The sequence below is a fragment of the Haliotis asinina genome, chromosome 2 (assembly GCF_037392515.1).
Source record: "Haliotis asinina isolate JCU_RB_2024 chromosome 2, JCU_Hal_asi_v2, whole genome shotgun sequence".
NCBI lineage: Eukaryota > Metazoa > Mollusca > Gastropoda > Lepetellida > Haliotidae > Haliotis > Haliotis asinina.
In genome coordinates, this window is record NC_090281.1 from 88,007,217 (window position 1) to 88,151,395 (window position 144,179).

Below are 144,179 nucleotides of genomic sequence, written 5' to 3' on the forward strand. Positions count from 1 at the left end.
CAGACTGTGTGTTGACTTGACGGCCCTGAATGCGATTGTTAAAAGAGAACTTCATCTCATGCCTTCAATTGATCATATACTTGGACAACTAGCAGGTGCAAAGGTGTTTAGTCGGTTGGATACAAACTCGGGGTGTTACCAGATAAAACTGGCTGAAGAATCTTCAAAGTTGACAGCCTTCATAACACCCTTTGGAAGATTCTGTTTTAAGAGACTACCTTTTGCAATCACAAGTGCACCAGAAAGTATTTCAGCGAAAGATGAGTGAAATCCTTGAAGGCATCCAAGGAGTAATCTGTCTGATGGATGATGTTCTCATCTATGGTTCCTCCGAAGAAGAACATGACAAGACTTTAAATGCTGTCCTCTCACGTTTGTCTAACTGTAACATTACCCTCAACTTAGAGAAATGTGAATTCTCGAAACGGGAACTGAAAGGGATTCAGGCAGACCCCCCAAAGGTGAATGCTGTTCTTGATATGGAGCAGCCAACCAATGTGACAGAATTGAGAAGATTTTTGGGTTTTTTAAACCAAATGTCAAAGTTTTCAAGTTCTTTGTCGGAGAAATCAAAGCCACTGAGAGACCTGCTGAGCAAGAAGAATGCTTTTTTTTGTGGTCTGAAAATCAACAAGCTGCTTTTGAAGAACTGAAGCATGAAATTAACAGCACTCCAGTGTTAGCCCTGTATGATCCAAACAGGAAGACCGTACTGTCTGCTGATGCATCCTCCTACGGACTAGGCTCTGTGCTGAAACAACTGGACGACAATGGTAGTTGGCGGCCAGTTATGTTTGCTTCAAGGTCAATGACGGAAACTGAGTGCCGTTACGCTCAAATACAAAAAGAAGCTTTGGGAATCACATGGACAGCAGAGAGATTCCATGATTTCCTGTTTGGAAAGGAGTTTATGATAGAAACGGACCACAAACCCTTAGTGTCCATCCTTGGAAAAAGGGGTTAGAACAACTGTCAGCAAGACTGCAGAGATTTCGCATGAGACTGATGAGGTACAACTACACATTCTTTCACACAGCAGGCAAGGACTTGGTAACGGCAGACATGCTATCCCGTGTTCCAGTTAATAGAACACAAAGCTCTGAGGAGGAAGAGTTCCAGGTTGAGGTGGACATGTTTGTGAACACTGCAGTACAGAGTCTTCCAGCTTCAAACTCCAAGCTTTCTGAGATCAGGACATCTCAATAACAAGCTTATGGTAAGCTTGAAAGTTACATTCAGGATGGCTGGCCAGCTTATCATCTGTTGAAGGGGGAAGAGAAGTTGATCTACAAAGAAAGGCATGAACTCAGCATAGCTGATGGGCTAGTGATGAGAAACAACCGTCTTCTCATCCCACTAAACTTGAGGAAGGACATTTTGTCAAAAATTCACGCAGGCCACCAAGGAATTGTGAAGTGTCGTGAACGAGCGAAGTGTTCGGTGTGGTGGCCAGGTCTTAGCACGGAAATTCAGAAAGTTGTGGGGCAGTGCAAAATTTGTGCCAAGTTCAGACAACAACGAAGAGAACCACTCATTCCTACACCAGTGCCAGAGAGACCCTGGCAAAAAGTAGGTACAGACCTCTTTGAATTGAGGAAACACAAATACCTATTTGTTGTAGACTATTTCTCCAAATATGTTGAAGTCGCCAAGCTATCATCTACCACATCAAGGTCAGTTATCAGCCACTTGCGCTCTGTGTTTGCTCGACATGGGATCCAAGAGATTGTCTTCTCTGATAATGGGCCCCAATATTCCTCTGAGTCATTCAGTGAGTTTGCAAAGTGCTATGGCTTCAAACATGTGACGAGCAGTCCTTGAATGCCCAGAGCAAAGGAGAACGGAGAGGGCTGTTCAAACAGTCAAGAATTTGCTCCGAAAAGCTGAAGACCAGTACCTGGCTTTACTGGAGTATCGAGCAACGCCAGTTTCTATGGGAATGAGTCCCGGTGAATTGCTTATGGGACGGATCTCAACTTCCGGTTCACCCAGAACAGCTCTTTCCAAAGGTAATAAACATTCCCAAGTTTCGGAGGTATGAGAGCCAGCTCAAAGAACAGAGGAAGCAGCTCTTCGATGAACGGCATAGAGTGAAGTCGTGCCCAGATCTCGAACCTGGAGATGAAGTCTGGGTAGGGGAGGAGAAGGGAGTAGTAGTTGGTAAAGCTCCCACACCAAGATCCTACATGGTGGACACCGGGAGCAGTAACTTGCGGCGTAATCGTAGTGCTTTACGGATCATCCCAAAACAGACTCCAGATCCAGCAAAAGAGACAGCTCGAACCACAAGCAGGGTCAGACAGCCCTCAGGTTCAGATAGTTCGAAGACCCAGAAGGAGCCAACAGTGCTCTTTACATGCAGTGCACGCAGAGTCAAACCTCGAGACAGACTTAACCTTTGATTTAATTATGTAATGTTCTATTTCAGCTAAGAACACAAAAGACTTTGCGTGTATTTTTAAAATGCATCAAGGACTGTTTGCATAAATCAAATCTATTTTGATTTGTAAGTTTTCATAATGCATGCATATTAAGTTTATTTGTAGCTCTCATCTAAAGGGGGAGATGTGGGGTTACCCATTAGCGTTACCCATTAGCGGTACGCAAGTATGTAATTTGTGTTGGGTTATTTCCTTTGACGTTATGACAAAGAGATGGCAACCGGAAAGCACATGCTGTGTGTTTTGTGTATGAGGACAATGTAAATTGTCCTATTGGGTTCCTACTAGAACTGAACAGTATCCATCATTCCCTCCCATCCACAAAAGGTTTCAGCATCTCCCGTCTACTGTAACCATCCGTGTCCCTCATCTCCACCACTCACTCACCTTCTTCTTTCATCCACTGTAACCATCAGTCTCTCCTTTCCCCATCACTGACTCAACCTCTTCTCAGCTCTACTGTAACCATCAGCCTCTACCATCTCGAAAAGTTATTCACCCTCTCCCTCCTCCCCATCCGAACTAAAGCAATCAGTCTCTCCCATCCCCACCACTCAATCACCGTCTCCTCCCCTCCAGTATAAGCACCAGTCTCTCCCATCCACACCACTTACTCACCCTCTCCTCCCTTCTTCTGTAACCATCACTCTCTTCCATCCCCCCACTCACTCACCTCTTCTTCCATCCATTATAACCATCAGTTTCTCCCATCCTCACCTTTGACGCAACCTCTCCTCCCCTCTACTGTAACCACCACTCTCTCCCATCTCCACTAGTTATTTACCCTCTTCTGCCATCCACAATGACAATCAGTCTCTCCCATCCCCACCACTCACTCGCCTTCTCCTCCCCTCCACTATAACCATCAGTATCTCTCATTACCACCAATCACACACCCTCTTCTCCCTTCTACTGTAACCATTTCTCTCTCTGTCCATCCCCAGGACACACTCGCCCTCTGTTCCCATTCACTATAACCATCACTCTCTCCCATCCCCACCATTGACTCAGCCCCGTCTCCCCTCTACTGTAAAAATCACTCTTTCCATCTCTACCATCTCCTCCCAGCCCCAGCAACTGTAACCATCAGTCTCTCCCATCTCGACCACTTATTTACCCTCTTCTACCCTACCTGTAACCATCAGTCTCTCCAATCCCCACCACTCACTCTTTGTTCTCACCTCAGTGTTACCATCAGTACCTCCCATCACCACCACTCACTCGCCCTTTCCTCCTCTCCACTGTAATCATCAGTCTCTCCCATTCCCATCACCCAATAAACCTCTTCTCCCGTCCACTGTAACAATCAGTCTCTCCCATCCCCACCACTCACTCTTTGTTCTACCCTCCACTGTAACCATCAGTCTCTCGCAGCCCCACAGTTATTCATCCTCTTGTCTTCTCCCCTGTAACCATCAGTCTCTCCCATTCCCATCACCCAATAAACCTCTTCTCCCGTCCACTGTAACAATCAATCTCTCCCATCCCCACCACTCACCTCCTTTTCTATCCACTATAGCCATCGGTCTCTCCCATCAGCACCACTCATTAAACCTCTTCTCAGCTCTACTGTATCCATCATTCTCTCACATCTCTACAAGTTATTTACCCTCTCCTCCCCTCCACTCTAACCATCAGCCTCTCCCATCCCCACCACCCACTCACCCTCTTCTCCTCTCCACTCTATCCATCAGTCCGTCCCATACCAGTCCCTCACTCACCCTCTCCTCTCTTCTGTTGTAACCATCAGTCTCTAGCATCCCCACGACTCACCCTCGAGCTCTTCTCCCCTCCACTATAACCATCAGTCTCTCCCATCACCACCACTCACTCAACTTCTTCTTCCATCCACTATAACAACCAGTCTCTCCCATCCCCCACCTGTTATTCATCCTCTTCTCCCTTCGACTGTAACCATCACTCTCTCCCATCTCCACTAGTTATTCACCCTCTTCTCCCCACCACTGTAAGTATCAGATTCTGCCATCCCCACCACTTACTCACCCTCTTTTGCCATCCACTATAACCATCAGTCTCTCCCATCAACAAGACTCAATCAAACTCTGCTCCCTCCACTATAACCTATCCCCTACACTCCTTTACCTGCTTCTTGCTTTCTCTATCGTTTCTATCCGCAACTCCCTATTGATATCTCCACCCATCTCCCATCTGATAGATCTATACCCAACCTCCTTACCCAGCCACCTGGCCTATCTTACCAGCTTGTCTAATGAAACATCAGCCTGGTCCACAAGGCTTCTCTGTTGGCATTCAGGGTCAGGATTCGTACCCAACAGCTTATAACAATTACGTGTGGAAAATAAATGGATTTAGGTGTACAGGTTCAGTGGTATTATGTGTTGAGTGTCATATTAACTCGGCAGTTTGACAAATGATGTCAAGGATTTGCATTCATGTCATTAGTCTGTCATGATATTGTTGGTGTTAAACAGGCTTTCCTTTTTTTTCTTGCCCATCTCTTTCTGAATCATCCTACTCATCCTTCACTCCCAAACTGTTGATTCAAGCCCCTTGTTCACAGCTCACTCCCAGGTATGTAGCATTGGTGATTGTATTTCTTTGATTTATCCTTACCTTCTTAAATTGTAGAAAATAGTTCCGAAACTTGTAAGAACTATACCATAACAAGTTAAAATGTTTACTGTCACCTGTTTGCAGTGAAAACGTACCCATGAATTTCACTTTAAGCAAAACAAATAAACCAATTATAGTGAAAATAAGAATATAAAACCTCATAATTTCCCCATGCTATTTGAAAAATGAAGTCTTGGAATTCATTATTGAAAAGATGTTAAACAAACGATCATAGATTCAAACCGTTATTGTTAGTTTTTATTACAAGGGAATAAACGGAAACAAATCCACGTGCAGGACGTGTTAAGAGTAAACTAAGACCAATCCTATTTGTTCATTTGATGTGCATACCTGCTTTTAATATATGTAAATATGGCGAATTGAAACTGTGATCGTTTGATAAAAAACTTTTATCCCAAGTTCAATAAAGTTCTGAGATTTAAATGTTCACTTGGCAAGGTTAAATAATGAGCATTCGTAATCTTACTTTCACTTTACTTTTTTTTTTAAAGTGAAATTCATCGTTACTGTATGTTTTCACTGCAAACAGACTGTACTTAGTGCTATTGGATTCCCGAGTGAAATCATCATCATCACCACTCTTTCAAAATAGTTATTAGGTTTATATTAATGTATTCTGGAAATAGCTGCAACACTGGAGAAGTGGTGGGGTAGCCTGGCGGTTAAAGCATTAGATCGTCACGCCGAAGACCCGGGTTCGATTCTTGATATGGGTACTATGTGTGTAACCTATTTCATGTGTCCCCTGTCGTGATATTGATTGACCATTGCCAAAAGCGTGGAAAACCCAACTCATTGTAACACTGATGATAGTGTGAAAGCTTAAGGTGTCAATCTTCAAGTTGGGAATCTGTAAGCAAGTCTTGTCGTGATCCGGAGTGAGTTGTACTGTTGTCGTAACTGGCGATTTGGGTGTGAGTAACCCTATTACCAGTTACCTGATTCGATGGCCGTTCTGACTTGTCGTGGGTGATGTAAGCTCTGGTTGCATACTCGCTTGGTCCGTCCGGGCTGCTACATCTAGGAATGAGTGGTCTGACGACCGGGACTCCTAACTAACACATAGCATTCATGTAATGGTTCTATACTCACATAGGTTTACTCGATCCTTTTCTTCATTACACAATATCGTGGCCTGGACAGGATGGAGCAAGTTATGCCCCAACTATGGAAATGTACAATCCTAGCGTTCGAACGTTCTGCCAAATCTGTAATATGCGCCCGCACTGGTTTTGTGGCTGACGGGATCTTTTTAAGGTGGTCGAACCTGCTCCAACCTTGTCACATGACCCTATTCAATCCCTCTGATTTGTGAAAAGTTACATCCTTCCATGGTCTCACGTATGCCTCGTGATCGGGAAAATTCCATTAACTCCCATTAGTGAATCATCCTTGATAAATTGTCAAGATCTGATGTGATGTGAGTGGGTGATTGTGATGGTTTGTTTCTGGTGTGAAACTGAGTCGCCCGAACGTAACTAAACTGTATGGAGTATTGATGGGGTTGATGGTGCACGTGCTGCACGGGGTCAATGGAGCGCAACTGTCTGGGTGACTGTGAGGGTGGACGCTCGTACACGGCAGTGAAAGCTGAGATACCACTGGGTGGTATCGGATGGCTTTTGTGTAGAAATGCGTGAGTATGGTTATTTTGTATTTGAAGTTGAAGATGAAGAATGTTTTCATGTACTTAATTTCACTTGGTTATTAAATGCTAGGTATGTAAACATAAGTAGTGACTGTATTGTGTTTGAGGCGGGTATATAAATGGTGTTTAATGTATGCATTGAATGTTTACTGCAGTTGTTGAAAATAATAGCACTTCAAGATGCATTGTGTATCAAAGTGTAAAAATGTATGAAACTAGTGTATTGTTTATCAGTAAACATGTTGTGGGTGACTGAACGGGGTGTCACAAAAGTTACATTTCCAGCTGTAAGAATACTGTTGTATTTTAGCGCCCAGGCATGGTGCACTGTGTGAGAACACGTTGGTCTGTGGTCAATCGAGGGGTTGATGTGATCTCTGTGAGTGGGGAGTCGAGGACTGTAAGGGACGTCACTTGGAGACGCAAATATTGACAACAGGCAGTGGCCAGTGTGAACTACGAGGGGAGTTGGACACTGAGAGCGACTGTCAACAGTGGACTGAAACACCAGTGAACTGGGCAAACAAAGTTCATGTGTGGAAATGAACTGGACAGTTTGACGGAGGTCATTCTGGGATGTGTAATGTGACATGTGGTCAACAGAGTTGTAAATTTAACCCCGCAACCGTTCAATTTCCAATGTTTACTGATAATTACCTACTTATCTAATTACACTTGCATAATGTTGAGCCTGTAGAGTGTGTGACATGTACCGTGGGTTGTATGTAGTTTGTGAGTGAGTGCAATGACTGGGATCTGAACACGCGTGCAAGGTGTGGTAAACATACAGTGGGGTGAACGTAAATAAATTTTGGAAACTGAAATTTGTCTGTTCTAGTTTGTGACATTAATCTATTTTATTCAACTACTGACATATTCTCCTTTCCCGACGATTGGGTATTAATCTTATCTCTAGAAATAGCAACTCCAATGTCAATGATCTATACTACACTATTCATCATGGATGCAATTTTGACCTTATAACATCCTCCGCCTGTGGGCAAGAGCTGACCACAGCTCGGAATAAGCAAACATGAGAACATCAAGGCGATGTCGAGATATACAACAAAAGAGACACCAGAAGCAATACAGGAGCAAGCAGAGTGAACGGGGTGTGTGAACCATTTCGGAAATGTTTGGATAAAATGTAAAACTGGCTAATGTGCCAAAGTACGATTCCTACGGTCGAAAAGGGGGAAGAGAAGGGCTCCTATATTACTTCGTAGGACCACAAAGCATGTACGCAATACACAAAATCCTCTTCCGTTAAAGTTTATTAAAACAACAACGACGATGAACTGTCACTTCATATGACCAGATATGGTTGATCATGCACAAAGTTCGCAAAGGCCACTGGCCATCGGTTCCCCATAGAAAGGAATGTCCTGGAATGGATTCACATCAGGAACTGTTCCGTGTAGGCGTTGAACTCCACCAGGAAATATCAGGTATCAAAGTCACTGGAATAGGACACAACAAAAGTTAGTGACAAAACACATACACCGCCTGGCGAGACCCACGGATGATCTTGTGCTGGAACTTTGTAGGAAGGTGAAGAATGTTCGCACACGAGTAAACTGACATTGTCAAATATGTTAGTTGGCTGCACAGCACTAGCCCGTGATAAACGATGTTGTCCGAAGGAAGATAACCAGCGCTGTACTACAAAGCGATGACAGGACCCATACTCATGATAATACGTCAGGTGGTGACGTTAGACGTGTGGGTTGGCCGTGCCGAGAGTGTAGCGGTCGTCACCAATCGGATTGTGGAGTCAGATGATGAATGTGAGAGGGGATCCGACGACTTTTTCACGAGTGGTCTACTGTCGTACCACCAGAACGTGGCCAGCGAGGGAGCTGAAACACTTGAGAAAAAGTGTCAAGCCACAGCCAGACACTTATGACGAGAATGTAATGAAAAATAGACAAGTGATGGTAATCTGGAGTACAATGACCTCATCGGGATACCTTACTCGACAGTGGGAGGCATCAAGATACTAAGCTAATGAAGACAAAGGTCTATACTAACGGATAATATCGAATTATGTGGTGAGTTATTAGCCAGTTCGTACATGTCAAATGCTAACGTGGCAAGGACATAAAGCGATACGTGTACTTAAGTAATAGAAGACGTGGACGTGATATGCACTGGTCAATAAGGGATGAAATACGTCAGATACAACATTCAAAAATGCTTTGTGGTTGACAACACATATACGAACAACACTTCTCAATGTACGAGGGATTGAAGAAATATCTCAAAATTTGAGGAAGAGCGATTTTACGCAGTGAAAGCAAAGTGGAGGAGAATGTAATATGAATAATTACAATCTATCCAGAACATATGAGACAGATACTTTGAATACAATAAATATCTGTTGGAATATGCAGTGTGAACCATTACCATATTGTATAAAGATAAATACCAATAATATGATGAAGGAATACCGTACTGACTGACATGATAATATGTGATATAAATGTACTAACAATAGAATTAGATCAACCAAAACCCTTGTGGTTAAATGTATCGAATATAGGTTCACAATATATATAACAGATAGCATAAAGGATTAGGAGAGATAATACATGATGACACTAGACGAATTCGCATAGAGAAATAATACGAGTTCGTGAATGAAGAAAAACGTAAAGCACGCTTTATACGAAAGGCTTTTAACCAATTTTCCCAGAAATATATATAGATTGTGTCACTGTCTGGACACATTGGGAGAGTCACACAATAAGCAGTAAGAAAGGAAATCTTGTTTAATACGGAGATTAGTGAGAGGATGTCTAGCGGTTACTGTCAAGTCTCGAGGGCAAAGTTGAAACTGCGAAGGCATAATTTCACGACAAGAAAAAGAATTAGTTAAATGGAGAACCAGAGATGTAACGGGACGATTCAGCGTTTTTGTTTTACGAAAAAGCAAGAAAAATACCCAAAATACCGTAGATACAATCACGAAAACATCCATCGAAATGGTTGATTTAATTAAAGACATAAAGGATGGAGTTAAATAATTTGGAGGTGGTGAAGGTTTTGGGGGTGCCCAAACAGTCAACCCATTAGCTGGAGAGCCTGTAGAAAGTAACAATACAAGGAAAATAATCTTCGAACTTTGAACCATAAATAAAGAACTACAATCAAAACGAATAAAGATAGGCCTGCGGCAATGCCAGCCGTTAAGTGATATAGGTTGGTATAGTTTCCATCCACTTGAAAATCCTTGTCTTTCTTGCGGATTGTATCAAACACTGTCTCGTCAACAAATAAATGTGGTAAATTGAAAGCCGAATCGTTAAGAAGACGTTGTAAAGTTGCAAATTGTGTCCACATAGATTCATTGAAAAATTCAGATAATAATAAGAAATTAGGTGGGTATAATTTTGAAGTGGTTGGGGTTTTTTTGTCACAATTATGAAGTCTCATATCTATATCGAAGTCATCCAGTTTTAACGCACAGCGACATGGAATTTTAAATAGACAAATTTGACAAGCTGGACGTTTCTCAATGCGACCATTACAAGTTAATATAATGGTCTTTATAGCACTAATGAGGACAAGGCCTGGTTCGATTTCAAGAGCCATAGACCGAAGTCAGTATAATTTGAATTTAATATCACACAATGATTTAATTTTGTGTGTGTTTTGAGTAAACAAAGCAAGTGCACATGTCCAGGACGTTTGTGGTTTTGGACTTTGAAAAATCGGACAGTGTTTTTCATGTTCGCCATAGCACGTTTGAAAATCCGTTGAGGAAAATTCAATATACTGATCTTTCGTTTCGGAAACAGCCAAATAATAAGGTAAATTCATAACCTGAGTAACGTGTGTACTCGATTGATTGATAGGTAGGCCAAATGAATTTATTCGATATACGTCCAAAAGAGTGGAGTGAGTTTGGATAAGAACGACAAGCGAAATTAAAATAGAATCTCCTGTGCGCGAACAGTGAACAGTGCGTTCCCGTTAATAATAACCTGAATCCTTATGTGCCATGTAGAACAACGGGTATTCTGCATTGAGGCGTTTCTGAATCATATTTAAGGTTTTCTTCACTTCCGTAACAGATAATAATGATGGACTCAAACGATGATTAACTAGCTGTTGAATTCCCACATACATTTCATCAATTTCTTGTCGCATAGTTGTTAGATATGTAAGGCTATCTAAACAAATTTTCATCGATACAAAAATAGTTATTTCCACATCTTGTACGTGTTCAGCCACTGCCTTTATATCGTTGTGATTCGTTTCAATGCCTGTAAGAGCAGATGAGATACGGTCATTCGTTTTAGACATAAAAGAGGACATCTGAAGAATTTGCACTTGAAAAGCACGAGAAGTATTGGTTACATGTAGGGATAATTGTTTAACATACTGTGCCAGTCGTTCTACATCTTCGACTGTAGCTGCGCCGAACAGCGAACGACGAATTGATCCAATAAATGGCAACATTTCACGTTTGGAACGAGAATCGTTTTGGAAAACATTAATATGCGGAATTAATTGTTTAATGTTATTGTGGACAATTGTCCAGTACGCGAGTGATTCTTGTTCTGCCTGCTTTATGTATCCATCAATCGCACACATGGAATAACAATGTAATGTATATGCGCCACATAAATTTTGGTAAGTGGGTCTATTGCCCAAACCCGTCAAAACTGGTACTTTGTATTTAAATACATGAACCCATTTATTTTGGGCTATGTCGATACGCGACGTATGAACGAAGACAACTCCCCATGGAAGTCGTAATTCGGTATGGACAGAATCAAATTGAGGCTGGATGCTGACGAGCACCATCAGCGTGAACAAGACCCAAACTAGTCGACGAAAAGTTCTTATTGCTAAAAATCAAAGAAAGTCAAGCATGAACATAAACAGAAATTTGAAAGAAAATCGTATATGTTATCAATAATATTATTTAGAAATTGCATGGATTGGGAAAATTGATCATAGTGAAACTGTGTTCACATGGTATTTTCTGCGAAAAATGGTAAATTTAAGGCATTAAATGTTAACCATTGTCTCACAGAAGTAACGATATTGTCCCACAATTATGCATGCTTATTAACAACATTCAACAACATTTTGTTTCATGCAAATGTTTTTCATCACAGAATATATGCATATTGGTACCATATAACCATTGAACACAGAATTGTCTTGACTTCTCTCGAGTCGTGTCACTGTAATTCAGTGTTCATCACCGTATTTCATTGAGCGACATAGTATTTCATCGTATTTCAGTGAATATCAACGTATTTCACTGTATTTCATTGAATATCAACGCATTACACCGTAGTTCATATTGAATATCATTGCGCTTGTCAATATACTGAATCGTCGCGCGACGCGCTATCGTCAGAGCTCTGTATGCCGCGTTTTCGTTTCTCTGTCTCATATAAAAGCGCAGAGTGAAATGCAATGTAATTGTCCGCGAATATGTACAATGTCTCTTCTGGACAACGCGACTCGTAACATTTCCTGGACAGTAAGTAGGAATATATGTAAGCTGACCTACACATCTGTGGTCAGTAGCCCGGGAATGTATTCATCAAGTAGTAGCATGCATCACGACCCAAACCTTAACAGTGTTTGTTCAATAATCATTATCCGTGTATATGAATGCCTTCTTCATTATAAACCAACATGTGATTGTATCGTGTGCAAGTACTGTAAATGTGCACAAGACATTTGACAATACAATATATACATCAATATATCTAAACAAGTCTGTTGCCTTGTTACCTTGGGACAATTACGCATGTAACATCATAATGAATGATCTATAACATGTGCTCCATGCATATAGCATCAACTCGGCATTTTCCTGAAAAAAAAAACACATGCAAAAATGAATATTAGAGGGGCCCTCTCCAACTTGAAATGGCTGTGCCTAAACTGAAAAAGAAACAAAATATACCAGTAAATTAAATAAACTGTAGGCGCTGCGAAACTGTATTGCATACGCTAATGCTTGCGCTCCTTCGTTTTTCGCAATGATTTATGAATCATGTAGTCGGGAATTAAGCTTTGTGGGATACTGGATTCAGGTTCCCATGTTGCTTCATGTACTGAGATATTTTCCCAGTAAATTTTGAAATATTCTCTCCGTTGACCAGTTTGTGAGCCAGGGTTCTTTTAACAATGAAGATATACTCATCTCGTAAATCAAAAGTAGAATCTTATGTCTGCGTTGTGGACTGTTGCTGTGATGCTTGGGTTGTCACGTCTTTGCCCGACTCAGTTGCGTAAACTTGAGACTGATTAAGTGACGTGTCAGATAGCGTACGAGGGATTGCATTAGTGAATCTGAGGCTTTGGTGGCTGGGGCAGTCCAGTGGGATACTTAACTGTTGGTCTGGCCGACTGGGAGCGTCGATTCTGCTGGTACTGAAAAGTATTGACCCGTGGCGACGGGGTCAGTTTCGCCGAGAGAGCAGCAATCTGTTCTCTGAGAATATCCTCACTCCAAGGTCCTGTCTCACCTGAGGTAGTATCGATCGAGCAAGCCGTGCAAATGAAACAGCATCACTTAAGGTTTTGGGCTGTTTCATTAGTACGCGTTGCCGTGTACTGTCATCCAGTCCCCTAACAAACGCGTCCATAGTATCTGTTTCAGTCTTACCCAACCGACTAGCTGCCTCTGTTAAGTCTGCCAAATAAACATCTACTGTTTCGGTTGGCGATAATTTACGTGATCCAAACTTTTCGAGGAGAGACCATCTGTCGGTTGGGTGGACGTATTTTCCTTAAACAACTTTTGTACTTCGTCAAACAGAATGAATTCATTGCCTGATGTCTGTAACACGGCTTTATACCACATGTATGCGAATCCTTTAAAAGAGAAAACCAGTATTTTCTGAGCGTGATTCCACAGTTTGAAATTAGCAAAATGGAGAAAAGGGTCACGCCCTCAGCAAAAGTACTCTCTTTACCAGTAAAATGTTCTGGCATTAAAGTGGAATCACTCATCGTGAATTCAGAACTGGAACTTTCAAGAATGCCTAGATTTGCCAAATGTGTAGAGGATGATGAGGATGATGAAGATTCTAAACCCTCCTGAGAAAGGGATGAAAGGGAGTCCTGGGAAATAGATTGGGGGACGTTTTGAAGAACGGTTGGAGCTGAGCCCGGGGGTCAGATGGAGGCAGATTCTGGGGATCATGTGGTGTGGAAGATCGTAACGGTGGCTCTATTAAACCAAGGCGGGAAGGATTAGTAAAAATGTTAGAAGTGATGGGGTGAAAGACCGGACTGTCATAGGACGTCGATAAATCAGAATCATTTGTTTGAGACATTACAAGCCCAGAGGATTGGAGGGAAAACTATAAATAACATATTCTATCCCCAAAAAGAAATCTACAGTCGTCAAACGTCAGTGCAAGCGAAGGAAAAGGTATGAACGACCATCCGGAAACAAATGAAGGGGAACGTCTTAAACATTTTGTTCAAGACAAAACCCACAATCTCGACCATGTCGTAACTGGCGATTTAGGTGTGAGTAACCCTATTACCAGTTACCTGATTCGATGGCCGTTCTGACTTGTCGTGGGAGATGTAAGCTCTGGTTGCATACTCGCTTGGTCCGTCCGGGCTGCTACATCTAGGAATGAGTGGTCTGACGACCGGGACTCCTAACTAACACATAGCATTCATGTAATGGTCCTCTGGCATACCAGGAAGGACTCAACACAAGGTTCTATACTCACATAGGTTTACTCGATCCTGTTCTTCATTACACAATATCGTGACCTGGACAGGATGGAGCAAGTTATGTCCCAACTATGGAAATGTACAATCCTAGCGTTCGAACGTTCTGCCAAATCTGTAATATGCGCCCGCACTGGCTTTGGTGCTGACGGGATCTTTTTAAGGTGGTCGAACCTGCTCCAACCTTGTCACATGACCCTATTCAATCCCTCTGATTTGTGAAAAGTTACATCCTTCCATGGTCTCACGTATGCCTCGTGATCGGGAAAATTCCATTAACTCCCATTAGTGAATCATCCTTGATAAATCTATTTTATTCAACGACTGACATATTCTCCTTTTCCGACGATTGGGTATTAATCTTATCTCTAGAAATAGCAACTCCGATGTCATTGATCTGTACTACTTTATTCATCATGGATGCAATTTTGACCTTATAACACTGTGTTGTGAGTCCACAAACAAGTAGTTGCGTTTTGAATCCTTCACTGACCATGGTTATCTGTCTGCGCCTGTAAGTACCGTACACATATTTCTGAAGCAAAAAGGTCGTAACTCCCAAATGAAGATGACAGTGAGTGAGTTTAGTTTTACGCCACTCAAGCTGACAGACATTCATGTGGATCGAAAACAGTTTGATGTGAATTCATGTATGGCCCTGTGCGTTTTGTTTTAAGGTCAGATCAGAAGTATTTCGTAATTTGAGTTGAAGGCCTCTTCTGTTGACTGGGTGACCAATTTACAAATTAGAAAACCTCTTTATCACATGATTTCTTTTTATAGTGATTTATAAACACAGGTTTATGATACAGTTTAAAAAGTACATTTTGTGGTGATGTGAAAAGGGTGGAACGGGTTTTGTCGCTTTTTATACTCCATGACCCGGATGAGGAGGTAACACATTGTGACCAAAACCCAAACAGTCATTTGTACCGCATTCCAGTCTATCAAACAAAATTTTGAAGCTGAATGATCGATATATCTGCAGATATTTAAATAAATAAATGCCTGACATGAAAGCATAACAGATGCATATTTTATCTTTCCGTGATGATTATACATAATCACTGTCAATTTTTTTCATTCATTATTTTCGTGATGATTATACATAATCTCTGTCCAAAAAATCCATTCAACGAAGAAGGAAGGCATCCTGTAAATCTTCGATTGTCCCTGTCTTTGGTCTCTTGTGACGCTATCGTTTGATCCACCTGTCATGCCGTGTCTCTTTTCGAATGCACTGACCTACCTCACATTATCTGTTTAACAGTTACTCACGTGCACAACATATACTGTCAGCAAGTAATCTCCTGAATCTCTTGTTCATGACACAAAATACACTAAAGTCTGATGCAGTGCTTATGGCTTCACAAATCTTTCCGACCTGACTACATATGATGAACAGATAGTGCTCTCTCATCCCTCTTCGAAACTCTGGAACAAGATTTCTCAACACATCGACCGTTGTCGCGGGGAGAACAAAGATTACATAAATGCACGTCATTGTGATGAGAACTACTGTCATCTGACGTTCCTCTTTTCTTCGATGACTCTCAAAAGCAAGGTGACCAAGACTTCGTGTGCTTGCAGATTCTTTCTTCAGTCGGAACACCGTTAGGCAGTTGAGGACTACCATCGATATCAACATTGTATACACAAGCAGAACCTTCCGTACCAGTGCTACATGTTTGAGGGCTGTGAAGTTTATTGACGATATTGAACTGTTGGATGGCGAACCTCCTTGCAAAGTCACATTTGTGCCATTGCCTGTTACTTGGTTGGTGCAGTTGCCAATTCCGATGTTGCTGACATCATTGACAGGGAGCAGCAAGTAAAGTCTTATCATTCCGAAGATTCCAAAACCGGTTACTATGATTATACTGACAGCCACTACGGTCTTCTGATATCTTGCTATGAGATTCCTCTCTGGAGTCAATGGATTTCTGATGGTAAGAAACCTTTCTAGAGACATTAAAGCCATGAGAACGTTTGCCAGTGAATGCAAAGTATTTGGCAGGAGAGTCACCAAGAAAGTTACTGTCAGAAAGTAGATTGTGTTGTGCGACCTACCAAAATCCTGTTCGGGAACCATTTCAGATGATAAATTAGCAGCATTTGACACAGTGTCAGCAACACTCATTGCAATTAAAACAACTGCGTTTGCCAAGAACTTTTTGCCTTTAATGTATGCCATCATATTTAGCGTGTTGATAAGAATGGCCACAGATAAAACTAAGCCTGTAATAATCTTTAACGGCAACGAGATGAGATCATACACTGCAGGATTTATGACGCCAGTCAGTATCTTCCGTGAAGACCTTTTGGATGATTTTTTGTCGGTATTAGCGCTATTTGCAACAAGAGCGTCTTCCGGGAGGGGTAGCTCAACCTGTTCTGCTGGTTGACAAATGTTTGGTCCACATCCACTTAGTGTTGAATTGCTCCTTTGTGATTGGATCTTGGTCGAACATTCCGTGATCGTGTCTTCTGTGCCAATGTTTCTTCCAAATGCACTTTCGTTTTGATGGCGACTTTCGTTTCCCTTTATTGTAAACTTCGGAAATGCCCCAGGCTGCCTGCTATCGTTTTCTAATGTTGTTGCCTTTTGATGTCTTTTTCTCAATGTACTTTGTGGGTCAGTCCCGTTGACCAGAGGTTCCCGTTGTCCAAGAAGAAGAAGCACTAACAAGACGAATCGAGGTTTGATCACTTCCATGTCTGTTGACTGGGATGCCGGTAAACACTCGTCTGCACTGTTTACAGGTATGGACCGTCAAGACGCTTTTAGATAAATGCTGATATTCGATGTTGTATTTGCAACACCACCCTGAGAAACCGTGATTCTTGTGGCCCTGTATGTGGCTTCATTGTCATCCAATACAAACACATGATCTGATGAGACCGAATTTGAATAATGGATATTCAGCTCAGTATTATATATACTAGGTGAGGAAAACAATATGATTAATTTGAAGAATCCTTAATTACAGATGACAGGAAAGACTAGCCAAAGTTGTGTACACAGTTTATCAATCGATATGGCACCTTTCTTACTGCTAATGGATTATCATGTTAGAGACTTGGGCTGTAATAATAAACCGAGAATAAACTAGAAAAATAATTGTGAGAGAACCAATCCTCATATGTAGCCAAAGTTTGTAAAATGCTGTACCATTATGCGTCTGTACGTATTCTATCAGCCACTCCTTTGCCTGACCCAGTGTGTATTAGATTTATTCAGCTAGGATGTAGCCGGGATACTGTTGACCGAGGGTAAAGCAATAGACTATTCACACATGTATGTTATTGTTTGTACCAAGGGAACCTCCATTGAAATTCGGCTGAAAGGTGAGGTTTTGGATAATTGCCTTGCCTTGTTCGTAAAGGTGATATACTGATTAACAGCAAATGAAATGTCAACCTATTCATGTGATGGAAAGAAGTTGACATGATCTTGATAAGGAAAACAAACTGTCGTGTTTGTTATATATACACAAATAACTTAGTTAATCACTCCAACATATCTCACGATTGAATAAACCTCGATCTGGTCGTTGTGTGCAGTAAAGTGATCGTCTTGCACAGAACCTGATCCAACTGGAAGCTGATTTGTACGAGGAATGGCGTAGACTGACCCTTCCAGAGGATCAGGAGGTTGACAGGGTGTATTGGGGTGAGAGTACTGGCTTTTCATACTGTCACGTGGTGGTTACTTTCAGTATTGACCTTGAATCATGTAAGACAAGCAAGTTCACATATTCACAATACAAAATTAATCATTTCAGAACTACACTTGGACAGACGTGGTTTGGATGAAACACAGTGGGTTTTTCTTAAACATGAGCATAACATCAAAAAATCAAACTAGATTCGAATCATTTTGTCGTTTTGTGACAGGAACACATATATGTTTCCATCGTGGTCACCACGAGAAATTTTCTGATCATGCTAAAATGCAGGGGGTGGTTAGTTACGTTCATGTATCGTTAGCCATTAAAATACTGGTTCGAATTTTGTAATAAAAAAATCATGATTATGATACTGCTCTCACCTCCACTGTAACCAACAGTTTGTCCCGTGCACACCACTCACCCATCCTATTCTCGCCTCCACTATAACCATCAGGCTCTCAAAACTCCCTCGCCCACTCCCCATCTTCTCCAATCCTCCATAACCATTAGTCTCTTCCATCCTCAATCACTCACCCTCTCCCCAACTCCACTATAACCATCAGTCTCTCCCATCACCACCAGTTATTCATGCTCTTCTCCACACCACTGTAACCATCAGTCTCTCCCATCCCCACCATTCAATCAACCTCTTCACCCGTCCATTGTAACCATCAGTCTCTCCCATCCCCACAACGCATTCACCCTCTTATGCCATCCCCACCACTTACTGAATCTCTTCTCCCCTCTACTGTAACCATCAGTCTCCCCACCAGTTATTCCTCTTCTTCCCTCCAGTGTAACCATCAGTCTCTCCCATCCCCACTACTCAATCAACTTTTTCTCCCCTTTACTCTAAACATCACTCTCTCCCATACCCACCCCCCACTCACCCTCTCCTCACCTCCACTATAGCCGTCAGTGTCTCCCATTCCTAATGCTCACTCAACCTCTTCTCCCAACCACTACAACCATCAGTCCCTCTCTTCCCTACAACTCACTGACCCTCTTCTTTCCTCCACTATAACCATCAGTCTCCAACATCCACATAGCTCACTCATCCTCCCCACTCCCCCCCACCCCCAACCACTGTAACCACTACTAGTTAACCATTAGTCTTTTCCATCCCCACTACTCAGTCGCACAATCCTCCCCTCTACTGTAACCATCACTCTGATCTCTAGCATCCCCACGACCCACTCAACCTCTTCTCCCCTCTGCTGTAACCATTACTCTCTCATATCCCCACCACGTACTAAGCCTCTTCTTCCGTCCACTATAACGTTTAGTCTCTACCATCCCCCAAACTGACTCAACCTCTTCTCCCCTTTACTGTAACCATCACTCTCTCCGATCTCCACTAGTTATTCACCCTCTTCTCCCCTCAGCTGTAACTATCAGATTCTGCCATCCCCACCACTCACTCACTCTCTCCTCCCTCCACTATAACTATCAGTCTCTCCCATCAACACCATTCACTCAATCTTTTTTCCTTTCTACTGTAACCATCAGTCCTTCCCATCCCCATTGGTAATTCTTCCTCTTCTCTCCTTCGTTGTAACCATCAATCTCTCCAATCCCCACCGCTCACTCACCCTATCCCTCCCTTCACTATAACCATCGGGTTCTTTCATTTCCACCGCTTAGTTACCCTCTTCTCCCCTCCTCTCTAATCATCAGTCTCTCCCATTCCAGTCAGTAATTCATCCTCTTCCCCTCCAGTGTAACCATCCGTCTCTCACTTCCCCACCACAGTCTTCTCCCCACAACTGCAACTATCAGCCTCTCCTATTTCCACAACTCACTTAACCTCTTCTCACCTCTACTGTAACCAACAGTCTCCCTTATACCAACCAATCACTCACCCTCCACACCACTATAATTATCAGTCTCTCCCATCCCCACCACTCACTCAAACACTTCTCCAATCTCCTGTTACCATCAATCTCTCCAGTCCTCACCGCTCACTCGCCCTCTTCTCCCCTCCAATGTAACCTTAAGACTCTCCCATTCCGATCTTCTCAAATCTACTCCAACTACCAGTCTCTCCAATCCTCACCAGTCACTCAACCTCTTCTCCCATCTACTGTAACTATCAATCTTCCCCATCCCCACCGATCACTCACCCTCTTCTCCCCTCCAATATAGCCATCAGTCTCTAACATCCACATGGCTCACTTAAACTCCCCCCTTCCCCCCCCCACCACTGTAACCATCACTCACTCCCATCTACTAGTTATTCAACCACTTCTCCTCTCCACAATAACCGTCAGTCTCTCCCATCCAGACCTATCACTCAACCTCTCCTCACCTCCACTATAACCACCAGTCTCTCCCATTCCTACCACTCACCCTCTTCTCCCCCCAATATAACCATCAGTCTCTCCCATCCCCACTCACTCACTCGCCCTCTCCTCCGCTCCATTATAACCATCAGTCTCTCCCATCCCTACCACTCACTCACCCTCTTCTCCCCCCAATATAACCATCAGTCTCTCCCATCCCCACCACTCACTCACCCTCTCCTCCACTCTACTATAACCACCAGTCTCTCCCACCCCTACCACTCACTCACCCTCTTCTCCCCCCATTAAAACTATCAGTCTCTCCCATCCCTACCACTCACTCCAATCACCCTCGAGCTCTCCTCCCTTCCACTATAACCATCAATCTCTATAGTCCTCACCGCTCACGTGCCCTCTTCTCCCCTCCAATGTAACCAATGTAACCATAAGTCTCTCCCATTCCGATCACTCTCTCACATCTTTTCCAGTTATTCACCCTCTTCTCAAATCTACGCCAACTACCAGTCTCTCCCATCCCTACCAGTCACTCAACCTCTTCTCTCATCTACTGTAACTATCAATCTCCCCCATCCCCACCGATCACTCACCCTGTTCTCCCCTCCACTATAGCCATCAGTCTCTAACATCCACATAGCTCACTTTACCTCCTCCCCCCCCCCACCACCACCACTGTAACCATCACTCACTCCCATCTCTACTAGTTATTGAAACATTTCTCTCCACAATAACTGTCAGACTCTCCCATCCAGACCTATCACTCAACCTCTCCTCACCTTCACTATAACCATCAGTCTCTCCCATCCCCACCAATCACTCACCCTTTCCTCCCCTCCACTACAACCATCAGTCTCTCCCCTCCCTACCACTCACTCCCCCTCTCCTCCCCCTCCATTACAACCATCAGTCTCTGCCATCCCTATCACTCACTCACCCTCTTCTCCCCCACTATAACTATCAGTCTCTCCCCTCCCTACCACTCACTCGCTCACCCTCTCCTCCACTCTACTACAACCATCAATTTCTCCCATCTCCAACACTCACTAGCCCTGTTCTGCCCTCCACTATAACCACCAGTCTCTTATCCCCTACACTCCCTTCACCTGCTTCTTGCTCTCTCCATCGTTTCTATCCTCAACTCAATACTGATATCTCCACCCATCTCCAATCTGATAGATCTATACCCAACCTCCCTACCCAGCCACCTGGCCTATCTTTACTTTTACATCCGTCTCTCTTACCGACTTGTCTAATGAACCATCAACCTGGCCCACAAGGCTTATCTGTTGGCATTCAGGGTCAGGATTCGTACCCAGCAGTTTATAACAATTATGTATAGAAGCTAAATGGATTGAGATGTACAGGTTCAGTGGTATTATGTGTTGAGCGTCATATTACCTCGACTGTGTCACACATGATGTCAAGCATTTGCCTTCATATTATTAGTCTGTCATGATATTGTTGGTGTTAAACAGGGCTTTCCTCTTTTCTTGCCCATCTCTTTCTGAATCATCCTACTCATCATTCACTCTCAAACTGTTGATTCAAGCCCCTTGTTCACAGCTCACTCCCAGGTATGTAGCATTGGTGATTTTATTTATTTGAGCTTCTTAGATTGTAGAAAATAATTCCGAAACTTGTAAGAACTATACCATAACAAGTTAAAATGTTTACTGTCATCTGTTTGCAGTGAAAACGTACCGATGAATTTCACTTTAAGCAAAAAAGAAACCAAATATAGTGAAATTAAGAATGCGAATCCTCATAATTTCCCCATGCTATTTGAAAATTGGAATCTTGGAATTTTATTCAAAAGATGTTAAAGAAACGATCATAGATTTAAATCGTTATTGTTGGATTTTATTACAAGGGGGTAAGCGGAAACAAATGGACATGCGGGGCGTGTTGAGAGGATACTTAGACCAATCCTATTTGTTCATTTGATGTTCATACCTTCTCCTTAGATTGAAGATAATAATCCCGAAAGGTGTAAGACACATACCATAACAAAATAAAATGTTTACTAGTTAGTGACATTTGATTCACATTGTAAGTCAACTTCTTCACCGCCCTTTCAAAACAGTTATAGGCTCTATATGAATGTATTCCGGGCGTAAACATAGCTGTAGCACTGGAGAGCCGGTGGGGTAGCCTCGTGGGTAAAGCTTTAGATCTTCACGCCGAAGACCCGGGTTCGATTCCCGATTGGGTACAATGTTTGAAGCCCATTTCATGTGTCCCCTGTCGTGATATTGCTTGAATATTGCTAAAACTCACTGTAACTCGAGTGATTCTGTGAAAGCTTAATGACTCATTCTTCCGTTCTAGGAAAGCCACTCTTTTCGTGAGCCGAAATGAGTCCAGTAATAGTTACGTTGCAACATAATCCTTCTAGGTTGTGACTCTTATATCACAGTGTAGTTTCATTGTCATTCTATTTAACAATGAAATCACAGTGTGATGCAAGATGTAATGGCCTCAGAATTTCACGCTGACATTCTGATCAGTATGGTACAGGCAGGGGTAGAGGAAGGAAGGCATGGTTATGATGAAGATCTAAACGGGGTGGATCTAAAAATGTCTGAGAGAGCGTCCCACATGAAAGGCACCATGAAAGACAACACACGCTGTCAATGTGACGCTTCCGACACCGATTTAATCCTTGATAAGTGAGGACACTTCTTCTTAGGATTTTGGCTGGTGTACTTAGTGCAGTTCCTACTGTTGCAGACCCGTGTAGGTCTACCCGGGATAGAATAGGCGTTCAGCAACCCATGATTGCCATAAAAGGCGACATCATGTTATTCCAGCTATATGGTGGCGGTCTGTAAATAATCGAGCCTTCACCAGAAACTCCAGTGATCAACAGCATGACCATCGATGTGCGCAATTGGGAACCGATGACATGTGTCAATCAAGTCAGCGAGCCTGACCACCCGATCCCGTTACTTGCCTCTTACGACAAGCATAGTTGCATTTTATGGCAATCATGGTTTGCAGAAGGCCTGTTCTACCCCGGGACCTTCACGGGTTGATTGCCCAACAGAACTTAGGATGCCGAACACAATCTCAATATGAATGTTGATTTTGATGATGGTTCTGTACTGCTCGCCCGAAATGAGCCACAGTCAAGCGAAGTGCCATAATAAACGCTCAGTTCTTAACCAATGGGCGGCTCAATGACAAACCTGGTTAAAACAGGTCTTCAGCAACCGATGTCATAAAATGCGACTAACGTGATCAGGTGGGCAGACTTGCTGCCTTGGTTGACACATATCATCGTTTCCTAGTTGTGCAAATCGTTGCTCATGATATTGATCACTGGGTTATCTGGACCAGACCCGATTAAGAACAAACAATAGTGATATGGCTGGAATGTGTGTATGTTGAGAAGTAGTCCAAAGGTACTGATTGCTTCCCTTTAATTAATCACTGGATTATCTCGTCCGGAGTCAGCTAGAGTCATGTTCTGTGTCATAACACAAAGAATGGACAATACACCGGTAAGACCACTGATTGTTCTTATGAAGCAAATCGCATGGACACCGTGGTATATATTTTGTATTGAATGTTTATTATTAACTCAGCTATTCTTGCAAAAGTTATAAACAGGTGCCTTCCAGATGAAATAATGATAAATATCAAAGATTATTGAATTATTAAATAATAGTCAGTGAGTGATTAATTCGATACAGCAAATCGTTCAGCGATTTTAGGGAGGGGAACCCACATATGAGCTTCACGAATCGTATTTTATGAGTGAGAACAAACCCTGAGGTCGAACCCAGGCAGTCCGTTTGACAAACGCCTGAGCCACAAGTCTACCCCACTGTCCCTGTCAAATAAGAAAATAATAAAGCGCTGTATATGAGACTGTATATAGTCTTCAAATAGCTACTGTAAAAAACGCAAATATTGGTTTATATTACGGAGCTGCGATCAGTGTTCACGGTAACATCCGCATTTTGAATTGATCTTATGCAACCTACGCTTATCGCAAGAAGTGACAAACGGTCTGGCTCGTTGTCGAGCTTGATTCACGTAATCGTATTCCAATTGTAGATCGATGATCATGTTCAGACATTATTATTTACAGACATTGAAATGGACATTGAAAGATGGGCAGCATTACCAATAAGCTGAGAAGCAATCGAACGATATCGGTGTGTTAGTTCACATGACGTTGTGGTGGCACATGTCTCACGTCTCTCCGATGCCGGGGCTTCATCCACACATCCCACCACCAAGACTTGCTGATCTCTGAAAAGCGGGAAATGTGGCTACAGTAACACTTGGATTGGGGATAATTTAACGAGAAAGTAACGTATTAGGTGTAAGGAATAGGAATCGTATCGGAAAGGGCGGGGAAAAGTTACGATGTTTCTAAGTTGGTTAAAACTCACGAATATTCGTTACATTGCAATTTTTTTATATTCCACACACTTGGTCCACTTCCTAGTTACCGGTCAATGATAAACAACCGCTAAGTATCAAGCATCGGCGATCTCGGCAGAAAATGTGTTTACCGTGAGAGTAGGAAACCCGCGAGAATGGGAGACGGCCCTATATATGTATTACTGACCAAACACACAGCACACTACTCTTGCAGTCATTTACTGACTGAAATCAAAAAAATGTTTCTTGACCAACTTGTGTATTATTCCGGGACATACCGAATATTGTCTTCTTGAAGGTTACTGAAAGGGACGAGTAGTGACGAATGAAAATAAATGCCGCAAAGAGAGTTTTGGTGGTCATAGCACAGGAAGACTGATTGTGGCGAATCATCATCTCAGGACTATTAGCCCCCTTCCCATTCCCAAGACAGCGAGTGGGACGTCTCCCAGTTAACGCGCGTTGTCGAAACTACTTGGGGGCGCGGTGGACGAGCTGGCTGAGGTGTCATGCTAGTGATCCAGCGAGGTTGAGGTATCGAGATCGAGGCCATATGTGACCGGGTGTAAAAACCTTGGAGTCAACATTGTGTGCAGACTATTTCCGTGTTGTCACAACCGCTAGTGTGCAGTTCACAGCCCTGTGCACTTAAAAGAACCCACGAATCCGTTGGTATATGGCCAGATGGTGGCCACATGAATACGTGCAAACACATAGTTGCGGGTACAGCAACGTGCAGTGAACTTGGACAAAGTACCGTCACTATGTATCCAAGTGCACCCACCTGTGAATGGGTACCTCGTTAGGATGAGAGAGCCTCAATAAACTCGGTGCGCCAAGTGACAGCAAGAGTTGTATACTCCCCGGGGAGTTGAGATTGAAATACGATGTGCTGTTGAGACTGGCATCCAGTGATCGAGGGAAAAATACCAGCGCCTTCAGTATGCACTAGTGCGTGGATATGTGCGCTATATATATATCCTGTTTCATATCATATCATGCCAGTAACATTCCGGAGAATTCGTAGATGGCTTACCCAGAGTGTCTGAGAGTGCGCGTGTTTGGTAGCATCGGGCAAGTTCATACTTGGAATTGAAGAGTGATAAGGGAGCCTGCCAGTCATGTTTTGTCCAGAGTCTTGTCAGATAAGTGTTCAAACGGACAAAGAATTCAATAATATAATACTTTTGATTCAGTTGGACTTACCAAAAAGTAGACGGTCCCACACACTGGCTTTAATACGTCTGAGGTTAAATAATGTGCCATTCCAAAGACTCTCACACTTATGCTATTAACAAGATTATTATAATAACGCTGTATAGATGTTGTACGGGTGGGTTCGCTAATTAACGCATAAAACGACACTCACTTTTTGTGCAGTCAACTTTGTTTTCATCCATGGTGTAGCCATCTGGACATGCGCAGACGTTAGTTCCGTTCGTGCCAGGGAAGCATATGTATGAACATCCGCCATTGTTATCACTACATCCATTTGTTACTATAAACACAGAAGCCGTTACGCTTTCTTAACAGGTTACCAGCAAAACATGTAAAATACTTTTACACTTATACACTTACGATTTAAAATGGGATACATCGCCATATTGAAGCAATGCATGTAGTCGTTTTGCTCTTGTGATATAAAATAGAAAATTTATTATTTTTTTAAATGTTGTGTTCTGTCTGGTTTTTGAAAACGCAGATAACATCTGAGGGTATTGTTGATATCTGACGACAGTTTCAATCACGAGTAGAATGCATAACCGAAAGTACCTGTTTTGTAATCGCTCTGTCTGTAGGCGCGGAGGTCCGACAGGTAGCGGAAAGACGGTAACTTTGTCATGACGAGTCCTGCACCGTCCACGTTTACTCTTGACAAGACGCTGCTTCGAAAAGAAAAACAATGTCCGTTTTGAAAATGTGACGGGACAGTGAGAATTTATGAAACTATACTCGTGGAAACAAATAAGGGAACATATGAAAGTACAAGTGTTCTTTATTCTTTTCCAGAATTTCAGCCACAATGCAATACAAATCTTGAAGACTAAAGGAACATTTGTACTTCCAGGTTTTCCCCATTCGTGTCCATGAAGTTGCTTGCGGTGGTAGAGTTGGAGAGATACCCTTTCGCGGTGTTTTAAGGAATAATGGTAGGGTTTCCTGGGTTTTATTGAAGTCGGTAGGAGAGTTAATCCTTAATACCGGACGAGTGATAGTTTCTCCCTTCCATCCATTTGCATTCGTAAAACATCGGCAAGTTTCGTGCATCATTCGTGATTCAATGATATTCGAGATGAAGAAGTACTACGACGAAGTACCGAATGAGTTGCCATTGGCAGCGGGGTATATTGAAATGTACTTCACCTGTAAGTGGGGTACATTGAAAATAACAGAAGAGAGCTTAGCCAATCAGAAAGCGACATTTTTGTGTAAGGTAAGATAATTAGATCTCTATCCTGGGTAGAGGGCTTACGATTAGATGATTAGATATCAAACTTGTAGCATTTGTCACATGGAGAATAACGGGAAAGTATGTGCTATTGAGGGTATTGAATGTTTGTATAGTATCTAGTCTTGTTGTTTATGGTGGAAGATTACGTATAGTTACAGTATCTTCATGTATCTACCTGGAATTATGTGTCATGGCAGAGTAGAAGAGGAAGTCGTTGAAGACAGCGATGGCGGAGGGGTAGTTGTCTGTCATTAAGAGCGTAGTTCTGTTTCCATGTTCCAAGTCAATCATCTCCAAAGTCTTTGACCCAGAGTCACTCCAGTACATCTTCCTGGCTGTAGATACACATGTATGTAGGAATAATGCCATAATTGGTGATTATGGCTATGCTGTTATCAGGACATACATACGACTGTGTGTGGTCACTAACAGTGGTACGTACGAACAGAATCAACGAGAGACACAGTGAGTGAGTGGGTTACGTTGTACACCGCTTTTAGCAATATTCCAGCAATATCACGACGTGGCTTCACACACTGTACCCATGTACGGAATTGAACCCGGGTCTTCACACGGCTACCACACCGCCCATGAAACGCGATGAAAAATGTTTTCTGCTACAAAATTGCCAACATTTAAGGTTTTCCTACAGTGGAACACACTTGCAAACATTACTGAATGCGGGATATTCGAGCTCCCTGATTTTTGTGGAAGGTGGTAAACCATGGAAACTTTAGACTTACTACATTAAACGTAATATTGGCGATATATCAACTATTAAAGTTAGTCTCGCTCCTCACCAACACTGTCCAGTGCTAGTCCCTCCGGCCAAATAGCGCTGACTAACACCTCGCGGTCAGAACCATCGTAGTTGGCTCTCTCAATCCTGTTGTCCTCGCCCCAATCTATCCAATACATCACTCTGAAACACCGTACAGAGTTGGAATGAGGCGATGTATAGAGTTAATTCCTCAGGCTGTTTTTTTCTTAAATTTTGTCGTTTTTGAAAAATCATATAATAGTAGGAAATGAGAACAACTGAATGGCTGATTCTATTTTCTTAAATCAGCCTACATTTTTCAAAATCAGCCTTATATGTGGTGATGACCATTTTGGGAGGCGAGAGTCGGGGATACATAATAAACTACTCATAAAAAAGAAACGCATAGGTAGTATTTATCCATGTAACCTTTCGAATTTGAATCATTGGTGTCTGTGTAATCAGTATATCTATGGTGAACGCTGTCTGCAAACATTTCCGAGTTTGAATCCATCGAGGACAACTCGCCAAAACGTACCAAAATCTGTTTTCGTCAATAAATGCAATAAATTATGAACGGGAAGAAAGTCATGCGTTTCATTTTGCATACACATTCCATGCATCATTTCCAATATAATTAATGTCGTGTGTGTGTGTGTGTGTGTGTGTGTGTGTGTGTGTGTGTGTGTGTTAAAGTAATGCCTAGACTTACTGAGGCTCGGCGCGGCGCAACAACGCGAGTGGTCATGTGGAGGCTGGGGAGTCTCAGTTTGCGATTGCAAGGCATCTGAATGTGTCACAGAGTACCATAGCAAAACTTTGGCATCGCTACCAGCAGCAAGGGTCAACATGTGATCGCCCCAGGTCAGGTTGGCCCCGTGTGACCACACCCACTCAGGACAGACTTATTCGGTTTCGACATTTACATGCTGCGACGTCCTGACGGAAGAGCACGTGTTTATCAACGTCGTAACGAACGCTACGCTGCAAATTGTGTACAGGAAGGGACAGATTTGGAAGTGTCAGTGTCATGGTTTGGGTTGTCATCTCACACAGTGGCAGGGCAGATCTCATTCAGGTCAAGGGCAATTTGACACTTCGACGTTACCGTGTCCTTCCTTTCATGGACCGCCAGAACGTCATTTTTCAGCATGATAACGCTCGTCCGCATATAGCAAGAATAACCAGGGATTTCCTTACCCACAGCAATCTTAACCCTATTGAACATTTGTTTGTGTAATTGTTCTACGCCGCACTGAACAATCTTTCAGCTATATGACGGCGGTCTGTATACAATTTTATAAGCTTGGAACATACAACCAGTAGTAATGGTAACGATCAATTAGTGTGATCTAGTGGCTTCTCCCCGATCTAAAATGACTGCATACTTGATGCAGTAAACGCAGAAATACAACATACTATCGTATTTAAGAGTTCATGAAATTGTCAGTGCTGCACGTCAATCACATACTACTGGCAGCATGGTAACTTTTGCAATAACCGCAAGTCGACAGACGCTAACTGTTTGCTCTCTAGACATCACCTGTGTCTTTTGACAACCACAGCATCGTAGATAGTTACTGCAATATCCAACCTACCCGTGTAACGGGTCCACTTCGATTTGTCTCGGCATGTAGGTTGCAGCTCTTATTACTATCTTGTGATATTTTGTAACCATGGTAACCACGCCAATGACGTCATTGCCTTTGTCAGTATAGAATATGAGTCTTGATACAGGGTCAATTGTTATACCATCTATAGAGGCAGCTGCAAAAGTGAAGACAATAATTTGACTGACGTGAACATTGTGTCTAAAGCCATCGTATCAACATTGTACCATGCCAATTTATATTATTTGAAATGGGCTCAGAGGGTATTTTTGAGGGGAGATTCATCTCGTTTAGGAAAGTTCGTTTCACCAAATTCCGTTTTATAGAGTTGCGCCCTTTAGTCTTGGCACGATCTCCATGGACTCAGGAGAGTGAGCGAGTGAATATATATTTATGACTCATTTAGCAATACTCCAGGCATATCACGGGAGAGGGCATTAGGAGAGGACTTCATACATTGCACCAATGTGGGTAATCGAACCCGTGTCAAACAAACAGCGACCGCTTTAACCACTAGGCTACCCTACCGCCCGTCATTGCCACAAGTGTAGTGCACTATGCACTCACCCCAGTTGAGCTTTATATACGTCTTGCTGTGAGTGGGCCCAACACTGTGTATTGCAGGTCTGTATTTGTCAGCATAGAAGATGTGGTTCGTCACAGGGTCATATCCGGATGACCCCAATCTCACGTTGTCCGGCAGGGCCACAGGCTTAAGTGTGAAGTCGGACATGTTGACTGACCAGATGTGACCAGTGATGGGGTCAGTAAGAAGCATGAAGGCATCAGCAGGGGGAGCTGCAATAGTAAGATGTGACACGATGTGAGTGATGGGTCCAGTGATGGGACTAGTGGCGAGCATGAGAAAACTTCACTAACTCGGTGCACCTCGTGGTTGCAAGAGCTGTATGATCCCCCGGGGAGCTGATATTGATGTGATCTGCCGTCGAGGTTGACATTCAATAACCGAGGGAAAGATACCAGCGTGTACTAGCTTCCTATACATATTTACCACATATATATGCTATGATAAATAATACTATTACCAACTTATGAACCAGTGATTATCACAAACATTTATCAGTGAGAGGTGATGCCGCGTAAAACAAGGCTGTAATCTTCTCTCTTCCTAGCTATTAACCTCATACCTATACATTCAGATGCCAAGCTTGACCCCAAGTATTTGGTGTTACGGGCAGCCGGACAAGGGTCACATGTCAGCTTCCCTGCTTCCTCCTGGTACCAGCCTCGCTCGCACGCAACACACGTGTCGTTGTCGGACACAGACCCCGGGGCACAGGAAGCTGAAACATAACCGTCACTTCAACTACACCAACATCCAGAACTGGGAGTTTTGTCAAACGTCGCACACATGACCCATTAGCTAAGTGAGTCGTGTAGTTTATACGACCTAAAATCACGACCTATCGTCGTTATGGTGTGGACTTTAAGTGTTGCCTTTTGTAGACATGACTAAGCACATGTCAGTCGTTTGTCCCCATCGGCTGGAATACAGCTGGAATTTTAGACTTTTCTAAAAGTGGTTTGACGCCATCATAAGCCCGCGTGTCTCGAAGGTTAATATTTTCAACAATTTTGACGGTAGTGTTTTGGAAAACACATGATCAGCAGACACTAAAATGAAAGTCTTAACATAACACATTTTACATACTAAGGGCAAGTAAACCATTACAATACAAACTACCCTTCTAACAATGGAGGGGGAAATGTCACCAATCAATCGGTCGGTTATTTCAAGTTCATTTCAATTGATAAAAATGGATTAATAATAATTATTGTACTTGTTCAAAATGATAGCATGGAGAATAATTATTCATTCCTGACAGTGTTGAAGATTGCTATAATGAAGAAACTCATGGATGCTCATGAATATCACTAGTATAAACTCACTGCAGTAACCCTGGTCCGGTACTGACCCCACTGGGCATGCAAGTTCACTGTCTGCAATGGACATCCCTGGCTGGACTGGACCATCTGCCAGTGTCACCTGGAAGCATGCCGTATACATCTCCTCCAGGTCGTTGTAGGTGTCGTTCAAGGACGAGTAAGCCTCTGCGAGATTCTTCCTTGTTTCAGCAGCTGAAAATAGTTTTTCACCTGCACAGTGTCTATAGATACCAAATTAGTTATAAGTGTCCCCGACAAGACTTGATATACGATAAGATGATCATTAAATACATCCAACATCCAATTTCTACTTCAACTAACACTATTACTACTACTCAAAAAAGATGGCGATGGGATAGCTCAGTGGTTAAAGCGTTGGCGCATCACGTCGAACATAGATACCATGTGCAAAACCCATTTCTGGTGTACCTTGTCGTAATATTACTTGAGTTTTGCTAAAAGAGGCGTAAGACTAAAATCAGTCGTAACAAGAAAACAACAACCAATAGCAAGCCTCATTATGAAACGTATACAATTTCCCAAGGACAGGAATGCACAAGGCACATAAACGGATTCGCATGATGTGCATTCCGACGTATTAGAGGAGTGTCCTTCCATAACTTCTACATGCCATAACTTCTACAGACTAAAACAACAAAATACATGGTCCAGTGCACAGCTAATCCCCTGACCCTTACCTCAAGTGCACTGAATGGACTAGTCCGACTGGTTGACCAAGTTGAATAACACATGATGAAGTCCACGATGAACCGTTTATTGACATAAAAATATTATATGATAAACATGTATTATATCAATATTAAAAAATACATGGTATTGATTTCATAACATATTGTTCTGATGTCATTAAGCAAGTTTTAGAAGGTGGCCGACAGCATCTAGAAATTCCAGTGGTGTTTTCTCGCTGGTGAGTAGCTTGTCCTTCAGTCTCAAAACTCGATTCTCTGTCTCCCTGTAGACACGTTTTCTTGTGGGTGGGGCTGCTCCATATCCAAGTTGAGCAATCTTTACCTTGTCTGCTGCCTCAGTCTTCTTAATCACTTCAGTGAATATGAAGATATTCGGATGGCGATGGGGCATGGTTTGGTTGAGTCTGGTGTGGAATCCCTCCAAGTTACCGTTGGTGCGGGGTCCGACTGTGGGGTGATGATTCCAAAGTTGGATGGGAAATCTGGAAATCGGACCTTGTCTGTGGAAGTACTGGGATGTTCTTTCTTCTATGTCCGTACAGGGCACTGCTCATGGAGGGGAAAGATGGCAGGAATCGAACGTCTTCTTGTCTGGCAACCTCGTCATTGTATGGGGATGACATCGGGATAGTCTCTTCTCTGGCTCTCTTTCTTAAGTTGCCGACAAAGCGTATCTTCGTGCTGTCTTCCGGAGCATGGTTGTGGTCCGTGACATTCTTAACAAAATCACCCGACGTTGATAATCTTCCTTTGCATGTGTACTTCACACACTTCCAGCGTATACAAGTTTGTCGGGCAAGACTAGTCGGGTACCTTTCTGTGAGGTAACAAACTCTTATCTCATTTCCTTATGCCAGCCATTTTGCATATTCCTACTAAAGGTTGACATAGGTTATACACTACAGTTTTAATGTCTTATAAAGTGAGAAGACTCAACTACATCTTTGACTGAAGTTTTCATCAGCTAATTAATTTATGTCTCCACTGAATTGGTGAGCTTGGATCATGTACTTACTGTATACATATACAAGTTTTTCATCTTATTTAGTAAGTGATAAGTTGTTACTGAACCTCTACTCCCAATTACTCCCGCTATAATCCTACCCCTGGACTGTTCCATTGTGCCTATAGGTACGTGCATACTACTGCCCTGACTTTCTGTTGACGTTTTGGCATGTAGAGGTTTTGGGAGATAACCATTAGATGAGTATTTAACACAGTGCACACAGGGATAATTTGCATTCACAAAATCAAATCATTTTAAACATATTAGATGTGTTTATTCACTGACAACATAAGAATAATCAAATTACCAAATTGGGATAATTTCCATATCTGTAAAATATACTGTCCTAAAAATAAATTCGAATAATCTGCATTGACCTAACATATTGTCAATAACCACTCTATTGTGACTGACTAAAGCTTATCTCTCCGCTAATGTACATATCTGGGAATGCCTACCACTCCAATTACTGACAACCAAGTTAGCCCTGAACTTCAATTTCGCCTTGTATCCTTCAGGAAACTGTGAACATCCTCCACCCTCTCGTAGACACGTTTCCACGGCAACAACGATGCTGCAAGCCTCGTTCTGAATACAAGAAGTGTTTAACGCACATATACTTGCTTTCCGTTCGATAACGGCAGCGTCGTCAGTCATGTTGGGACCCACTCTTGTCTTGTAGGGGATGGTGTATTCAAACGCTACGTTGTCCGGGATCTGGAAACCTGAAACAATCACGTGCGAGTTCATCAGCTAAAGTTTACGACAATTACAGTGTTCGCGTTAACGCAAAACATGCGGTAAAAAAATAAAATCACGCAAAACAATATTTTGTGCGCGTTTTGGACGCATAGATTCTGATCTACATAATTTCAAAAAGTACCTTAAAACAGCAACTTATAGACATAAATTTCAACATGATTCAAGATTGTACTAAAATTACACACAAAGATTTGGATTACATATTTATAATTATATTTCTGCACGCACTCGTACAAAACCTACCGCGATCACTGTGACTACAATTTCCATCAGTAATCGGAACATCCCAAATCAACCGGGCATTTTGACCACCTGATCTCTGTAAAGCTGGATACTGGGATAAACTCCCAATTACTCCCTCATATTGTGGGCGCTATATTTGTTGAGGATGAATCAGATCACAAAAGTTACATTTTGTACCGCTATGTCCACTTTCGCCATTTTTGTGCAGTATAAGTACAGTGGAAAACTTGTGTTTCATGAAAATAGAAAATAAGAAAATAAATAAATGGATTAAATTTCCTTTATCGATCATATTGTATAGTATTACATTATTTTTGTACTTACGGACGCAAGATACTGTCTTTGCCTGAGGAGTCCATAATTCTTCATGGCACTGATACAAGGGGGGGTCCTCTTGGAACACCAGACCCTCATCACATGACACAGAACAGTTCATGGCGGCTCTCGACTCGTTGGTGCACGTGACACTTACGCCCTTGCTCACGGTCAGCTGAGACTCCTTGCATTCTGAAAACGTAAGAGAATGTATTTTCTTTGTGATGTGAAATATTAGCAATAATTCTATTATATTATGTGGCAGCATTTGGTTGACAGAACCGGGCTCCGATGGCTCATTATGTACAGCACAGGACATAACTTGCGTTATAAACGAGGTTAATTTCGTGCCGGTAATAGCGGGTTATCATTACAACTGCCTTGAAATATTGCTAATTAGGTTTAGTGAACATGTGTTGACTAAGAATGAAATGCGCGTGTTGCGGTCTTCAGAAACATTATCCCAATAATGGAAGTAAACACAACGAGTGCATCGAATGGTTTCCTTGAAACTGTTAGTTATCACTGAACATTCTTCGCCGCCATGTACCCGTGCAGATCCAGGTTGGAACTGATCTTCCGCAACCCATGCTTGTAAGAAGCGACAAATTGGATCAGGTAGTCATGCTCGCTGATTTGGGTGACACATGTCATCGTATCCTATTTGCGTAGATTGATACGTATAATGTTGATCACTGGATTATCTCGTCCAGACTCGTCTTTTTACAAACCGCCGCCATCTTGCTGGAATGATGCTGAGTGTGGCGTTAAACGAGAGTCAGTCAATCGTCACCATTCACAACCATCTCAATACAGATAACGCAAGTGTAGAACACCATCATTACCTGGGCAACTGTTTTCATTACAGACATCTGTGTCTTTAGCAGGTCCTTCACATGGTTTCCCGAGATCCGGCTCAGGCGCTGGATTGTCACAGCGTCTTGACCTTGACCTTACACCCCCGCCACAGGTCACAGAGCACGATGACCATGGAGTCCATGTACTCCAGTTTCCATGAACTAGAAGAATTACAACAAATACGGTGGACAAAAACATAACCCCGCATTTGGTTTTCTCTCTCTCGCTTTCCCTCTCCTCTCGTTTCGTTTCCTGCTGACTGGGTTTCGTCCCATTATGCAACTTTGTGCAATAACCACTCCAATCCTTCAGACTCATTCGTTTAACTTTACACATAAATAGTAGTCATTATGATTTGATACATCTAAGTACTTGTACATTGCTACACTATGCTCCCTATAATCCTTGCAAACGCGTTGTACAGCGTGCTCTGTCTTACAGCGTGCTCTGTCGTACAGGGTGCTCTGTCGTACAGGGTGCTCTGTCGTACAGCGAACTCTGACAAACGGAAACCTTTAAATCGTGAAAGTCTCGAAACGAGGCTTTGCCTCTAGAAATGTTTGGCTGTCTGGTATGGAATTGATATTGTATCAGTCTAATTGTGCGTTACAGAACTACATTAAATAAGCGCCAGAGAATACATAACAGGTGTAACCAGTGAACCATGTGCATTGCGAATCATTTTACGACCTCATCAAACAGGGACAGTATGTGACGTCTTGGTTAAGGTCATGCTGCCTACATCTCGCCATAAAACACAGAAATACGGTGTTATTGAAGTTTTAAACTACAATTCATTTAAATATACCGTTTTTGTATAAAACAAGGAATTGGAATTCAGTGTAACCAGAGTTGTCTGTGAATTGTATTTTCACTTGCGTCTCCAAGTGTCACCCCATGAAGTAAGTCCTACTCAATGGCTTCTCCCAGTGAATGCCTAGTACTAACTGGCGTCTCACATGGCAGTCTTACCTATTGATATTTCACAGTATTGGCCCTTGTAGTCGTCATTGCAGGTGCAGTTGATCCCTCCCTTAATGTTCTCACACAGGGCGTCATGCTGACACTTATTGTCCACGACACAGTAGTCCGGGGGTATTTCGCACGTGGGACCAGAGAAACCCCCTTTACACGTGCACTGGAAGCCATACTTGAATGATCGACAGTAGTGGTCGGGACAGGGGTGGGGTGTACATCGGTCGAGTTCTGTGGGCAAACAAGTCTTACGAAAACATTTTTCGGGAGGGAATCTATAAAAACAAAACACTTAGCTTTGATGGGTGAACTTTATATATGTATAAAGTTATCTACTGTGATACCAATAGAAAGTGATTAAGTTGTATTTTCAATATTCAATCATTTCACTTCAGAAAGTACTGACATCATGGCTCAGCTAAACATATGTAACTCGACTGAACATGGCAAAACTCACCTGGTCGTCTTCCAATGCACGTGAACACGTCAAAGCTCACCTGAACATGGTTTACCTCAGTTCACAAAACACCTGAACATTGATCAGGCTCGCCTGATCATACCTCACCTGAACAGACACTGGGTACCACTACGCTGATCTGTGACGGATCAGACGCCTTAATATTCTTGATGAGAGAATCGAACCCTACATTTCCAGGAGTGCAGGATTTGGAAATCTGACTTATCGTCCCCGAGACGTTGCTTAGCGGCATAACGTAGATCTCCCTCATACTCAGTTCTGAAAACAATTCACACAACAAATGTGTTCATTGGTGGCTTAAAGTCAAACGTTTTGGCTGAAAAGACGATAAATGACAATATCTTTGAGCTACGGTAAATTATGCGGTAAATTATAACGATAATATTGTTCAAGACCTTTGTGATCAAATATGCTTACATTTACTCAAACAAAACACAAAGTTCGGTTTCATGGGCTGCTATATTCTCTCATGCAGACCCTGAGGCAAATATAACCAAGAAAGCCACGCAAATACAGAAAATGTGGCAAGTCTAGATTTCCATAGCTTCAGAAGAAAGTCTCAGGGATCCTTTTCATTTCATTTTAGCTTCTTTCACTATGACCTGTTTTCAGTACAACATGCTCATTTCAGAGACTAGATGTTAGTCTTGGGCTGCTACGATATTGTGTTGGAACTCATACATAAACATGTCACTCCTTGCCCGTGTGAGATATATTAATTTCTTTCCGACATTTTTGCTCGAAGTTACTTCTCCAATAATTATCGATAATCGATCGATATTTACTTAAAGATTTTCTATCATCTATATCGATAACCAGCTCTATCAATGATACATTGCTGTTGTAGTCATGCTCCAACAAGACAGGTCCATTTTAACATCAATGATAACATTTATCCGAACGTGTGTTGCCACAAACACACACGAGGGGGAATCATACTAGCATTTTGTCATTGCACCGCCAACTGCATCCTCAACCCAACTCTTTCTGTTAGTGAGTGAGTTTAATTATACGTCACTTTTAGCAATAGTCCAGCAATATCTTTCCGGGGAACACCAGAAATGGGCTTCACTGGTGACATTATACCCATAAAGGGAATCGAAACCGTGGTTTTAACCAAGGTTTTAACCACCCTCCGTATGTGTGACATGTTAGCTCTAAGTCTAAAGCACCGGCTTTGAATGAAATACGTCATCTCATGACTGACGTTAACAACTGGTAACAGATTAGACTATTAACTGATTAGACTATAAATCACCAGTTCCTTCTCCGATGTGGATGGTGAGATTGGTATCCTTCGGCACAAAGCACAGAGGGGTGTGGTCCCCGTAATGCGTCACCCTCCTGCCAGCTCTATAGATGTCCAAGAAACTGGGATAGCCTCTCCACACCACAGCCATATGTGTCCACAGGTCACTGGGGACGCTGGTAGTGGACACTTTGAGCTCCTGTCTGAAAACGAATGACGGAAAACGAAGGAGAGTTAGGGAGTATGGTTTTGTGTAGCAGATAGCAACAAAACAAGTTGTCATCAGAAACGGCATACACCAGGTTTCACATGCTGCATCTGTCCGGCGAATCAAGGTTGTACCGTCTGATGAACGCCCGACGGAAGAGCCCTACAGTAGATGAGAATGTATACAGATTCTCTAGTAGTAGCCCAATATAGTAATACCCCGATATAAAGATAGTATATTGCCACTGTATAAAGGTTGTCCTAAGTTGTAAGACATCAACGTAAACGCGCCCTACCCGTTGTCCGGTGTAGTAATAGCCTGATACACACCGTATCTAATGTAGTAGTACCCTGATGTGTAGATGGTCCGATGTAGTGATAGCCGGACGTATACAGTAATACCCCAGTGTATAGATAGTCGTATGTAGTAATACCCTGATGTCATGACAACTCGATGTAGTGATACCCCAATGTAAGGATAAGCGGATGTAGTAATACCCCGATTCAAAGCTCGTCCGATGTCCTGATAACCCGACGGAAAGATAACCCAATGTACTAATAACCCTAGGTAAAACAGCTCGGTGTACTGATAAACTAGGTAAAGACAGCTCGGTGTACTAATAACCCTAGGTAAAGACAGTTCGGTGTACTGATAACCCTAGGTAAAGACAGCTCGGAGTACTGATAACCCTCGGTAAAGACAGCTCGGTGTACTGATAACCCTAGGTAAAGACAGCTCGGTGTACTGATAACCTGACGTATTTATACACTGATAACAATACCCGGAATCTATATTGGTACCTACCCTCTCATCCTTATCTTTGTATTAGTGGTCAGTTCAAAGGTCATCTGATGACCTCTGGTGGGATGACTCAATTCAAGCGAAATATTTGTGTTGCTGTTGCGCTGGGGCAGCGATCGGAACCAGAAGGCTAGGGACAAGTGTTCCGTCCATTCGTCCAGGACAGGGCCAAGATTCAACCGAACTGGACCTTTGACCAGTATATCGAATGCTGAAAATTCGATGCGAAAAGGCTAATAGATAACGTGATTCGAAAGTGTATGCCTGAAATTTCCTCAGAAGAATTGAAACATCCTATGATCATTCCATGGTATCACCATGTTAAAGACTAGAGCTCCTCACTGAATTGTCACAGATCTGAATTAACTGAAACATACTAAGCTTTAGTTCATTCAATTCATGTCGCTTTGTAGAATATATCAAGTCAGATTAATCTCAAGAAAATCCGCAAAAGGAGAATATGTTTTATACCATTAACAAATCATAATAAGTTTGGTGAATGTGGGATTTGAACACACTAAGGGACGCAACTCCACCGACGTCTCTACCTATTGCTGTACTCACGAACGCATTGGCTCACGCTGAAACTCCCCATCCCAACAGTGGAAGAGTCCGAAGAGCAAGGAATGCAACTGTTCCCTAACAGATGCGGTTGATATGTTGCCAAAGGACAGGGGTCACAGGGGGTCAGACCAGTCGTGGAAAAACTTCCAGGCTTGCACATTGCTTTCAAAAAAAGGGTTTGTGAATATTTTTATGAAAAATGGTATTGTTATGACAGAAATTAACACTTCTATAAATCGAAGTTGCGTGTGTTCAGAATGATCTATCGATATACGCAGTGCTGTTTTGGCATCAATGTTTGAGTTTGAGTAAAACAGGTTTGACTGCAGTAATTGCATAGTGCAGCGGAAAATAGAATAGAGTAGATAACATCTATTGATAGCAATTATTATTAAACACTGGGAGAAAAATAAGTGTACCTCTTAGTTGCTTTTTTTTCTTGTAAAATAACGGAAAATGTCATCTGTGCGAATTTATCGCAGAAACAGGCACATAATACCCAATACTATCCACCTCAGAAAGTTCACTTTCCACTTACCGATACAGTCCCGGGCAGTTTTACTTCCATTGTACTTGGTACCCTGCGTCTGACCACATGGTGTGCACGTTGTCTGACCACTGGTGTCAGAGTAGGTATGGACAGGACACACTTCACAGATGTCCACTTCCTGGTTGTGGAACGTCCCACGTGGACAGGTTACTGTAACAATTATGGACACTTGATCACCTTATTACATTAGACATTTTTATAGCACCGAGTCAGTTCAACTGCGCAAGGGCGCTTTGTTTTTCCCCCGTCATTGGATAACAACGGCACATCGTACTTTCAATCTCACCTTCCTGGGGACCATACAGCTCCTGCAGCCTACAAGGCGCACCGAGTTAATGTGGTTTTCCCTTCCTTACGAGGGACCCATTTACAGCTGGGTGGACTGGGACACATAGTCACAATACGTTGTCCATGTTTACTGCACGTTGCTGTACCAGCAACTAGGTGTTTGCACTTATTCGTGTGGCCACCATCTACCAACGGACTCATGGGTTCTTTTAAGAGTACGAATGAACATATACTGACCAGCATAAGAAACACAATTTAAGAAATCCAAACAAATTATTTCCTTGATCAAATATAAACTCGTGCTGACAAAAATACAATATTCATTAAGTCTGAGTTGCGTTTTTATTGATGGTCAGTATAGTACTATTTATCGTTCACAAGTTGAATATTGGTTCTCCTGTTAAACATCCTCACCACATAGTGACCTTGACACGTTCGCCGTCACCTTCCCTGGTCCACACGTCATAGCCAGTTTTCCAATATTTCCAATTCTGAAGTTTCCCTCTCTCGTGCCGTTGAGAGACAGACGGGTCGAGTTGAGGACGATACCGACGTATTCGGTCACATATTTAGTCGTCAATGGACTGGACCATACAAAACGATAGACATGCTATCAGCACAGGGAGAATAAACGCATAACATTACTTCCGCTCAGCCACTAAACCTGATTCAGGGTGCTTAATAAATCCATTGATTTAAGCTATTCTAACTAGACGAAGTAATCTTGTTGTCATTCAACTTAAACTCGACCACGCACTCTTAGGTCACTGGTACTGAACACATGAGACTTTCATCATTTACAGTTTAATGGAAAAAGACGTTTTAGCAAAACCAGATGGGATGTCAAACTAGATTCGACATTTTCACACTGGATCATGTGCATAATATGAGTTAGGATGACCGTTTCTTCGAAAGATTGTCCACTGTATTACGACACGTGAACTAAAGACACTAAACGTGTCACTTTAATGAAATAAACGAACGTCAAAATGGCGATGACAACCAAGACTTTTAAACCGAAATGATCAAGTCATTAAATTTTGGTTTAATGGTGCCATCGACAACTTGGCTAACCGCGCATCTTACTGTGATATTACCATGAACGTATGCAAATTCAGCATCTTAGAAGTTTTAAGATTACACTTTGGATTTACCGGGTTCTGTTGGTGAAAGCAAAGGTGAAATTGACATCGATACGGAATAACGGTATCCTTTTCCGTATCCTTACAGCGCCAGTACCGCTACCATCATCAGTATCGTTGAGTCGCTCGTCGCTGTCAGGAGCCAACGTTAAGTTCACGGTTGGTGCCAGAGAAGACATGTTACCAACACCCCTTCGCTTTCTCAGCAACACATCAGATGCTCTCGTTTGTTCAGGCTTCTCCGATAATACTTCTACACTTTCATTCGTATATTCTCCGTTCAATTCAAGTTCGACGATTCCATTGTCATTGCCATATTCATTATCTAGGTCAAGGTCATTACCTTCTTCATAGTAGTAGTCGTCGTCATTTTCTTCATAGATTGCATCGTCTGCAGCTACCACGGCACCACATTTCACGTCAACGTTTTCAACAGTGCATTTACCATCGTCGCATTTGTGAGTTGAGGAATCAATCAGATTCTTTAAAAATTTATCTCTGATCTGAGAATCGGCCTCGCTTTCAGAGCAGTTCCCGCCATAATAGAACAGATGAGAGGGAAGGTTATATGAGTCAGGGAATACCAAATCTGAAAAATAATGTATTTTCGTGCGATTACTAAAGGACAACAGGAACTCAGTGAGGCTGACCATTCAACCCCCTTCGTTGCTAGTTTAGGCAATCATGAACTGCTGACGACTGCTTTTCATCCTGATCACCACAGGGTGATAACGAAACGAGTTGGTTGAACTTGTGGAATGGCTGAGCAGAGGGGCCGTTCATAATTTATGATTTGGGGTTAGGGTGGAGGTGGTAGTGGAAGGGGCCGTGGGGTGGGGTGGGAGTGATCATTTTTGAACATGAACCTCCATATAACTCATCCTCACCTCCCAACCTGCCCAGCTCCCGGCCATAAATTATCAAAGGTCCCTAAAACACAAAACAATGTTTTGTCATTGTATGTGCAAACATGCAGTAAATTGTCGAATAATCAAACGAAGGATTGAGTCGTTGATACATCTTCACGACACATACTCGTACATTTCCCCGCCCCCATTTCCAAACGTATGTAGTCTATGACTTGTTAAAGCTATAAACCTCCTGCTTCTTGTAGTAGACAATATGCCGTTAAATCTAAAGTTTTGTGAATTATTAACATAATGACAGACATAAATAAATGTCCTCCGCCGTAATATTGCTAGAATAGTGCTAAACGCGGCTTGAAACCATACTCACTCATTCGCTCACATTCACGTATGTCATGTAGGTAGTATATACAATGGGGGTTTTAAAACACTTTCAAGAAAAGTCTCTACAAAGCCTTATTTACTAAATAAGGCTTTGGTTGGGTCCTTAGCTCTTGCTACTATTACCCCTACTACTTAACGTGTGTTGGAGGTAACACTGTGCCGTACGGTACGATCAATAATTCTTCTCTTACAAACCCCCTACCCGGCCCATCCCTCAAGTAGTATAAGTTAGGTTCGTCGGCTTTCATATCCACTTTATCTATGTTGTAAGTTTTGACTGACCATATAGGATCGGTGGCCCGCTTACGGCTATCACCCTCGTGTTCCCCCGGCTGGTATAGATACCTCACTAGGGCCCTATCTGGTATCTGTTTCTCCTTCCCACGCAATGGAGCGGCCGACTCTGCAACTATTGATTTTAGTTTGATAGCGTCTGCCGGTTTCTTACCGGTGAGACGGGTGACTTCATGGTTGATTGCCGACACCACCTTGGGTAACCTCGTGACCCATTCAGTCGATCGTTTTCCAGGGGTGGCCATCTCCCTAGCATACTGATGGCCGAACAAGCGCTCAGCCAAAGTCCTATTAAATCTCTCAACTATGGCTTGGCTGCGATGGGCTCTGGCCGTGCCACGCCTGACCTTTGTATCGTGTTTGGCTAGCAGTTGTGACACGGCACCCATGAACTCCCGTCCGGGGTCAACTTGCAGCTCTGTTGGCCACGTCAGCGGACTGCGTTTGTATATGCGTTCGAATCCTCTGGCTACCTGGGCCGAATCTTTCGTGGTCAAGGGTTCGGCTTCCTTGTAACGACTGGCTACGTCCACTACGGTTAAGGCATACTTGTACCTCTTGTCGTGGGGTAGGAACAGTAGGTCTGCCTGGTGAACGCTATTAGGTATGTTAATACCAAACCTCCTTCTAGGCACGTAGCGTGGTGCCGGCAAATAGATCTGCCACAGGGCTTGTTTTTCAAGCCACGCTTTGGCTTCCTCCGGGGGTACTCGTGCTATTTTAGCTAGCTTATCTACTGCGCTAGCTCCTTTCCAGTACCCACGTGGGCTGTAGTAAATAGCCTCAAATTGTTTCATGTCCATACGCGTATGTGTTTATCCCATCAATAGCTATCCAACGTTTAGTGTCCATAGGCGACAGGGACGTCTTGTTTATAGTCAGTCCGTATATCTTATGTCCATCACTTCTAAGTGTGTTCATTTTATGCCTAAAGGTACGGGTCTTGAACAGGGCTTCCTTGAATCTGGCGTGTTTGATGTGTTGTTTCACCACATACTTCTTAACCCCCTTAGCCTTCCGGATCTCACTATTGTCGGCTTTCAGTATGGAGTACATCTTAGGTCTCAAACCTATGTACTCGGCTATGGGCGTGCCAGCACACTCGTCCTTCATCTTACCTAGGACCTTTTTATTTACCGTACTGTGTATGGCATGGGTCTTAGGGTAGTCGCTGGTGTCGTATAAATCAAGGTGTTTTTTCATGTCCTCGTACACGTCCTCGGTTCGAATCTCCATCAGCAGGGAATCCGTGTCAGTGTACAGCACTTCACACCTGTCACCGTACTGTTTCTTGAGCTCGTTGTAGTAAAAGTCGTACATCAGGTGTTTGGATAAATCGAGGATGCTCATCCCCACGTAAACAGGCCGGTTGAATTTTATGTGGCTTTTCTTCATGTGTAGGGCAACCAGGTTGTCTGTGAATATCTTACTACGGTTGAATGCCGGACTGGCTATCAATCTCCTGAGCTTGTCTTCCTCACTCGACTGAACCAGCTTCATGGTCACGCGTTTCCTCAGGTTCTCCATAGTCTTACCAAACACCGAGTTGTTCATGAGCTTGTAGAGATTTTTCTCAAAATCACTGGTGGCTTTTTTTTCGTAGGTCTGTGTTCATTCTGATGTAGGGCTCCATCAATGGGCTCTGGTCGAACATGAGCACCCTGTGTATTTTGGTCAGCCTCATACCCAACGACAGGTACAGCTGTAGGTTGCGATAGTGAACCATGTACTTGGTCTTATTCATTAAGTTAGGCACGAGTTTTTCAACGTCTGTCACACGCCCACCTAACAAGTTATGTTGGTACTCAGACATCCAGTCTGGGTTAACCCTCATACGTTCGGGGGCCAGGGGGTAGCTGTTGTGCGATGTGTGTAATTCCTTGGTATACTCTAAGTCAACCTCGAGGATATAACCTTTGTTCGAATCTGGTGCAACCCCCATAACATCAACGTGGGGTACCCATTCGAATCCCCCTGTAGGTAGATACTGGCTCATGGCCCAGCCGTACAGGTTGTTTGCGTCGAGGTAGAGAATGTGATTGGTTGGCTTCTTAGGATCGTAACCTTTCACGTATTGATTATTTGCTTTCGCGTATCGTTTGGATGCCATGGAAATCCCACCTCGCAAGCCTTTCTCAATGAATAGGTGCATGTCGTAATCTGTGAGCAATTCCAAATTAACTCCGGTCTTTTTAAGCAAGGCGTCCCACGACAGACCTGGGCTGGTGTAATACCATGCGGGGTCGAGTTTATACTGCTTGAAACACGTCCGCCTAAACGTCTCAAACACGTCGGCTAACAGCAGTACATCTGTCCTCAAGTACAGGTCGTGATAATCACCCAGGTTCTTACAACCCAGTTTATTCCATACGTTAGTCGCGTGCGAGTAATCGTCTTGAGATATTGCTGAGCCGGTCAGATTGCTGTAAAATTCTCTGATGGGGGGTAGTCTGGTCTCGGTGAACTTGACCCAACTGTCCATGTACTCATAGGGGTACACACCCTTCCTCATAAGCAGGGGTCTAGTCTCAGCGTCTGTGTATCGATCGGTGATAGGGAAGGTATTGTTGGCCTTGACCAGACTGTCGAGTGACGACAGGAGGAACTGAAACGAGTCAATGAACCTAAGTCCGTTTAAGCTGAAGGAGATGTATCTCTCCATGTTGTTGGGGATGCACGTTATATTACCATCGATTTTCGCGATGGCCTGCATGATCAAGTGTGAGTCGTACCCTCTCAAGTTGTGAAAGACAACGGGGATGTTTATTGTCTTAGGGTTGATTTTAAGCTTGAGGTTGCACGCGCTGTGAGCGGCGCCTCTATACTTACCAGTTATGTGGCAGTGATCTCTCACCGAATCACCGTTAAGTGGTGAGTCACACACGTGACAGTTAGTGCTACTAGCGTGAGCTAGCCTGTCGACTCGGGTAATACGCATGGGAGCGATTCTATACAATGTATTCCTAATAATTTTTTCTTTCCTCCTGCAAACACTTTAGAAACCTTTCAGCCGCGTCAGGGCCCCTATACACTACCGGAGCTTTCGTTTCCCCGTCACAACGGACGACAATGTATCCAAACCCACAGGCTTTATGCTCTTGTATGGGGGAATCCCCCACCACCAAGGCTTCGAAGTCGGCGTATATGATATAAGGCACAGACATTTGGTTCTTGTGGTTACCGAATTTTAGGATATTATCACCTTCCTTAGGCATGTCGACTCGGATGGCCGTCTGCCCCACACCTTGGCAATCATCCCGGTGGGATTCTAATAAATCAGCTCGTGTCAAGCCATGTAGGCATCGTTCACAGAAGTGGGTCTTTTCTCTGTGTGCCTATTGGTCATACAACAGCCTGCTAAAGTGTTTTATCCATGTGTAGTGATACTTGTCACCTCGCTGGATCATGAATATATTGATAACTTGGCGATCCTTCACCGGGCTGACCCTGTGTACTATTGTTGTGTTACCTTCGTGCCCAAAGACATTTATAGCCAGATTATTCTGTTTTTCTACTTTAGTGATCTGGGATATGGGGGTGGGTTCATCTATACCATCCCAGTTGAGCCCATCATCCTGAGGATAATTAGAAGGCCTGTTCGGATTAGTGTCAGCTGGAAATAAGGCTGACCTGATAGCTAACCTCAGGCAATCGTTTCCTCTATTCTTAACGTTTACTATGGCATGTTTGTTCCTATAGTAGGGGGGCAAGGCTAGGTATGACCCGCCTCTGAATGGCACGTAGTTAGCTATGTCTAGATAGACATTATCGATTTTATCTACAGCCCACCCGGACCCCAAGTGTGTGTAGCGTTCTAGGTATTCTCGTATCTGCTGAAAACTGGTATCGATTGATGCGTCAATGGTCTCTGTATGTGTGACGACCTCTTGTTTACCTCGGAAGTAAGGCTGAACATACTCATCCTGCTTATCGAGCGACATTTTCACTGTGATCTGAAACTTGATACTTCCTAGGTTATTTAGTTCCTGGTTGACCTTATCAGCTATCAGAGGCTTGATATCTGTAATGTCTATGTTTCTATCAACGTGCATGCGCCAACCTCTCAAATAGTTGCCTACAGCGCGCTCAGTGTGCACGAACTGTAGGTCAATAGCTCTATTCTGTCGTAATAATTCTACAAGCTGTGGTTTTCTCATACGGGAATACCCGCCTAAACCCAAATCGTGTGCCTCGGCTTTCAGTTGTTTTACAGTGGGAACGGGGGTATGTGATAACAATTCGACTAACCCGGCTCTCCCCAGGTTTGAATAACCCGTGTATCCAAGCTGTTTTGCTTGAGCTTTTAATTGTTTTACCGTAGGAGGGGCTTCTAAACCTAGTAATCTCAACAATGCTGACTTCCGCATTCGAGAATACCCGATCACACCTCTCTGTTTTGCGACCCGCTTAAGCTCGCGTACAGTAGTCATAGTGTTTACACCTAACATAACCAATGTCTAATTGGGTCACAGTAAAGGGAGGTAACCCTTGATAAAAATATGTGGCTGAGTAAAACATTTATTTGGAGTCTATCTTGAGCAGTCGCCTACGTTCTTTTATGTAGTCCTTTTTATTCTCGTAGATGAGTTGATGTCTGACTACGTTCGCTCCGTGAGCTTTACATAGACAGTAGTGTCCTTTAACCCCGATACCACACACAGAACACATGTAGTTAGGACTTCCCATATGGAAACAACAGAACCCCTGATTCCTGCATTTCCTACCACAGGCCTCGGTCTTCCCCATAAGTATGTATTCGCATCAGTATGGAGCGGGTCTCATGTTTACTTATATAGGTATTTAATTTAATTGCTTCGCAACCAACGCAGTAGCTGCTATACCCAACACTATGAAGCCCAGTTCACGATTCATTTGTCCCTTGGATGGTGTGTAGTACTGAGCGAGTGTGGGTTTATTGAGCGGTTCCAATCGTTTACCAGTTAGTAGGTAGTATTCTTTCATTGCTTCATCGACATCGCTGAATGTTTGAACGGCATGGTTTTCACGCTGGAGTTGTTCGTTAATAAAATCGATCCACTGGAGGCGTTTTTTAGCGTACTCGGCCTGTGCTTTTTGTAAGTTCTCAGTAGCGAGATCGTGCCGCTTCCTTTCTTCCTGTATTTCAGCCGCGTGATCATCTCGTAGTTTCGAGAAGAGGAAATTACTCCCGGAAAATGCCAGGGCATTCACTAACGCCCCACCGACCATCATAGCTATCGTGGCCATCCTATATTTATTTCATTATATTATCAGGTATTATCCCTTGTTTTACTAGGATGTCTTTTGTGGCCATCGCCATACCAAGGTTCATTATGAGCATACCCATATCCTGCAGGTTGAAATCTAGCTTGATAGTTGGTTGTTTAAGCACCATTTTAGTCAACCGAGCGTACCCTACTGCTAGACTGGCGACCACTGTGGCGTGGTATGCGTCGTTGACGAACGTTTTCCCCTCAGACATTATGTATGTATAAAAATATTTTAAATTATAACATGATATGCTGGTCGACAGTGGGGGTTACCACCTCACTGTTGGGGGGTACCACCTCACGGTGAGGGTTTCCCTCACGTGTATATAACCACGAGATAGCCAAGGCAGCAGTTACGCCTACAACCAACAACAGTCGGGTTGGGTTGGTCACTGTAATAATTTTATGTTGGTTACACCACCGTTTTTTACCGGCAGCTACTCTCTTAGGATTCTTCTGCCTGGTTACTGTTGGGGGTTCCTGTGAAGGGGTCACTTCCCCCACTGGTTCCCTGGTCTCCACCGTCACCTCGGGAGGGGTTTCCCTCATCCCCACCGTCACCTCGGGAGCAGCATCCATCTATACCATTATTGTTTTTTCTCTCAAATTGACAATGCTTTGCCGTGATAATCAACGCCGTCACTGGAGCCAACAACATACCATATTTGTGGTACAGCCCGCAGCTGATAGAACTCACTGCGTGTTTGATAAAAGGGTCTTTCTCGAGGTCCTCCCACAGGTAAAGTCGGCGCTCTGGTGGAATGGGAAGGAAGTATGATACAATACCGGTGTATATCTGGGTCATAGCCGATCCTATTGTCTTTGTCATTTCTGCTCCGAGCCGGGACTCGTATCTAGCGTACAGCTTATCGATTTCTTCGGCTGACATTTTGTGAATTTTATCCGGAGTGTAGTCTCCAAAGTAATGTTTGGCTTTGCCGCCAACAGCCAACGCCACCAGTTTCTCTCGCTTATCATCAGTGGGGGAACCCTCCACCAACAATTGTTCGAGCAATTCCTCACACTCCATCTTATAATATAACAAGTAAGATTTAGTTTTAACTATATAATACCCGATGCAGACAAAACACAGAGAAATGAAGGTTAAGTTGCACACGACAAACACTTCAAATATCATAGCTATACTTAGCATTTGCTTAGCTTTGCTTAGCTTTAGCACACCCTATATGCTACTGGTTGGTTGGTCTTGAGCACGAGCTTAGCGTGTTTAGTTTCAGCGAGCTGTTTCTTCACCCGTTCCCGTTCTAATTTACTCATCACATCGTTCTCTCTCAAACACTCCTCGAACGAATCCCTGTCCTTGCAGTGAAATAAGGCCACCCATCGCGTCTGCTCGCTGAGGTCTTTCAACACCGAGTTGAACTTCTGCGTTAGCACCCAGACGCTGTGATTTGCATGCCGGCCGGAGAAGGCCAGGTACGATAGCATGTCTCTCTTTTTTGTTATCTCGCGATTAGCGCTGCAGTCGTCCAGTATGAACAGCGTCGGTTCCCCTTTAAATTTCTCGTGAAGAGCTTTCAACCAGTCCTGCAGGCGTGTTCCAGTGTCGATTTTGTGTACGTCCGGGTCCGTCATCACCCAAGGTCGCGCGTACGTTTTATTCATGCTCAGAGTAGGGCACATGATAACGATGTTATCGAACACATCCTTGTAGTAACCCTCCAACATATCCAAGACGAAAACGGTCTTCCCACAGCCAGTCTGCCCGCACACTATGGCGCAGTGTGGGTCAGTGGGTAGTTGGGGGTGTGTGGGTGTCCCCCACTTAGTAGATGGCTTGCACGAATCTCCCATTGTCTATATTAAGTTGCGCGTCCATAATAACGTACAGATATAATTTCAACTTACCAGCGGGTTGAGCCTTCTTAGTAATCTGGATGGTTATCCCTTCGCTGCCGTTATCTATACGGCGCCCGCTACCGTGCAGTTTATCATCATCCGTGGATCGCATGTCCAACCACAGGGCGTACTTGGTGGTCAGGTATTCACCGATCTGCACGGAGCCGAGGTCCAGGTCCTTTGTTATGTAATTCCCCACTGGTAGCTTTTTTATCTCATCCCACTGCTGGTGTGGTCTCATACCATGACTGAACAGCTGGTTGGGCACGGCCTCGATGGTCACTTCCACCTTTTCAATCTCGGGGTTGAAAAACTTCTCGCTGTCCCTCCGGAAAGGCTCGTAATCCTCCACGGGGACGACCAGGATACCTTTCATCGATCGCGCCGGCACGTTCAGGTTGATATTCCACACAGTGTCGCTCTTATCTCGCACGACTGATCTATGCCTCGGTACGCGATCGTACAGGATGGCCATCTTCCCAGAGTACTGGCTTCGAAACTGCCTGGCCAGCTCCGGGCTAGTGACCATGTCGAACTCCAGAGAGATGTTGTCTATGGCATAACTAGCCTCATCACCGTTCGGCGTACGCACTACTTTGCTATAGTCATTAAACGTGAGCTCGTATTCGAGCCTATCACCCAGCGCGGCCTGGTAAAACGGCGCGTGTCCCGTGAGCAACTCGAAGTCGAGCGGCACGCAGAATCGATTCCCGTATGCTAGAGCGATGGCCTTTTCACCGTCCGATAGCTTGTCTAGCTGGTCTGGCGTGAAGGCATACCCTATGCGCGACCGGGTTGATTTGCTGATGCCCTGGTACACATCATTGACTCGTTCTCACTCGCTTTTCCAGAGATCCCCGTAGCAGTGAAACACGTCGCTGTCGTCGATGCTCAGCACCTCGTTACCGCTGATCTTGATGGTCGTTTTCTTGATGATAGCTCGACCCACGTTCCGCACTAGCTCGCGTTTGTCGTTGTCGGAGGTCAACGTGATATTGAACGCCAGTCGAACAGTGCCTGGTACAATGAGGTCATTCTCGCCAAGGTTTGGAAATCTAACCAGCAGAGTTTGATTCTGGTCTATCTTGCTGGGATTGTTGGTGATTGTCACCGACTGGCGCACGGCTCTGGCGCCTAATGGCTCTCTCAATCTTCTGAAAGGATCTAATTTTCTGCCGTACATTGTTATATAAAGGAAATATATTTTTAATACTAATGGATGAAGACATACCTATGGATGATATGTGGGACGATAGTGCCCAGGCATTCAATGATGACCAGGAGACCTCATTCTCGCAAGGTGACAAACTCATGAAGGGCGCCGTCGACGGTTATTACAACGCAGTTGAAAATAAATCCAAACTCGAGTCGTCGGGAAGGTACTATTCCAAGTTTACCATCGATAGCAATGGCACGCTGCGTTTGAAGGCTCACCCGGAGATCTATCTCATGCATAAACACACGAGAAAACCGCTTGCCTTATCAACATTGGTCGGTAAACATGGAATTAAGTTTGTCCAAGAGGAACTAGGTTTCGAAGAGTACGGTGGCGCGCGACCTAAGCTTCCTCCGAAGTTAGTTCAAAGTCTGGAAGGCATCAGGGACGCCCCATCGGATCAAAACATGACTTATGATATTAAAAAGGTGTTGACCGACTACGAGAACAAGCCCTTCCCGGGTCTAGAAATTACCTTTCGGGAACTGAAGGGGTTGGACCTGTTGATGCAAACCATTCGTGGTCAGCTCTGGAAAAGCACGGCCAAAATGAGTGAGATAGATGACCACATCGCCTATGAAAAGAAAAAACTCGGTGAAACTGAGGACGAGTCTATGAAAGCCACCATCGAGGAACGAATACGTAATTTGGAAGATGAAAGGCAGACCTGGTTGGAGACAGCATCCGGCTACAAAGAAAAGCTTAGATCCCAGACCAACCGTGTGCGGGAAACCATCAATCAAGTCCTCCACCGAGACACCACGTTAGCAGACAGGATTCGGATATTGTTCCGGGAGCAAGGGATCACCATCGCCAGCATTCTGACTGCATTGGGTTTCATCATATCAACCCCTGTGGGGCCTGCCGGCGGCGGAACCCCAAGTGGCGGTGGTGTTAAAGACTGGATAAAAAAACTCGGGGAACGCCTAGCTAAACTGGCTGGTAAAGCCGCCGAAGCCCTTCCCGGCATCCTGGGTAGCATCGTCTCGTGGTTGTTGAGCGCTCTGGCTAAAACTGCCACGTGGCTCAGTCAAAACCTGTGGGCAGCCATCGTCGCCGTGGTGGGTCTGGTGTACGTAGCGGCTAAGAAATTTTTAACCAAATAAGTCCCAAAGCTACCCCACCAACCACCAGGGCCTTTTTATTATCAATATGATTGGAGGCCTGAATATGGGGGTGTGTGGGGGGTACCCCCACATGAACTTTAGACTCCGGGGGCGGCGCCACTATACCCGTTTCACGTGGTGGGATGTGTGGGATATAGGGGGTGTTAATATCGGGGTTGATACCCAACTTTTGATCCGCCGTGGCTATGACTATTTTGTTGTTATAACCCACCACTTTTTTTACTCTCAGTTGCATATCACTCGGAGCCATGTACAGCCCCACGCCGAACACGTAATTGACTTTCGATCTGGCGTATTCTAACACGTTTTGGTAACGGTCGATGGCCCGCGGGAGATCAACTGGAGCATTGATAGCATCATCAACGTTGACAACGAACTGTTTCTGAGCGTCGTAAGCAGTTCCCTTACCGAGGATGTTGGAACGCGTCATCGACTGCGTCACCCAACAGCGCCCACACGTACGTTCGAATCGAGTCGTTCAAGCGTATTGTACCAGCACGAGTGAATTCTTTCGATGTTTTTGAGATCATTTTAGTCCAGGCTGTGGCTGCATCAGGATTGGTTTGCTTTATGTAGCTGACATGGATCTTTTCATTCGTTGTGGGACCTGTAAATGTATGACGGCTTGGTTTGTATGTACCATCTGCAGAACCGGCCCTATATGTTCCGGACCTGTAGAAGTACACGTAAACTATACCGAGACCATGGTTAACACCAGGAAGGCGAAAGTCTTTATTCGTTGGAATCTCAAACTCCCCACAAACACGTTCATAAGCGCGTTTATCATAGGGGTTATTCGTCATACTCCACGCTTTATCTTGGGGAAGAGGAGCACTTATTTCCTTCAATATTCGTCTCGTTTGATAATAAATATGAAACAAAATGACTGCCTTACTCAGTTCGTCTATACCGTAGTCTAGTGTCACACCCGATCCTGTCGTCGCACACCACACAGCAAAGTTGAGTTGGTTCTGCCAAAACTGCATTGGGTTTTAATTCCAGTTTACCACCGCCTGCGCGTTATTAACGGTCACGATATAGTTTTCAAAGATATTAATAAAGGTTGTTTTAAACCCCGTACCATCTGCATTCACCACGATTTTCAAGTGTGCCAAGTCCATATTATAATATATAAATTATATATTATAATATGTACATAACACTTCCAGGAATAACGAGCGGTGAGGCCGTTCAGCTGACGCACGCGATCGATAACACGTCAGGCCAACTCGAAGTCGCACTCTGCGATATCACCTACCTACCGCAATGGACTAACATCAACGCCAGCAACAATAAGCTGTTCGTCAGTGGAACTCGCAGCCAGATAACTGACGGCTACTACAGCGTGTGCTCTCTAAACGACGAGGTCTTCAAACCCCTGGGAGCCGAACTTAAGATGAACGACTCAAACGGCACAGTGGTGTTAATCAACAACGGAAGAACCTCCTTGAGGCTCGGCCGACCATTAGCGAGGATACTCGGTATGTCTCCTGACGAGATAAAACCAACAACAACCGTCACAGGCACGAAGTTACCCGACCTAGTACCGTACCGAGAGCTGTACATTCATCTCGGTCAGGTGAGCACAACGTACAACATTCAAGGAGGTCACCCTTCCACTATACTGAGAGCAGTGCCGGTGAAAACTGAGAAATACAACGACGGTAGAACCGAGTCGTTTTCACCACGGCAGTATAAGAGATTAACCCAGGGCAACATACCTGAGCTGATAATATCGGTGTTAGATATAAATCATAATCCTGTAAATATAGGATACCTCAGCTTAACGCTTCATGTAAAATGACCAGCGCACAAGGGCCCGGAGTGAAAAAATGCGTTAATATCGGGATCTCCGACCTCGGAGACACGCGCGGTTTCGACGCTCCCGGAGTAGATGGTAAATCGTACGCCTTGCAACTGAAAAACAACATTTACAAACGCGTTGAAGTCCCCTCCGGTGGAACCCTAAGTGATATAGTAGATACCACAAGAGCAAAAATCAACACTAAGTACGCCCTTGTCAACACCGGTAGTAACCGGATAATATACCCATCGTTCGGGGGTAAACTGTTCGACTTAGACGATGTTGAGAGCACTACCGTCGCCCGAAACAAGCCATATATGCTCGTCTTCACCGAAGATGACAAGTGGGTGTTGTTACCCGATAACGACTGGTTTCTCAATATTAGGCTCGGCTCCCCCTACGTGTTCACGGATAACAAAGACAACCACCTAAACAAAGTCGTGAACAATGGAACCCTGCTCTTGGCTTACGTCCCAACTCAGAGACGTAGCGTAGTCGTCAGCCCACTCAACACTATGGCAGCCCACATGCTATCGAGTAAACCGGCCATACAAAACGTGACATTACAGTTGGTGTCTGAATTCGAAGGCGTGGTCAGTATACTAGAGAGTCTACCGGCAAACTCAACACTGATCATCAAAGTCTACCTAGGGGAACCATCGGGGAATGATGTCGAGATCGTGAAGGGAATCAAACTCGGGTGGGTGAAACGACACCAGTATCAAGTTTGCAACGTTTACGTGCGGGTGAGTGTCGGCTCCAACACCAGTCTGCAGGGGGTCAACGTGATCGTGGAAAACAAGATATCACTAACCAAGATCTTCCTGCCTGACAACATACACTTCATGGGTATGAAGTTCACCCCTGAATTATTATCAGAAAACCAGTTGGAAATTATATCGTAATAGTATAATAATGACCAGTCATCGTACCAACACTACACTTAACGACCTAGGAGATACGGAGGGATTCGATCAGCTTGGTGAGGAAGATGAATTATACATCCTGCACTTCAAAGACAACGTGTACAGACTGGTGTCGTTATCAGATTTAAAAGAGCCCAAATGGCTGATCAACTTAACACTCGCCTCACCTTATATCACAATAGACGCAGATACGGGGTATATCACTAAGATTAGGAACAACGGTATCTGGGCCGGGGATTTCATTCCGGATAGGGTATTCATAGCAACTACTAATACTGAAAAAAATAGGTTAAAGACTGTAGTAAAAAATAAATTAGCATTTATCAATTATTCTTGTAACATATATCTTGATATATTCTCCCCTTTCACACTCATCATAGAAGTCTTACCCGGGGTGTCAATACACTGGTTTGACGAACACGCAAAAAAATATTGCCGTATTGTTATACAACAGGATACCCACGGGGGTCCTATAAACCGCTTAATAAGCCTCAGTGGGTTTTTTATTACAACAGAAAAGTCTATTAGCCTCTCACCTATTACCCTGAGTGGTAGTCTAGAACTTGTAGACTTCAAATTCATTGATAGACTTTTAACTGAAACCCAATTAAAATATCTTTCAAAATATATATTATAGGATGGGTCTGTACCCAGTCGTAGAGGAAGTAGCGAAGACGCTGGAAACCGTAGATGGGTTCCGCTTGAGGCAGTTATGTGATGTGAAACGCCAACTAGAACAAGACCGTGACACGCGGAAAGCACTATGTAAGAAGTACAATAGAGCTTTCAATATCGTGGACGGGGCTGACACTACCCTTATGGCAACCAGCATGGGACTAGGGGCGGCAGGTGTTGGATTGTTAGCTACCATCGTGGCTACACCTATAGTGCTAGGTATTGAAATAACAGCTGGGATAGCAGGGGTGTTAGGGTTGGCGCTTAAGTTAGTATCACGCAGACTGCATCGTAAGGCATTGAAACACGATGAGATCAGGGTTCTGGCCGAAGCAAAGCTCAACACAGTGAGTGAGCGTATTTCCACGGCACTCTCTGACAGTAAGATCTCAGAAGAGGAGTTTCGTTCAATCCTCTCTGAACTCACAAAATATAACGGAATGAAACAAGATATTCGATCCAAGTCTCGTAAGTCTGCTATCAGCGAGGACGAGAAAAAAAAGTACATAGAACAAGGGATACAAAAAGCCCAGCAAGCCTTTATTACGAACACCAAAGAGATCATAGGCGGTTCACGTTAAACAGTTTCATCGATATAAACGTGACATAGGCACAGTGTTACCTCCAACACACGTTAAGTAGTAGGGGTAATAGTAGCAAGAGCTAAGGGCCCCACCAAAGCCTTATTTAGTAAATAAGGCTTTGTAGAGACTTTTCTTGAAAGTGTTTTAAAACCCCCATTGTATATACTACTACTTACTGGAACAGTCAGGTACGTCAGCTGATGGGATCCACCCTGTCTTGGCTCCACAGACGTAAGTCTTGGGGTAGTTCCGGTCGCCTGGTACGTCATAGTCAGCATGGCATTGCGCTTGGCAGACTTCTCCTCCGAACAATTTGTCACACGCAAGAGCTCCATTACTCGGCGGCTTCAAATCGGGACAAGTTTTCTCTGGAACAAAATTCATTATGCATCTCGATATTTAATCATGATGTGTGCATCCAGGAGCTGCACAAAACGGTCACCTTCGGAAAAGTATTCTGCTTGCGTTTAGAGCTGAACATTCTTAACCTTTAACGATCCTTGCTTGCATGCATGCATGATAATGTTAAATACAGTTTCGTCTGTAATGGCCAATGTCTTGTGTTTCAGCAGGCAATTGATGGGTTAAGTGCCCATCTTCATACAACGCATCCCCTACCGACCCACCTCCCACACGAGCAGTCGCAGGTGTACGTACTGTGGCACTTTGGGAAGGAGTTATTGCTGCCCACCCACATGGAGACAGGGATGAGGCCCTCGCGCCTCTCACATGTGATGTACGGGTTCCCAAGCACAAAACTGTTAGGACAGTCAGCTCGGCATGACGAACCCATGGTGTAGTTGCTGGAGTGGCAGGTGAAGATTGGGTCATAGTCGCCGCCACCGGTCACTGGCTTGGAACACGGCGGAACTGGAAAGATACGGAGGTGTGAAGTGAAATGGAGGCATTGAACTACAGTTTTAAGCTTCAGGTTGTTCCGACTGGAAATTGGTGCAGTGTTTAATCTACTTTGCCAGCTTAATGAATGGGTCTATTAATGCAGATTGCTTTTAAGAATCAGTTATATATTTCAACCGTAGCGAACAATCAAATGCATACACTAAGCATCTGGACCCCAAAAGGAGAGCAGCTTATCACAGATTATGTTATTGATGTCTCCTGTGTTACTATATTGTCACATCATCTCAGTGCTACAATGTTATTTGTGTCTTGTGTGTTAATACATTGCCACAAATCTCAATGTTACAATGCTACCGGTGTCTTGTTTGTCATTAAACTGTCACATCATCTCAATTTTACAATGTTATTTGTGTCTTGTTTGTTATTAAACTGTCACATCATCTCAATTTTACAATGCCATTTGTGCCTTGTTTGTCATTGAACTGCCACATCATCTCAATTTTAGAGCGTTATTTGTGTCTTGTTTGTTATTACATTGCCACATCATTTCATTTTTGCAATGTTATTAGTATCTTGTGCTGTTGGATTGCATCATTTAGTGTGAAAATGTTATAAGCGTCTTGTGTGTTGTTGCGTTGCTACATCCCAATGTTAGAATGTTATTAGTACGTGTCTGGTGCTATTCCATTGCAAATCATCGCAATCTTATAATGCTACAATTGTCTAGTGTTATTACATTGCAGCCATGTCGATGTTGCTATGTTACAAATGTCCTGTGCGTTGTAACTAGTAAATCTTGTATGATGTGAAGTCTGGTGTGATGTGTGATTTATTTTGTAACGTTTGGCAACTGTTCGTCAAATGTTGTTCGACAGGGAATATTTGAAGTATATACCTTCATAATTAACGGTAAATGTACAAGCCTGGGCCTGGTTCCCGGAACTGTCAACAGCCCGATATTCGATTAAGTGTACTCCTCCTGTCAACACTGACCCTGGCCTTGGACCTTTGACCTGGATCAAGGCGACGCTCCCGGAGTTATCCGTTGCCCTCACGGTAGACCAAATGTAGGTATTGCTTGTCGTCTTCAGTTCCCCATCAGGGCAGTTTAAGATCCTTGGTTTCTCTGTATCTAAAATAAATTCGTTGTCCCTAGTATGGCGTATTTACAACAAACGCGTTTTTGTAAAATGCCTGGAACTCACATGATTCACATTGATATCCAACGATATACAATGCCGTTATTTTATTTGAAAGCAATCAATACAGTCAAAGCATTTGGTTGTTACTGACGCCCTCTCAACAATATGCCATCTATATGGGGACAGTCTGTAAAGAATTGATTAACAACATGAACATCGATCGATACAATTGTAATACGATGACAATACGATGTGTCAACTATGCTAACGAGCCTTACTACCCGATCCGTAAACCCGTGGTTTGCTGACAGTCAATAATGACCTTCATCTTCACGGACAGACAATCAAAGCTGATGGTATGTCATGTGCATAATACATGTAAATACTTTATCAGTTATCGCTTGCTCACATTTAAGATGATCAAAGCGTCATCTGGACATTCTCACCGTCACAACTCCAGTTGTTGTAATTCCAGTATCCGGTTCCGTAACACGTACCATAGCTGTTATAGGCCGGCGAGTATCCTCTTTTCCAGTCACAGTTGAGGGTGCATGTACTTTTATAGTAGTAACCGTTGGGGCAAGATACACCCAGTGCTCTAGAGGGTAAGGATGGCGAGCCGCAACTTTTCCCTTAGATTTAACCAATTCTTTCGTTACTACTAGTTGTAAAATTCAGTGTAAATCTATATTCAATAAATTAGCTGCGCACACAACCCATAACACGTTTCTAAATACTTCTGTGTTTGTGTGTTGTTCTACGCTGCACTATTCCATCATAATGGCGGCGGAGTGTATAAATATATACTCGAGTTTGGACAAGACAATCCGGTGATAAAAAGCATGGGCGGCTTTGATTCCAAGAACCACTCTGATATTATTTCTCAATTTGTCAAGAACTTGATATTTACACTGTTTTGTTGGCAAATATTTCCTATACTACAGGTGTGTACGTTTGTACATTTATACGTGTATACATTTATTCCAAGAAAACAGTGAAACTTTACGAACTTCATAGACATCTACGCTATCGAATTCTATGAACCAGCAATCAATACATTCGTATAACACATCTTTATCACGAACAGGAATTCTCCAACTTCTTTGAGCGAGTGAGTGAGTTTAGGTTAGTTATTGCTCTCAGCAAAATTTTAGCTATATGACGTCGGTCCATTAAGAACTCATGTACAGGGTCAACAGGACAAGCATCGATCAGCACCATTGGTATACGATGACATGTGTCAACGAAGCCAGGAGAATGACCACTTGATCCCGTCAGTCGCCTTTTACGACAAGCATTGGTTACTGATGTTCAGTTCTAACCCGCATCTTCACAGGTCTCACTCACTTCTACACGTAGGGGTGCTTGAAGACCAACTTCCGCTCTCCCTGCAATGTCTTCTGGAAGTACCGTCCAACCAGAAGCCATAATCACAGGAGTATTTGCACAAGGTTCCATATCTTCTGTCCGAATTGTCGCAGTATCGATTGCCATTGCTCGGTGTATATGGGTAGCTGCATCTAATCACTGTAAAATACAGGAACGAACAGGATTAGCAATAACACTCAAGTAACAAAACAGGCTGTCTGGAAACAGGTGTAGTAAGTAATACAATTGATCGGAAACAGTCAATTGTGTTTCATTGACATGATATGATAATCGGGTCTTAATGAGGTGTCATATTGGTGATACGATGTAGTGAGGTGTTATCTTCGTGATAAGGTGTAGTGTTGGTGATATGATGAGGTGTTATGTTGGTGATAAGGTGACCTAGACCTTATCACCAACATAATACCTTATCACATCATATCATAAACATAACACCTTACTAGGTGTTATGTTGATGATGTGATGAAGTGAGGTGTTATGTTTGTGATCTGATGTAGTGAGCTGTTATGGCGGTTTTATGATGTAGTGAGGTGTTATGTTGATGATGTGATGTAGTTTGGTATTATGTTGATGATATGATGTAGTGAGGTGTCATGTTGATGATGTCATGTAGTGAGGTGGTATGTCGGTGATATGATGTAGTGGGATGGTATGTCGGTGACATGATGTGGTGAGGTGTTATGTTGATGATGTGATGTAGTGAGGTGTTATGTCTGTGATATGATGTAGTGAGGTGTCATGTTTGTGATATGGTGTAGTAAGCTGTTATGTTGATGTGATGTAGTGAGGTGCCATGCTGATGATGTGATGAAGTGAAATGTTATGTCGGTGACATGATGTAGTGAGGTGTCATGTTTGTGATATGATGTAGTGAGGTGTTATGTTGATGATGTGATGTAGTGAGATGTTATGTCGGTGATATGATGTTGTGAGGTGTTATGTCGGTGATATGATGTAGTGAGGTGTTGTGTTTGTGATATGATGTAGTGAGGTGTTATGTTGATGATGTAATGTAGTGAGGTGTTATGTCGGTGATATGATGTGGTGAGGTGTTATGTTGATGATATGATGTAGTGAGGTGTTATGTCGGTGATATGATGTGGTGAGATGTTATGTCGGTGATATGATGTAGTGAGGTGGTATGTTAATGATGTGATGTAGTGAGGTGTTATGTTGGTGATATGGTGTAGTGAGGTGTTATGTTGATGATGTGATGTAATGAGGTGTTAGGTCGGTGATATGATGTGGTGAGGTGTTATGTTGAAGATGTGCTGTAGTGAGGTGTTATGTCGGTGATATGATGTAGTGTGGTGTTATGTTGATGATGTGATGTAGTGAGATGTTATGTCGGTGATATGATGTAGTGAGGTGTTATGTTGATGATGTGATGTAGTGAGATGTTATGTTTGTGATATGATGTAGTGAGATGTTGTGTCGGTGATATGATGTATGAGGTGTTATTGTTTCACCTTGCTCAGACCACATACCACCAGATCGTGTTAAATAAATACCGCGTAAAAGGTTTGAGGAAACTGACCTTTAACTGTGATGTAGAAAGAGCAAGAGTCCGTTTGTCCATATTCGTCAGTAACCTTGTATTTTACCTCAGTGGTGCCTTCATAGAACCTTGAGTGTGCTCCAGGGCCTTTAATTCTCTCAATCCTGCAGATCGTAAGTATGTTCGTTAACGGTGGTCTGTATTTGTGATGAATTGCACTATTTAAATGGATAATTTCGATTAATGTGGTAGGGATCGGGGTTTGGGAAGGACTTTGACTGTAGGTTAATGGTTCAAGCGTCCGCTCATCAGGCTTTAAGCCAGGGTTCGAATCCCAGCATGGGTTCACTGTGGAAGCCCACTCCTGGTGTCCACCGCCGTGACATGCTGGAATATTGCTAACGGGCGTAATACTTTAATCACTCTTTCACTCACACAATCGATATGGAACAATATGTGACACTTACATGGGGAGATCCATACTGTATCCATATTACCTGAATGAAGGTTATCAACACTAGGCATGCCTATGTAAATTCACTGCATCTGTGAACTTGGAATAAAATGTTTGTGAAGAAAATGCGTGGAAAGACACTTCGATTATATACTTTTCAGAAAATGAACCTTTCAGATGACACACAACCATATAAAGAGGAAACGATGAGTGATTTACTACCACTGTCGGGCAACGATTCGGGTAATCGTTCAGTATAAGTGTTTTAATTCTAAAGGTTTAGGGGACAGTTGGGTAGTCCAATGGTAAAAAGCGTGCTTTCGTCACAATGACGACCAGGGTTCGATTCCCCACATGGGTACAATGTGTGAAGCCAGGCCATTTCTGTGGTCCAGTGTCATATTGCTGGAGTACTGCTAAAAGAGGAGAAAAACTGAACTCACTCACCCCAAAACCTCCCTTCACCGTCAAAGAAACCACACGCCACGGAGAGGTGTCATTTACTGTTTATCTTCATCAAATGACCACACTTTCAGTAGTTTTTAGTAAAATAGAAAACAACCGAACATTGTTCGGTGCCTGACTCGAAGAGTCAACACTTTAATCTTCAAAAACACTTTAATCTGTTTAATTAAACATATAATGTGTTTCATTTAACCACTTTGTAAATGACTTTGAAGTACTCACCGCCATCTCCTTTTTGAATCCCATCCGGCAGGTTCTGGCCAGTGGACTACTGTATACAGTTTGTCATATTGGGCTGTGAAGGTTTCACCAGAAGGGCATGACACTGAAGGTCGTTTTCTCACTGTAAAATATACAGAAATCACTGATACAAACTCAATTATATCCCTAATTTCGGTTCGCATTTTTTCATTCTTAGATGTTTTATTTATTGGAGGTAGCCAGTTACACGTGATATTCGTTGTTCACGAGAATAATCGTTCTGAAAGACTAAACTGGACTAGCACACTTACGGACTCTAGTGTCACGGATGTCATAGTCCTGTCAAATGACCCTTCCCCACACCATTAAATTCAAGTGCCACTTATTTCACGAACCGTTCTCGTCGTATGAGAAGGAAAACACAGCCTAAAGATACGAACATTTGACGATGAAAACTGTTCAGTAAAGTGTGCATCACATTCGGATACGTATATCACATATGCCACTGAAAAAACATCATCGTGTCAATGACAATAAATCACCACATTGCAGGTTAGTAATCAGTCGAGGTTTTGATATTGCGGTGGTTAGTTATGTATAGTGTTTCTGCTACACACAAATTGCAAGCCAGCAATAAAAGTATATGATTACTACGATTTACCCTGATAATGCCAAGTCAACCCATTCACATTTCCGATGAAACACTAAACTACAACAGATAATCATCCCTTACCTGAAATTAATTTCACAATTCTAAACTTGTTTAGATTTCTGTTTAGGTTTGGGACATATTTTGTACAGTGCAACACCCGCTGTACAATATTTCAACATGTTATCAACTGTTGATATTGTGTTTGTAATTGTAATAGCAAATGAATGTAGACTTTCCTCATGCACCTGGTTTATCATGTGGAATTATGTTAAAAGTCCATGTGTTCAGGAATGACATTTTCTACTGTAGAAAGATCTATAATGTGCATATAACATACAGGCGAAGCATGTTTTAAAGTTAATGCTCTACACATGAATATGACCTTCATAACAGTAGTCTTTACATTATCTCATTACCTAAAAAGGTGACAATGCAATTTTAAATTCTCACACTACCACAACATTCGATCCCTAATGCTTTGCTTTGTTCGTACCGCATCTGACAATAACCCTGTACCACTGCACAACTCACCTGATCTGTATCTACTGCTTCTGATGTACCTGGTGCTGGTGCTGCTCCCGCTTCTGTTACAGCCTTCCACGACAGTGAACAGGGATGTGAACCCCAGATTCACCAGAAGGACAAGCCACAACCGCATCCTTCAACATGGGAACTAACATAAGCACGTTAAAGATACAAATTATAAAGAAATGAACGACGTATTGTATTCAGAACATACTACAGTTGTTCTACCTAAAACCCCTAACATTTTATTGTTTGCCACAACGTACAGATAACGTGGAAGTAGGTGAATAGCACTGTGCTTTGACCGACTGGCTTATTTTGAAACATTGGCCATGGTAGTCACGACAACCACAAATAATGCAGTTTCTTCATACGACAATAAATAATGACAATACATAATATTTAAGCTGATGCTAATTGTAAAGTGTAAAACAAAACCTGATGACATATAATACAAAAAACATGTTTAGCAAGAGGTGCAACCTCGGTGATAATAGAACTGCAAATACGTTTCGTTTCTCGAACTTTGCCACAGATCATTTTTGGTTGCCATGTTTGGAGATACTTTATTGAGATGTTAATTTGGAGTTTTCATTCTCATATATATGTGGGCACCGAAGATATCAAACACTATGAGACCCCAAATGAGAGAGTGCTCAAGGTTTGACATGACTAAAGAAGACTATTTCTGACATCATGCTTGTAGAGGCAATTTTGCATATAGGTAAACAGGAACATATAATTATCAGACACATCAGCATCAGCAAACAACAACAATCTTTACTTTAATCATGCTTTGTTCAGAAACCCATAAAGAGAACACTATGGTAAGATAATTTCTGTTTACTATATAACAGAAAAAAATCGGCATGTGTGCTCTGTTACTTTCCATCAAGTGATAGCATTTCCTCATGGATATATTGCTACCTCAACAGCATATCTGGCCCCAGGAAACTGCTATTTAAATTAATTCACAAAAGAGCTAATATTTAAAAAATAACGTGAAACAACTTTCCATATGTTTTATGTATACAGTTGTATATTTTATCGTTAGTTTCGACATCACAGAAAGACAGTGATTGCAAACTGGTTATTTACACTTTGCTAATGCATTGATATATTCTTACAGTCTCCACACAAGACCATCTTAAACAGACCAACAAGTGTTGGTCCTTTTTATCACCACAAGATACTAAGAATCTTGCATATGTATTGGGCATCAACCTATGGACCTATGATTAGTCTTTCCGAGAAGTCATTTGCGTCAGATTTGTCTTTCCATATTTTCTGTTAATAGCAGATAACCCCTGTCTGTGGCATTACATAATAACATACTTTACCATTACATACTTCCGTTATTAACATGTTCGTTTTTCGCCCACATATTCAGCAGATTAAGATACAAGAAACACTCGTTGAACGAGAATTTCGACCACTTTCGCCGAGGTACATATGAAAGAGATGGGACGAGTGACGCCATGTTTGGTTTTAGTAGGTGAACTGCACTGTAACGATGGTTTTATGTGGGCTAGTGGCGACGCTTAAAAACAAAGCAAAACTACGACTAGCTTATGTACATAAAACACGTGTTGTTTTCATGCAATTGTCGTGACATTACACGTTGGAATAAGTGTAATAGTGTCATTTGAACAATTGAAACGATGTGATCGAACGACACTAAGAAGACACAGTCATCAATATCCCAGCATTCCATCCAATTTCAGTAGTACTCATGGAAACGCCAAAAATATTTTATTCAGAATTCCGAAACTATCAAAAGGCACCAGTACACCACTAGACCAATCTTGGTGAAGTAATATTGAACGGTTCTAGAGTTCTGCTCTGGATAAGATAAATGTGCACAGACGGACGGCGTCCGCGGGGGATAAAAATCGAAAGTAAGGTTTATTTACGACGAACGCTTTCAAACATTTGTTTCAAAATGTTTTAAATACGTTGTCAAGCTGATATTTGCGGCTGAAAATATGCGAACTGTAACTGGTGAATCTGGGGTTCACATCCCTGTTCACTGTCGTCGACGACTGTAACAGAAGCGGGAGCAGCAGAAGCAGCAGGTACAGATCGGGTGAGTGATACAGTGGAACAAGGTTACTGTCAGATGCCGTACGAACAAGATACAAAGCAACAGGGATCGAATGCTGTGGTTGTGTGAGAATCTACTGCATTGTAATAATGAAATCGGTTTACGCTAATGTGACGATTTATTCGGGTCCCTAAACTTATTCCACTGTCAACCAAGAATTCAGGTAAATTTAAGAAAAGCTACAATTTGTATGTTGTCTTGCCTTAACCTCTGCATGTTCGAAAATATCAGCATATTATGAGATAATATATGTTCATTTCGTTAAGTAGCAGTCATGCGCAAATATATTGTCTGCAGTAGCAATGACGCCCTAACTGTTTTACATATTACACCGTCTTTACAACGCTCTATGCTGAATTTAGCAGGCTAAATGTTTCTTAAGGTGCATGCGTATATGATTTGGACTGCCATTTCAATAATGGTCGCCGTTTTTCACCACTTTTTCTAATTTTCATTCGCACATGATGCAATGTCGCTGTTGTTTTTGTTTTGTTTTGTTTCTTAAATAACGTAATTATTGTGTCAATGTTGAAATTACTTTAAGAAATTACCATTCATAATATTTCAGGGTCATTTGGAAGTTAAAACATGACATGATACAAAAAACCCATGGACATCACTGATGTAACTCTCAACGTTCGTATATTGCATGTACATATATAAGCTCCTTGCCTTATACCATTCAGTTTCCTGATCGAGGAGTAATGATATACTATGGAGTGTACTCTTCATCACAAAAAAGTTGACATCCACAATAACGTATAACCTTATGTGTATGTCTCCTAAATGACATTAAAAGACCTTACAACAGAAGGATGATTTCCAACCTAAGTGATCTTTCTGGTTTGTATAAAATATTCTGCGATCACATCCATAGGACATCTTCAGATAAGCAAAGATAGACGTGACACAAGCTCTTTTCGCTGATCCTCATATAACTGACAGACCAAGATTATTCGGAGTGAATCTGGTAAGAAACATTTCAGCATAGGGAAAACTGTCTTGGATGCCTCTAAACTGTAAACTTCTAACTTAGTTTCGCGATCAATTTAGCTCGAGTTCATGATGTAGTGGAACGAACGTCTGTCTGTGGAGACGTCTGGAGACGTAAGACCTTGCACACCAGGGTTGCAGTATGCATTCCCCGTCACTGAAGACGATCCTGTTAATTTCATTCAGTCTGTATCTACTTCAGTCTGGTTCGCCTGAAGACACTAAGCAAGGTGACACTATGGTGTCGTACCGAGAGGTCTAAAATGTATATTTCAGTTTTCCCAGGAGAGCTAATCAGAGGAGTACCGCCAAAGTTAAAGATAAGGGAAGCATAATCCATGTCGGGAGTAGAGAGAATTCATTTCAAAACATTGTTATAATCGTCGCTTCTGTAGAACTTTATACCTCAACATATTCGTCTTTATTCTTTTCAGCCACCATCGGTGGTACATGAGCAAAGAATATACAATATTAACAAATGTACAAAGTCATAAATATAAACGTGCGTCATGACGATGGGTTATTTACGTATCAATGTGCACAAGCGACAGATAAACATTATAAAATTGACAGGCGACATCACCTTGTTCAGTGTTGATTAATTGGTGGTGGTGGTGGGTGGGTGGGGGGTGGGGGGTGGGGGGTTTTCTGTAGGAATTAAGTGATATACATTTAAAAAGATAATGGAATTCGTCAAAACCTAAATTACAGTTGCATAATCTTCACCGCGAAGGCTACACTCATTGAACCGAGCTGCGTCATGCATGATTTTAGTCTTCCGGACAAGAGTCGACACTGGGCCATGATACTTTATGTGTACATTATTGTATAGCTCCAATGTCCTCACAATGCTCTTCAACAAGATGTTTACCTCAGGTGTATACCCTGTATCTTGGACTAGAGGTGTAATTTTTTCTATTCAAAAGAAGGGTAACGCAAGTGATGTTAGAAACTACAGAGGTGTTACATTAAATGGTTGTTTTTCGAAGCTCTTCAAGTCTCTGTTGACAAATCATTTAAATGTTTGGGTTCAGAACAATAATATTATATCGGATGTCCAGTTTGGTTGTAAGAGGGGTCACGTTACAACTGATGCAATTTTTATACAGGGCAGAAAAGACTGTACTATTGTATACAGAAATGTTGTGTAAGCTATTTCAGTAAGGCGTGAAGGGTAGAATGTGACTGAAACTCAAGTCTATGTTTTCCGATGTTACGTCGCGTGTCATGGTAAACTCTGTACTATCTGAGTTTCTGAGCTATGGAGAGGGCATCAGATGGAGCGAAGTTATGTCACCACATCTGTTTTCTTTCTTATTGAAACATCTTAAGGATAAACTTAAAGGTAACATACAACGTAAAACACAACTTTGCAGATTCTGATACCTTTCGGTATGCACTTACCGAAACAAACCATCAAAAATGTCAATTCAACATGTAAAGTTGCGATGTCCGCGATGAAAAAAACGCCAGCGAAGTTGGAGTTCAAACGATTCATTCCCCCCAGCACCGGGGCAAAATGTGGTTTCAACAGCTGTGTTGCGCTGCGCCCATACGCATGCTTGAAACAGTATGTATGCCCGGAACATGAGGTCGTGAGCAGTAGTTGAATCTTGGTTGTGTACACAAACAAATGAATACTGTACTCGTTACCTAAAACAAATATGTTGATTGTGAAAAGCAGCCTCTGTCACAGAGAGAACGCAATGTCTGGTTTATTCACACCTATGTGTTTGCCTGCCTGACTGTCTGCTAATGACATTATGCACAACTGCAATCACTGAGGTACGATAGGTCCAAGTCTTTCAAACAAATTACCATTTGTCGTATCTAATCTGCATGTCGAGATTGCAATCACAGATCTGTTGAACGGATGATATACCCTGGTTTGTAAGCCATCTTTTTGTGACGTCACACGCGGCGATCCTGGTCTTAGGCAATCGACCTTAGGTGTCCGTTTGCTGCACTCGGGTCCTCAGATTGCTTTGTCTGACGACAAAGGTCAGATCTCGTGCAACTTACTGCTCAGAATTACGCCAACCCGTGGCATGCCCACTTTGATGGTTTTGGAGTCGCGGTAGAGTCGATGTTTGACAAATCGCGCAATTTTATATGTTTTCGCAGTGTCTCTCTGAGTGAATCTCTATGGACGTACGGAAGCCAAGGTTATGTTTGTGTTTCCTTCTGTTTTACGTATTATAACCAAAATGTCGGTCGCCAAGACCATGTTCAAACTAAAGTGTCATCGCCATATGTAAAATATAAATGTCACTGAGCGATCCAACGCACGCTGATACTCTGTGAAAAGAAGTGTATGTTCCATGCTTCAAGGCTTTATTCCAGAGCACATGGCAATGGTTACATGGAGGCCGCCATCTTGTGTTCTACGAAAACATGAACTTTTTTCGAAAATAGGGAATGGTAAGCGGAATGCAATAACCTAAGCGGAATAAATCAAATCCTTCACAACACAGCCGCCCCCAAATTTTGGGACAAAATTTGCTTTAGACAAACTGAAAATGTCATCATTGTCACTGAAAGAGTCACTTGACATCACTGTCAGCACATTCTGGCAAACGTATGAGTCTGGCCACCGGTCTGGTGACTTCCTGGTCTCCCACAAGGACAGTTGCAGAACGAACCCTCCCATCATCACCTGGATAAGTCCTGCATACTCTTCCTACCTGCCATAAGGATCGAACGGTCTGAGGGTCTGCTATCATGACAACATCATTACACTCCAAGTTGTTGTGGTTGGGTTTATCTCCTCGCCACTTCTGTCGCACCTGTAGGGTTGGTAGGTAATATTTCACAAAGTGTTTCCAGAATTGATCTGCTAACACTTGGCTGTGGCGCCACCTCTTCCGGCCAAGAAGCTCATGAGCAGGGTACACTACTTGGGGAAGGGATGCATCTCTACGTCCCATCAAGAGAATGTTAGGAGTTATAGGGTCAACATCCTTGGCATCAGTAGACACGTAGCCTAGTGGCTTTGAATTGAGTATTCCTTCAACCTCGACTAGCACCGTCTGAAGCACAGATTCCGTTACTGACTGATCACCCAAGGCCACCTTCAGTCCATCCTTGACAGACCTTATTTCCCTCTCCCACACTCCACCGAAGTGAGGAGCATATGGAGGATTAAACTGAAACTTTACATTGCACCCAGCTAGTTGGTTAGTCAGACTTGGTTCCATGGTTCCAAGTTTCTCGCAGCTCTCGTTCTGCACCTTTGAAATTGCTGCCACAATCTGAGAGGAGTTCATGGGGCTTGCCACGACGTGCCACAAAGCGCCGGAATGCCATCAGGAAGGCATCTGTACTCATACTGTCTAGTAAATCGAAATGTACTGCACGTGTTGTCATGCACTTGAAGATCACTCCCCATCTTTTCTCTGTACGTCGTCCTATCTTGATTGTCATTGGACCAAAACAATCCACTCCTGTGGAGTAAAAGGCAGGTTTGTACAAACGTAACCGCGAAGGAGGTAGGTCACTCATTTTGGGAAGTTGAGGTTGAGCTCGGCTCTTTCTGCAGGTGGCACATTTACGCTGATGTTGACGAATGGCTTCTCTGCCACGTAGAATCCAGAATTTTCGCCGGATTTCGGCCAAAATTCGCTCAGCACCATAGTGCAACAGTCTTTCATCAAAGTCTTTGATTATAAGTTGAGTGATCTGATGATGAGGATCCAATACAACAGGATGTTGAGCATCACAACTCAGAGATTCTGCTCTCCGCAGTCTTCCCCCAACACGAATAACATTGTTTTCATTATCATAAACAGGATCCAACTGAGCCAGTCGACTGTCGGTTGGTAACTTCTTATGAGACTGAAGTGCACTGAATTCTTCTGGAAAGGAGTCACACTGGACCTTACGAAATAAGAACATCTCTGTTTTGATCCAGTCAAACGATACTTGTGTGTCTTTGGCCGCCCCGTTAAGGATCTGCATGGTATCTGCCACCAATTTCCTCCAGTTACTGTACTTGCTCACTTCTGGAATTGTTGGGCTTTCAGCCATGGTAACTGCGCAAAACGTACTCTTCACTTCACCGCTTGTGTCCTTGATGGAGCTACTCATTACTATGTCAGGCGGCCACTCATCTGGTGATTGTTGAAGGAAGGGTGGACCATTCTGCCAAGCGGAAGAATTTGCAAGCTCCTCCAGTGTCTTGCCTCTAGTAAGATCATCAGCAGGGTTATCTTTCGTGTTCACATACCGCCAATCTGCAACGTTGGTCAGAGTTTGAATCTCTGCAACCCTGGTTCCAACAAATACCTTATATCTGCACGAATCAGATTTCAGCCAAGACAGCACTGTTGTTGAATCACTCCACAAGGTGACTCTTTCAATAGGTAAGGTAAGTTCTCTGTTCAGCATGTCTGCAAGTTGTGCTCCCACCAGTGCTGCTGAGAGTTCAAGTCGAGGTATGGAAAGCTGACGTTTTGGAGCAACTCTGGATCTGGCTTGTACAAAGCTGACATAAACCTTTCCTTGATACACTGTCCGAAGGAAGGCAACTGCTCCATACACACGCTCCGAGGCATCCGAGAAGATATGTAATTGTTGAACTGAATTCGTGGTATCAACATGATGAGGCGTGTAACATCGAGGTAGATTCACGTTCTCAATGCTTGGTAGCTCATTTTCCCATGAACACCACTTCTCATATTCACTTCCCTCCACAATAGGTGCATCCCAGTCTCTCTTCAATTTCCACAGATCTTGGACAATGACCTTTGCTCTTGCTGTGAAAGGAGTTAAATATCCCAAGGGGTCATACTGGCTTGCCAAGATTCGATATATAACTTTCATGGTGAGGCAATCATGGCTAATTTCTTTGACCCTATATCCAAGCACATCACTGTCACATTGCCACTGTAGTCCCAAGGTTCCTTCTGTAAGTCCTGCTTCGCCAAGACTGAGCCAACGTTCACAATTGGCTGCCTGGTCCTCTGTGGGTAGATCAGCCACAACTGAGGGTACGTTGCTAATCCACTGCCTGAGGTGGAATCCGCCCTTATCCAGCAAAGCACTCATGTCATGTACTAACTCTTTGGCTTCCGCTGCTGTGGGAACGCTGTCTAGGCAGTTGTCTACATAGAAAACTGTGGCAACTGATCTGTACACATCAGGGTTTTCCTCTTTGTGACCATGTGCATGTGTCTGTAGTGCATATATGGCACAGCAAGGGCTACAGGTGGTTCCGAAAGGTAGCACCTGCCATTCATAAATGTTTGGTGGAACTGTCTGATCCATGTCACGCCAGATGAATCGTAGTAAGGGTCGATCCTTTGGCAGTAGTCGCACTTGGTGGAACATGGCCTTTATGTCACCTGAAACTGCTACGCTATGCTGTCTGAAACGCAGTAAGACTCCAATCAGGGACGATCCAAGTAGTGGTCCAGGAAGTAAATTCTCATTCAGGGTTCTGCCTTCATAGCTGTACGAGCAATTGAACACCAAACGATTCTTTCCATTGTGTTGCACAATATGATGTGGAATGTACCAAGATTCAGCACTTTTCCCTGCCTCTTCCGGGCTGATAATCTTCACGTAACCTGCATCTACCAACTTCTGAATCTCTTCCTTGTGCACATGAGCTAGTTCAGGATTTGACTTAAGTCTCCTTTCTGTACGGATGAGATTATGCTTAACAGATTCTTCTGTGGCATTAAGGGAAACTCCATTTCTAATCCTAAGCAAAGGGGTAGCATAGCGCACTACTTCATACATCTCAACTCTTTCTGTGAATGTCTCTAAAGTTTCCAAGGCTTGCTTGTCCTGCTTTGACCTGGTCACATCCTTTGTTCCATTGGGAACTGCATCTACCTGCCACAGTTTCTCAACATTTCTCCAAAGCTCGGGATCACGGTGAACACTGGAAGTGAGTAGACACTGCTCAACTGTCTGTGACATCCGTGGTAAGTGCATGTCTGCTTGACCTTGTAAAGACCAGCCTAGTCGCGTATGTACAGCGACTGGTGCTCCCTTGGGTCCAAAGTGCACAGGCTCCTGTGGGAGAATTAGGTCTGCATAATCCGAGCCAATCAGGATCACAGGCTGTGCATTGTAGATGGAGGGTAGAGGATAATCTCTCAAATGTGGCCATCTGATCTGCAAATCCTTCACTGGATAAGTGTACTCTGACAGGCAAAGTGAAGGTGAGGTGAACGCATTTGATATTGGATACTGAATCTGTGGCGAGTCACCGGGCGATATGGAAAGGTTGACACTCTTCCCTGTACAACGGTAAGATTCATGCCTGATTGTTGACAGGAGGATTTCATCCGTTCTACCACAGAGTTTAAGCCTTTCTGCAGTTGATGTCAAAATTATAGTTCGCTGTGATCCATCATCCAGGACAGCATATGTTTCCATCTGACCACCTGGGCCATAGAGGACAACTTTCACAACTTTCAACATAACAGAGCATGGTTTGGAGGGCTGATCAACATAAACTGCTGGTTTCTCTGTCATGACTGAATATACCTTGTTAGTTTGGGCTTTAACAGCATCATGGAGTACAGTCAAGTGCAGTTCTTAGCAGGTGTGGCACACTTTCCTGAGTGTACAGTCTACTGGTTTGTGAGTACGTGCACACTTTGAGCATCGGTTCCCTTCTTTCATCCATCTGATAATTTCATCCAGTGATAGTTTCTCAAACTCCTTACAAGAGTTCAAATAGTGTTCTGAGGAAGAGCAGTAAGGGCAGTAGGCTCTGAACTTGGTCATCATCTTTGTCTCATCCCTACTTACTGTACTGGATGTAGGAGCACGGGTACTTTGGTTTCGTGAGTCAGATCGCGTATGGAAACTGGTCATCATTGTTGGTTCATTTCTCCTTGGTGGTACTCGTCTGAATCGACCTGTGTTCAAGGGTTTGTTGCCACTGCCTGATCGGTTGTCATCATTATGATATGATGAGGTGACTTGACCAGATAGACGTCTGGCTTGAGATTTAATCTGAAGCCAAAAACTAAACTGAGAGAGAGTGTAGGTTTGACTTGAGTGCTCTCCTATCACACCTGTCTTGATGCAATGTTCAATGAAACTATCTCTTAAGCTCACTGGTAGCTTACTCAACAGTCTGTCCACATGAGAACCACACTGTAACTCTGCACAACTCTCACCATCCAGAGATTTCAGCATCCCAACCAGGGAATGTACAGCAAGGGCAAAGTTCTCAAATGCCTCATTATCTCCAAACTTTACAAAGGGCATACTCAAAATTGCTCCAAGCTCTCCTTGAACTAACTGACGAGGCTGACCGTACTTATTCTTGAGGGCTTCAAAGGCTTCGGAGTAAGGTTGTGGTGCATACATGTATGCCTCTGCTAAACGTTTAGCTCTGCCACCCAGCCTATCAAGCAACAACTGGTATTTGTACTGTTCAGTTAAATGAGTATGGACATTGACCAGATTATCCAGGGCCATTTTGAGAATGGCAAAGTCCTTTTCCTTCTCGCTGTTGAACAAACGCAAAGTAGGTCGTGGAATCCCATATGACGAGGAAATCAATAGTTCAGTCATGTTTGGTATCATAGGTGGAGTTTGTCCATGAGGGAAACTTGGTGGACCATAAGTTTGGGGTCCAAAGGATGTGTCCCCAGAAGAAGGGTGAACTGGAGCACTTTGGAATGGTTCAGCAGCTATGTTTGGGAAATTCGGTGGCAAGGATGGCTCATCCTGTTTCACACAAGTTTCCTTCTCATATGGTACAGGCATGGCATTATGAACAGAATGCAGAGTGGAAGGATTCACCTCTTGGTTAGTCTTCTCAGTTTTGAAAACAACTTGTTCAACCTGGTTTTCAACATTTGCCATTACAGCTTGCTGACCATGTGTTGATGAGGTAATAGTGGTGGACGTGGTTACTGCAGCTGGTGGATTCAAACCTATTCCTATCATGGATGCCAAAAGATCTGCCTCCTTCAAGGAATTCTCTGCTTTGCGGATCCTGCGTTCTCGTCCCAGTTCAGTATTCCGTTTTTCACGCTGCCTTATCACTAGACGTTCAATGTCTTCTGCTCGCTTTCGAGCCCTAAGCATTTGCTCCTCTGCTTCCATGCGAGCTAAATATGCTTTATCATTTAATACCCTCATTTCCTCATCAACCTTGGCATCTTCTATAGCCTGTCTCTTTAGTTCAGCTAACTCTAGTTGCCTTCTTTGTCTGGTTAATTCTGCTGATTGGAGATCACTGAGTTTAGAGGTAAGTGACACATCTGACATATCTGAACGTCTGGATACATTTGAAGTCTTGGTTATCATGGAGTGTTTAGTTTTGCAGTGATCAGACTTCTCTACAGAGCGAACTGACTTGTTTATATTCCTGCCATCTGGGAGATTTAACACATAATCTGTCAAATGGTTTGGTAAATGTCTCTCTCGTGAGGATTGACGTAAAGGCATAGTACTCTGAATCAAACCTTGGGCACTGGTAGTGGAGGTTGTCACCGTTGGTGTCCAGCGTGGGGTTGTCTTCGTGATGACATTGGTAACTGCATGGGAGACTGGGTCGGTTAGTCTTTCCATGTTGGAAAATATAGATTCATCACTAAAGACACGGTTCAGTGGCTGTACATCCATTTGGCAACGTATCCGCCTCGCGGGACCAAGTGTATGTTTCATGCTTCAAGGCTTTATTCCAGAGCACATGGCAATGGTTACATGGAGGCCGCCATCTTGTGTTCTACGAAAACATGAACTTTTTTCGAAAATAGGGAATGGTAAGCGGAATGCAATAACCTAAGCGGAATAAATCAAATCCTTCACAACACTCTGGTCCAGCAGTGATACTATATCGGACCACGTTTTCCCTGTCAGTCTGTAGTACTGTACTTCATTTGCAGACATGGTTAGGCATGACAAATACCTATGATGTGAAATGTCATATACTAGAGATGCGTGTACCTGTCTCTGGCAGAAGCAAATGGCTAATTGACGGCGGTATGGCGGTTTTCGTAATGCCCTTGAAAACAGCTTTACCTCACCCCTCCTACCCCTCCCAAATCACCTCACATTTGCTCAGGATACTCAAACGTTGCTTTTATATATTTTTCATTTCTTTCTTTTTTTTTGTTCACATATGCTTTTGTCACACTTAACATTTACGTAGCGAATTTTCTTGCTATGTGTATGCCGAAGTTTGACTGTTTGTTTAAGTTTAAAATTACAATTCATTTGTAAATACCATTTTCTTATGGAACCAGATATTCGAATTTGTGTAACCATAGTTATTTATAGTATCTCTTTTCGGTTTCATAAGAAAAAAATCATGAAAAGTCGGTCATTTTCTAATGTTTCGATTTGCAGTCCGGAAGTATGATGCCATTTGTCTGTCTTTATAACTGGATGTTTTGATGAAACTTGATGGACAGCATCTATTAAATGTAGAGCACTAAAGACGCCAGAAAGCGCCTGGACAATACCAGAATGCACGTGTAAAAACAGTCAATGTGGGTAGAACAGTAAAGGTAGGTGAAAACGGTTCATGACTGGGAAGGCTAAAATCGTGGCGATTCTCGGTTCAATGAGCGTAACTTTCGCGGTACTTCCAGTGCAATGGTATGGCTGGATGAACACAGCGCGCACCACGCAGAGGCTCCGCTATTTTGACACATATGATAATGGCAAGTAAGGAGATTATATGTGCTTATTGATGTATATAAAATATAAATAAAGGTATTTACACGTTGTTTTATCCGTGGTATCACATTCACTGTCATTGGGTTGAAGACAGTTTAAGAAGTTTGGACACGTGGTATGTGTAGGCGATGTCCCCGATGATGTTTACAATATTGTCAATCACGGTTTGGAGTCGGGAATCAATGTTCATATAACACCTTTTCCTGTGGAGGCTCGCGCCAGTTGCTTTGGAACTGCTATAACTTCCTCCTCGACTTTCTTCCTAGAATTGACTCAGTGAAGTGAATTCTAACTTGTGCATCAGCTATCACGAATATGTGGATGACAGCTCGGCTTCGGTTTGCAACTTACATATAATAGCATGGATTAATTTTACTCCAATGTTTTCCTTTTTTATTTCTAATTAAATACGTTTACTATTTATGACAATGTTTTGAAAATTGATCTCTTTACTCATGAAGCTTCCTCCAATTTTTTTCAAAACAAGCGAAGAAGCCACTTATATCAAGTTCAAAACAAGCGAAGAAGATTATAATAATGTTTTGAAAAAAGATCTCTCAACTCTCGACATGGTTTATACTTCCCGGTGCCGTATCTGTAGCTTTGGCGGTACGCCCCTAATTAGCTCTCCCGGGAAAAAATTTACATTTTAGCCTTCCCGGGACTTCTGAAAAATAGATTTTAGCCTTCCCGTTACGACACCGTGAAAACTAACAGACAAAAAAGAACTTTAGTTATCAACGACAACTTGCGACATCGTGAAAACTAACAGAGAAAAAGAACATTAGTTATCAACGACAACTTGCTACACCGTGAAAACTAACAGACAAAAAGAACATTAGTTACCACCGACAACTTGCTACACCGTGAAAACTAACAGACAAAAAAAACATTAGTTATCAACGACAACTTGCTACACCGTGAAAACTAACAGAGAAAAAGAACATTAGTTATCAACGACAACTTGCTACACCGTGAAAACTTACAGACAAAAAGAACATTAGTTGTCAACGACAACTTGCTACAGCGTGAAAACTTACAGACAAAAAGAACATTACTTACCAACGACAACTTGCTACACCGTGAAAACTAGCAGACAAAAAGAACATTAGTTACCAACGACAACTTGCTACAGCGTGAAAACTTACAGACAAAAAGAACATTACTTACCAACGACAACTTGCGACACCGTGAAAACTTACAGACAAAAAGAACATTAGTTACCAACGACAACTTGCTACACCGTGAAAACTAACAGACAAAAAGAACATTAGTTATCAACGACAACTTGCTACACCGTGAAAACTAACAGACAAAAAGAACATTAGTTATCAACGACAACTTGCTACACCGTGAAAACTTACAGACAAAAAGAACATTAGTTACCACCGACAACTTGCTACAGCGTGAAAACTAACAGACAAAAAGAACATTAGTTACCAACGACAACTTGCTACACCGTGAAAACTAACAGACAAAAAGAACATTAGTTACCAACGACAACTTGCTACACCGTGAAAACTTACAGACAAAAAGAACATTAGTTATCAACGACAACTTGCGTATTCCATGCCTATTGTCATCAATAAAAGTGCACGCATAAACATCCTTACATAAACATATCAGAGAAATTTCAAGTATAAAGCGCGCTCAATTATTCAAGAAAGTTCATGTATAAACATAAACAGTTAACAAAGAAAGCTCATAAACCTTTGTATGATATAATGATGTTCCGTCGTTAATCAATGTAGGAAAAATCATTTTACAAGATAATGTGAAAACGACATAATGAGATACGTCAGTGAATCTAACCTTAGTGTGAGATACTGTACCCGAACGGCTGCAGCACTGGGCGTCCTAGTGATCTGCTTCTTGATGAAGGACAGTTCGCTTCCTCCTACACATCCCGTTTATATATCGTTATACTCGTCCGGGTTCGTCGTTTTGGCAGATACTGTATTGGTGATGCTATGATCATTTAATACAGTACAATGACACCTGACAAATATCACTTTGATTACACGATGCAATATCACATATGCAATAGTAAGGGCGATCTAGGCTTGCAGTCAGACGCTGGGTTCATATCTATGAAATGTTTTTTGTTTTAATAAAGCTGACAACACAAATAATTTGGTGTTATGCTCAAGAAAGAAATTGTTATATGGATATGCTTGATGTTCTGAAAATATATAGTATTGGGAAGATGAAATTGTCGTGAACGAAAGATCTGACATTTCCCTTTCCTAAAATCTTCTAGCACCGCGTCAAATGTGTTTCCCCAGTACCAAACCGACAACCGACAATCCCAGAGGATACACTGCCCTACATCTACATCATCAAGACGATACTTAGAGAACGCCAGTGTTTCGATGGCTGGACTGCATGCCATTACATTTTTTGCAGCACTTTTCATAACAATGTACGCGAGGTTGTCACGAAGAGCGCTCTTCAACAAAGGTATATTTGTACAGCAGACAAACGGAAAATTTCCAGGTTAAACGTGTAAGTACATATGTTGAGATTACACTGTGACCAATACAAAATGGACCCTATACACATGGTATGCGGGATAGTAGCGTACAACATATTGCCCGAAAGTTTAAATCATGAGTATTGATAAGAAAAAGAAACGATATCTTCAGATTTGATCATGCAAGTTGCCTGGTAGATTATTTGTTATGGGCCACTGATGAAAAATTGAAAATGCGAGGTCATCACTGTTCCTTCATTTTGCCTCACATGCAGCAACAACCAATGACGTATTTTATCTTAACTTGGCCACCCTAGCACGCAAAACATACCCATGAAGATCCGGGTTAGAATTTAAATCCAGGAAATCATTCTTGTAAGAGGCGACTAATAGGATCGAGTGGTCATACTCGCTGATTTGGCTGACCGTGTTATTGTACCTCGATGCTCATGCTGTTGATCAATAGATTGTCTGATCTATTGCAGACCGCCGCCACATAGCCGCTGTGATGAAACAACAAACAAAACACGCGAAACCGCATGCTTGACTGTTATACTGAATCATGTCACTTTCACCTTTTCCCTCTTTAATTCTCTTTCTTTCTGTATGTCCATTGTTCTTTCATTCCCTTTCCGTCTATTATCCTTGACCAACGCCTAGTGGTTAAAGCGTTTGCAGGTTACGCCGTAGACCCGGGTTCGATTCCTCTCATGGGTGCAATGTGTGACCCCCATTTCAGGCCTAAAACCATAGTATTACTCACTCACTGCTGATCAATGAGTCACTGGAAATGAAAGGGACAGAGCTCGTAGATGAACAATGTCATTTCACAGTTATCATTGTTGACGCGTGTATTTGCAAGATTTGAGCGATACCTTGTCATGATAACGCTAGACTGTTGCAAACGGCGGCGTAAAAAAAATCACTCAATCTCACTCCATGCCTCACAAACCCGTGAAGATCCGGGATAGAATAGGTCTTCGGCAACGTATGTTTGCCCCAAAATACAACTATGCTTGTCGTAAGAGGCGACTAACGGGATCGCGTGGTCAGGCTCGCTGCCTTGGTTGACACATGCCATCGGTTCCCAGTTGTGCAGATCGATGGTCATGCTCTTGATCACTGGATTGTCTGATCCAGACTCGATTATTTACAGACCGTCGCCATGTGGATGGAATATTGCCAAGTATTGTTTGCGTAAAAACTAAACTCACTCATTCACCCCATTCCCGACACGCATTCTCTCAGCACGACGGACTCGCCTCCGTCCAAACATCACTTTCAGCCATGCATTCCACTCGCGGTTTTCAGCCAGGCGACAACAGTAGAAACGGAAATGCTGCATGATCGCTCCTGCCCATCATCACACCAACTTCCAGCTTAACAGTCCCTTCTTCCTATTCTGGTCTCTTCAAGTGGCTTGTCTGCGCCACCATAAGGAAGTGTTCCGAAATGATGATACACCCAAATATTACATGAGCCTGCAGATTTGTATGTCGGCAGAGATAGATTGAAGGACGATATCTCAAAATGATGGGGTACTTCCAGTCAGCATACTGTTCTACTCAACACATGTCACATCAGAGTGACCATATCCTCTGTCCTATATATCTAATCTCTAACATAATATAAGGCAGCTCTAATTTTCCCGATTCAAGTTATTCCATTCCAGTACACCGGATCTTCTTATACCGGACACTGGTTATACCAGAGAGGTATTCTGTATGTGTGTATATTTATGCCGCAGTCAGCGAAAATTGTATTTACATGAAGTCTGTAAATAATCCAGTTTCTATATTCATGGGGTTATTTCCGCTTCATTTTTAGCAACGTGCAATTATTCAATCGTCCATTAACATCTGAAATACTATAAAAAAAATAACAAAATGAACACAAGGACAGTGCACGAAGAAACAATAAATTAGAATTTATTCGGTTTAGGCAATTTACGTCATATACCAGAAGCGGACAACAAAGTGTAGTACACACAAAAACATCACATCTGGCAAACCAAATGTGAAACACAAACAATTATGGCAAAAATGACATTTACTGAAATGCCAATCTCGACGAATCAATTCAAGTTTTCTTCAGTCAGATGGATTAGATAACATGTAATACGCATGACGATATAAACGTAGCAAATACAATGTTTGGTAACCGTAGAAAAGATCAAACAGAATAGCAAGTATCAAAGATGAGATTACAGATTTCTAAAATACCGATAACTACAAAGCATCTGAAAAACGACGAAACACTTTCACTTCAGTGAACATATATATTAAGATTTTTGTCACTGCAGTGAAAATATCACCTTTCCAAGACTCAGAATTCTCCTCAAGTGTATGATAAACCCTTATTTTAGAAGAGTATGTCGCCTTGAAAAGCACAAATCTAGGCAGAATTCACTTATTTTGCAGACTTCAAATGCCACTTCCTTAAGAAGTAGGTCAAGCAATATTTCCGAAACAGTTTCTGATAAGTAGAGGGGTTGCCACATTGTTCGAGTGAGCATTGTGAATAAAAGAAGACATGCTGTTCATTGTGGACCTTTTATTCATCGGAACAGTCAAATATGTTATTAATACTCTCCTATTTTTATATCCACTCCACTGTTTCCTAGCGCGTAACCATTGACGAACTAAGCAGGGACTTATAGGACAAATTGTTATGGATAACAACTTCTTTATTGTGTGATTGCGACGTTTCGATACAGATTCTTGTACCGTTGTCAAGCTGGAATGATGCATGAAATCCAGATCATGTATATATATATATATACCAAGGATATTTCATTCCATCTGCGTATGATGCACTCCTCTACCAAGCCCAATCAATTGTATAAACATCTCATCCTCCATTGTAATTCAATCATTGTAACCCCTTTATTTGTTTATGTCTGACTTTCATTCACTATCATTTGTGTACGACTGACTTCTCCAGCTTTCTGCTTTTCCAATCATGGCATTATGTTGCTCCCGTTGTCAGTTGTGTTTTCTTTGTATACTATGTTATCTCATCGTTTTAATTAGTATATATATAGTTCTAGATTTCATGCATCATTCCTGCTTGACAACGGTACAAGAATCTGTATCAAAACGTCGCAATCTAGTTGTTATCTATAACAATGTCCTATTTGTACACCTCAACTTCTAAAGATTCCACTCAAACAAGTTAAGTAGGGACTTCCTGAGCAAGTGTTGAAATTTCCAAAGATAGAATCATATGGCTCATATGGATGAGCAACAGAGAGACAAGACGATCCATCAGCGGGGCGGACCAAGGTTCAATGACAGGTTTTGTTCAAAAGCAGCCCAAAGGGACATAATTATCTCTGCGTGTACTTAAAGGTGGTGCTGCCGCATGTCGTTGTAGCTAGCATATTGAGTTAATAAACCCCAAGTGCACAGTAGTATTGTCTGCTCACTCAGATATATAGTTCAGTGATACTGGAGATCCCCCCAGTCCTCCGTATTTCCCCATCCGACTAGGTCCGCGGAATGCAAATATCTGTAAAAGAGATGTTTTGAAGTTGTATTTCATATTTCATATCTAAAATACACAATGAATAAAATTCACTACCTTATTCGACATCGAAATTTTGTTACATTTCGTTTTTCAAAAAGGTTGTCAAAACACACGAATTTTCACGACATTATATTCAACGGATCAATGCATTTACTACCATACTCCTCAGATAAAAACACAAGTGTTAAGCGTATATTTTCAGTGTGATATCTCTATCGATCCCGATAGCGATTTTTATTGGCATGTTACTGAAAGGTAAATATTCAAACTGAATACCTAACCTTCATGACTATTTAATAGATTTTTTTCTAATAAGATCACTCGAACACATCGAACCTCAGAAACAACATACAAAATATGTGGCATGAATATGCTCCGCGTTTCACACATGCATTCTGATGGGTTAAAACCTTCCCGTAAACCTTCTTAACATACTCTGGTACAACAAGCGGGCCCGAACGTCATTTTTATGGATGAAGATGTCCGGGAGAAAATTGTTAATGGTGTTATTTAGATCAACAACATCACTTGCATGGCTTGCCTGCAAGGTCACCTGATCTTAATTCTATTTTGCATGTTGTGTCTTCATGTTCATCTCCAGAAACTGGATGCACTTGAAACAGTCTTGAGAGAAAGTCAGAACGCTCCACATCAGTAACTTTACAGGCTCATTTGGTCCAATGCAAAGATGTGTAGAAGCTGCTTGCTTCATTCGTGCTTATGATAGTCACACGCGTTACAGAACACCGTTTCGCTGTCTAAAACTGTCTTGAACTTTAATGTTATAATTTGGCTCCATCAATGCTGCACACGTGCGTTTCATGATTTGTGAATCTATTACTGATCAATACCATTTCATTTAGTTCATCGTGTTTACACCCTCTCTACTGCATCATTCTTTGATTTGTAGTTTCAATAAATGAATATGTAATGAGACATTGATGTTGCTTAACTCTTTTGCGAGGGGTAAAGTGAAATTCAAAGATACAAACCAAACAAAGTGATTTACTAATACTTACCAGTATGAACTCTGCCCAGCAGCTGTGGGGATTCGTCTTCTCCAATGGAACCGCTACTCCACTTCTGCAATTATTTCAAGGCTGTGTTGAGGGTAAATTGACTCATTCCGTGAAAATCGTCTTAACTTAAGCGCTTTTACTTAATTTCCATATTGTCCCAGCTGACCGTACCTTGCAGTTGGGTCCATCTTGTCAACGTTTGAACGTTGAAAATACCCTGTCTTTTAAAAACGAGTTGTTTCAAGAACACAGATTTCCATTTTCGTGTGCTCTGTTGCTCGTTGTCTAAATATTTTTTTCAATTGTCAATTGCAGACAACCCAACTGCACACACAGTGCATTTATGTGGAGCGATTTTAATGTTTCTCGCCAACGGTCCAGTTACGAAACCAAGTCACAAGTTGGTCAGCACCTGTTCCCTCAACTGTGACGGACACGAGGACTGGGCTACTGTCCACTCTGGCAGAATTTCTTCACCCTAAACGGTGAGAAGGATGGATGCCCATCACATGTCGTTATTTGAAAATATTCCTGGTATTCCTTATCTGATTGTAATAAAGTATCCCAGCAGTGTAGTTGGGTTTTTTTATGATGCCTGGATGGTATTGTGTCTGATCCACTTGGAAAATATTTCTGTGCTTTTATACCTCCATATGTAACCATGCCATGTAAAAACAGGATGTTTACAGGCACGTAACAAGCCATTTGTTCCGTATAAGTCGGAAAGATTGACATGTTTTATGTTTAGATAGTATTGAGGGCTGGGCCAGCTTCCATACCGAACATCACGTGTAAGTTTTGGTAGCCACGCCCCTGGTCCATTATCGATGAGAATGATACACACGTTTGATATATTTGAATTCGTAAACTAATAACAACGACTTTGCCATTGGTGAAAAAACTGATTATCGCTATTTACCCAAGTACACCGCAAATGTTTATATGTATTTCTTATGTAACAACGAAGTTCCGTTGGTATCCTCAAAACAGTTTCGGCCCGTAAGTGTTTTCAGACTGCATGTAATACAACGATTGCTTTTCTCTGGCTGTAACCAGGTTTTAGTGGCGTAAACCTATACATGATATTTGCCGTCATTCACTTAATGGTCTGTTAATAAATCTATGACGTCAGGTATAATTAGTGGAAACATCACTCAGATTACTCGACAAAAGTTGCCATTTGCCATTTCTCCTATCAGGAGTAAATACCATTATAAATTAAGGTCTGGTGTGATAGATCTTCTGTAATATGTGCATGTAAGTGATGCAAGAGGGTTTATCACCTGAGCTACAAAAACAAGCATCGATTACAGGATTAACCGATAAATGATGATTAAGTACTTTTATCTTCCACAGCCTATTTGTCAAAAGGCAGTGTTCATGTGTGTAGATTTATGCTGTCTGTACCCCGTCGCGAAGTGCGCGTGTAAAAACAGCATCCTTCCTTCAAAGAATTAACCGCCAATACGTTGATTGAATGACTCATTATTGGCTAACTAAATTACTCAGAAGGGCGTACACCATAAGTTAGTTGCCAGGTGTGCTGTCTTGGGTGACCAGTGAGTGTATACACCAATGTGAAAAACTCGAAACGATGCATCACTTCTCCGTATATTAGACTGTTGAAAGACAAATGGCATAGGGCAAGATTATTTACCAGCTGCAGATGAATGGCATATTATAGTGTCCTATAATTGTCATCGCGTGGCGCGTAAAAAACGAACGACGTCGTATTAAAAAGACTACATCGACATCGACGTCCATACTTTCGCCTTCAAAAACTTTAAAAATGGACTTGATGAGTCAGAGGTAAATTTCATTGTCTCATGCACTGTGTCAGTAGGACTTTATGTGACGACACAGTTGCACGTGCTTCCCGTCCCTGAGGGTATTCCTGCAGCAGTTTGCTGTTACTTTATAGTCGTAAAACTTCACACGGAAATTCAAAACAAAATGATGATAGTTACATTTTTTTATCTTGGAGGCAAACGTTATGAAATATTTTTTCCAGAGTTGGGTTAATGGCATCATTACATTCCGCGTATTAATGAACTCGTTTGAAGGCAGATTGTTATTCATCGGTATCACTTGGACCCAAAAGACTGTACTTCACCCAAGCTGTCTGTGGATAGGTAAAAGTCAACAAGCACAACAGTTTGATTATCGTTTCAGCTACGTCAGAAGGTTTCAGTGCCGCATAGCTGATGCTCTGAAATCACTTCCCATAAAGATACGCATCAATAGATCTGTAACTATACTTCGTCAGTACTTCCACTAATTCGGGTTTACAGGGAAAATATGGCTTGCTACGCACCTGCTCACCCCAAACACCTGGATTCGATTCCCAAGATGGTCACAACGTGTGATGTCTCCGCCTGATATAGCTGGAATATTGCTTGAAGCGACACAAACCTATACTCGCTGAATTTCGCACGTGCAAAATTCAAGAACTTCAAGGGAGGAAATCCATGCTGTCGTAAAATTTTGTACTATGTTTAAATTGATTACAATAACGCTCTGATGACATTTGTTTTGTATTTTTGTGTTATTCATGTCGTTTTGTAATATGATGCATTTTGAAAAAGAATTAACTTTTCCAAATCCTCTGAACATGTACCTTTGGTCGGATGCCGTGTTTGCTTAATAAACAATCTTGAATCTTGAATCATTCACATCGGGCAAAGTACCAGTCAACGACAGATGTTTGTAGATTCTAATCAAACATAAAATCATCTTTCCAAACACTCCACACTCTGCCTCTATGTCAGTACACAGATAGGTGATCTCTTGTCGGACATTTTCACAATGATCATTGTTCGTATCCAGCGTTTTTCTTTCTGTTTCGGGCCAAGATATTGTAGATACAGTCTATCTCCAAATGGAAATGATAATTTACGAAATTGCACAAAATAGCGACTGTTCTATTGAATGTCAGCATGAATTTGGTATCAGACACTGAATACCCTGTACGCAAAAAATCTGCTGTTTTGTATTTTTATTCCCATCACTGGAAAAAATGTGTAACACATTGTCGTGTTTTGTTTGCAACTTCTTCATCATTTAAAACAGGGGTTTTTTTTGGGGTGCTCCATGCCACTTCACCTGATGAATGGATAAGAAGTAGCCCCGAAACGTTGTGTTTTCATTATGTTGATTGTCCAGTTATTTTTTATGGAATATGGAAAGGCCAATCAAAGTAATTGTATGCACGGTTGCTTGTGCGACCATCTAACAGGTATTTAACTAGTGGAAATGGTAGAAAGATGGGTAGAGGAGGGAGGGGTTTTTTTTTGTTTTGTTTTGTTTTTTTTTGGGGGGGGGGCTGGCTGATAGTGGGGGGGGGGGGGGGCGTAAGCGTTAATGTGTTGCTGCATCTACAGATACCAAGTTGCTTAAATTACTAAACAATCCGTACATTTGATAACCGGCTTACCTGAATATACTTTGAAAGTAAATCAACACTGTTTGAGAATAAACGTGGGTTATTCAGCTTTAAGCAGGCTCCGATCACAAGTATTTTTACAATGGTTTTGTTATTGATTCAATACATGGATAATGAATCAAGAACTGCATTACATAACACATGGGTGCGAAAGCTTGCAAATTGCAATGTTGTTGTCAGATAGCACCCAATGAATCAGCAGAGTAATAACATATTGCATAGCCTAATCAAATATCAAAACACAATGTGAATGACAACTTATAAGCCCTTAACGTCTGTAGCCCTTTACCCCAGTCACATTTGTCTAAAAAAAACTGACAGTGGGTTGAAGCGAATTGATTAATCTAGTGACCTAATGGAAACCTGTCCGCTTGCATATTGTTGAATATATTTCGTAGCCAGGCACTCGGTATGATCCAAGGTTTCAATGGCTACAGAGCATATGAATAACACAGTGTGAACCCAGTTTTCAGAGTTATAATAAGCCCATGGACGAAGGTATTTTCATTTGTTGTTTTTACACTTAACTGCAAATATGTAGTTAAAACAGGTGAAACTATCATGACTTAATTCAAATGAACTTCATTCAGCTGTCATGTAGTAATAATATCTCGCCTATTTTGGTTCAAGTAAAATGGGCCAAGAAAACTATCCTTTTCTCTGAACTGATTTCTCTGTTAGGTTAAAATACAACTATGTTCAGACACTACCACACACATTTCAACATTTTTAGCGTTATCATATCAAATGGATATCGTCTTCTTTATGTTGCAACATGACGGTTTCAGTTATCCCAAATTATACCCTGTCTCCCTACATGAACAACGATATCGATGAACTAAGCAAGCGTTTAATTACGTGCTACACACGACGGGTTCTCTTGAATTAGCCAGTGTTGTGTACTTGTAATGTTATGCTATAAGGCAATGATGTCGTAAAATGCAGTTCTTTTCTACATTCCAACCATTAAAATCAAATGTCTTTGGTCTCTGTGTGTTCAGACTCCGAGCTTTCAAATACAACTTAAACTCCCAGATGTATTCTGAATTTTGGGATCCATATGCTGATAACATATGTACCAACATGACACCTTATAAAGTGAGTGAGTGAGTTTACTTTTACACCGCGCTCAGCAATGTTCCAGCTATATGACGGCGATCTGTAAATAATCAAGTCTGGACCAGACAATCCAGTGACCAACAACATGAGCATCGATCTGCGCACTTGGGAACCGATGACATGTGTCAACCAAGGCAGCGAGTCTGACCACCCGATTCCGTTAGTAGCCTCTTACGACAAGCATAGTCGCCTTTTACGGCAAGCATGGGCTGCTGAAGGCCTATTCTACCCTGGTATCTTCACGGGACAGTTTTCACTAAGGGCCATTATCACCACTTCGCTGATACTAAGTCACTCGGTTGTTCCATGACGACGTAAACCAATTGTTTGAAACTATGCTGATGACTTTAGTCACTGAATCATCTGGTCCAAACTCGATTTTTAGAGAAGGTTGTCATGAAACTGGGATATTTCATAGTGAGGAATTAATACTCAGTCATCCTAACAAACAAACATTCGTTTTTCATATAAACACATTCTCCACAAAGATATCCTCAATTACCCTTGTCTCCACATTTTCACTTGTTTCTGAAGATTATAAACGCGGAAGAAGTTTGGTTCTATATAAAGTTTGTAATTTACTCGTCATATACTTCCTTTTAGTGTTGGAAAGGCCCAAACAATACACCCCCCAAGAACGGAAAGCAATTGTTTGTCATACTTCCGTCGTGGAATTATAATAAACATGGGGATTTCCCACATAATAAACATTCTTGATCTTCATAGCTTGTCTCAAATATCAAAGCCGTAATACTCGTCATTTGTCTGGGCAATTTGATGCAATAATATGTTGACTTAGGGATTCCAGCCAACACTCTAACAGTGAACCTCCTAATAACCAATACGTTAAAGTAGCGACTTAACCCTCTCGACCATGTAGTCTTCAAAACAAACTTGGCCCGTGAAGGTCCCGGGGTAGAATAGGCCTTCAGCAACCCATGCCTGTCACAAAAGGCGACTATGCTTGTCGTAAGAGGCGACTAACGGGATCTTGTGGTCAGGCTCGCTGCCTTGGTTGACACATGTCATCGGTTCCCAATTGCACATCGATGGTCATGTTGTTGATCACTGGATTGCCTGGTCCAGACTTGATTATTAACTGCCCGCCGCCATATAGCTGAAATATTGCTGAAGTCGGCGTAAAATGTATATTTTGGATAAATCTTTTGTCAACAGGTTTTAGGACTGTTACAATTTTTTGAATGGCGACCTGTTCGGTATTCCAACCAGACCTCTCTGACTGTTGCTCTTTGACGTTAACTGAATCGGTGAGATCCTTTCTCGCTGCTGTCGGCTCCAGTGATATGTCGACTGAAGACCTGCAGCATAACATTGAACCCATAATGTTGTCGAAATAAAACAAGGCATGGCGAGAGAAATTGATAACCTCTAGACTTCTACACGTCCTTGAAAGTAAAACTTCCTAGGAAGTCATATTCTGATAAGGGAAAGCCCAGTTTTGACAAATAAGCTATCCTGTTCGCTCGTCAAACCGAAGTCAGAGTTCGAATTCCGAAGTGGTTTCATTTCTTTTACCATCCTGCTTGGATTTTGGTTTAATATTTATTAAACGCTGCATTAAACAATCCCTTCTCAACATTATATTGTCCCGAGTGAGACCGCGGTATAATGGTTTGAGCGTCCGCCTAGAGAGCGGAAGTGACGGGTTCGATTCCCGGTCTCATCATACCAGACGACGTTAAAATATTGTACTTGTTGATCCCTGCCCGGCGCTCGGCATAAAGTAGTAGAGCCAGGACTGGTCGGCTCTGCGGCATGGTGAGAATCTTAGCGATCTAGCACTATAAAATCAACTTAAGTCTGGGCTAGTACAAGCAGCCACGTATGCACGTTGTCATATGAGCGAACACCTCACCTGTCCCGGATGCAAAATCGGCGCCATCTGAAGTGTCCGTAATATCTCGGGTTGAAATCTTCCCATGCACAATTACAACAATACCTGAATGTATGTATCATCATGACTGTTGCATCAAGAGACAATGCATATCAATGTGCCCATCTCTGGTATTTTGATATTCTCTGCTCTGATATTTTAGTATCTGTTATGGAACATAAGATTCGTCTTCTGTGCCTAAGGGGCTCTATTTGGCTCAGAGGTTAAGTGCATGTTGGCTTCTTTCCGGGAAGCGGGTCAAGTGCCTTTCAAGCGGATGACGCACAAGTAGTTGAAATATCATATAGTGCTCACAGAAGCTGGGATGGATCGAATCTTTCATCATTGTACAAAACTGATTTTGAAGATATGTTTCACTGGAGCGCAAGACAGAAAAAACGTAACGTAATTAACGTACATATAAATAAATACGAAGTAGTTTCAATCAACACAGGATTAATGGATGACAAAACACACCCGCCCATGCGTTGGTACAGACAGCGCTAATTACACTCTCGAGACATACTGACAACTACCGGACTGCAGAGCTTTTAAATGATGATAAATATAATAGTCACAGACGGAACTGAGATTTGTGCTGGTGTTGACATCTTGCCGAATTGGACAGATGCAGATTTTGATAGCTCCGACTCTATACATATCTCTTTGCGTATACTGATAGATACTGTTAAATACAAATGGTTATATAGACACATATTGTGTGTGTGTGTGTGTGTGTGTGTGAATGTGTGTGTTTGTGCGTGTGTAAAACAAATAGTATGTGTGTGTGTTTTTAAAGACACTGAAATCTACAAATTAATGACTCAACAGGAATTTCCTTCCTTCATGTTTCAACTTCAATCGCAACTGAATATGATACTCCACTATCTGTACCCAGTGAGATTGTAATACCTTTGATCGTCCGTCTATAGTTACATTTAGCTGCTGATAATAAAACTGTGAATTACTACCACGTTTTCTAGTATTAGGTTGATCTTAGCTGGTGACACTCTGGTCTCTGTGACACTCTGGTCTCTGTGACACTCTGGTCTCTGTGACACTCTGGTCTCTGTAGCAGAGTTAAAGGATATGGGCCAACATCTTGCGTTTTCGCATTATCAGACGTTCAGTTTGTTTGATCTTCGTTCTCGTCACGGACATGATCTAAATGGGGACAAAGTTGCACCACATGAACTATTATAATGGACTGGGGTGATATGGTGAGCGTGTATAAGACTAATTGATAATACGAAAAAAAACCGACGTGACCAATCAAGGCTTTCCATTACAATAAACCATTTCAAAACATAGAAAAAAAGATACATACTGTATTGTCACGTGATTCTAAGGAAGATTATTCAGTACACATACATTTTTCCTGAAAAATCCGGGTTAGAATTGGATATCAGCAACCCATACTTGTCGTAAGAGGCGGCTCACGGGGTCTCTGTGACTTGGTTGACAAATGACATTTTATCCCAATTGCGTCTCTCTCTCTCTCTCTCTCTCTCTCTCAATCTCTCTCTCACTCACTCTCTCTCTCTCATCTCTCCCTCTTCTTATCTATTGAAACCTCAGATTTTACCGAGCTGTAACTTGAGGTTTGCCTGATGTTACAAACATTTCACGTGAAGCATTAGCATGTACTACCTCAAAATGTATTAAATAAATGAAATATTATGACTCCAAGTTCATCTTTCTATTTCCGACTCGAGATGATTTCAATGAAATGAAGTTTAGATTACGGGGAAAAGCACGCTTATGCAACGAAATGTACATCACCATTTCCTCTAATGCCTACTTTCGACAAATGACGCATGGTTCATAAGTGGATATTCCGGTAATGTTGAGCTGCGGTCCGTTGGTTGGCTTGTATGTATCAAGTGCTGTTAAAGGTCTCCACTGATCGCTGTTAGTGCGTGAATAGGGTGTTACGTCGCCCTTAGCAATATTCCAACAATATCACGACGGGGACACCAGAAATGACGCATTGTACCTATGTGGGCATCGCACCCGGGTCTTCGGTGTGACGTGTGAACGCTTTAACCACAAGGCTACCCCACCACCCCTTGCCGTTAGTGATGATGACTATGATGATGATGAAATGTATATAATATAGTTGCCTATTTCTCGTTCAATTCATTCATCGCGTAATCGGGTAAAGGGTCAATTTCAAACAATACAATAATATTTGTCATATTCCACACTTGTCACTTTGATAATGAAACATTTACCCAGAGGATCGAAGCAATATATTTTACACATTTCTATTTCAAAGCCTGATTTTTAAGTAAACTCACGTGGTCTGATTCTGGTATTAATAGATACCAGAATAAATTGTAAAATACCGAGATTCCACATCACAGGCATGGATACTTAATTTGGACGCCGTATAAAGGCTCCCATCCCACTAGGTCCTTGTCCTATTTTCTAAATGCCCGCCATGCCGTTGTAACATTGTTCAGTGCGGCGTAAAACTAAAAAAACCTATTTTCTCAATGCCGAACGTCAGGCAGTGTAACTCAAGATCTCTGTGGCGGCGCGGGGTGAGGGTAGAGAGAGAATCTCTACCTGCGCGAGGACTCTAATCATAATCATAGTGCAAAGTTTGAATACTGGTACACCAAAGGGACGTAACCCGGAGCTGCGAATTTTCTAAGCAACTTATACTCCCACTGACCTAATGGTTAGCTTTAATTCTGCAAAAAGACGAAATAAGTTGTCACCAACATGCATATGTATACACATAATGTGAACATAATTTTACTCTGATCTCTTTTGTGAGTTAAAAAGATATCCTGATGTGTAACGACGTCATCATTAAACAACACTGTAATAATACCAGGTACGAATTAAGTACTGCCAATAGTAATAAAGTATTATACGTATTCTCTCACAATGATCAATACACATAAACCGTGGCGGACAATGTTGTTGTCTATGACCTGATGGTCGACTCCCTCCGACACCCTCCATATGTAATATTGTATCACGAAGTTAGGCATCCGGAACTCTCTGTTCTCTCTACACGGTCGAACTGTACACACAGAGGGGAAATTCCGGGTTTGAGGAGGCACATACAGTGTCGAAACATTTGTCCCGTAGTCACTCGAATGGGAGACCTGGTCATCTGATGGTGTCGACAGAGGTAAGATCTATCACAACAGGCATGTGTTATAAGTGCTAGTGTTTAGTAGATTCACTTGACGTTTTGTTTATTGCGTGCCCCGCCAGGAGGTACATGTTCCCATACCATGAGCTGCCTGCAATGGTGTACAGAATTACTGATATAGACTGCACGCGTCAGTCAACAGCTACTGAAATCAAATAGCAACGTATGTCTGTGTTACATGCATGCCCTACTCTTCGGTTGACTGACGTTGTGTGTAGGTCAGTGTCTTTGTTAACTGTTTGGCTCGTGGGTTCATTATATACTATACAAGTACGTTATTTAGCTGTGGAAGAGTTTCAGTGCCATAACTTAAACAAAATAACATCTGCACTGATAATACTAAATTTCTTCTCAAAGAAAACTTGATAGTTACGGTTTATCTGTCATTGTAATCTAAGGAGAATGTATCATCTGATCATCAAGTGCCTAGGGGTAGTCAAGTGGTCAAAGTGCTCACTTGCCACGCCTAAGACCCTTTATCGATTCCCCCAATGGGGACAGTGTGTGATAGTCATGTCTGGGGGTCCGTGATATTGCTGGAATATTGATAAAAGTGGCGTAAAACCACACCCATTCACTATTTTCCCTAATAAGTCACTGTGACAATACGCCAAAGCCTATGTATTGTATTTAACCTGTGGCTAAACTGATAAAGATCCATTTGTTTAACCTGAATGTGTCTTTATTGATGTGCTATCAGAACATTGAACATGCTCCGTTTAGATTTACATATGTCGTTGAATGAATTCAATTGAGTATTTTGTTTGTTTTATCTATTTATTTATTTGTCTATTATGTATTTTCTTATAAATTATTTTATGGGCGTATGTTTTGCTGTTTCATTTTCACGCTGATATTTCTGTAAGCTATGAAAATACAGGGGAGGGCCAATGAAAATGCACGTACGCCATGCATATGATTATGCACAGTCATGCATATAATATATATATTATATATATTACCTGATAACTGTATCCATCGTTTGTTGAAACAGTGATAGCTTCACAACCCACAACCCCGCTCTACTTCTTTCAGTTTGCTTGTTTTTCTTTAACATCTCAATCCAAATAACGTGACCTAAATATTCAGCAAAGGGAGCCCTATATCGAGGCTAGGAAGAGTTAGCACACTGAATGAGGCCTAAGGTATCATTCGCTGTTAGCCCACGTACTTTAACCATGGAAGGATAACACTTTCCCGTAAAACCTGAGAGTGCAGTATAGCGAAAAACCGGGAAGTAGGAGATGCTGAACAACGTATATATAACGCGAACGCGATCTATTATCCTCAAGCTGATCGAATTGTTGCTGTAGTAGCAAAAGTAGTCAAAGCAGTAGCAAAAGTAGTAGTAGTAGCAGCAGCAGCAGTAGCAACAGCAACAGTAGTACCAGTAGTAGTAAATGTAGAAGCAGTATTAGTCTGTGAGTGAGTTAAACGTCAACGTCAAATCGGCAATGCAGCCATATAGTGACGACAAACGTTGCACATTCACAATAAGAACAAGTAAAGACAAGAGATTTTGTGGATGACAAGTTCTTGTTGAGAGGAGTCACGACGTTTCACCTGACGAAAACGTAAGTACATACTTCGAAACGTCGTGGCTCTTCACATCAAAGAAGTTGTCATCCATAAACAAACTCTTGTCTTTATGTGTATCACTTCTAAATGCCCTTCAGCAGACTGTAAAATAACTAGAGTTACAGTTAAAACTAGATAGCATATATTTTTTAAAGGAAGCAAAACTGTGCTAGACAATACTATGTAGAAATGGGCAATTGATCGCCAACAACTGAAGAAGCAGTATTGGTGGTGGTGATAGTTGCAGCAGCAGTAGTAGTAGTAGTAGTAGTAGTAGTGGCAGCAGCAGCAGCAGCAGCAGTAGTAGTAGTAGTAGCAGTAGTAGAAGTGAGTAGTAGTGAGTGAGTGAGTTTAGTTTTACACGGCACTCAGCAATACTCCAGCTACTAGTATATGGCGGCGGTCTGGACCAGACTTTCCAGTGATCGACAGCATGAGCATCGATCTGCGCAACCGGGAACCGATGACATGTCTCAACCAAGTCAGCGAGGCTAACCCCCCTCTTACGACAAACAGATTCGCAAGCATGGGTTGCTGAAGGCATAGTAGTAGTAGTAGTAGTAGTAGTAGTAGTAGTAGTAGTAGTAGTAGTAGTAGTAGTAGTAGTAGTAGTAGTAGTAGTAGTAGTAGTAGTAGTAGTAGTAGTAGTAGTAGTAGTAGTAGTAGTAGTGGTAGTAGTAGTAGTAGTATCAATCACCGGTTTGTCTGACCAAAAGTTCAGGACGGCGGCATATAGTCCAATAGTATACAGTGCTCCCTGTGAGGTTGGACAGCATTTATCCCGCCTCCGTGCTTTCAATTTTATGAATATTTCAACGCCACTGTTCCAGATTGGACAATGAGGTGGTCAGAGTATCATGTCCTTCTGTTCAGCCTTGCTTTGGTCACTGTCGTGGACGGCTGTGGCAGAGGGAGACGTCGTAAACCACGACCTCCAGGTAATGTGAACACATGTATTAATGAAGCAAGTATCACACTATATGTACAATTTACATAAACACAGGAAGTCAAATGACGTCGAGACCGTGTCATCCACATGTCATGTATTAAAATCAAGCAATCAGATGTTAGCTTTTTATAACTATTTTGCAACATCGATTTGAAAATCTCAACCTTAACATGGGAAAACCGATATCGAGGACAAATTTGTCTTCACTTCCCATTTGTATGAAGTTTGCTATGCAGAAACACCATATAATCAAAACAACAATACAGAGGTTTCTGTTCGATCCTGTCCGTTTTCCCGAAATCAGACATGCTGCTTGGATATCTCTGCTAGTTTGAACCCCATATTTAGAAGTGACGTTGATTGGCTTCGTAGGAAGTGCACGTGATCTCCCTTGGAGCTGTCGTGATATGATGATACAAAGAGGATAACCTGTCATGGGTACACATCTGATTGTAATGAGATAGCACATCCGTATCGTGACGAAGAATTCATATTCCATAAACGCTTTTGGAAAGGCGATTTCCTGCCTACAGGTGTCTAGATTAACGGATACACAGTTCCTTTGGTTTACATGCACCTCTTCATTTGATGGTACCATGTGTGACATGGTTTCAGCTCCTTTTTTTTACGAACCTGTGAAGATCCGGGTAATGAGCGACTAAAGGTTTTGTGTAGACAGGTTTGTTGGCTTGATTGACACATCATTGTATACCATCTGTGTATATCGGTGCTCAAGCTATTGTTCACTGAATGTTTTTTGTCCGATTGTTCACAGACTGCCGCCATATCGCTGGAATATTGCTGAGTGCAGCGTAACGTCTATATACGGTAGACTTCCAAACATCATTACATCAGAAATTAGCTACTTTGTTTTCCCGGTTTGTGTTAATGAGATAAGATCATGTAATTTTCTCTTTTTTCAGTGAACCGCTCTCCAAGTATCGCTTGTCCTTACATCGGCGACGTCACGGCACCGGCGTCGAAGACGTCAGTATTTGTGACATGGGGGAGTCCATCTGTCAGCGACGACCACGGCGGATGGAGGTAAGTTCTCCGCTCGGGGTGTGTCCTAAGCCCTCAACGAGGGAACATGTTAAAGGGCAATGGTGTAAGTTTCTTGGAATTAATGAGACGCTGAAAACGGGGAGTTTTGCCAAGTGTGGTGGTGTGTCGTCCTGTGCATCAAGCTCAGTTCACAAATCCGTTGAAGTTAAGCAACGTAGCGTTTTGCGCGGAGAGTACATGGATGGGTGTCCGTGTGTGACAGCTTGACATCTGAGAATTTCTAGGACTTCAGTCCTGTGCCACAACGAATCACATGTGATACATATGGTCTCACCTTTGGGAAGTGAGTTTGTTCAAAATTGCCTCTGTTCACCCAGCAGAAAATGAGTACCCGGTGAAGTACATGGTAAGACTTTACCTTCTTGCGGCCTCAGAGGCAGCTTGAAATATGATCACATTGTTTATTAACGCTTTGAGCGTGCCCCTCCGCGGCGTGGCATTCAGCGCACTATAAATGAACGTATTAGTATATGCCATTGTCCCCCTGTTATTAACATTGTTGCATTCATGCCCCATTCTCGGCCTGCCAGTCACACACAATTCCTCCTTGTGTCATGCGTGCTCAGCAGGATATTCAATAAGGACTTATATACCAATTCTGAGAACGTATCAACCCATGATTGAAAAAAAAAGAAAAAAATAGAAATACTTCTTCGATGGTGATTTTATGCATGTGTTACAGTCGTTTACATGCTTTAAAGTTTCAACGTCTCGGGTAGTGTTTTCAGTCAAGTGCTTTGATACTGTGTGTAATTTCCGTGTTTAATCCAAGTATATTGGGGTTTTTTACTCAGCTGATACGGTTGGTGTGTTTAAATTCCATATTTTACCTAGCTACGATTGTTTGTAATCGTTGTGTTCAAATCGAAGTAGCTTCTTTGTTTTACCCAACTGATACTGTTTGTAATTGTTGTGTTCAAATCGAAGTAGCTTCTTTGTTTTACCCAACTGATACTGTTTGTAATTGTTGTGTTCAAATCGAAGTAGCTTCTTTGTTTTACCCAACTGATACTGTTTGTAATTGTTGTGTTCAAATCGAAGTAGCTTCTTTGTTTTACCCAACTGATACTGTTTGTAATTGTTGTGTTCAAATCGAAGTAGCTTCTTTGTTTTACCCAACTGATACTGTTTGTAATTGTTGTGTTCAAATCAATGCACTTTATTTACGTTTACCTAGCTGTTACTGTTAGTACGTCTGTGTGTAATTCTTTGTTTTAAGCAGTTGATACTGGTTGTACGTTTCTGTTTACCCAGCTGACAAGGTGTTATTTGTGTTCAAATCCAGGTACATTCTTTTGTTTTACACAGCTGATACGGTCTGTAATATTTTGTTTAAATGCAAGCATGCTCTATACATTTACCCTGCTGACATTGTTGAAAAGTTTTGTGTTCAAATCCAAGTATATTCTTCGTTTTCATCGATCTGTTTACTGCATCATTTAGATTACAGTTCCTTCTTATAACTAGGCATTCTCCAGCGAGTGATAATCATCATTGTAGGGTCAGCCAGAAGACTGGAAGATCTCCGGGTTCCACGTTTCCTGAAGGGCCCCATACTGTGGTCTACCAGGTGGTCGACAGAGGCGGGCTTACTGCTGTTTGCGCCCGTACCTTCACCGTTAGAGGTTGGACTTGCTATTATTTCCTGAGGATATGCAACAACATAGTTCACTCAATAAGAGTTTAGTGAGTTTAGTTTTACGCCGCATTCAGCAATATTCCAGCTATGTGGCGGCCACTCAATAATATATAATATGAGATGTTAGTGACGAATACAATTCTGTGAGGTGCAACTCGTCAAAAGACCGGTTGTCACTCTTTGATATAGAGATGACACAACTTTATGGATGATGTTTATTTAACAGTTGCCACGTTTCGGTATAGAGGGTAACACCTACACCGAAATATCGCAACTGGTTAAAAAAAGAAGTTGATCATCCATGACGTAGTGTCATCTCTATACTATCAACTCTCAACTTCTTCAATGCAACTCACAAATCAGTCCTTGATGTACTGTACAGTCCGATCTAATGAAAACCCCACATATGTTCATCCAGTGTTGCCCCGCCCGACGAACTGATTTTAACAATAAAACAGATTTACACCGCTTCCAGACCTATAACACTGGAACATCAGAAATGGACCTCATTCATTGTACCTATTGTGGTAATTCTTATACATCATATTGACAGTCAACAGTTATTATCAGGTGTTTTAATGGGGCACACTTTAGTACCCTTTACATCATAACAACGGGGATTCAATTTAACTGATATCAGCTTCACATCTTCCAGTTTAGATTTTGTTTTGTAAAATGAGGATTCCCCGTAACCATAATCACTTGCCCAGTCTCAAATGGGTGTTCTCCGTCACAGTTACCAGATGCATAAGACACTCGCGTCCACGTAATGGTCAGATGAACTGCGATCGCTTGGACAACATCTACGGCACGACCTGCACCTTCTCATGCGACTTCGGTTACTATCGGGACGGGATGGCCTCATCGACATGCCAGTCGAACGGCGCGAACCAGTTCAGAACCCCGACATGCAAAAGTAAGTGCAGATTCTTTGTATATACACCGATCTTATATTGACTGGTTATTGAAGAGCAGGGCGCTCTCCTTTGTTTCAAACTCGTGAAGCTCTGGGTTAGAATTAGAATTCAGTAATCCACACTTGTCGTAACAGGCGACAAATGGGATCGGGTAGTCAAGCTCTCTGATTTGCTGGACAGATGTCATCGCATCTCAATTGCATAAAACAAACCAACCAACGAACCTTTGTTTCGTATGCTGGTGAGATCAGGGAAAGCATATACCGTTAGTTATTTTAAAGGATGAAATGCATCACCAAGTCTCCATAGAGACCATGGACCATGAATGCTACGGTACTCAAGGTACTGCGATTTGTGTCGTCATGGAACATCAAATTGATTAGGGTAAATAGAAGCTAGCAGACGTATTGTATCATGTATTCAGCAGGAGAAGGGACGGACTTGAATCAAACTTGCAAGGCCTTTGGCTTTCTGTTGGTGTTCCAGGCCAAGTAGATTCAGTCTTTAGTGAACTTAGTATGTACATTTGCTGTCACATTAGGAGGCTTTCAATGAAAACAGGATTTGTTCGAAGGGCAATTTGGGTGTTTTGAGCAAAAGTTTCACAGACTTGACAAATAACAGGAGAAATGTGATACAAAATGTCAAGGGGTTTCAGTTTGTGAGAAAAGCAGCCGGTTTTGCAAAATGTTTTACGAAGACAGATCCATAATCCGATTGAAACATTTCATGAGATATGTGCGTGCGTACGTATGTGTGCACGTATGTGTGCACGTGTGTGTGTATGTCTTTGCCAGTTGTTTAAGAAGTTAACAGATACTTGAGCTTACGTTATCGATGCTAATTGAATATCTAAGAGCACACAAGGAGAAAACCCACTTTATGAACTGTAAATTCAAAGATGTATCCACCGAGCGGCTATTTCATACTGTACGGCTCATACTGAGGTTTGGGTAACAATGAAATATTTTCTCTGACACTAACATTTTTGTTAACATATGTTACCCAAAAATATGCTCTGCTTCCGTGTGCAGGAAGGACACACTTAGTTCACGAAGGCCGTCTGTCTTGTTGAGGATGTCTGCACGGTATTTAGAACTATGGCGTTAAAGCTAGCACAAAACAGCAACAAACGCACGATGACCTTTACCATGACTTTAATCAAGACGTACTCAGTAATACGTGTTTATGATTTCTACATTACGAAGTAAGTTCTGGGTTAGAGAGGGTCGAACTAACGAAAACTCGAAGTTAGATACATTGGAGTATTGAGTTAACGATGGGGTGAGGTGGGGGGTGGTGGGGTGTGTGGGGGGAGGGGTTGTAATACAAACAATATAATAGAAAATTAGACTACACATCGAAATGTTACAAAGAAACAACAAACAATGACGTGCAGAGTAGTCTCACTATGTCAGCAATGTGGCGCCATCACCCTTTCGCGAATAGTGACTCTAAATACATTGAGACAATATTTGAAGTAAACCGTTCAATGTTACAGTGGCTTTATTCACGCAGAAATAGACAGTTTACGATTTCACCAATTTCAGACGAACATCACCTCTGACCTTGTGTTCATTTCAAGTGTTATTTGATATGTATATTCAGCTTTTAATAGTTTCTAAGCACGAAGCAATTGGACGCAACCCGGTGACTCCATTGTATGCACAACTAGCATTACCGTGTGGATTATCTCGAAAATATTGAATCAGATATAAAATACGGAAATTACCGATGTTTTTCGAATTCAAATTGATGGAAGGGAGATACCTCTACATCTGTTTTTCTCGTCTGCAATATCCAGTGATGGCTTCAAAACTGTTCATACCCGTGCTTCAAACAATTCAAAATTAGCAGTCAACGTTGTTGTTCACTTGACCCTCGGGGCTCAGGGAAGATAAACAAACCTCGATCAGACCGTGTACCTCTGCGACCAGTGAACAACTGATAATGTAGGCAACATAAATTATATATACATTAATATCTATATACTTTATGAGAAATTGTTTTTCCATGTCACTTAATGAAAGGAACTACGATGGTCAGTTTGGCTGTATGATTGTTAAAACGGCTTTTTGTCATATACTATATCTCTCGATCTAACCAGAGAAGAGTTGCGGTACTCCTGAGATGCCCCCAAACAGTCTGTCCACCATCTGCACAGACGGTAGCTACTACGGCAGTGTGTGTACCCTCGTATGTGACACGAAGAACGGCTACACACCCAGGTATCTCAACTTGGCCACCTGTTTGGGTACCACAGTCTGGCGTTACCACAACTGGGAATGTCCAGGTAGGTCAGGGAAAATATGATGTACATATTGACACCAGTAAGATCATTTCAGGTTCTTCATCAACAACAGACCACCCAATTCCAACAAACCTTCATGCAAATTCAATTCCGATTTTGAAAATGTTTTTGTGCATTTCACTTTTTCATAAAGCTTGTTCTGTCGACAAGACATCTTTAATTCCTTCACTGATTTTAGAAAAGTGGTGAATTAATCTGGAAAATAATAAAAAAATGGACAATTGAAACACAAAGATGAAAAGCCGCTAATCATTATTTATATATCACACGTGATGAAAATCACAATTTTGAAGGCAGTTGAGGGGGTGTTCTTTCATCCTGACTCTGTGAGTGCGTGCGTGCGTGCGTGCGTGCGTGCGTGCGTGCGTGCGTGCGTGCGTGTGTCTGCTTATGTATCACACAGGAGAACAAATCCCATTGAAAAGCTGAGATGATCTCCTGGGTCTGTTCCTTGGGCAGGCATATATAAAACACACAGGAAACGCATACCTTCGTCACATCCACGTGTTGTGTTGCATTTCTAGATACGGAGAAGCCGAAAATCTTGAACTGTCCAGACGGGGAGATAAAAACGTCCAACTCAAGCTACGTCTGGACGGCAATCAGAGCCACTGACAACTCGGGCAAGGTCAACCTGACCCAGACAGCAGGTCAGAAGCCAGGGTCAGTACTCATGGAAGACGTTCAAATTATCGTCTACGAGGCTGTTGATCCTTCAGGGAATACCGCTCCCCCATGCAAATTCGGTCTCACTTATGAAGGTAATCAATGTTCGATATTCACAATATATAATTAAATATAATTAATATCATTACATATAATGCGAACATGAACAGGGTTAATGAGTGGATAGTGGTTATAAGAAAAAGATGTATGAAGTCGAAATTGTTTCAAGCATGTTGCTGCCACAAAGAACGCTGAGAACATCCGTCTGAAGTGATGGATGTGGGGCACAATGTGATGTTGCACCAAGTGTGACACCTAAACCGGCAGTATAAGATGAGGCTGTTTCTAAGTGGTACTTGTACCCTAGTACTTAATCAATTCACTTACAATTTAACATTAAAAGCAACGGAAAACAACTCTTAGTGGGATACTTTCAGCACAGTACCGATAACATGTGGCAATATGAAGAAGAAAGGCACAGAGGGCGGAAAGGGGAAGAGTTGGAGAGAAGGTTGAGAGAGAGAGAAGGGGGGGGGGGGTAGGGGGGGTATTGAGACAGACAAATGTTTATTTCAAGCCATTGGAAGCATGCGTGTTGTCCAGTGTGTCAATCTGAACCACTCTCAAGCCGAACGATCTAGCCACATGGCCACTCGTGATAGCTAACATGATCGAGTGTCCAAATATCTTGATCCTTCATTATTGCACCTTGAAAATAAACACAAATCACGTATACATTATATCTGAAAAGCAGTTAAATTTCAATGTGTCTGTATTGTTTGACTTTTCCTGGTGGGTCGCACGACCGTATTACAAGGCCTAGGCGTCTTCAACTTTAAGATTTTAAAGAAGTGGATTTTATAGGGAATCTTATTCCATCAGGTAAAAATCATAATTCTCTTGCTCGGAGTAAGCATATATTCACAAAGGATATGTAAACATATCCTCTTAATATAGAATTTAACGCCCACAAACTACTCTTTGTTTTGTGTATCACTTATAAATACTTCTAAACAGAAATTTAGAATTAGGGTGTGCTTTCGTCAACATTCAGAATTTAAGGAAGTGAATTTATGGAGGATCATACTTCGAAACGTGCGTTATAGTAAAAAAAGCTTATATCCATAAAATTTACTTTCTTATGTGTAGCACTGCAACATACCGTTCAAAGAACTGATTCAGAATTTGTATGAATAATTGTTTACTTCAGAACCGTCATGTGCCGCTCCCGTCTCAGGGGGTGAGGACTACGACCCAGTCTTCAGTTGCCCTAATACCAGGCTCACCGTCGGGACGTCATGTAGCGCCTCTTGCCGCTACAGTCGTGTTGTGGGCGCCAAGTATATCCGATGCGAGAGAAGCAATAACGTCATCCCTGCCTCCACATGGAAGGGCTTCGATGATGCATACCCGACATGTCACAGTACGCATACAATCTTGTGGGTTGCAGTGATGGAGTGAGTTTAGTTTTAGGCAGCTTTAATATCACGGCGGGGGATATCAGACAAGGACTTCACACATTGCACCCGTGTTGCAGTTTTCGATTGTCACTAATTAAGGCGACAAATTTGTGTTTTGAATTTTGAAGTTTCAAACTAAGATTTGATACCTTAAATTTCTTTTGAAGTAGAACATGTGTTTGTGCTGGAAGGAGGAGTTACATGGATATAGTATAGAGGTAATTCTGTCGTAACAAGATTACTTTATATGTATCAGGTATGTATTAAAAACGTTCCTTCTTTATTCAGAAAAGGCGTGCCCAGATCTTAACCCACCAATCAATGGCGCGTTAATTTGTGACAAGTTTTTCGGCGGGGAGACATGCCAGATCCAGTGCAACTTTGACTACGACGTGCCGGAACATATGAAAAGTGTGAAAACACTCGTTTGTGGATCTCTTGGTATTTGGCAGCCAATCTCTGAAACTCCAGATTGTACCGGTAAGTTGACGAGTCCTTTCCAGTAGTTACTAAGACCTTACAACCCTGTGTGGAGACCAGGTTTGGAATCATACGTGACCTTATCACAAAACTGCGAGATCTAAAAGAAAATATTCATGAAACTACCTCCTTTCACATATGTTGCTTTGAAATATTTTGAGCTCTTTGTTAATGTAATGTTTCTCTACAATTTTCACCTCCAGCTGTGAAGTTTCCAGATGCTTCCAAGCTTCCATCCGAGCTGTACTACTATATCGGGGACTGCTTCGACAACGGCACCAACTTTGAAATACGCGAGGCTTTCCTAAAGAGTTTGACTGACGCAGCAGTCTATGACTGCAATGACGGACGATGTCTGATCGAGGATGTTGACGTGACATGTGGTCCGGTAAAGGATATAGATGATGGATTTGGTTTGGATAATGACGACGAATACTACTACTACGACGAGGAATACGACAACGACGGAGAAACGGACGAATACGAAGTTGTTGATAGCGTTGGTGAAGAAACTAACGAAAGTTCCAATCAGAACGGAAATCTTGATCTAATCAACAGACGAAGAAGAGATGTTGATGACGTTCCTAGTACCACAATGGTTTGGACCACAGAAGCTCCTGACATGGAAGAAGAGCGCCGTGTCCAGGATGGAGAGAAAGGGTCGGGCGCTGTGAGGAGACGGAGGAAACCAATATACCAGACAAGCATTAAGTTCAATTGGGTCTTCAGGAACACCTCTAGGTGGGTAGGATTCTTGCGTGCTAAAACTGATTTATGTTGGAATAGAAAACGCTAACTTAGTACGTTGGCCCATTTGCTATGCTAAAGGTAACACAAGATGCTTTGTAGTTCTTTGTAGTTGTGAAGTTGTCCTAACCCAATGGTTTATCATTAAATTTTATTTGATGCATTGGAATCAGTGCGTCAGTCAGGTTGTGAATATTGCTTATACCGAGCTCCTTGTGAATATCGATATATGTTTACGATAAACTCAGCAGTGTTGTGCTTCTGTTGATCACGGACAAGCCTCTGCTGGTGGTGGGTTCGATTCCCAGGACATTTCAATCTTTTCAATTGTTGTGTGCTCGTAGATTCACGCGCCATGTTATCAGGAAAACAATTGCTGACAGTATGTATGTTACCATTAGCTTCTGCAATTCCAGTTCGTCAGTTAACAAGGATTGCGGTTTTTTTTTCAGTCCTCAAACTCAGGAGGAGGTAACCGAATTTGTGGACAAAGCGCTGAGTACTCTCCGATTGTCGATGGAAGGCAAGAGGCAGGCAAGGTTTGTCGAGAGATCAAGGGGTAACCTCACGTTCGACTGCGGCCCGGGAAGCGTATTTGCCAACAGTTCAGAATTACTTTGTGGTAGGGACCTTCTACTTAGTGAGTGAGTGAGCGAGTTTACTTTTGCGTCGCTTTTAGCAATATCACAACAATATCACAGCAATATCACAGCAATATCACAGCGGGGGCACCAGAAATGGGCTCCACACATTATACCCGTTTGAGAATCGAGTCTGGTTCTTCACCATGAAAAGCGAATGCTTTAACAAATAGCCTACCCTACCCACTTCAACTTAGTATTCCAACGTATTAACAATAGAAGTAGTGTGTACATGTTACGTGGAAAGCGCGCGCGCACGCACACACACACAACATACCCTTGAAGGTTCGGATTAGAACTGTCTTCAGTAATCTATGTTTGTGGTAACAGGCGACTAAATTGGTCGGGAGGTCAGACTGGTTGACTCGGTTGCCTCATGTCATCGTATCCCAGTTGCGTAGATCGATACCCATTATGCTGATCACTGGACTGTCTAGTCCAGGCTAGATTATTTACAGACCGTCACCATATAACTAGAATACTGCTGAATTAAAGAACAAAGTAACTAACCAACCACAATTTAAAATGGTGAAAGAGTGGACAAATAAACAAATAGGACTGACAGCGGAAAGGTATCTGAATGTCCGTTCCATCATGTATTCATATGTCGGAATAGAAAACTGCTTTTATTAGATAGTGATGGTGCTTAAGTGTCCATTGTTTTACAGTCGCTTGTCCACGTGGAACGTTTCATGACCAGGATGTTGACACCTGTGAGGGGTGTCCTGTCCACACCTACTCCGACACCAGTGGTCAGACAACGTGCACACCGTGTGGTCAGATGAAGGGTACCATGAACAATGGAAGTAAATCTGACCGGGACTGTATCGGTAAGTGGCGATCGTGGTTCATTATCCGGAAAACCGAATGACACGGTGCTATACATTTAATGCAATATCCAGTATTTATCAATTTTTCATAAGTGTGTAAACTAATATGTTAACCCGATCACGTCATTCTTCGAAGTTGATGAAATAAGACGCCATCGAGAAGCAGGATGATGAAAAATTAAAACTAATTCAAATATTGAGTTATAAAAGTGCCAGGATAATTCCCTCGTACTCAACCACAGCAATGTGTTGTACAGAGTTACGCCCCTTATTCTTTCGGCGTTCGTCACCACTCGCCCGTTTGCGTAATCTCGAAGAAGCTCTAGTCGGTTTATCCCAGAGTAACACACGAATACGTTTTGCGGATTCACTGCTTTTCTCGGGAATCGAGAGATGAGGTTACTCTCTGCTTCACGGAATCTTTCAGCCTGATTCCCGGTTCTACTGCCCTATACTATCGAAGCATAGAGCACCAGACACCCGGAACCAGTCTGACTCAATAGCAAAGTGAGATCTGAAAGGTTGTTTATTGCCTGCTACAGAAACAGTTCAAGCTGTTTCAAAAATATATATGTAATACAATCCCATTGTTTCCATACAGATATGTGCCAACCAGGGCATTTTTCCGCGACGGGACTTTCACCCTGCACCCTTTGCCCACTTGGTACGATCCAGCCCGAACCATACAGCACAGAGTGCATTCCCTGTCCTTCGGATTCGTCCACCGCCGCAATGGGGAGTTCAAGTTACGATGAATGTGTCGGTGAGTTTGATTCAAGTCTAGTAATTGTTCACAAATACATGTACGTGTCTGCTTAAATGACTGTTTATTATGACTGTGTTAATACCTACTGTTGTGGTTTACACATTGTGGTCTAGACAAGGCAAATGCATGCCAACGATACAGACTTATGGTATAGTATATGATACATACCTACTGTTGAATCATTGTGGTTTATACGTTCTAGACAAGAGGTAATGCTAGTTTGATTAGAGGTTAAGATCGGACACAAATGCAGTCAGGTCACACTACGCGTCTTCACCAGAATACGCTTAAAGCAACTAAAACCTTGTCATACTGCAAAAGAGGTATCCATTGAATTTTCCTGGCGTTGATGTAAACGTGTCCGAAGGTACAATATAAGTATCGTCAGCCAAGGTGAATGTATTATCTATGTAAATGCCTTACAGAACGTTGCACCAATAGACTTTCATACAATCCTGCAAGAAAGGTGCTCATCCTGTGCTCATGACTAATACCAAATGCGTTACGTTTCAGCGTTCGATGCGATGGTTAACGGACCCGTTGAGCTGCGCCTGGGTCCAGTTATTCACGACTGGTCGGAAGACATAACTCTGGCATTCTGGCTTCGAACTCTGCCTCCAGGCGAAAGTAAACCTAATGTTTCTTTTGTCTTCAGCCATCCCAGAAGAGGTCATCAAATGACGCTAGAACTTTCCCATCAAACAAACGTCATCATGAGAAAGTAAGAACAGACACTTTCTCCTTACTGTTATTATTTAGTAAATATTTTAATCTTACTTCAACATCGTCGTTCATGTTTTATGTCTCAAAGTCATACACCAGAAGCATGAATATTGTAAAAATGAAAAATATTTTATACCTCTCTCATTCTGTGATAGGTGAAACTCTAAATAACATATTTTCTCAGCCGCAAAGGAGGTAAAATTGTAGATAAAAATAGCATTCCTTCCCAGCCGCAATGGAGGTAAAGCTCAATATAACATTCCTTCTCAGTCGACATCGAGTTAAATCTCTATGTAACATTACATCTCAGGCGCAGTAGAGCTAAAGCTTTATATAACATTCCTTCTCAACCGTTACAGAGGTAAAGCTGTATATAACATTCCTCCTCAGTCGCTACAAATGTACAGCTGTATATAACATTTCCTCTCAACCGCTATAGACGTAAAGCTCTGTATAACATTCCTTCTCAGCCGCCATAAAGGTAGAGCTCTATATAACATTCCTCCTCAGCCGCTATAAAGGTACAGCTCTTCATAACATTCCTCCTCGGCCGCCATAGAGGTAGAGCTCTGTATAACATTCCTCCTCAGCCGCCATAGAGGTAGAGCTCTATATAACATTCCTCTTCAGCCGCCATAGAGGTAGAGCTCTATCTAACATTCCTCCTCAGCCGCCAGGTCCCAGTGCATGCCGCTGTTCCCCAAGACCTGTGGACACACGTAGCTCTGGTGTGGAAAGGCTATCCCAGTTTCGTGGACATCTACAGATCTGGCAGCAGGGTGACGCATTACGGGGACCACACTCCTCTGTGCTTTTTTCCAAAGGATACCGAGCTCTCTATCCTCATAGGGAATGGTACAGGTAGGATGATGCAGATTAACGACTGTCTCAGCAGCATAGGTGTCTTGGACACACCAATGTACGCATGGTATCGTTAAAACTAGAATGTTCATATCAGACACAGCGTGCGTGAAGATCTGAGGACAATCCAGTATTTGAATGAGGGACGTATGGGTACTGAATGAATTAGATGAAGCAGTTTGGTTTTCACGGCTTCACAAACAAGAACCAACAAAGATGACCCTTATTCTTCGATACCGCTTTTGCTGGAATAGATTTTCATGACGCATATAAACAACATACAAATGCTCAGCAGTACAATATACTAGTCGTTGTTGTTCGTTATACATTCGAGGGAATGCTTCACTCGTTCGCACTCGTTGGTAGGCCCAACCTTCTATAGTGATGGCCCAAGATGGGTTTTTTGTTGGCATAAATCGGAACTCACCGTTACTTCATTTATTATTATATAGTATTTTGAGATCTATACATTTATCGATGACTCTTTCCATTTATATAATGAATATTTGAAAAGCATTTTGTAAGCAGGCCGTTGCTTCTGACAGGAATGACACGTCTTATTATTTTTTGTAAATATTATATCAGGTGTCACCCTGAGGGAACTGTACGTTCTGCCGCTGAGCAACTCATCTAATCTTATATCGCGACTGTCCAAGTCCTGCTCACCCGAAGCCGTCGGCTTTGAATCTCTCATGAGGAAAGTTGTCTCTTTGGATCCGTCCAAAATCAGCATGGTTGTGCCCAGTGTGTGCTCGGGTAGGTGTCATATTGGTTGGTTGGTAGGTTGGATTGTTGTTTTACGCCGCATTCGGCAATATTCCAGTTACAGTGCGGTGGTCTGTAAATAACTGAGTCTGAGCAAGATAATCCAGTGATGACTTATAGCCCAGGTATCAATACGATGACAAGTGTCAACCACGTCAGCGAGCCTAACCACCCGATACCGTTTGTCGAATCTTACGACGAGCATGGGTTGCTGAAGATCAATTCTAACCCGGATCTTCACGGGTGAGGTGTGATGTACTTCCTGGTTTATAAACCTCGCACCACTCTTGATTTACCCACATATGCACGTGGCATGCATTCATTGTGCCTTCAGTAAACATGTGCGGTCGAAACGTACAAATTATATTTTTTTTCTAAAGCCATGTAGTGAATATTTGTCCGGTGACTTAATGAAAACTGTTGTTTTTTTTATTGGTTTGTTTCTCAGCACATCCGTGGTGAGATAAATAGTTTAGACTATAGGAACGCAACACAAACTGTTATTTTGTTTTCGATTCTGAAAGCCAATCTATTCAGACAAGCTTTGGCTTTCACCGTAAATTGTTGGGATTTTGTTATACGCTCATAAAATGATACATTTTTACTCTCTCAGGCGATAGGTTCAGTTAATACCTCCTGAATGTGAGCACCCTTTAGACAGGTGTTTGCTAATATGCCATGATCTATAGGGTAAGGAAGATGCCGCAAAAACCTTCAAACTGTTGTTTGTTCCTGAGTATATGAGCAAAATTATGCATACTAACGTCTAACTGAATTCCATAAACACTGAACCAACACTTGATTAACGATTATAATTCTTGTATTATTTGCAGAAATTAATCGGTGTGAACCAAACCCCTGTAACGGCCATTTCTGTCGATCATTCAAATATGGCGCCGAATGTACGTGCATGGGACACTACTCTGGTCCGACGTGCGAAACGCCTCCGGACTACTGTGTTGTTGCTAACGAGTGCCAGAATGACGCCCAGTGTCAGAATATAGAGGGAGGGGTCAACTGTACCTGCACTGACGACTTCAAGGGGCGATACTGTGAAGTAGCAATAGGTAAGACAGGCAGAGTTGATGAGAAACAAAAGACACCAAGAGTGGTAATATAGGACGCTGAAAAGTAAATTCAGAAGGCTGTCGGGATTGGTCCCGGTACCGTGACATGCCAATAGTAACATCTAAGACTACGAGGTTTGGTACTGATACAACCAATATCTATCTAAAATATCTTGTATATAATATATCTTGAGATAACGGAATTAAAAGCTGTTATATTAACTGGCGTCATCTCGGTGGTGTGTTTCAGTTCATGGTAACTGGGGCGGTTGGTCTTCCTGGTCATTTTGCTCTGTAACCTGCAACGGTGGTGAAAGGTCAAGGTCAAGGAAGTGTGACGACCCCGCCCCAGAGCCAGGTCTAGGAAAACCATGTATCGGATCATCCACTGAGAAATCTGCCTGCAGTCTAAATGCGTGTCCAGGTAAATGATTCCCCAACATGTTATTTTCGGCTGAAAAAGAAAGACCTGAGATTCTGTTCCCTGTATATGCTCTGATGATCTCCTCCTTGAATATCTAAATGCATGTCTGTTGACATCTTGTTCGGAGATAATACAGTGTTCTTAATATCTTAAGTTAACCTCCTCGAAAAAAACGAATTACAGATGTGCTGTCATGGTAGCTGTTGAGTGTAATTTTGAGTTTTGACTGTTGTATGTTTCCACATCAAATTAAGTTGGGAAGAGTAAAAAAAACGCTAAGGAAATTCTATTTCAAAGCTACAAAGAATTTATTTCCTCTGACGTGAACTTGCACGTCATACACAACACTAAAAGTAATCATCCTGTGCACAGATATGTTTCCTCTTACACCCAGCTGGGGTGCATCAATGGTTCGGATTATCCTCAAAGGGTTTGTATAATCCAGACTCGAATCCAGAAAGCTGTAATAAACTGCCTGACAAATGAAAGTTTGGTTTGGATTTGTTAGGCCACCATCATGCATTGGTGTATACTTTCATTTGGTCGTTACATTATTTTGAATATTGCTAATAGCAGCATAAACCAAAATTATTTCGTTAGTTCGTTCATTCGTCCACTGATTCCTGCATTCATTCCTCCCCAGAGTGCAGACAGTCGCAGCTGACAGTCGGTAGTGGCGCCAGCGTGAGTTGCGACAGTGGTGAAGACAAAGGACTCATGAACTGCTCCGTGTCATGTGACCAAGGCCTCGTGTTCCAAGAGGAGCCGCCATCCTATACTTGCACAGAGGCATTGTGGGTACCAGGAAGGAAAACCATTTCTTGCGTGGGTAGGTTCAAATTTCAGGACGTGGATAGAATTAATATATGCTTTATTCACATTGCATTTAATGGTTAAAGGCGTCCAATCCCCATGTCTCATCACACTTAACCATCGGTGCTCCTTGATATATTTGTCAATACTATCTCAATCAGGAAACAAAAGTTGTTACTCTAGGTCTCTGCCTGATAATAGAGTTTGAGGTGGATATCATGCGACCTCAATTCAAGCGTTCTCCCAGCGTTCAGGCATATAAATAGGTGCCTCGGCATTTATGTGCTGCAGAGTTCCAGGTTCCAGATGATGTGGCATTTGACTACACAGTGCCCTACAAGACACGAGTTGGCAGAAACATGACTGACGATCTCAAAGTTATCCGGGACAAGATGGCTGACTGTGCGACCCAGACTTCCTGTGTTCAGGAGGAGACTTGTCAGTATGTTGTTACCGTGGAGACATGTATCCGTGAAGCTGGGGGATGCTCGGATATTCCAGAAGGATATACAGGCACCATTAAATTCACCGTCGATGTCGTCGCCAGTAACTGGAGCGGTGAGTTTCACACGATGTAGGATGGCACAGCCTGCCTTATACATTATGCATAGACTTGGGTATGGATATATCATGTCCGATAAAACAGTATTATAATTTCATGTCTACATGATATATACATGCGATGGGGCAGCCTAGCGATAAAAGCGTTCGCGTGTCCCAGGTCACACATACGATTTTCTTTGACTGAAATTGGTGACTGAGTATGCATTTACACCGCTTTTAGCAAGGTTCCAGCAATATCACGGAAGGGGACACTAGAAATGGGTTTCACACATTGTACCCACTCGGGGAATGGAACGCGAGTCTCCAGCGTGACGAGCGATCGCTTTAACCATCAGACTTTCCCACCTGCCCTTTCTATAACAAGGAACGTTGTGAAGTTGTAGCATAGTAAGAAACGAATTATTAAATGATGTGAAAAATAACACAAGACACAAACAAATCCGAAGTTAACTGATTCTAGTATGTACGAGGGCTGGCCAAAAACTTCTAAGCCTACATAACTTCTAGACTGGTGACACCAACTAACCTTAGGAGTGTTGTTGGGCAGTGTTCGTCATCAGCATTTCCAGTTATTTTACTGATTTTAATAAATGAACTAGTTGGAAATCGAACCCGGGACGTCAGCGTTACGAGCGGACATTTTTAACCCATACGCTACCAAACCGCGCTGCTGCTGCTGCTGATGCTGCTGCTGCTGCTGCTGATGATGATGATTTTGTCGTCAAGGGGTACCAAGGGACCGGTCTATTCGGAAATTATAATCTGCAAATAACAGATTATTTATAGAATCAGATGAAATGTATAGGTATGACCAACAATGTACGGTGTCACAGTACTCAAAGTACGTGACAATACATTTAATGAAGACAAAAAGATAGAACCCCATTTTAGTTTCGCCAAGCTACATCAGCACGTGACCGAGCTTAAAACTGACGTACAGTACGTCAGTGGAGTCATTACCCTGGACGAACGGACATTAACACTGGACATCATCCAATTCCAGGATAACAGGGTCAATACGATTTGTCTTTCTAAGAACAAGGTTACGGGAATGTTAAGCATATACCACACTGAAAGGTAGCTGTTCATCTTTCAGTTTTGATCTCCAAGAATAACCTGGCCGAAGCTGGGTCCACCTTAAACAGTACGTTTAATGAACTGGAGGAGATCTACGAGGACTGTTTCCTGGTTCGACTGACCGATGGTCAGGTGAAACCTGGAACCTCAGTTGTTGACAGTGACCTGTCGTGTCCAGTCGGGTCAGTTCCAGATCAAGGCTATTGCAGTGAGTTGCAACATTTTGGCATAGTACTTTGATGGACAACGGTGTACATTTTGGCATCCAGATCAACGTACGCTAATGATACTAGTTTCTTTTATATAGTATAGGACCCGTGAAGATCTGGGTTAGAATTGATCTTCAGGTGTCCATGCCTGTCGTAAGAGGCTACTAACGACATCGGCTGGTTCGGCTTTATAGACACATGCCAACGTATCCCAACTGCTTAGATCGATGTTCATGCTGTTGATCACTGGATTGTCGGTCCAGCATCAATAATATACAGACCGACTCAATATAGGTGGAATATTGCTGAATGCGGTATTAAACAACCAACCAACCGACCTAACTACCAAGTGTATTGTACAGAGTGAGTAGGTGAGTGAGTTTTACGCCGCACTCAGCAATATTGCAGCTATATGGCAGCGGACTGTAAATAATCGAGTATGGACCATACAATCCAGTGACCAACAACATTTTGGGAACCGATGGCATGTGTCAACCAAGTCAGCGAGCCTGACCACCCGATCCCTTTAGTCGCCTCTTGCGACAAACATAGTTGCCTTTTATGGCAAGTATGGATTGCTGAAGGCCTATTCTACCCCGAGACCTTCACGGGTCGTATTTTACAGAAGACAAATTAATGCATTTGAGATAAAATATAAAAGAAGAACTGCAAGGAATACAACCAACACAACTGAACAGGCAACACGGTGAATGTGTCTAAGAGGTCGACGCTTATGTTTTGTAAGATGCTGTATTTGGTAAATTCCAGTTGTTTGAATATGTGTCATCTGTTGTTGTCGTGTGTGTTCTAGCCACGTGTGCCCCGGGAACGATATACAGCAATGGCACGTGCTCCCAGTGTGAGCGAGGCTGGTACCAGGAGGGCACTGGGGAGTTACAATGTGACATGTGTCCAGCTGCCTACAACACTGATTACATGGGCTCGAGTCTCAGGTCGGAATGTCTGGGTAAGTTAGCTATAAAAGTATGAGACATCCGTATTAGCTAGAAGCAATTGTTAAATCGCAAATTGTCTACAAATGCGTCTGAATCGGCAGATCACTATCACTGGTCACATCATGTCACATCACGTCACATCATGTCACATCTTACTATTGCAGCTCCCCCTGCTGATGCCTTCATGCTTCTTACTGACCCCATCACTGGTCACATATGGTCAGTCAATATGTCCGACTTCATACTGACGCCTGTGGCCCTGCCGGACAACGTGAGACTGGGGTCATCTGGATATGACCCTATAACAAACCACATCTTCTATGCTGACAAATACAGTCCTGCAATACACAGTGTTGGGCCCACTCACAGCAAGACGTACATAAAGCTCAACTGGGGTGAGTATCTTGATCCGACAACACCGTGACAGTCACAATTTATACCACAAGGGAAAGTTATGCCCATTGTTTCTGGAAGTGTTCTATTAGCATAACTGATTAACTGACCTATCGAAATTATTTCTAGTATTTAAATAACCTAAAATAGAACTCATTGTTATTATCTTCAACATGTTTTATAAAAAGCTCTCGTATTATGTAAGCATGCCCTCTTGGTGTAAGTCGTTTAGTCACCCTCACTACGGACGTTGACGTTGCCTGGTGGCAATTCTCAGTGGCGGTCTACACTCAATTATACTGTCATAGTCTGTAAACTGAGTATCTTACACTCATATCGATGTGTTTCAGCCGCAACTGTCGACGGATTGGCGATAGATCCAATATCAAGACTCATATTCTACACCGACAGGGGTAATGATCTCATTGGAGTGGTTACCATGGCCACCAGACATCATAAAGTCGTCATAACGGAAAATACCCACATGCCTCGGCATATCGAGGTGGATCCTGTCAATGGGTAGGTTAATGCCTGTTAGACTGATCCAAAGGTTAGTGTACTTTCACCTACACATGTTAGTCCTTGTGACAGAGAGGAAGCTTTGAAAGATTCATTTTCATTCTCTCCAAGAGAACGAACTTATCTAACAAAGCGACACAATTTCTTTTCATGGTAAGTCCAAAAAGGTTGATCGTTTAACTCAACACTCAGCATTGTTCGAGCTATATACAGTGACCTATAAATCATCGATCAAAAACCCCTGTGATTATGCGACGTCCCGCAACGTAACTATACAACAGTCAACTCAGAATAAATACCGATCTATACAGTCACCTTAAATGACAAGCGTAGAAGAACAATTCTCCACCAGCAGACCTGAGGCTTTGTAGTTGAAACCGGTACCGATTGGGATTAGAACTGATCTTCCACAACTCATGTTTACAGTAAGAAACGACTAACGGGACAGGGTGGTCAGAATCGCTGACGTGGTTGAGGTCATGCCATCGTATCCCAGTTGCGTAGACTCATGCTCATGCTGTTGATCACTGGATTGTCTGGTCTAGGCTCGATTAGATACAGACCGCCGCATTGTAACGTGAATACAGTTGGATGCGGTGTTCAACAAACGAACTCAATATCTGTTCATAGCATGGACGCTGCACGCGGTTCTCAAGCTGCTGATCGTACTTTAGCAATCGGATGTCGAGATGACCAGACAGGTGTTGATATACGTAGAGGTGCTATTCCCACAATATGTTAAACGTGTGTTTGTTCTGACATAAGATTACTTCGGTGTGCGATTGTAATTGAGTGTTTCTATCTAGTAAGACAATTTAACATGTTGTCATGTAATTCTCACTTCCAAGAAGCTCTGCTATGTTGTACTTACAGAGTGATATATTGGATCGACTGGGGAAAAGACAACAAGATAGAGCGAGCCAACTACGACGGGTCGGACCGACGTCTTCTTGTCAAGTCCGCGTGGCCGGAGGGGCTATCACTGGACAGAGAAGGCTTGTGATGTTTCACTGCATGCCAATTATGTCTATCCAATTTACGATTAGGCTATATGTATAGTGTACTATTGAAAAATGGCATAATTAGACGGTCAGGTGTCAGGCTCGCTGACTTGGTTGACGCTTGTCATTATGTCCTAATTGTGTGAATCGATATTCATGTTGTTCACAGCTGGATTTGCCTGGTCCAGTGAAGTCATCTTACCACAGAGAAACTGCTACAACACAATGTCGATGATTTAACCAATTGATTTACTGCTCAAGACTTGATTTTGTGACAGATCGACGCCATATAACTAAGCTATTTTTGAGTCGGGCGTTAAACACCAAACAGTTATTTTACCAGTATAACATCGTGTCAAATCTCTACCACTGACAAGGAGGCCCTTCATCTGACCAATGAATTTGCAAATTTGTCCGAATGTTTTCGTTAGTCATGAAGTCACGAGGAGGTGAATACAGCTCATTCCAAGTTACACATATCCTGTAATTTCTGTGACTAAATGCTCCTGTAATCATTCAGCCGGTAGACTGTATTGGGGAGACGCCGGGTCAAAGACTCTGAACGTGATGGACGTGGATGGTGCCAACATGGCTACACTCCTTGTGACGTATCACCACGTCTCTGCCATCACAGTGTTCCAAGATTACCTCTTCTACTCAGTCATCAAACCCAATTCCAGGTACTGTATTTCCTTGCATGTGACCCTTACATGCTTTATTGACTTCACGTTTCTTCTTAACGTGTTGGTAATCAAAATACTGGAGGTTCAAGCTGAACTCCTTGCTCTGTGACGATTCGGTATCGGTTTTCAGATATACTAGTTTAAAAAGCAACGTTAGGTTAACGCTGCCTGTAGCAATATTTCAGCAGGATCATGGCGGGGGACACCAGGAATGGGAATTGAAGCCATATCTTTAGCATGACAGGCGAGCGCTTGAGCTACAAGGCTATCCCACCGCCCCCAAAAAGTTAAAGATCACCCCATGTCATCGAACAAGAGATAAACCATAAGCAGAGTGAATGAATTTGGTGTTCTGTAAGTTTTGTCAGACTTATTTAATAGCAATTACATATATACCTATGTACATTCCGTTCAGCAGCGCCATGATGCGAGTCAACACGGACGGGTCAGGCAGGGGTGAGACAGAATTACCTTCCTTCCGTTTTCTCTCGGATATTCACGCCCATAGGAAGAGCGACTACACAAGGGGTAAATTTTCATTCTTACAAAAAGCTAATCCAAATTAAATTTTTAAAAATGTTTGAAGTTATAGTCCGTTTGTAATGTTTCTTCCAAAATCACCATTTACAATGCCACAGATCTAGGAATTAGCAGCAACCCATGCTTGCCACAAAAGGCGACTATGCTTGTCGTAAGAGGCGACTAACGGGATCAGGTGGTCAGACTCGCTGACTTGGTTGACATATGTCATCGGATCACTGGATTGTCTGGTTCGGCCTCGATTACTTACAGACCGTCGCCATATAGCTGGAATATTGCCGAGTACGACGTAAAACTCAACTCACTCACTCACTTCATCTCAGTTCCTGGCGTTCAGGATTGTTGGGCAATACCACATTTTGTTCACAGGCAATGCTTTGCTAACTTTCACGATGTCACACAACACATTTTGGTTTACTTAGCTCAAAAAGGAATATCACGTGATATTATGATATTATGGTGTTCTTTCTGCAGTTTGATATAGATACCCTTCTTTTTTGGCCTCCATTGTCAATAGCGATCGGCAATTTCCGAATGGCGTTTCTTACAAGTTCTCGTTGAAAACTGTCCATCTTTTTGACTTAAATGTTCTCAAAGGACTTGTTTTGATGAATTGCTTGATTCGTTCATGCAACGAGTACTTCATTTTACGTTCAGGAAGGCCAGAAATTTCATACAGTTTAACTTCCCATTTTCCTTTCCGAGTTGCAATAATCATGAACGTGAAATATAAGGGCTGTGAGTTGCGTCATGTACCTTATCGTATTGAGGCACTGGGCTCATTCTGTACACTTTAATGACTGAATTTCTGTTAAATGTCTATTTTCGCTAGAGCTGATTGTGTGTGTGTCCTTTACAGCAACTAACGGGTGTTCAGAGAACAATGGCGGCTGTTCTTTTATGTGCTTCCCTCGACCCAATGGTGAGAGAGTCTGCGCATGTCCGGAAGAACACATAATGGATGAAAATGAGACAGGCTGCAAGAAAAGTAAGGTGTACTTAACAACACACTTCAATATACTGAAAGGCACAAGAAACGTCGTAATATTGGAAATGACATTTAAGTACCAATGGAGTAAATATTTAGTTGAACCTGTTTTGTTTATATATACACCGGATTAGAGGTTTTGGAACACATAGGTAAACCTTTCACAATCTTGTGCAAACATAAACAACCCTTTCACAATATAGTGAAAACATAGCTAACCCTTTCACAATATTGAGGAAATGAATATCTTGTCAAGGCTGGGTCGTGCCCAGATGCGTTGCTCAAAACCTGGGTTGCCTGTTTGAACTCGAGTATTGACAGGCAGAATTCATATAGTTAGAAATTAGAATTGTTTCTTTGTGTGTTACGTAACGCCGTTCTAGTAAAATTCCATTCTGGACTAGCCAATCCTGTGATCAGCACCATGAACATCAGTCTACGCAACTGGGATATGCTGAAGTGAAGCATTGTCTACTGCGTCCTGAAGCGTTGCTTATACAATAGTGGAAACGGGTAGATGTTACAGTACGCACATAACGCCCTTCATAGAATGTGAACTGTTTTGTTTGGACAGTGTGGCGCAGTCGACAATACAAGCAGATACAAGACATGTTTTTCATACTGTAAGAGGCACATGTAATTTCTTTACGTATCTCTAGGGTTCAGGTTTGGGAGAAATGGTTACCAACACGTTCGTGACAAAACGGTGCGATATAGGTGTCGGCAGATTTGTCAGGCCACAGTGATACAGACAACGGTTCAGTTTACCATGTCTTTGCAGAGGTGAGCAAGTCTTGGTGGTGGGACGTATGGATGCAGCCTCGACGCCAGAGAAGCGTCAGACACATACTGCGACCACGTCATAACGACTAGGAGCACAGACTATCAGGAAGTGGCTTCAACGCTGGAAAACAAACAAACACACACACACACACACACACACACACACACACACACACACACACACACACACACACACACACACACACACACACACACACACACACACACACACACACACACACAAACCTCGAGAGCGAGCAGCATCGTGACCATACTTAGTACTGTTTTCTTGTACAGAGCGTACATCAAGAATTATTACCGGTGTCACAGGAGATAGTGAACTGTGTATTAAAGATACTCCGGACTTTGTACACTGCAGGACTGTCTGGGTTTGTAGCGGTTTGTAATTAGTCTAAGCTTACATGACAATCATTATCAGGGACACTTTTTCTGTCCACAATATTAGGGAATAAGATGATTTTGTACATGCATGTATATTTTGTTCCCATGGTATTTAGTATCCCTGAAGTCATCTTTTAATGGCACCTGTATTATTGGAATCATACAAAACATCATTTAAAGGTCACACAGGAGGATCGCGGGTCATTCGTGTGTGAAATACGCAGGATGTCGGAAAGCGTTCGTAAAATCCCCAATTCATCATCATTATCATCATCATATGACGACATAACAGTCTTGGGCCGTGTATGATTGGTCATAGTATGCATTTCCACTAACCTCTTTTGTTAAATCTTTACTGCCCTGCATAATTTCTTTACAATCAATCTTTAGAAACTATCAGGCTCCACTAAACATAGTAGACTGGCGTTTAACCAGGACTACACGATCGATTAGTAGGTGCCTGATTCTAAGAGTATGGGCACGAATCCCGGATGGAACAAACCAACAGTACCTGAATCTGTACTTTATTGGGGAAGTGTAATCCCCAAAACAATACATATTTCATTTGACCACTTTCTAATTAGTAGTGTGTGTTCATTTCTATCTGAAGCCAATTAGTACATATCCACCTTATTCCAAAGTCCACACACCCGTTTGTTACGTATATTTCATACGTATGTGTTTAATATTCGGTTGTTTAGGACAAAATTGAAAAGGCAACTTCATGAGAAAACATACACATTATTTATTTAGAAACGATTTTCTAGATTACATGTAGAATGTTTTCCAAATTATTCAGATAGTTTACTTTGCAAAATACATTCCGTCGCTGATATGAAAAGCTAACTTCTTTAAGTCTCTGAGATCCTATTTCATATCTTGCCAACGTGTACCACTGAAATAAACTGCTTTCTATTTTTAATAGCTAACGACATTTTTCATCAATTGTCTTAGGTGATTGTATGGGACATTCGGATGAAAACAAGACAATATGCATAAACATATGAACAGTACGTATTGTTGTTTATGATGTAAAACAATAACAACTACATGTGACTGATTTCTTAGACAATGACCACAATGACAATAAACACGAGAACGATAATATAGCAATAGCCTGACATAACATTTTCGTTAGGTTGATTAGTATTGATGCATTCCACGATGAGTAAGTGAGTGAGTAAGGTTAGATTTACGCCATTTTCAACAATAGTCAAGCAGTATCAGGGTGGGAACCACCATTGTGCCCATGTGGGGAATCGAACCTGGGTCTTCAGCGCGACGAGCGAACGCTTTCACCACAAGGCTACACCACCACCAGAATTCCCCGATGAAGAAAGCCAGCTTTACAACTGTACATATATCAGATCAAGGACAAACAAGTCGGCAATTCTCCGCGACCCTGTCACACACCCCTTAATATAGGAGCCGTCATGAAGTGACAGAGAGGATCTGTCTGCGACGTAAGACAATGTCCGAATATAGAACAAGCATAGGTTCCGGGTAAGGATTGGTCCTAGTGCTGGAGAGATACGGTATAAGGGAAGTTACTCTTCCTTGCAAATTACGAGTTCGTGTTTTGTTATGTTTCTTAATTACCTCGCCAGTGAAGGCCCTAAAATACATAAGAGAATCTACCATAATCTTTCAATTCCCTGTCTCTATTCTATAGGCACGGCTTCCTCTAGAGTCTTATACAACATCTGCAGTATGTTCATTGCACAACTGAAAATACGCCGAAGCCCTTAGAACAGGCTATTGTAAAGTAAGTAGCATTGATCAACGAGTATTTCAGTGGAAGGAAAACCTGTAATTAAAAAGTGTTATTACGTCAAGGCTCGCGTAACTAAACACCATTTCCAGTTATTCTATCGACGTCCCGCCGATATATATTTTTAACCACAAGAATTCGAGACAATAGCTAATTATCTTTATCCCTAAATTCCTTGCAGACGCATACTGTTTCATTATGTTACAATATTGCAGCTTACTTGCATAGTTCATTCCTGGACGAAAACATGATTTCCCAGATAATTATTGTATTTACCCCGGAGCGTAGTTGGCTGTGTATATTTTTGTTTTTGACACAGACCGTCACTGACAAGAATAATACGCTTATGTCCGCCCATGTTGTATGGAAGAGTTATTTCCCTTACACCGTCATTCCTTCAGCCCGGAGTGCGTGTACTATGAGTGTTAACCTGTATGTATGTGCATGGTTATAAATGAAACTTCACATTCCCATCCCCATTTGTTGCAGAAGAGCAGTTCTAGCACGGGTTCATTGGTAGTAGTAGTAGTAGTAGTAGTAGTATAGCATCAACAGCAGCAGCAGTAGTAGTCGCAGTAGTAGTGGTAGTAGTAGAAGCATTAGTAAAGCATCGGCAGCAGAAGCAGTTGTAGTAATAGCAGCAGTGGTAATAGTGGCAGCAACGGAGTTGTAGTAGCAGTCGTTGTTGCAGCAGTAGTAGTAGCAATAACATAGGAGTTGTAGCAGTCGTTGTAGCAGCAGTAGTATAGTAGTAGTAGTAGTAGTGGCAGCATTTGAGTTGTAGTAGCAGTCGTAGCAGCAGTACTAGAGGTAGTAGTAGTAGCATAGTAGCAGTAGTAGTAGCAGCATAGGAGTTGTAGTAGCAGTCGTTGTAGTATAGTAGGAGTAGTGGCAGCATAGGAGTTGTAGCAGCAGTAGTAGTAGTATAGTAGGAGTAGTGGCAGCTTAGGAGTTGTAGCAGTAGTAGCAGCAGCAGTAGTAGTAGCAGTAACATAGGAGTTGTAGCAGTCGTTGTAGTAGCAGCATTAGTAGTAGTAGTAGTAGTAATAGTAGTAGTGGCAGAATAGGAGTTGTAGCAGTAGTAGTAGCAGGAGCAATAGTAGTAGCAGTAACATAGGAGTCGTTGTAGCATCAGCAGCAGTAATTGTGGTAGAAATAGTAGTGGCAGCGTAGCAGTTGTAGTAGCAGTCGTTGTAGCAGCGGTAGTAGCCACGGTAGTAATAGTAGCATAGCAGCAGTATAAGAGCACTAGAGGCAATCGTTGTTGCAGCAGTAGCTGTAGTAGTAGCTGTAGTAGTAGCTGTGGTAGTAGCTGTGGTAGTAGTAGTAGTAGTAGTAGCTGTAGTAGCAGCAGCAGCAGCAGCAGCAGCAGTAGTAGTAGTAGTAGTAGTAGCTCACTAACCAAACCAATACCCCATCAAAACACACGTTTGAGCTCCCCCTGGTATTTATAAAATAGGTGAAACTAAATACGAACGTGGAGCAGGTGTGCCCTCCACTTCAAAATAACACCTATTAAAGACTGAAACCTATTGTTAAGCATACGACTAGCTGTTTCGACTAATACTTCTCTATACCCAATAATTTTCTCTAACAAGGGGGCATCAAGTCTAGCTAACGATGACTACAGCCGACAGAGTCAAGACGTTTGTAGTCGTGTCTAGAGGAAACACGATAATCCCGAACAAATTATTTCCTTAGAATGGGTTTAAAATTATAGTTTTCATTTAATGGCCGGATTAAGTTGCATTCTCGGACAAGCGGGGTCAATGTATCAGGTTTGTCGGTGGACGGAGCGGACAGGTGGGCCAAGGTACAAGTGGCAGATTTCCTGTGGCAATATAACAGTAATTAAATGTGACATCGAATAGATTTTAAGTCTTTTCGAAAGCGTATTAGATTTATTTGTTAAATAGAGATGAGTGAATTAAATTGACATGGTACGATCGTTACTGTAAAATTTCTCACTTCTATCCGAGAAACATTTTGATAATATTTGTTATAAATTTATTTCATTAAAGGCCTTTTTTTTTTAAGAATCCCACACCTCTCAATTGAATTGCAAAAACGTAGAATTAGTTCTTCTTAGGGCAGTTTTCCTTCCGGATAATTTATTCCTTGTTTGCACATGATTTTTTCTGATTTATATTATTATCAATCATTATGGATTCTTACATATAACTTTATGTAACAATATACATCATTTTTGTGTCGTATGTGCCTTTTGAGACCGGTCATTGTTAACTGTACCTCATTACTATTATGGTAATGTCACTTGTGTGGCATATTAGTTAAATATGTTTTTTTTCCCTCAAAAGGTTCACCATGCAGTCTCCATAGTTCTTCTGATCGCTCTGCATATTTATATCTGTTGTGCCAAGGAACCGATGGAATTGTTTTTCGTCATGTAATGGTGTAGTCACTCAGAAAAGTCCAGACGCGGTGTATAAATCTCTTTCACTTACACTGTTGTATAATACCAGACAATAGATTCCCTCACGCATGTGATCAGTACATCTGATCATGGCTTTGTCTGCCTTTCAAACGTTTGACTGTGTGTTTGTGTGTTGCAAGCTTGTTTGATGACCTTACAAGATCGGAGAACACCGGGGTATGGAAAATAGACTTGGTGAACCTCTCCCTATAGATGTGAGTGAGTGAGTGAGTGGGTGGAAGGGTGAGTTAGTAGGTGGGTGGGTTGGTCGAGTGAGTGAGTGAGTGGGTGGGTGTATAGGTGGGTGTCTGAGTGAGTGAGTGTGTGAGTGTGAGAGTGAGTGAGCGGGTGGGTGGAACGGTGTGTGGATGAGTGAGTGAGTGAGCCATCCTCCATCATGGCAGTGTAGTAGACAAAGGTCAGTCCAAGCTGTATACTTGGTTTGGAGAGACTGGGATAAAAAAAAGCAAAATAATAAGCCTGCCTCTTAAGGGGGGTGTGGGTGTGGGGTGTGGAGAGAGAGGTCTTTATTCGTCGTTATACTGCATGTAACACTAATTTCACACATACATTCCCGACAGTTTTTATGATCATTATACATCCGAGATTGTTACACTCATTGGTTCATTGACGACGTTTTCTTGAGGAAAATGAATGAAATTTAAGCTATTTTTGTGTATCTCTAGTCAAGATCGTGAAGACTGTTCCAGCGTGTATTCGCACTTCAGACTTTATCAGCGACGCTGGAGACGTTGACTGCCATTGCACGCTGTGTATAAGCGGTATCCTACTACTACTACTACTACTACTACTACTACTACTACTACTACTACAACCACTACCTCCGGTGCCAACATACTACAGATAGTGAGTGAATGAGTTGAGTTTTACGCCGCTCTCAGCAATATTCCAGCTGTATGGTGGCTGTCTGGGAATAATCGAGGCATCTGGACCATACAATCCGGTGATCAACAACATGAGCATCGATCTGCGCAAATGGGAACCGATGACATCCAAGTCAGCGAGCCTGACCACCCGATCTCATTAGTCGCCTCTTACGACACGCATAGACACATTTTATGGCAAGCATTGGTTGCTGAAGGCCTATTCCATCCCGGACCTTCACGGGTTTGCTAAAGATAGCACAAGTACTAACAATCTTGGGCCCACCACAGTAGACCGAATATATTTCCCATATATAGCTATTTTAGATTCTTTTAGCCACACACTGGCGTGAACCCAGCGGGGAGTCCACATTAGAACAAGGTAGAGAACCAAGTCCGAAAAAAGTATGAGCAACACAGGACACATGTTTTCCAAGTTCTGAATACAAAAATACTAGTCGCCCTATAATTTAAAGAAACACCAAGTTCGCGCACTGCAGACCCTTTAAAACATAACGCTTTGTTCAAGATACTGAAAGCCACAAGAGACTGAAGAAATTTAACTTAAAGACAATTTCAGCACTTGTCCCAAGTGGGGTGAAGCTGCACTCAGAAGTTGTTGGTAAAAAGCGATCGTGAGAGGAAACGCACTATTCTAAACCGTTAGTTGATCAGTAATTGATCTTTGAAAATATTTGTGAGTATCTTCTAGAAAAAACAGCTTGGACTTCAAATAATACCTCAGAGAAATGACAGTCTGTTTCGGCGTGACCCTTAAATGGATTTCGGCGTTTTAATCTGAATCCTTGGGGATTTTACATCAAATAAAATAGGTTCTACTGTTGGGTAATGGCGTTTGTGTGCTAAACAGTGCGAAAGGATTAGATTTTCTACTCGTCAAAGACAACAGCTGAGGCGGACCAGTATCGGTTTTATTTCAGTCTCTGCGAATTGTGAATGCATTTGATTTCTGAAAACGATTGTGTTTTCATACTTAGATGGCGTCGCTCTGTCGGTCATGAAAAAAGTGATCCTTGAAGAGACGCTTTATGTTTTGATATTCCTACTGATGACGAAGACGCATCTTGATTTAATAAATATTCTGAAATAATCAAGATTTAATGCCAGCGGAGCCTTGGCTATGAAATAATTAGTTCTGCTGTCGTCCTGCACCCATGCTTGGTTACTATGGGCACCTGGCTCAATTCCAACTACAGCATTCCTGTAAACTGATTCTGCGAAAGGTTTCACATAATGGTGGACAGCGAGATGCGTGACTCTTTCAGAAACCTGATTTACATTTTAGGAAATTCAAATGATGAATTCATGAATAGGAAATTAATGTTTTAATGAAAATGTTTTTCACAAATGCTCGCGAGGATTATGTGAGTCGCCAATACTTCAGTAATAGCTGAAGTTATTTGGAAATATACTTTCCCAAAAAAGAAACGCACAGACGAGACATCTGTTGTGAAATTTTCAAACATGTATAACCCGTCCACAAACAGACTTTAGTGTATGCAATTTTACACCAGTTTAGAAGACGAGAATGTCTATACAAGCAAGTGGATACGTTTAGATCACGGAGACGCTGAGCGCGATGGTGACGTAGCACGACCCGGACGCCGGGTTTCCTGGCTCTCAAACCAATTTCTTTCAAACTGTTCCGTACAACCGGATATCCTCTAAAGTCCAGGTACCCTGGCTCCTGTGCTCTCACCCGTGGCAGTACGATCACGCAACTGTAGTACCCGAGTGTATCGATTTGGGGCTGCAGTGGTGCAGGTTTGTTATATCTGTTTGGTTACAACGAACTGAAAGCCAGCGTATCTCAGACTAACATTCAGACGACTGGCAGCAGAAAACTGGTAATCTCCAGCATGCATTCTTTCAATGGCGATGTTCCGTGTCGCAGAGTAAAGACGTGAAGTAGTGATTTGAAACTCCTTCAAAACGCATGCCGATTTGTTAGGGTAATCTGGATTTTTATTGCCAGGCAGTGAATGCTCTTTGCTTCACAATTTCAACCGGAGGGTGATTTCTGTTGCGTTGGGGCGATGCCTTTCTAATCTTTGTAAGAAATCTAATCAAAATCAACATCTTCAGATAAAACCGATTTTTCACTTGTGTAATTGTCTAAAATCATGGTAGACAGACGGACAGACAGACAGTTTATTTGTATATGTGGCCCTAAGGCCAATAGTACATCTGAGAAAAATCTTTACAATGCATATATGCCCTACCTGTAATTTCGTATGTTGCTGTTACATGAAAAACATCTATAGACACTCATTTGTAATTTACATTACTTTCTCTGAACCTAAGTATGGGTACAACACAAGAGCTACCTTAAACAATAGGTCTGTAGCATACAGAGGAGCAGCATACAGCATTTTTGTCTCGAGGGCTGGTTATGAAAGAAATTAGGCAGATTTTTTTTTCTAATTTCTGAGTATTGCGGGCATATAAGTAGTACATGGTACTCATCCTCTTGCGATAGATTACAGAATGGACACTGGGTATCTATTGTATTTACAGTTTTGGCAAATCGAACGGCTTGGACATTAAAATTGTGGGCATTACATCTAAATTTAGTGAGCGAGTTGTGGTGATTTAATCTTTGAAAAGTAAATTTCTGTATTAATACAGTATTTATATTCTGTATAAAAGTTTACAGACGTAGATGAAGTTTTTTCATTGTACCAGTCGTGTTGACAAATATCTTTGCATCTCTGCCTGAATACTTCGATGAAATATTTTGCATTGCTTACATTTTGAGCGAGCCATATATTTCCAAAGCCATGACTTAAAAGAGTAGTTCTGACGAATGAAACCCAATTAGTATCTCGGTGTTTCTTTGTATTTACATATGAATTTCTGTATGACATGTAGGGCTCGTTCGGCTTGCATATATAGATAACGTTTCACAGGTTCTGGAAAATATATTTCTACAAGAAAATATGATACCTAAATATTTATAATATGATACCACCTCCAATGTTTGGCCGTTGAGGAACCATTTTTCACCATTGGAAATTTTACCTCCATTTTTGAAAACCATTACTTTAGTTTTACTCATATTTATCTCGAGGCCTCATTTCAGACAATATTCATTAAGAGTATCTATCTTATATTGTAACTGGACAACAGGATCAGCAAGGATCACGACATCATCTGCAAATAGCAGCACTACAAGACCTCTGATATGTTCGTTAATAAATACACCTCTCGTATCATTTGATAACAGTTCCTTGACAAGTTCTTCGACATATAACAAGAAAAGAACCGGTGATAGAATGCAGCCTTGCATGTAGCAAATACATCACTCATTTGAAGTTTATTGATTCTGACAGATGCTCTCACGTTGGTGTACATATTACCTTAAAGACGTTGGAGTTTACCACGTATTCCTGACTGTAGTAGAACATATAACAGTTTCGTTCTATTAACAGAATCAAACGCTTTCTTAAAGTCTACGAAAAGGCAACAAAACTTTCCCCCTTTCTTCCGTAGGTATTTATGGATAATACTATTAAGAGTAAATATGTGGTCGATAGTTGAATATTCTTCTCGAAATCCTGCTTGGCACTCTGATAGAAGTTCGCGTGTAGACACCCAAAACTTAATGCGATTATCCAATACGGTGGTAAATATTTTATTTAGCGTATTCAGTAATGCAATGCCTCTATAGTTGTTTGGGTCACTAATTTCTCCCGACTTATGCAGAGGTACTATCAGTCCTACATTCCAGGCATCTGGGAAAACACTGCTATCTATAACTTGATTAAACAGACTATCCATAAGAGGAAGCAATAAAGAAATACATTCTGTAAAAACTTCGACTGGAAAACCATCTTCCCCGGGTGCTTTTCCACATTTCAAAGTTTTTACTGCACATACTATCTCGTTATCAGTTATACGGTCACCAAGGTATTCGTCAGACGTAATAAAATCATGTTATCAACACTATTGTTACATATTTTGACGATTCTTTGAACAATTTAGGTAACTATGCGGGGTTTTTTTTGTTTTTGTTTTTTTGTTGGTATTTTGTTTTTGTTTTATTTATTTTTTTTTTTTTGTTTTGTTTTTTTTTCATTTTTCAGGTCTAAAACAAAACTTAAGCTAAATATGGTAACATTAAATGTTTTATTGCAAAAATCAACCATTCAGCAATTCAGCAACAGTATCTAATGGATAACAAGAAGACAAACGACGCATCTCGTGATCTACCTGAATGACACTGTGGTGCAGTATCCAGTTTTCGATCACCAATTTGCAGAATCGACTGGGAGCTTTCCGGGCAGCATGTATTGTTAAATGCCGGGTATGGCCACCTCTATCACTGATGCAGGCCCGAACCCGGCGTCAAATTGAGTAGCCGAGTCTTCTGACGTCTTATTAGGGATCCGACGCCATTTCTTAGGCAGAGCCGCTGCCAAAGAGTTCCTCGTCAATGGCTGAATTTGGCCGAATTTCCGAATACGACGTTCCAGTTATTCCCAAAGGTGTTCAGTTCTTGAAGGTCAGACAGATCTTGAAGAGCCGGAACTTGCTTTCGTCACCAAAGTTCACTCTTCGCCAGTGTCGCTGCTGCCAGTGTGGCACAGTCCTGGTTCATCTCAGTCTGGCACATCGGTGTTGGCACGTCAACGTCATGCCCTTGCAAGTTCGATCGGCACTGAGACCATGAATGCGGGGTCGTCTGGTCTCAGTCTGTTTGCTGACTGGATGTACAGTGCTGTTGGCGATTGATGACGTCACAGTGACGTATCGGTTCTTCACATTCAACAGCCGTATGTGCCGGTCTTCGTTTTGGGTAGTGACCTTCAGTCTACCACTCTTTGGTCTGTCTGCAGTACTGGCAGCCTGTCGTAGACTTGTGGCAAGGGTTCCGATGTTTTTAGTCTGTTCCATCTGTAACGTACCGATTGCTCTCTTCCTCTACTCTGGCGTTAAACGAGGCATTTTCGAGGCGTTTGTGGGGTGTGGTTTGTCTTACTGGAGGTGACACCAGTCTGTGCTGGGAGAAACGAGGTAGTGACGACACCACCATCTACATCAAACTCGCAGCTGCATCCAGTGTGAACTGCTTCCACGCACAGCTGCAGCTGCAGACCAGACAGAGCCCAGGGCGTGGGACTAACAGCATAACAATAAGTCAAACAGCTACTAACATAAAATGTCCATTTGACCAACAACATAAACGCGCCTAGCCGGTCCCTGCGCATTAGGAGACATCTTTCCTCCACTGACTAAAGATCTAGTCAGGAGGGGAGGTAAGATTATCCGGATTAGCTGGATAAACAGGGCGATCAAATGCCAGTAAGTCCACCAGCAGGTGTCGGCAGCGGGATGTAACCGGGAGGAGATCAATATCTCCTCAATCACGAGGACGCGAGCATTAGCAGATATAATTGCGGGCAGGTTGGGTTTCTTCATGGTCACAGATGTGAATGTGCTTGTGAATCTGTTCACAACCATAGATACAAGTATATTGGAAAATATCGCAATGGACTTTGTGAAAAAACGAAATATATTAAATGGATTTGTGCACTAAACAATATCCAAACATCCATCTTAAAGATGTCGTCGCTACGACAAGGCTGAAAGACTGCCGATGTGATGTTAAGTTCACTCACTCACTTAAAATAGTCTTTTTCGTTGTCTCTACACCCTGTTGTTTTCCTTTCTGACTCGAGTTTTCAGAAATGCAGAAGTGTTCCATGAAGCACACATACAGTGGCGCCTTTCCAGTTTAGACTGGGCTATTGATTTCTATCAAAATTGATTTCTATCTTTATACACCTACGTTAGGCTAGTCTTGAAATGAGTTTAGTTTAAGTGAGTTAGTTTTACGCCGCATTCAGCAATATAACAATAGTAGAAATGGTCTTCATGCTGTAATGTGGGGAATCGAACTCTGGTCTTCGGCATGACGAGTGAACGATTCAACTACAGCGCTAACCGACCGTCTCTCGTCTTAAAGCACACGGACGTTTACAACATGGCCATTGGGTCTTGTATGAGTGATCATAAAAAGGAAGATACTGAATACCATCAGGATCTGATGGCGACGAGAATGTCTTGGATGTCATCGGTGATGATGGTGTTAGTGGTGATAACAAAAACGATGATGATCATGATGTTGGGGAGGGTGACGACGATGGTGAACATGATCACACTTCTGAATATCAAAAATTAATATTCAATATTTGTTATGAATAATTTCCTCAAACATCAGTTATGTAATTTAATTTTCGTGGGCACTCTGGCTTTGATTTATGGCTCAATATGATTCAGTAATGTCCATCGTAAATATTCAACCCCGGGGTGATGCATTCGTCGCCGTGGTTCATGACGAGTTGACCAGGTCAGTGGTTGACCACAGTGACATGCACGTGGGACACATCGGCGTGACGGGCAATCCTAAGCTATAATATTCGTATAAAAAACCGGATTCAAATTAAGAATTGTTCCAGTATTTGATGACTCACTGCACGAATGTTCGATGTAAACGGTACAAAATGATCCCCTTGTCGGTTAGGAAGCCAAACCTAACCACTCGCTGATATTTCATTGCAGTTTTATTGATTCTAATTATTTGTTTCTTGCAGAGAAGTATTAACGTGTTAACTCTAGATTAAGCATGAAGGCAAATGTACACACGTGTGCGGCAAGTACAATGAAGTAAGCCAAGATGTCCTAAATTGGAAATTTGGAAATTAGTTTACGCAATTTTTTTTTTTTCATATTGCAGCTGCTTCGTCGTTTTGGTTCTATGTCCCGTGTTCATGAGAAGGTTTACAACAACACAGCATGTCCAGAATTCTAAGAGAATGGTGTAGCACCAGTTTACCGAGTGGTGCGTGACTGCATGGGCTATAAAGCGCACGTGTGAGTGTCGCTGAAGTGGTAAAAGTCTCATTCAGTAAGTGTGAATGGGATAATGAGTGAGTTGGTGCCTAAATATTACATTGCAATTGTGAATGAACGAATTAGTATCAGACATAGAAATGCGAATGTATCACTGACTGACTGACACTTGGAATGTATGTAATACCGGATAAAAAATGCGATGAATAGAAAGAGGGAATGAATGACAGCATGTTTAGAAAAATACCTTATGTCTACTACTCCACCAATGTGCAACAAAATACGATAAAACAAAATCTAGTAACAACCTGTCAACCCCTCTCGTGGAGAGGACACATTTCCGGGTTCTGTATATTGATTCAGATATCTGAGAAGAGCAAGAAATCGGTGAAATAAATCGCCATTATTAGCACGTGTTTAGGTCCGGTAGGTATTTTAGAACAGTACGAAAAGCTGCAAACAATGGCAATCCCCTTTATCTCTGTGTAATGAAATTTCTTCCCAGCTTGTTGCTAAAGTTGGCGTTTTTACGACGGTGTTAACACAAAGGTCGGACCCGCTTTGCCTTACACGTTGCCCATAAAAAAATGCCCCGGCGTGGCCAAAACTAACATGAGCTCAAAGTCAATAAATCTCAATTGATCTCTTTAATCTACAGTTACACGAACAGACGACTAACATCAAAGAAGCCGATCAGAAAACAGGTGGAACGGAGCGACTAAATTTGCCAAGTAAGAGTTGTCGTCCTTGGTGGTGTCACGGCAATGCCTGTGAGGGACTAGGATGTATTCAGTTGGTTTGCCAGTAAAGTATGAGAAAAAATAATGTAGTCGCTTAATTTTAGTTTCGTTCATGTGGTGAGAACAAGGAAAAACCTTTCACCCTAATTATTTGCAGAAAATAGGCCACATGTATGTCCTTAAGACTCGTTTACATTGTAGGCCAAAATGGACACAATCTGACCTGACAATGCAAAGAAAATAACTTTGAATTACAATGGATAATTTAATGAACCCGAGACATGACACTGTCTAACAGTATATTTGGAGTACACGCACGCCTTCGAGTTAGCAGAACTCCACGCATCGATAGGTGTGGCTGTTACATTGGTGATATATGTTAACGCTGTGCTTTAATCTTGCGATGCAATAGTTCAATGTTCAATGTCGAATCTGAATGTAACGGTCAATTTCCCCCACTTTCACTCACTCAATCACTAAGTCATCACTCATTCACTCACTAACCCACAGCGGCGGTCGAAAAAGGTAGCTGTATTCATAAAGAACATGCGTTGAAATCTCAGGGATATTTTAATCACAGGTTCTTTTTTAGCTGGACTATGGGTTCCCTTACTCTGTCGCTGATCGAAACTGCCCAGTGTGGAGGTGTCCAAGTGGCCGTGAACTCCACAATGTCTCGAGCTGTTAAACATGCGCCTCCTGGCCATCCATTGCTGTAACGACACTGGTTGTAAGTTCCTGAGATCAACAACATGGTGTCAGGGAACATTATACATTGTACCACAAAAGGCTTGACTATTTTAGCATCTTCTTCTCATCTCGTATTTGACATCCGATAGAATTCCAACACGCAAACATCAGCCTCATTGAATTGTAATTGTGTTGAGGGATATGTAGATTGAGCCAAATTCACACAGGCCGGAACTTCCATATGTGCACAGAAAATAGTATTGAAAATACACTGAGAAAATCAGGCATAACACTTGCCAGATTCTTTGAAAATAATTCTAGGTGATGGACGAATTTCTGTCGAATTATTTCAAACCTATGACTTCTTTAAATCATTCTTCAAGATCAAAGTACTTGATTTTCTTCTGACAGTCTTTATTCATGTCGTCTTCCTTTTCAGTTGAACTTCGGGGAAGTCGGGTAGTCTGGTCGAGAGACAACGGAAACGAGCTTGACACAACTCTTTAAGCACAAGGTGTACCTCATGGGTAAATACGCAACATGTAGCATTAGTAGTAGTAGTAGTAGTAGTAGTAGTAGTAGTAGTAGTAGTAGTAGTACCAGCAGTAGTAGTAATAGAAGCAATGTGGTAGTGTTACAGCCATTAAGATGGTCTTGCGAATTCATTCACAGTGACACAGGCTAGGGTGTGAGAACTGTTTATTTGTCGAGTAAAACTGATGACAAACTGACACCCTGCAACAATGAATGGAGTAATAAGAGTGCAATTCTCACAAGCTGACTCAAGCTGACATACTCTCACAAGGTGACATATAAAAGCAACACTTTACACAGTCATAAGTGATACAAATATAAACTTAACATATCATAATCATTACAGTTTCAGTTGCTTATACAATAAGAATATGGCTTTATCACGTGCCAGCAGCAGCAGTAGTAGTAGTTGTAACATTCACTGTAGCGGTTGTAGCAATAGTAGCCCCAGTCCAATGAGTAGTAGTGGTCGTAGTAACAGCTTCTGCTGCTGTTGCTGCTGTTGCTGCAATCACAGAGGTGCACGTAGTCGTAGTAACACTATTTGTTGTGGAAATGGATGGTGATCTGTGTTCTGCAATGTGTCAGGTGTATCCACCCCTTGGTAACGATATAGTTAACATTTTGGACTGGACGCTGACAAAGCAGTGATTTTTTTATTCGAACCGATCACCAGTGGATCCTTGTTATACACTGTGACTTTCATCAGTGTAACAGGCATAAGAGAGTACGATTCTTCATGGATAACAACTTTCTTTATTACATATGATGCGACGTTTCGGTATCGATCCTTATACCGTTGTCAAGCAAGTGTGTAACAGGCACACTGTACCAATGTGACACGATTCGCCATCTGATGTAATACGAACCGGAGAAATAACAATCAGCTCAACAATCGACAAGGACAAATAGATATTGAAGTAAATTGAAGTAGGGTAATCTAAATAGGAAATATTTTCCATAGAGATTAGGCAGATTTCCTGTCCTATCAAGCAGCCCAAAACGGTTACTGTTGGGATTTATGATTGGCTTTGTGAGCAAGCTTACTGCTGCATCCAAAAAGTATACCGGTCTATGCTGAATGACGTCTCTGGTCGATATTTCACTGGAACGCGAGTGGACTTTCAACATCGTCATCTTAAACCTTGGATCTCACTGTAACGATTAGCGATCTGTCAGACCTCTCTCACACAAAAGAACACCCATGCGGTTTTTTTATATATTTTATTCATAACGTAACAAATAAGAGATGTGTTTTCTCTAGAATGATGTATAGCGTTATCACCTAGCCCATCAAATCTATATCAATCCCTTGTCAGAACACGAAGTTCTAAGATCGGATTATGACGTAGAGAGGATGAAAAAGCCAGTGTATTTCAGCATCATTTTGATACCAGATTTCCATTTGATTTCTTTCAATGTCACATGTACCTCAGTGGTACCTTCATGTCATCTTCGCCATTCGTGCTGTCACTCCTGCAGAATGGCAACGTCGGAATTAGCGTTAAAAACTGATGGCCTTGTAGTGACGTATCTCGCCACCGTGATGGTTAACAGAGTCTGGGGAATGACGTCTAATTTGCATAATACGCGCGTGTGACACCTCAACGTTGTCAATGACTTAATTATGAGTGCTAATCCGCGTTGAAATGGACATGATGTGATGATTGGCTGGTGGGTCAGGAAGCGAGAAGTGACGTAATAACCTTGACCTTCGTGGGTCATTTCCCGCTCCCCGTTTCTCCGAGACAATATTTGCATAATCTTGTGGGAAAGCAATTCCACCGCGAGTGTTGTTCATTGACATGTACTTTGCGCTGACTTCAGCCTGATGTTCAGCAACAAAATAGGATGTTGTTTACGTAGAAATACATATTTTATAACGTCTGGACAGGTTTGTATGTTAGAGTGAGTGAGTTTTGTTTTACACCCCTGTTAATCTACCAGCAATATCACGGCAAGGGACACCAGAAATGGGCTTCACACTTTGTACCCATGTGGACAATCGAACCGGGTGACGAGAGAACGCTTTAACCACTATGCTACCCCACCGCCCCTTGTATGTTAGGAATCTTGAACTCATGTGTAATCGTAATATTTTATCTGGAACTTTAGTGTATGCATGTTGTTTTACGCCACAATAAATATATCTGATTCATGACTTTCGTCACAATGGCGTATTTAAATGATGTCATGGACTCTTGGGTGCTGAAAACAGGTTGAGCACACCACCCAGGAACACATTTCCTAAATACCTGGTTCTTAATAATATTAATGAAATTCATCTATCTATATATTTTTTTCACTTCAAATACCCAGTAGGTATCACACAGCGATGATATTTTAGTACTTTTGTTGGTGGATTGTTACTTGTCTATATGTGTGTTGTTTTTTTTGTGTGTATTGGGTTTTGTATTTGAAAAAGGCATTCACTTTCGTTATCAATTCATTTCCATCGAATTCTTGAAGAGTACACGTGTGAGTGAAAGGTTTGGATTTGACCAGAATAGCAACTACAGAACATCGTTTTGGCTTGCGTGTAGACGACCCCTGATGATCGGGGTCAGAAATGATCTTCAGTAATCCATGCTTGTCGAACGAGGCAACTAATGAGATCTGGTGGTCAGATATCATCGGTTCCCAATTGCATAGATCGATAATTATGCTAATGATCACTGTTTTGTCTGGTACATACTCGATTATTTACAGGCCGACGTCTTATAGCTGGAATATTACTGGGCGCGGCGTAAAACTAAACTCACCCAGTCACCCACTGGCCAGTAACATGATGAAAGCGATTCGGTATTCGAACTTACGATCATACGTTATAGACTGAGGAGGCACTGCATTGCTATGCCGTATTTGGTCGAGGATGAGAGGTCGTGGAGTGATCGATACAAGTCCCAGAGAGTAACACACTAAGGTGAAAAGATCAAGGAGCGTTCATTGTGTGTTGTTGTATTTGTGTTTATCGATAATGGTATTTTCCACACAATATATAGACAATGCTGAAAATGTCCAAATCGATGGATCTACCTTGGAAATATGCCGACTGAGTCTAAAGGACCCAGTCCCATGCTATATGATGGTAGGAGTACAAGTCGGTACCACGATATTACATACTACTCTAGTTAAATGTTGGCAATACACAATACATACATATGAATATGGGTAATGGTATATGATATGCAGAACAGACAGGCAGATCCGAGAACGATAGAGAGGGTGTGTGTGAGAGAGAGAGAGGGAGTGTGTGTTTGAGAGAGAGTGTGTGTGAGTATGTAAGAAAGAGGGAGTGTGTGTGTGTGTGTGTGTGTGTGTGTGTGTGTGTGTGTAAAAAGAGCGCGTGTTTGTGAGAGTGGGAGAGAGAGTGAGAGTGTGTGTGTCTAAGATAGAGTGACTTTGTATTTCAGAGAGACAGTGTGTGTGAGAGAGAAAGAAGAGAGAGAGTGTGTGTTTGTGAGAAAGAGAAGATGTGTATATGCGTGTGAAAGGGTGTGTGTTTGTGGGAGTGGGAGAGAGAGTGAGAGTGTATGTGTACGTGTGAAAGAGAGAGTGTGTGTGTTTGAGAGCAAGAGAGTGAGAGTGTGTGTGTGTATGTGCGGTTTTTGTGAGAGAGAGAAAGTGTGTGTGTGTTCGGGTGAGTGGGAGAGAGAGAGAGAGAGTGTGTGTGTGTACGTGTGTAAGAGAGAGTGTGTGTTTGTGAGAAAGAGAGTGAAAGTGTGTGTGTAGGTGTGCAAGAGAGAGTGTGTGTGGTGAGAAAGAGAGGGAGAGAGTGTGCTTATGCGAGAATGGGAAAGGTGAGAGGTCAAGATTGTGAGGAGGATAATGACAGAGGAATGTATATAAAAGGAGGAAGGGGTTAGCGGAAAGTGGGGTGGGGCAGATCAGATAGAACGAGAAATAGAAAGAAAGAAGGAAATAGAAATAAAGAGTACGATAGGAAGAAAGTATAGCGAAACTATCTGAGGAAATGATGTGTCCAGTCCTACTCTATTACACAGATGGCACGTTAACGCTTTGACTGGTATAAAGGATTAATATTATTGAATAAAATTCACGATAACGAATTCATGATCTATTTCTAATTCTAAGCCTGACTGTGTCCATCATACTGACCTCACAAACGACCTTGTATGCTAACACTAATTATAGCCTCCTTAAAACCCAATTAACCATCGAACACTGTCTCGGAGAATTCTCTCCCCTGTGCCGTCTTTCTATTCAAAACGAAGCCATATGTCCACCTGACATGGCCTGATTACGAAGCCTGCCATCTGAAGTGACCATTGGTCAAGGCATCAGCCTCCTGACCAGTCCATTCAGGCCAGGTCATTTGAAGATTGACTTTACTTGAAGCACCAGACTGGATTCTGAGAGCTTGGCTAGGAGATCCTAAACAATTATCAGATTCTCTAAGACGACCCTGAGAGCTTCGACTTCCCCTTCTGAAGTCATGACTGGACCCCTAGGGACGTCGCTGACCGCCTGAATTAGCAGGGGGTGTTTTCTTGGGTACGGTCAATTTCCTGGACAGACGCCCGAACAAAGGGTAAACTGAAGTTCATGAAGAAGCGATTTGGCCAAAGAAATGACGCGATTTAATGAATTCTGCTGTCTATGGAAAGTGCCCAAGCGCTGTTTGAGACAGCCCCGTGCTCAGCTGGTCAAGGGTTGTCCAACTATTGTCCAACGGCCTGTTATATTCATCACTGTCGAATGCAGCAGTTTATTAACTGTACGAATCACATCACACTTGAAAAAAGTCAGAAACGGGCACAACTAACGATGATTGATTTGCGGACAAGGATGTTTCAATGCGCAAAACACAAAATACATAACACAGTGATGGATGGGGTAAATATTTTACAGAACACTACAGAAGAGTTTCTTATTCAACGAAATAATAGTCACAATCGATACAGTTAGTTCTATTAACGTCAGACTCTATTCAAAACATCCAATAACAACGACGTGTAATTGAATAAGAAACGATTGATGAGGGGGTTTTGATGCCGAGCGGTCTAGCTGTTGTCAGTTGTTAACTATAGACTGTTGAAGATTTCTTCCTGTATTTCACGTGGTCCTAACTCAGAAGGGAGGGTGGGGGAGGGTGCAGGAGGGGGGTAACCTAGTGGTTATAGCGTTCTCTCTTTACGCCGAAGGCCCGGGTTCGACTCCACTCATAGGTACTCACACTCATTCATGTGTGAAATCCATTTCTCGTGTCATCGTTGTGATATTGCTGGAACATTGCTAAAGGCGGGGATAACACTACACTCACCCAATCACTCACTGACTCACTCACTGATACAGAAAAGCCCTTGATGGTACCCTAGGGGTGCAGTTCCCGAATGGTATCATGGATGAATCCCTTTTTAGGCTTCCCTGTGTGATATCGTTGGAGTATTGCTATAAGCGTAGATATGATACATCTAGATGTAGATGACCCCCGACTTGAAACGTTTCATAGTACAATATATCTGGATATATTGTACTTTGTATCGTTTCAAGTCGGGGGTCATCTCACAATTTTTGTTGCATATTTTTTGTAAATCTTTATTCCTCCTCACAACGACACGAGGGCTTGTGGTCTGCAATACTAAAGAAATAACTGAAGCAGGGCAAGATTTCCTCAGGTTCTGATTCTCCCTTCTCATTGAGTCTGCTCTTCACTTTAAAAGGAATTGTTTGTTTCTATCAAAATTATAAATATTCAGAAACTACCGTATCTAGTGCATCTTGTTGGCAGTAGCAAATTTGAAAATTCGCTTTTCAACTGAAACTGAAGTCATCGTTATACCTGGACTTGCAACTACAATCAATCAAATTGTTTCGAATTTGTGGGGACCTACGTGAACATCTCTGCTTACCCGAACTTTGAGTCAATCGCAAAACGATAACTGACTACACCTCTATCTAGCGTATTCTGTTTGACAACCGTACGCAAAGTTGGAGTTGTATCGATATACCGTCAAGAATCACGTCACGAACTGATCAACATATACTGCTATGTTTTTAGTGTATGTTAAATAGGCACACTGAACTTTGTAAAAGATTTGGTTTGTATATTAAAAGTCTAACTCGGCAATGCATTTCGGCTACATGGCGTCGGTCTGTAAACAATCAAGGTCTAACCAGACAATCCAGTGAACAAAAGCATGCGCATCGATCTGCGCAACTGGGAACCGCTGGCGTGTGTCAACCAAGACGGAGAGCCCGACTATCCGATTCCGTTACGGCAAGCGTGGGTTGCTGAAGATCAGTTCCAATTCGGATCTTCCCGGGTGCATTGGGAAAGGTAGTATTAAATTACAGCTTATCATTATGATGTTCATTAAATCAAAGGGGTAGCAAACCGGCCTCACGTCAGGCGGAAAGGTTGAAATGTTGTTGTATATGTACAAGTATCTAAAAATTCACTTGGTATGCATTGAATGTCTAAAAACTCGCACCGGTTACGCAAGATCTTTCTATTTTTTGATAGCTAAGATACAATATTTTCCTGACTTCATCGTGTCATCTAAGGTGTGTGTACAAGTTATTTGAATGTGTTCGCTGGAAGTGATGGATTAAGCAAAGAATACGATAAGGGATTGGTAAAATGTTATTATTCTAAGAAAGGATGAGTACATGAATCATGTATACACGGCTACAGATGAACTTTATGATAAAGGTTTCAGGAGGATAATTTTGTTCTTTGACCCAGTGAACTAAGACACGCATCTAATTGTTTTCCACACATCGTGCGTTTTAGAAATGCAACTGTTCTTACAAGTGTGAGCCGGAGAGTATAGTTTTACGCCTCGTTTAGAAATTTTTAATGTTCAAGTTATTTCGCAATGGAGACACCAGGAATGAGCTTCAAATCTGAAAACCATTTAAATGACTGCACGTGCGTCGTCGACCAGTCTAAGGAAACTTGGTCTCAGTATTATTCGTTACACTCTTCTCCTCATCCTTCCACCAGAGGTTACTAATGTCATATCTTTCTAAGTAACCTCTGTTCTAATACGGCCCTTTCGTAGTGCAATGCGATTTAGTTGTGCATCCAGCGACGTTGTTTCAAAAGTGAACACTAATAAAACATCGGTAAATCCGTGTGTTTCGGAAAGACCAGACCCTCTTCTCCTGCACGATGCGCAAACGTTTCGTCTATACAGAACCCAGCCATGTAAAGGCGGATCAAAGGCGTCTCCACCCTCTAGTTGACAATGCTAATAATAATTTTGCGCCTAGAATCCAACGTAATGCTGCGCTCTGGCGTTACATTATTTCCCTTTCAAAGCTGCTACAAAGCTCTAAGCGCGACGTTTAGACCCGTACATCCGCTTCTCTTGTACCCATTTTAAACAGCTTGGTGGAATGGGCACGAAGTGCCTTGCTTAGGGCCACAACGCAGTGTGAGCCCCAGTCCACAATGTTTAAAAATCTCAACCGGGATTCTAACCCGGACCTTTGCAGTGAGAGGCCAACATGCTAACCACTACGCCATTGCGCTGGCCATTAAAGGTCTTACGTGTCACATCAACAACAAAAAATCCCAAAACATCTGAACATAAATAAACATTAAAGGTCTTACGTGTCACATCAACAAAAAAAATCCCAAAACATCTGAACATAAATACCGAATCTACCCCTTGGTACGTTGCAACGCCATTGCGGCCGCCATATTGGATCTAAGTCGATCTAACTCGTGACTGGATTGGATAGAAAGAAGGGAGATCATTCGTGTTCCCATTTTTGACCGGTAGGGAATTTTACGAGGACCGGGAATTGTGGCCGTATTAGAACGAAGGTTTCGTATGAATGTATGGCAGAAGTAATCTCCGTAGGAAGAGAATGCCCTCTACTGAGTCTAACAAACCCTAGTGGGAGGTCGTGTCAGGTAACCCCTGAGATTGACCCATCAGAACACAGCTTACCAAACCGCGAAAGTTGACATTCGCACATACCCTTTGAACTTTTACTTCGAAAAGGTTTGTACCCGAACGATTCTGAATATTGTTTTCCTTACGGTGGTTTCCGGGTGATGCACATGGAACACGCTACAGCACTTTCAACAGTGTGTAAACAGTCGCCGAAAATAGCGTTTTTGTCAATATTCAAGGATGTCAGCTTGCGGAAATATTGGCTAATGGTAACCATGTCATCAGGAAGTCATAAGCGTATAAACTGTACATTATAATAATTATTGTATCTGTGTTGTAAATGGATTTTCGTTTGATGAGGGATCAGTGTCTGTTAAGTTTACTCCCATAGGATTTCTCGAAACAAACTTAAGATTTTAATCAAATTCAGACTGGGTATGACAATTTGAAACAGCTGAATTCTTCAACTCGACACCATTTTGAAAATAAAAATGCTCAGACAACTTAAGTAATCTATCCACCAAACTAAAACCACGTTTGAGTTTGACATCGATTTTAGATTTTCTGGGGAATGTACTTTCTTGCATTTTCTAAAATTTCAGTAAGACCTAAACTTGTTTTGCGAAATCGGGGCCAGGAGAATGTCACTAGAGGCGAATCAGGCCATTGGGTGAGTGAGTGAGTGAGTGAGTTTAGTTTTACGCCTCACTCAGCAATATTCCAGCTATATGGCGGCGGTCTGTAAATAATCGAGTCTGGACCAGACAATCCAGTGACCAACAACATGAGCAACGATCTGCGCAAATGGGAACCGATGACATGTGTCAACCAAGTCAGCGAGGCTGACCACCCGATCCCGTTAGTCGCCTCTTACGACAAGCATAGTCACCTTTTATGGCAAGCATGGGTTTGTGAAGGCCTATTCTACCCCCGGACCTTCACGGGTCACAGGCCATTGGAACTGTGTAATTAAGACATGCCGCTCTTGCGTGCGTGTGTGCGTGTGTGTGTGCATCTGTATAATTTTGTATTTGGGTGTTATATGAGCGTGAAAGATGTATGTTAATGAGTGACAATAAATATAAATGATATTTATTTGTTTTCTGTTGGGCTAATCCACGAAGCAGACGCAGGTGACAGCATGTGGTTAACGTGTAAACTGGATCAAAACATGTAGTTATAAAGGATGTATTTCTTATGTGACTGGGGAATTTTGTAGGTTCCGCCAACCCCTGTTGTCTGATTGGTTAGATCCGTCAGACTGTCTCGCATTTGACTGGACGGTCATAGGTCGCTCAAAGATTACCTGACGTGACCTCCAACTAGGGTTTTTTAGACTTAGTGTTGGAGTGAAACGAAAAATACTGAGATTAACTTTTCTTAGACTGATCGTCTGCATGTCGAGTGAACGGGCACTTGAGCCACTTGGCTACCCAGCCGCACCATTAAACAAAGGAATCTCATGATATCATCATGCTATGAACATGTCGTAACCTTAGATATATCCATTTTAAACTGTAGGATAGATGTAAATCTAATGTCGATTTAACATTGCATTGTGAGATGTTCTCTTCGAGAAGCAATTGTTCCAATCGCACATTCAAACAAACGATCTCTCCGCGTGGTGGTTTATGGGTTAAGAAAATTTCAATGAATTCTTATAGTCATAAACAGTTTTGGACGTGATGCATCGTAAATATCATTTAAAGACCGACCTTAGCGCATGCGCATCAATACAAACTCTATAATAGCAGGACACAGAAAGCAATACAAAATGTATATCACACCAACGCTAGCGTGAGTCCACGTCTGTACACGTATACATTGAATCGAAATTACAGAGTTAAAAAGAGATTCCTGAAGGACCTATTTCCTCAGAACATTATTTCCAAAGATGGCAACGCAGAATAAACGGTCCTGATGGTCTACCAATAAATATCATCTCGGATAATACGTCGTCGACGGTGAAGCATACTAATACAAGTTTGATTCTTTCTGTCGGCGAGAGATATGCAGTTTAGTTGCTGGATGATATCCGGTTTCAATTACCGTATGAATGGTTTTACAACGCTTTTAGCAATATTTCAGCAATATCACGGAGGGTCACACCACATGGCCATAAACGGGTTTCACACAGCGTTCCGATGTAGCACATGAAACAGGGACACTCGAACTAGACAGCTGTAACCACTCGACTACCCAACCGACCCTAAAACAAAGATGAATGAAATAGTGAGAATTATTGGAATAGATCAATACACATCAATGACTACAACAGGTGTTCGACAAAAGTGTAAGCCTGCAGAACTGTTGC

The 144,179-nt window shown here is 42.1% G+C and overlaps 3 protein-coding genes and 2 pseudogenes across 4 annotated transcripts; 1 reads left to right on the forward strand and 4 right to left on the reverse strand.

The window, feature by feature from the left end:
* Positions 1 to 9,893: 9,893 nt before the first annotated feature.
* LOC137272077 (uncharacterized) lies at positions 9,894 to 12,880 on the reverse strand (annotated as a pseudogene).
* A 140-nt stretch (positions 12,881 to 13,020) lies between these two features.
* LOC137272078 (uncharacterized) lies at positions 13,021 to 13,695 on the reverse strand (annotated as a pseudogene).
* An 8,550-nt stretch (positions 13,696 to 22,245) lies between these two features.
* On the reverse strand, positions 22,246 to 63,980 carry LOC137272079 (sushi, von Willebrand factor type A, EGF and pentraxin domain-containing protein 1-like). Its single transcript, XM_067804444.1, has 27 exons — positions 63,883 to 63,980; positions 61,590 to 61,714; positions 60,011 to 60,190; positions 59,110 to 59,295; positions 58,417 to 58,653; positions 57,318 to 57,530; positions 56,837 to 57,028; positions 41,688 to 42,264; positions 40,948 to 41,117; positions 40,234 to 40,395; positions 39,696 to 39,857; positions 39,135 to 39,342; positions 38,132 to 38,325; positions 36,961 to 37,131; positions 36,393 to 36,626; positions 35,408 to 35,581; positions 34,572 to 34,754; positions 33,701 to 33,967; positions 31,530 to 31,718; positions 30,767 to 30,922; positions 30,186 to 30,416; positions 29,607 to 29,775; positions 28,049 to 28,170; positions 27,424 to 27,583; positions 26,570 to 26,682; positions 26,166 to 26,294; positions 22,246 to 24,661 (listed from the first exon to the last, which is right to left on the reverse strand). The coding sequence occupies exons 1-27, from the start codon at positions 63,978 to 63,980 to the stop codon at positions 24,570 to 24,572; spliced, it is 5,094 nt and encodes a 1,697-aa protein (XP_067660545.1). The 3' UTR covers positions 22,246 to 24,569.
* A 6,141-nt stretch (positions 63,981 to 70,121) lies between these two features.
* LOC137272080 (uncharacterized) lies at positions 70,122 to 75,185 on the reverse strand. Its single transcript, XM_067804445.1, has 2 exons — positions 74,084 to 75,185; positions 70,122 to 73,339 (listed from the first exon to the last, which is right to left on the reverse strand). The coding sequence occupies exons 1-2, from the start codon at positions 75,183 to 75,185 to the stop codon at positions 70,122 to 70,124; spliced, it is 4,320 nt and encodes a 1,439-aa protein (XP_067660546.1).
* Positions 75,186 to 95,649: 20,464 nt separating this feature from the next.
* LOC137274538 (sushi, von Willebrand factor type A, EGF and pentraxin domain-containing protein 1-like) lies at positions 95,650 to 120,987 on the forward strand. 2 transcript variants are annotated; one of them, XM_067807778.1, is made up of 28 exons: positions 95,650 to 95,764; positions 96,699 to 96,819; positions 98,341 to 98,465; positions 99,216 to 99,395; positions 101,504 to 101,689; positions 102,232 to 102,468; positions 103,584 to 103,796; positions 104,122 to 104,313; positions 104,517 to 105,054; positions 105,513 to 105,682; positions 106,370 to 106,531; positions 107,133 to 107,294; positions 107,811 to 108,018; positions 108,691 to 108,881; positions 109,467 to 109,637; positions 110,480 to 110,713; positions 110,964 to 111,137; positions 111,781 to 111,966; positions 112,242 to 112,508; positions 113,611 to 113,799; positions 114,612 to 114,767; positions 114,921 to 115,151; positions 115,500 to 115,668; positions 116,542 to 116,663; positions 117,190 to 117,349; positions 117,768 to 117,880; positions 118,752 to 118,880; positions 119,662 to 120,987. In XM_067807778.1, the coding sequence occupies exons 1-28, from the start codon at positions 95,665 to 95,667 to the stop codon at positions 119,751 to 119,753; spliced, it is 5,178 nt and encodes a 1,725-aa protein (XP_067663879.1). In that variant the 5' UTR covers positions 95,650 to 95,664; the 3' UTR covers positions 119,754 to 120,987. The 2 variants fall into 2 exon arrangements, with proteins under 2 accessions (XP_067663879.1, XP_067663880.1); XM_067807779.1 differs by having other exon boundaries at positions 117,771 to 117,880.
* Positions 120,988 to 144,179: the final 23,192 nt, after the last annotated feature.

Coding starts and splice junctions, on each gene's coding strand:
- LOC137272079 (XM_067804444.1), bottom strand. CDS start 63,980: ATGCGGTTGTGGCTTGTCCTTCTGGTGAATCTGGGGTTCACATCCCTG. Junction 57,531..58,416: donor ATTTACCGTTAATTATGAAG/GTATATACTTCA, acceptor GTATCTTTCCAG/TTCCGCCGTGTTCCAAGCCA. Junction 26,295..26,569: donor ACAGAGCGATTACAAAACAG/GTACTTTCGGTT, acceptor CTGTGTTTATAG/TAACAAATGGATGTAGTGAT.
- LOC137272080 (XM_067804445.1), bottom strand. CDS start 75,185: ATGTCAGATGTGTCACTTACCTCTAAACTCAGTGATCTCCAATCAGCA. Junction 73,340..74,083: donor GATGCTGAAATCTCTGGATG/GTGAGAGTTGTG, acceptor TCTATGGCCCAG/GTGGTCAGATGGAAACATAT.
- LOC137274538 (XM_067807778.1), top strand. CDS start 95,665: ATGAGGTGGTCAGAGTATCATGTCCTTCTGTTCAGCCTTGCTTTGGTC. Junction 112,509..113,610: donor CGTCGCCAGTAACTGGAGCG/GTGAGTTTCACA, acceptor TTCATCTTTCAG/TTTTGATCTCCAAGAATAAC. Junction 114,768..114,920: donor TCTCAGGTCGGAATGTCTGG/GTAAGTTAGCTA, acceptor TTACTATTGCAG/CTCCCCCTGCTGATGCCTTC.